This window comes from Hibiscus syriacus, unplaced genomic scaffold, assembly GCF_006381635.1.
Source record: "Hibiscus syriacus cultivar Baekdansim isolate YM2019G1 unplaced genomic scaffold, ASM638163v2 tig00111366_pilon, whole genome shotgun sequence".
Taxonomy (NCBI): domain Eukaryota; kingdom Viridiplantae; phylum Streptophyta; class Magnoliopsida; order Malvales; family Malvaceae; genus Hibiscus; species Hibiscus syriacus.
In genome coordinates this window covers 1,327,256-1,447,665 of record NW_024063071.1, presented here as the reverse complement: position 1 = coordinate 1,447,665, position 120,410 = coordinate 1,327,256, and the positions used below count along the sequence as shown (strand labels likewise).

Sequence of the window (120,410 nt, the reverse complement as noted above, 5' to 3'; positions counted from 1 at the left end):
CGTTGTCAGAACACTCGTGATTTGTGAAACAATTCCAATCCAAGGAATAGCAATCAACCAACTTGCACACATTAACAGTCCTCACTCGAGTTTCCATAAGGCAGATAATATCTACATTGAGTTTACCCAATCTAGCAAAAACTTACTTTTGTTTCAGGGGATTATTGAAGCCCCTAATATTCCAAAAACATATAATCATTGAGCTGGATTAGCCTCCCCCCAACAGCTTCAGCAACAGTACCCACTGACTTATCAACAAGGTCCTTCTTCTTATGCTTCATCTCATTTAAGAGGGCACCAACGCCCATGGAAGCCACGCGGGGCTTCCTACCTCCTTCTAAACCAGCAGTAGCCATCAAAACCTCAAAACGATTAGAAGAGCTAGCCAATTGCTTTTTAGCTTTATTCTTGGTCTTCTTTTTCTGAGAGGAAGCTTGCAAAGGAGGGAAATCCACAGCAGCAGGCTTAGCAGACCCCTCACTAGCAACCTTAGCTTCATTAATCAAGTCCACAACCAACTCATCCACCTGAGAATTTACCCAATTTTCCAGCTCCTTACCAACAGGTTGACCAGATTCCTGCAAAACCTCAATTCCACCAACAACGGGCATTTCAGAACACTTGTCCGCCCCACAACTCTCCAACCTTTCACCAGTAGGTTCATTAGCTACTTTTAATGCCTCTGTACTATCAACAGCAGGGATTTCAGGACAATTAACATCCCCTTTCTTCCTCCAGACCTGAATCACAGCAGGTTGGGGCATATGCTCAGGACAAGCCTTCTCACTATGCCCAAAAACATTACATCTCAGACAACAAGGGGGTAACCAGGGGACTACAACCCTAATCGACACAGCAAAACCATCCTGCAACACAACATCTACAAATTTTGGGATCGTATCATTCACTCCAATTTCAACACAAACTTTTGCATACTCCAATCTAGTCCTGGACGCAGTCACAGAGTCCATAGACAAAGGCACACCCAACGCACTGGCAATATAGCTTAATCCAGTACGTGAGTAAAGCTCCAAAGGAATGTTGTAAAGTTGAACCCATACAGGAATACGAGAAAGATCAAACTCTAAACGCTTCATACTAGGTTCCCACTTCCTCAAGATTAAAGACTTATTCTGAACATGCCATGTCCCATTATCCAAAACCCAGTCACGAGCAAATTCAGAGCAAAATGAGAAAACAAACAAATTCCTACCTGCAAAACTGACATGTACACCTGAACCCGCAAGACCCACCTTCCACAAAATTTCCATAATACGCTTCACAGAGGCTAACGGAGGAGCTGGCCCAAGAAATTACCCTACAAGAGACAATTTCCACTCCGAGATACCCGCCTCAAGGACCTCTGAAGGTGGCTGAACCGAAGGAATCAGAGACCCTTCTCGAACAATTTGGGGGAAAAACTCCAAGGTCTGCTCAGCGGTGCTCCCAAAGAGCTTCCTCCAATCCATCAAACCAACATTCATCCTAAACAAAGAGCCAGAGAAACGCCAAGACGAGAAAAACCGATCAGAAATCAAGAGAAAACCGTCAAGAACGCACTGGAGAACTCAGATTTCGTTAGCCCTGCTAACGTGCACCCAGAGAAAACCGTAAACGTGCGCCCCACGTGGCTTTTTTTAAATTTTTTCCAATTGATTTTTAGTTTCTCTGTATTAGAATTTTTTTTTGAAAAGCATTCTTATATTTCAATTTTGCCACTCCCAATCCTTTTATTTAATTTATCTCAACAGTTGATGCATTGATCTCTAAATTTTTTATCAATTTATTTGTTAGGATAATGTTTTTGATTCTATGTTATGATCATAAAAAACATAAAGACTAATAACTATTTTTTTGTGATTGTTAATAATTGAAGGATCAATTTGTTATAAAATAATATCATTAGTAATAATTTCGTTATTTTTAAAATTTTAGTATCGAAAATATAAACTTATTTATACATCAATGATGATTTTTGTAATTTACTCTAAATAATAAAATCTTTTGTAAAACTCAGCGTTTCCTCAGCTGTGCAAATGTCTCTCTGTATCTCCGGCTCCGTCGCATATATTCTTCTCTTCTCAGGCAAATTACTCGCTGCTGTTTAGCTTCCTCCCTTATCTCTCTCTCCCTTTCAACTGCGGTGTTCAAGTCTTTTTCGTCTTTTCTGGGTATTGGCTTTCAGGTATGGCATCTTCTCTTTGTTCATTCAAAAACCTCTTTTTTGGTGTTTAGTGTCCATCTTTTAACCTTTGTTCCCCCCCCCCCCCGGGGAAAATCCTTAGAATTTGTTTTAGTTTTGATACTGTGAATACCTTTTTTTGTGCTGAATTAGTTGTGGGGTTTATCTGAAACTGAAGTAACATTGGTTATATTCGTCTTTAATAGGAAGTTTATTCTTTGTCCATATGCCTGAAATTCCATGCATTTCTTTGTTCTCTTTTATTTCTGGGTTTGGGATTAACGAGCTGTAGAAGTGAATTAGAAGTGTGTTCTCTGTGGTGGTGAAATTCAGTCGATTCAAGAGAATGAAATGTATTCTGATGCCACGATTGTTGTTAGTAAATGTGATTGATTCTTGTGTTTGAAATTTTTGGAAATGTATTGAAATCTCAATACCAATGCCTATTTTAATTGATGAATACAAGGATATAAAACTGGATTTCAGAACACATACAATTCCTTTTTTCTTTCCTAAAAACCCCCCAAAGAGAACTATCCCTGAATGAAACCCACTTGTTTCTATCCCATTTTGTGCACATTGTTCTGCCTATAACAATTGCTACAAATGGCACACCTCCACATTTATGAGCAATATCCCTTCTAATAGCTTCCATTTTGGGAGATAGGGAAGAGTTTCCAAATGTGCTTTCTTTGATTATGGACCAGCACACTTCGTAAAGTTTACTCCGTCTAGCCAACACCGGTCAACATGTCAACCATACATTTCATTTTCTTGCTTTTATGGCTTCTTGACATTTGAATTATTTGCAATCAATAATTTAAAGTTGCAATAGTAGTGAAAGAGGAGGTAAGTTTTATTTTATTTTTTTCCTTTTTGTTCTCTCTTACTAAATTTGTTATAGTTTTGTTGAATGAAATAAAACTGGGTTCTTCTACTCTACTGCAAATTTAGGGAGCAGAAACAGAGAGATGTTTGGGAGTATGGTTCGGTACTTTTCTACAAAACCCAAACCAAAAATGAAGCCAATCGAGCTGACAATGCCGCCAGAGCAAACACAGACCATAACCAGAGTCATATTTGACATTCTCAAGGAGCATGGCCCCCTCACCGTCGGTGATACTTGGGAACGAGTTAAGGTTCGTCAGTCTTGTAATTCATTATCACCATAAATTAACAATTCCATGCATCATTGTCTTTTAACAAATGCAGAGTTACAACTTGTTATGTAGATGTATTAGTGGTGTATTAACTGCTGTATCGACTTTATGCTTTGCTTGCATGTGAGTGAAATAGCCTTTGTTTGACATAATGAAGTAAAAATGTTGTATGAGTTCAGGAGGTTGGGTTGAGAGGACTTACGGGAAAGAGCCATATGAAGATCGTGCTGAGATGGATGAGAGAAAGACAGAAGATTAGGCTAATATGTAACCATGTGGGACCTCACAAACAATTTCTGTATACAACTTGGTTCACTAAGCCCAACATCAGGCAGGCTAGAGCTGTCAATAATTCCTCAGCTTCACCAACTAGTTTACCTCTCAATTCTTCAACTCCAAAGTCGACTCGAGGTTAAGTTGCTTGCTATGCGATACGACCGGCTTCAGGACATTTACTATTTAATAAATGTAATGTTGTAGAAACTTCACCGTACTGTGAACTAGAATTAGTTTATTCTCTTGTTCCAATATAATTCCATTTTTCATGTTGAAATTTCAAGTTTAATTATCATTTCTTTACGTGTCACTGCCATTTAGGTTGCTCTATTCTGGCTTCTAATACGCTGGAATCAGTTGAGTTCTGATTGTCTTTTGGCTCTTTTGCTGTTTTCTACTGTGAGAATGACTGAAAATGTAATTGAATTCTGTGAAAAGGAAGAATCAGAAACATGCAATTCATTTCTTCAATCAGCTTAGCTTCAATTCTGAGAAATTAAAGAACCACAGAATTGTGTATTTACATTACAGGAAATGCTGCAAGCCTAAAGGCAGTCTGAGTTAATTCACAAAAACGAGACAAAAAGTGCTACACAACTATTCTCTTTTTTAGGTTATGAAGGCCAAACAAAATCGATTCTAGTGGAGTTGAGGTGGAGATATTAATAGCGTTGTACTTCAGCTGTGGACAAATACTTTGTGCAGTGTAAATGAAAATCTTTTGTGCTACATTGGCTACAACTGAACTGCACAGTGAAAGTAACCAAGTCTCGTCATTATGAACAAATGAAGGAATAATATAATTGAAGGGGATGTTTTGTGCTTGAGAAAAGTAAAGCTTACCCCATTGAAGCCTCAGGCGCTTGAGAAAATCATTTAATAATATAATTGCAGGGGAACTTTGACAGCTCGGCATTGTTTGCTTGTAAGCGCGGACAATGGAATATATGGAATAAATGCAGATTGGAGAGACGTTGCAAGGCTTCCTTGGATGGAAGATGCACCAGATTTTCACAATCCTTGAAACATAAAATCCGAAGAGAAGAGAGGTTTCCCAACCACTCTGGCGGAGCATTTCATTCCATCAAAACCCCGAATTTCTAACTGCTCGAGTGCGGTGAGATGTTGAAGTTGATGTGGCAAAGAGCATGGTTTATCCCATCCATTCTACCTAAATTCCTTCTAGCTCTTCTGAAAAAGGACCCAATTCCAACTTCTTCAAACTTGTAAGGTACCCAAGGCTGTCTTCTGGGAAACTCTTCAAGTTTTGACAATAGCTAATATGAAATTCCTCAAGAAATTTCAATTTCCCTACATCTTCTGGAACCGACTCCAGATTAATGCAATCAACTATGAACAATTGTCGTAGAGAAGAACAAGTTGACAATCCAGATGGTAGACTTTTGCATCCATTCAGCTTTAATTCTTTGAAACTACAGGGAAATGGATCATTGCCTATCCAACTCAACTTAGAACACTTGTAGATCTCGAGTTTCTCGAGAGAAGAAAATCTACTCATTCTTGGAACAATGTTTAGACTGTCACATTCTATAATGTTCAACACTTTTAGTGAAGGGAACACAACAATTGTATAAAATTCATTTCCTATGCACCTCACATTATCTAATCCTTCTATGTGAAGAAATTTGAGGTTGGGATATTGGCCAAGAGTTGGAAGAATCTTCACATTCTGGTAACGTAGTAGTTTCAAATCGACCAGATTCGTGGGTTGAAAAGAAGACTTGGGACACCACCAGTCTTCTGTACCAACCATGATGAATATTACTCTCCCTTAAAAAGAACAATTTGTAAGCTTTTCAAATTTGAGTGAGGCTCCAACCCTTCTAACTCTTCCTCCTCCTTACTGCATCCTTCCCTTCCATAGTTCCATAAGTATATCAACTTCTGCAATTTCTTCTTTTCCCATAATCTTGCTCCCATAGCTTCTTCCTTATCTCTAACATTCTTGAGACCACGAATGACCAGTTCTCCTCCCAGTTCGACTAAAAATCCCAATTCCCCGATTTGTCTTCCCCTCTTTGTACAAACCTCAAATAATGGCAAAGTCCGAATAATAGATAGACGTCCTATCTCAACAGGAACATGGCGTCCAAAACTGAGATATAAATGCCTCAAGCTGACTAAAATTTTCATTCCTCGAGGAAGTTTTTTGAGCTTAAAGCACATCAATAATCTTAATGTCTCCAAAAGGTAGAGTTGAGTGATGGACTTCGGTAGTCTCTCAATGAGAGTTTTTGAAATATCAAAGTATCTCAAATGCTTTAGCTTGGAAATTGAATCTGATACTGATGCTATATCAACGCCGCCAAACTTAAGAACCCGTAAACCTTTGAAGTCCCTTACCATGTGTATGAAGCTCCCAGAATTTAAGAATAAAGAGTGCCACAGTTCCACACCATCAAACACATTTTGTAGTTTAACATGAGATATGAACTGTGCAATATCATGAACTAAATCATGCATCTTGCACCTTGTAATACATCCGTACAAATCCATTTCTACATCCTTCAATAAGGAGTTTGATAACAAGTCATTGACGTGCTCATTACCAATATCCTCAAGTGCCAGTTGTGAACTTCCTTTGGATTGATGAAGAAAGCCTTCAGCCATCCAAAGCTGGACCAATTGCTCCGTTTGGATCCTAAAATCCTTAGGAAAAATGGAACATTATAAAAAGCACAGCTTCAAAGATGGGGAAGACAAGCAATCGGAACTTAATCTTAGAACACGGATAATCCCTTCATTCTTTTCTAAATAACCCCAAAGAGGACTATCCCTGAGTGACACCCACTCTTCTCTATCCCATTTGTTGCACATTGTTCCACCTATAACAGTTGCCACCAATGGCACACCTCCACATTTATGAGCAATATCCCTTCCAACAGCTTCAAGTTCTGGAGATAGGGAAGAGTTCTGAAATGCCCGTTCTCTGATAATGGACCAGCACTCCTCGTCTATCACTGCCTTAAGATGATGCCTCTGATCAGGAGGTGTTTCTCTTACTAATGCAACATTTTCACTACGGCTTGTCACAAGAATACAACTTTGTTTACTTTCATCTATTCCTTGCAAACTGCCCTTTGAGTCATCCCAATTTTTATTGTCCTCATCCCAAACATAGTCGAGGACAAGAAGGAAACTCTTCTCTTTCAACTCCTTTTGTATTTCTCGAAGTACAACATCCTCGTTCTTGATCTCACAAGGTTTTCTAGTTACAGATTCCAACATCTCCACTAAAATCCTACGGACATCGAAAGTTTCAGCCACACAGACCCATATGATGGTCTTAAGTTCTGTATTTTGTCACTGTTACATACAGACTTTGCTAAAGTAGTTTTTCACAAACCAGCCATGCCTACTATGGATGTTATTGACAAGCATTGGTGAGTGGTTGAGACAATCAAGAGATCAACTACTCTTCGGACATCGGCTTCCCTTCCAAAAACACGTGATGTGTCAACAAAGGAATGGACACCTCCTACTCCGCTGGACATTAGAGCCGAAACTTGAACTCATTGTTGGAGTCCTAACTCAGTGGCGCGGTTGTTAACATCCTAAATGAATTGTCTAATACTCTTAACCTTTTTGGCCGTCTTTAGAGAAACTGCCATGTGATTTTTGGAGGGAGAAAAGTAGTTGCTGAACTGTGCTCTCTTTCGGGTGTCCACCTTCTTGCCAAGATGTTCGCAAGCAAGTGAATCCAATACATCATCAGCCTCATAAGCAATATCTCTTATCTGCTACAACCAGACTCTAACAGGCCTTTCTGTATCTTGCAAGAAAGCTCGAGTGAGAGCGAGGAACGAAGCTTCTTCAGCTCTTCCTTGAAATCCCATGCAAGGTTGATTTATTCTTCAAGGATGGAAATAGCCTTGGATAGAGCCACTTGTATGGCTACACTGATGATGGCGTCGGCCATTTCTGAATCAGTAATCGGTTGAATGAAGGTCTCACAGAGAACAATAGGGAATAACAGTGAATGGCAGATAAGGGATCAACAATGTGTTTTTCTCTTTTGTTGTTCATAGGAATCAACAGTGTCTTTTTTCCATAGGAATCAACGATGCTTTTTTTTTATTCATAGGGATCAGCAACGTCAGCTGTAACGTAAATTAAAGGAATCTTCCTTGTTGAAAGAGTTAGAAATTTAAATCTTGTCTCTATTTTCTCGTTTCTTTACAGTAAGGAATTTGTAACACAGCAATATCTGCAGAACTGGAGAAACAGGAGACTCTGATCATATCCTTCTTGAAACAGCATCGGAGAATTACCGGCTGCACCTATAAATAAGAATAAAATATCTGAATCTAGAACCACGTACAAAATATTATCGATATCGGTTTCATGCCTCTTGATTCCATCCATAAGTGGAAGCAAAGCATCAGGAGGAAGAACACTGGTCAAATCAATTTCACAAAGCTGAAACACATGGCTACTTTTAAAAAAGATAAACAAAGCAAGATATGAAGGTAAACAAGATAAATAGTGCGAGTGATCAGACAGGCAAAAGCTGTCAAAATTCCACTGCTTCAGCAACTAGTTTACCTCTCTCAATAGTTGAACTCCAAAGTTGTCTTGAGGTTAAGTTGCTTGCACTGCAATACTACCGGCTTCAGCACATTTACTATGTACCAAATGTAATGTTGTAGAAACTTTACTGCACTGTGAAGTAGAACTGGTTTATTCTCTTGTTCCAATTAATTCCATTTTTTCATGAAATTCCAAATTCAATTATCATTGCAGTACTTGTCACTGCCATTTAGATTGCTCTATGTCGGCTGCTAATATTCTGGAATCAGTTTGAATCCTCATTGTCATTGAGTCCTTTCCTCTTTTCTATTGGGGTTTCTTATTGAAATGCCCATGACAACATTAGAACATGTGAAACGCCCCAACATGACTGAAATGTAATTGAATTCTGTGAGAGGGAAGAATTAGAAATTTGTAATCCATTTCTCCAATTAGCTTCAACTCTACAAAATTAAAGAACTACAGAACCGTGGATTTACATAACAGGAAATGTTGCAAGCCTAAAGCCAGTCAAGTTCTCACAAAGGCGATACAGGAAAGGCTACATGAAATTATTCTATTTCTTTGGTTATGAAGGCAAAACAAAATTGATTCGAGTGGAGTTGATATCAATAGCATCATCCTCCAGCTGTGGACAAATACTTTGTGCAGTGTAAATGAAAATCTTTTGTGCTACATTGGTCACAACTGAACTGCACAGAGAAAGTAATCAAGTCTTGTCATTATGATGAAATGATGGAATAATATACTTGCAGGGGATGTTTTGTGCTCGAAGAAAGTAAAACTTACCCCATTGAAGCCCCATTGATTTTCTTCTAATTGTGGAAAAAAAGTTTATATGGACCGAATGCAGGTTGTAGATTGCGTTGCGAGGCTTTCTTGGAAGGCAGATGCACCATATTTTGACAAAGCATAAATTCTGAACTCAGAAGAGAGCATGGTTTATCTCATCCAACCAATCTCAATTCTATGAGGGAAGAGTGGAGGTGGTGGATGGAACCAAGACCTGGGAATTTATCATGAACTTGCTGTGAATTTGAAGGAAATAGAAGAAGAATTGAAGATGGATTGAAGAAACAGAGGAGAATTTGAAGAAGAAGAAGATAAATTCATTAGATTCAATCATAAAATGCTCAATCTGTTACAACCGTGCCTTTATACCAATTCCAATTTCTTCAAACTTGTAAGGCACCCAAGGCTCTCTTTCGGGAGCCTTTTCAACTTTCGACAATAACCAATACGCAATTCTTCAAGAGAATGCAGTTGTCCTACATCTTCTGGAATTGACTCCAGATTCCTGCAACAGTCTATGAACAAGCATCGAAGAGAAGTACAAGTTGACAATCCAGATGGTAGACTTGTTAATCCATCGCATGTTTTCAGCTTGAATTCTAAAAGAGAGGACAAACCATCTAAACTAGGAATGGACCTTGGGTTCTCGCAGTCCTCTATTGTTAAACTTTTGAGACAAGAGGAAAATGGTTCATCGCCCATCCAACCTAACTTAGAACACCAGACAATGGTGAGTTTCTCGAGAGAAGAAAATCCACTCATTATTGGAACACTGTTTAGCATGGGACATTCTGTAAGGTAATAAGGTTCAACTCTTTTAATGATGGAAACGCAGGAATTGTGGACTCCACTTCTAACCATTCTTTAACTTCTTCCATATTCTCTAGGGTGAAAACTTCCAATGCTGGAAATAAGATGAGTGGCTTATTCTCATTACAACCATTCATATAAAATCCATTTCCTATGCCTCTCACACTGTGTAAGCCTTCTATTTCAAGAAATTTGAGATTGGGATATTGCCCAAGTGTTGGAAGATTCTTCACATTCACACAACGGAATAGTTTCAACTCAACCAGATTCACGAGTTGAAAAGAAGCACTTGGGTCACCACCAACCTTCCCTACCAACCATGATGGACAATACTCTCCCTTGTAATACTCAATAGTTAAGCTGTTCAAATTTGAGTGAGGCTCCAACCCTTCCAACACTTCCTCATCCTTGTTGTATCCTTCCCTTTCATAGTCCCATTGGTATGTCAACTTGTGCAATTTCGTCTTCTCCCATAATCTTGCTCCCCAAGCTTCTTCCTTGTCTCTAACATTATGAAGATCATTGATACCCAGTTCTCCTCCAAGTTCAACTAAAGATCCCAATTCCCCAATTCCTCTTCCCCTTTCTGTACCCACCTCAAATAACGGCAAAGTACGAAGACTAGTTAAGCATCCTATCTCCACAGGAACATGACATCTTTTGTTGATATATAAATGCCTTAAGTTGGCTAAATTTTTCATTCCAGCAGGAAGTGGTTCAAGCAAATAACAACACAATAATCTTATTGTCTCCAAAAGGTAGAGTTGACAAATGCACATTGGTAGTCTACGAATAAGCGTTTTTGATATATCAAAGTATCTCAAATGCTTTAGCTTGGCAATCGAATCTGGCAAAGATTTAATATCAGCACCACCAAATTTAAGAACCCGCAAACCTTTGAAGTCCACTACCATGTGGAAGGAGCTTCCAGAACTCCAGAATAAAGAGTGCCACAATTTCACATCATCAAGCACACTCTGCTGTTGCCTAATATGTGAAACGGACTGAGCAAGATCATGAACCAAATCATGCATCTTGCAACTTGTAATGCATCCGTACAAATCCTTTTCCACATCTTGCAATAAGGAATTCGATAACAAGTTATTGAAGTACTCATTACCAATATCCTCAAACGCCAGATGTGAACTTCCTTTGGGTTGTTGAAGAAAGCCTTCAGCCATCCAAAGTTGGATCAAATCCTCCCTTTCGATCCTAAAATCCTTAGGAAAAATGGAACAATATGCAAAGCACTGCTTTAAAGAAGGGGAAGACAAACGATCAAAACTTAATTTCAGAACCCGTACAGTTCCTTCATTCTTTTCTATTGAACCCCAAAGAGAGCTATCTCGTAGCGACAACCACTCGTCTTTATCCCATTTGTTGCACATAGTTCCACCTATAACAGTTGCGACCAATGGCACGCCTCCACATCTATGAGAAATATCACTTCCAATAGCTTCCAGTTCTGGAGATAGGGAAGAGTTTCCAAATGCCCTTTCTTTGATAATGGACCAGCACTCCTCATCTATCACTTCCTTAAGATGATGTCTGTGATTAGGCGTTGTTTCCCTTACTAACGCAACATTTTCACTACGACTTGTGACAAGAATCCAACTTTGTTTACTTTCTTTTATTCCCTGCAAACTGCTCTTTAAGTCCTCCCAATTTTTAATGTCCTCATCCCACACATCATCGAGGACAAGAAGGAATCTCTTCTCCTTCAACTCCTTTTGTATTTCACGAAGTACAACATCCTGGTTCTTGATCTCACAAGGCTTTCTAGTTAGAGATTCTAACATCTCTACTAAAATCCTTCGGGCATCAAAATTTTCAGCTACACAGACCCATATTATTGTCTTAAAATGGTTCTGTACTTCGTCATTGTTGCATACAGATTTTGCTAAAGTGGTTTTTCCCATACCAGCCATGCCTATTATGGATGCTATTGACAAACTTTGGTGAGCCGTTGAACCAATCAAGAGATCAACTACTCTTTGGATATCAGCTTTCCTTCCCACAACACGAGATGAGTCAACAAGGGAGTGGGTGCCTCCTACTCCACTAGACACAGGAACTGAAACTTGAACTCGTTGTTGGAGTCCTAACTCAGTGGCCCAACAGTTAACATCCTTAATGGATTGGTTAATACTCTTAACCTTTTTGGCCATCTTTAGAGTAATTGCCAGGGTATTTTTGGAGGGAGAAAAGAAGTTGCTGACCTTTGTTCTCTTTCGGGTCTCCACCTTCATGCGAATATGTTTGTAAGCAAGCTCATCCAAGACATCATTAGCCTTACAAGCAATATTGCTCAGCTGCTCCAACCAGACTTTGACAGGCTCATCAAGTTGTCTCTTCTGTGCATCTTGCAAGAAAGCTTGAGTGAGAGCGAGTGAGGAACGAAGCTTGTTCAGCTGGTCCTTAAAATCCCATGCAAGGTTGATTGGGTCTTCAAGGATTGAGATAGCCATAGACAGAGCCACTTGTACTACTGTACTGATGACAGCGTCGGCCATTTTTTAATTGGTAATCAGTTAAAGGAAGGTCTGAAAGAAAACAACCGAGAATGAGAGTGAATGGAGATAAGATAAGGAATCAATAAGGGCTGCTGCAATAATTTAAAGGAATCTTCTTTATTGAAAAAACCGAAAGTTGAAATTTGACTGGTGGATTAATAGCTAGTCTGCTTATCGTGCTATCCAAATAAACTGAGCTTGTACCACTCACCGTTTGATTTGAAAGATCTCAAGAGTTCTGTATGATCGTAGGGTTAATGACGATGTCACAGTTTTACGTACAATAGGGAGAATTGTGATGGATTTGGGAGGAGAACAATCAACCTGATGACGGTGACGATTTAAGAGGCGCAACCAATAAGGTATCTCTGACTTTTCTTTCTGTTTTTTTAGGGCCTTCTTACAAATACCATCCCTCAAAAAATTAATTCCTATTTTAATATTTTATTCTGATTAATTCATTGTTACAATAATACTCTTTTTGGTGCCTTCGTGAGCCACATTACCATTTTAATAGTTAATATATTGACTTAAATTTTTTATCGGTTTGCTTGTTAGGACAGTGCTTCCTTATTGATTCTCTGCTATGACCATAAAAAGTGTGAAAAGTACATCTTTGAAGATGGTCGAGAAAGTGCGTTGACAGTTCAACTCAATTGTTAATATCATAGAAGGCACTGTAAAGCTAAACACAGTGAAACAATTTAACTCAGTCTTTCAAACATGCCACATTAGATTTTTTTGACGGTTAACGATTGCGGTAACATGGTGAAAACAGAGCCACTTCTACGGCTGCATTGATGACAGCTTCCGTCATTTTTGAACCGGTAATCAGTAGGAAGAAAGTCTAAATTAAAAACAAACAAAGAATAACAGTGAATAGGAGATTAAGAGATGGATGATGTTAACTGTGGATCATAATTTAAAGGAATCTCTTTATTATAAAAGTTTTTTTAACTAATCTAGGGTGACTAGTAAAATCTATTCTAAAGACTCAACCATTTAATAATAAACGCTCAAATATTTCATAGTTGCTGGTGCTCAAACCCGAGAAACACCATATACTGCCTTTCTTGCATTCTGAAAATCCGAATGGTGATTATAAAATAATCCTTTTTTATAGAAGAAACGTTAGAAATTTCTTGGTTGGTGTTCCGGGTGCTGCCTTGAATGAAGCTCATCATGTGCTGCTTGTACTGCCTTTGCTTGCAATAGTGGTGTGATTCATTTATTTCTGTTATTTCTCATACTAGTTCTAGTTAAGTTTAATAAAACAAAACACTGTTCATCATCTAGTCTAGTGCAAAATTAGGGAGCAGAAACAGAGAGACGATGATCGGGAGTAAGAATCGGTACTTTTGAACGAAACCCAAACCAGAAATGAAGCCAATCGAGCCCAATATCACCATAGATCTACGTAACAGGAAATTTTATAATGCTAGTTTACGTTTTAATCTTCCAATATCACCTAAAGCCAGTCAGGTTAATTCACAAAGATGAGATTAAAAAAAAAAGACCAAACAAAGTTATTCCCCTTGGTTATGAAGGCCAAACAAATTTGAGTCGAGTCCAAGATATCAATAGCGTCGACCACTAGTCGTGGACAAAAGGACCCGGCCTCCTTTCTTTCCTTTCTTCCCCATTTCATTCATCTTAGGCGTCTGCAAATTTTCAGCAGCCTTTGCTCTTGATATCACATTGGCAAATGAAGGTGTGCCTGAATTTCTTGAGCCTGAAGAAAACATAGATGAGAGCAGGTTAACCTAGGTAGGGCTTAAAAGTTTAAGAAACCGATTTTTATAACAAACCCATCAATATCTGAATAACTGGAGAACCAGAGACTTGGACAATATCCTCCTTTAAAATTTAGAATCAGAGCATTACCAGCTGAACCTGAGGAATCAGTTGCCACCCCATTGTAATGTGTACCGTTTCCTTCCTCAATTTTCAATGAAGGAGAATCATGTGCAGCAGCAAAACCAAGCCTCGTAACATTTGAAAACAGTTTTCTCTCGCCCGTCACAGGGGAACTTGATATCACATTAGAACTTCCAAGAGCTGTCATACGATAACACCAAAATTATAATATAAGGTGATGGTATCTTTATGAGCTGAAAACTTTTAGTGCCAAAGAATAGACCAGCTACAACAACCCTTGTATGGCAAATTTAGAACCCACCAGCTTAATGAGAAAAGCATTGCAACACGGTGAAGTTCCTCATACTACATAGTTCAAACATAACCAGACACCCCAAAATAAAATGCAAGGCATTGTAATATGAACAAATGCAAGATATAATAGTATTACCTTCAAAGTCATCCATAGAGAAAGAAGGGGAATCATTGTAAGAGGAGTGTCCGGAACTAGATATCATGGGCGTAAACTGCACTGTTGCAGCAACTTCAGCCTTGATTTTCTCCTTTTGTTCCTACAAATAAGAATAAATATCTGAATCTAAAAGCAAGTACAAAATCATGTTACACTACCTAAAAATAATAATATAATCTTTCTAGAATCTTAAACTGTAATTTGTGACAATCCATAATCATATTTATACCCCTTTGACAATTAAAAAAAGCACTCCCTTTTGACTCCAAACCTAGACGACTTTAACACCAGAATGACATGAATTAATATTGGAAGTTTATAACTCAACAGCCACCTAATAGGCTTTTATTCCTCCCAATAGAATTAAACCTTGCGCATCAAAAGAGTATTAAATGATAGCGCCCATGAAACAGTACCTTTCTAGCCAGCTGCTTCCTCTGTTTTTCACGCCTCTTGATTTCATCCATAAATGGAAGCAAAGCATCAGGTGGAAGAATGCCACTCAAATCAATTTCACAGAGCTGAAAGAGAGGCCACTTTTAAAAATGATAAACAAAGCAAGATCTGAAAATGAACGAAAATGCAGCAACATAATCATACCTGAAAGGTTGTTGTCAAGGAAAAATGACTTAAGTAACGATAACGCCTCCTCACTGCCTCAGACTGAGTGACAGTTTCCAACTCTAAAATCCTTCCACTTACTCTGAAATTCAGAAGTTCAAATTAAAAAGACTAAACTGAAACACACTGGTCATCAATTTCCCAGCCAATAATCCCCACATGTTTAAATTTCATTGTCTTGTATATTAATACACATCATAGTCAATAAATCATGGTTTCCTCAAACCTGTGTGGAAATGAATCATAGCTTCCATAATGGTGTAGGAGACACTTCACGTTTAAAGGATGGAGAATGATGTGCTGCCCATCCAATGCCTGAAACAAATGAAGGGAAAGATAAGACACTACAAAAAGTATATATTACCTTCAAACCAATCAAATTGATACAATCATACTAATTATTGTGTTAGTGTTTTTCATTATATATTCATAGGAGAAAAACAAATGAAAAATAAATAACTGCAATAGTTCTATGCCTATTTTAAATCATTTTCAAAGATTATATACTTTTTACCATTTAAACTTGAATTACAAATGCATCATTGATTGTAATATTCAAAGAAGGAAATTCTTTCAGCTCGTTATTATAAGTGTATACATTGCTTGCAACATTAATACCATATATGTAAGATTTAAATTTAACACTTCCATATTCAAGTTGCTTATGGTCATCAAGCCAAGCTAGGATATTAAAAATTTGCTTGCACAAAGCTTAATCTAGCTTGTAAAGCATTTGAAAATTTTAATACTAATAAATTATATTTATACTTTAATATCAAAATTAAACAACTTATATTTTATGTCTTTTGTTAGAATTTGTTTTACTATAAACCTTTAATATATAATATACATACATATATATGAGTGTGTTTGTGTAATATATATATATATATATATATATATATATATTTTATAGGAATAGGAGGTCTCGTTAAAAACCTCCGTCATCGTTGCCTCTTAAAAAGAGGCAACAAACTGAAGGAGGAAAAGAGTACCTCAATTTTATTGATACCCAGAGTTACATAAGATACACTTTACACTAACAACTCCTAACAGAACAAAACATAACATCGATGAAACTATAAACGTTCAACCTATCCCCTCCTTAGCTAACTTATCCGCCTCACAATTGCAGCTCCTAGGGACCCATCTAACCAAAATGTCCTTAGCAGTAACTAAGGCACCAATGTCCCCAACCAATGACCTGAAAAAAGAGGGGGCCGAAACAGGCCTCAAAATCCAATCCACTATCGTTGAACAATCACTCTCTAACACTAATCTTCCTTTCCCCGCCCAATGAGATGAAAGAAAAACATCAATTCCCTCTTTGATTGCTTTCAACTCAGTAAACATGGGCGGACCTGGACCCACAGCAGTAGAGAAGGAGATAAGCTTAGAGCAGTTCGAGTCTTTCAAAATTCCCCCTATTCCTCCTTGTAAACCATCAGACCTTACCGCCCCATCCACATTGAACTTAAAGAAATCAGGTGGAGGAGGATGCCAGCACGTATCCTTCCTCATCTTTGGAGGGCAGATTCCAATACTGTCAGCAAGCCTTGGATCCCCTACCAATATATCAACCTGGATATTTTCCTTAGGATATTTTGTATATATATATATATATATTACATATACTTCAGTCCCCTTAACAATGTTTCTAGCTTCACCTTGCCTAAGCATCATACCCATTCATGATCACCAGTAGTGACAGATACAAAAGTTTAAGCTGTCAAGAGGGGAACATCATAGAGCAAATAAAACCTAAGCAAGCTAATTAGAACAGAAAATCAATCAGATAAAATTATATATATATATATATATTGTAAAGGACCATAAAATGTCATTTCCTGCTTTATTGAACAGCAAAATGGTCACATGGTTCACTCTTTTAAAATGATTCAAAAATACTTTATTGAACCAGTATATATCTAAAACCAAAGTGACTAAGACTTATGCCAGCGAGGCAAATGCTTACCATTAAGAAGGCAACACAGAGAAATAAAGAAAACCTAAGCAAGCTAATTACTACAGAAAATCTCTCAAACAGCATAATAACTCTATATAATTTTATATGATTAAAGAAAAGACATAAAAATTCATTTCCTACTTTATTGAACAGGAAAATGGCCAAATAGTAAACTCCCGTAAACTAACATCTTAAACTAGTCACCTGGTAGAAATTGTAAGAGCCGTTGTCCTTTGTGTCTTTGGAGCCATCTAAGTACTCTAGCAAGTTCTTGCTTTCTTCATTTGATAAAGATAAAGAAGAGTCTTCGGCTTCTAGAGATTCACCTACAACAGCACTATGATCCAAACCACTCCCTCCATTTGAGGTGTCTGTTTTTGAGTTAAAGATACACTTATTGTGCTCATCAGCCTCAGAAGATAATTTTCTCCCTCCAGAACTATGTATATTACCATTAGCGCTGGAAGCATTTAAAGATACTCTATCAGACTCCACCTTACAAACAGTAGTTATACGAGCTTTATTTCTATCAGTGGCTCGGTGCTCCTTCCAATACTTCTTCCTCTGTTCTAATTGTTCCATCGCAGCACAAACATATGGAAGCTTCTCCAAATCATCAACAAGCCCTGAATCTGCTCTGGCCAGCCAGCTGTCTAAATCTGACATAGCTTGTCTGACAGACAGATCAACATCTGAAGTAAATATAAACTTTGAAAAGGGATCATATATTTCATTTTCACCACACTGCGTGTAGTTTGTCTCATTTTTACTTTTCTGAGATGGAACAAATGAATCTTTTTCTCGTGTAAGAAGCATAAACTCTATGGTATCGCCGACACAATATTGTCTAACATTCTCAATATAGATGGTGTACAGATCCTTCTGGGATACCATTAGAAAACATAAAGGGCACCTTTTGAAGCACTCCCGTTTCTGATCATCCTCGCCCATGAACAAGTATTGCAGAATACATGGGAAGCAAAAAATATGACCGCATGACGTTATTTGTGGGCATTGAGGATGTTCCAAACAAATTGGGCATTGCACTGGAAATGGAGTGGAATACCTCACGCAAATAATATCCTCCCACAGCAAATTCTTATCTGGATCCATCAATTCAGGAGTGTAATGTCCAGTATCCAACACAACGAACTTGAAATTTGCCTGAATGAATAAATCTTTATTATAAGGCTTAATCTTTCGCTGCCTTCTTGGAGGAGGTCCCCGTGGTTGTGGACGAGAGCGAACAATAGGGTCGTAATGGAAATTCAGCAAGTGGTTAAAATTTGTCATCTGAGTTCTTTTTCCTCCCGAATAAGTAGCACCCCCATGAGCCACAGTGGATTGATGATTTTGAGTAGAAATCATGTCTTCGGACATTTTCCCTCTAGGATGAGAATTAGTCCTCCTGTTTCTGTGTACTGAAGTTCTCTTAACACTTGGCGTGTCTACTTCTCTCAACTGATCCTAACAGAAAAGGAGGTCAATTTTAGCTCACTAGCAATAAAAAGGTAAACTTCTACGATTCCAACGTTTCAAGTGTAAAGTTCCCTAAAAGTGGACAGCGACGCATACAAAACAGCAGTGAAGTTTCACCATTTACCACTATCTTTCGTGAAAGAAACAGCATTTAGGAGGGTAAAAAATGGGATTCACAATAGCATGAAAGTTTACCTCTTTGGAGGATTCAGCTGAAACCTGTGCATCGGAAGCCAAGGTGCCTGCCATAAGAAATGCAACTTTTATGATTAGAACTTTCATATTTCAGTGCAAACTTCCATTACGACCTAGTACAGCTCTAAAACAACAGAAAAAGAGAAACCCAGATTGGGATTTCGAGGAAGCACTCAAACAAAGAAGAAAAAGGGAAAACTGAAAGGGGGAATACCTGGAGGGGAAGTGGAGAGAGACAAGGGAGAGGGAGGATCAGAGATGTGGAGAGATCCGAAGGAGATAGGAGGAGAGGATTGGAGATGGTTGCCATGATTGGAATTAGGGTTTTGAGGGAGAGCGCGAGAGGACGACGCTTTGGAACCTTGAGCTTGTGAGGGCAAGATGAACATGAAAATCTTCAAGCTTCGTTTGGGGATGGGATATGGCGGACTGTGTTGCTCGGCGGTTGCGTTTTTATCCGACGGGTTTCACGCGTTATATTATTTCACCGCATCTTGCCGAACTAAATTGGGTAAACTACATAAATGGCCACAAATATTTGAATAAATTTCTCTTTTCTTCATTGGTATTTCAAAAATACCGATTTAATCACTGATATTATTGATTTATAATAAATCAGTCACCGACCGTTAACGAACTGTTGCAAATATATTAAATAATATTTAAATAAATACGTTTGTGGAATATATTTTTTAATAGCACGAGGATAATTACAATGTAGTGTTTTTTTATAATATTTCTTAACCATTGACAATACATACATCCTACAGACGCTTCTATTTGAACCCAGGACCTCTACAGGGAACACTGCTTCATTTTACTATTGAGATCATTTGATGGATTCATGAAATACTTTTTTCGATTTAAATGTATAAAATAATAAAATTTATTATGATATGGGAATTCTGTTTAAGTTGATTGTCTTAATTATGAATTGTGTTTGCTCAGTGACCACTTCAGTCCTTTGGAATGGAAAAAAGATCGAGGAGTTTAAACCTTCAAAAAAGGAATTAGACAAAATGGTTTGTTTCAATCGTATCTATTTGTGCTTTGTATGGAACATCTTTCCCAAGCTATAGTTAAAAATATTGATAATTGCTCATGGAATCCAATTACATTGTCACGTAATGGTCCTCCTATTTCACCCTTGTTCTTCGTAGATGACTTGTTTCTTTTCATCAAAACAACGATCGAACAGATTAACGCTATTAAAGGGATATTGGAGAGATTTTGTATCAGCTCGGGTCATCGGGTTAGCACCTTGAAGATGCAAATGCTTTTTTCCCCCTCAAAATACGTCACAAGTGAGGTTCAGAAGTATACTGCGGATGACTTCGGCTATGTAAAAGTTGCAAATTTGGGTAAGTACCTTGGGAAACTGTTGCTGCATCAACAAGTTACCATATTGACTTACTCTTATTTGATTGATATGCTGAGAGGTAGGTTGTCGAGTTGGGCGGCAAGAACTGTTTCGCTTGCTAGGTGTATCACTCTTGCTCAAGCTGGGTTGCAGGCAATCTCGACATATGCTGTGCTGATACTATTAATTTGTATTTTTCTTTTTTAAGTTACAATTACAAAACCAGAACCAGAATAAATTTGATAATCCATTGTCGTGAGACTTGAATCAATCGATATTTATTAATAGGTCTTTAATAGTTTTTTATTTATTCATTATTGACATGATATATTATGATTTGTCGATGATGTATGAGATTTATATCCCATGACATAAACCAATCCATTAAACATTATTTTCACTCAAACATTAACTATTAGCTTTTTTTTTGTTTTAACATAACAGTTAAACTTTTTTTCTTCCATTTACTAATAATTTTCTTTCACGTTGGCCACCATTATCTAGTTTTTACTTATTATTGCTACGTTGGTTCCGAGTCTTACGTGAGGACCTGGCTTATCGGCCTTGGCTTACGCCCCTTGCTATGAAACAATCTCAAACTAAAACTGTCATTTCCATTTTCGGTTTCTTCTCTAGTTTGTTCATCCTTTTTGGTTTTGGCTTTTGAATTCCCTCTAGATTCTAAATTAATCTCAGCAACCATGTTTAAGGCCAAGGCCAATGGCATCACCAAGGAAGTCATTCGCTTGGAGCGTGAATCCGTTATTCCAACTCTCAAGGCAAAGATCATCATGACTCTCTCCAACCTCATTCGTACGTACCCTTCTCTTCCCCCTCTTGTAATCAACGTTTTAATGGCGTCTTCTTCGAGTTCCAAACTGTTATTTTTTTTTGTTTGTGTGTTGCAGAACAAAGTTCAGATCGGGCTGAGTTTGTAAAGTTCTGCAAGCGAGTCGAGTACACAATCCGAGCTTGGTATCTTCTTCAGTTTGAGGATTTGATGGTAAACATGAGTCTTCAATCATTTTGTTTCTGTATCTTGTTTTTTTGGTTCTGATTTCAGTTTGAATTTTATGGTTTTTGATTTTGTAGCAATTATTCTCCCTCTTTGACCCTGTATATGGAGCTCAAAAATTGCAGCAGCAGAATTTAACTCCCGCCGAAATTGATATACTTGAGCAGAATTTCTTAACATATTTATTTCAGGTATTATTCTTCTTGCTTATAATGGAACAAAAAGAAATACTAACCGGCATATGTAGTCACAGTCTAATCCTTAGTAAACAAGGATCATGTCTATGAACAACATGCATGCCTTGATGTACAAGTAACTTTTTCGATCAAATGACCCGAATTTCATTTATCGTCATGTTGGAAGTTGAAACTCCATTTGTTTGGCGTCCAGGTTATGGATAAGAGTAATTTTAAGATAGTCTCAAACGAGGAGATTGACGTTGCAACTGCAGGGCAATATCTTCTTAATCTCCCCATAACAGTTGATGAATCAAAGGTCATCTGCAACTTCATGTGTTATGCATATTATCCGGCCACTACAATGTGGATTCTCTGTCTTACATCATGTTTTCTTTTTTTTACTGAATTCAGATTGACAAATCACTTCTAAGGAAATACTTTGCTGATCATCCCCAAGATAACCTTCCAGATTTTGCTGATAAGGTTGTGAATCACAATTTTAGCATAGAAATTGCATCGTTCTCGATAAATGTTCATCAAACATATGTGTAATGCAAAGCTGATTCAGTACCATCAAACTATGAAATTTTGGAAGTGCTTTCTTTGAACATATTTGATTTACAAGTATTAGTTTGGACACTCTCTCTTTGACAAGCTAAGTATGATTCTTTTGTTTCTAGTACGTTATATTCAGACGTGGGATCGGAATTGATCGAACAACTAATTTCTTTTACCTGGAGAAGGTAGACCTTATCATTGCATGTCTTTGGGCACGTCTTATGAAGCAAATGTTGGTTTTTGGCAAAAGTCCCACATTGGTTGTGTATAAGGAGGAGGGGAAATTCTTTTGTTATAAATAAAGCCCTCCTCCTCCTTAGTTAATCATCCCACAAATATAAGCCTTCTTCTATTTTAAAGGCTATTTGTATTCTTTCTCTCTTTGTAATATTTCCTCTATTAGTGAAATATTTTGGTGTTCTCTTTTATGTCTATTTAATAGCTATTGTCGGGTATAGTTGTTGTCAATTATTGTCCTATTAAAATTACTTGTCTTGGTAGTTCTGTCTAAGGAAAGTGGGTTTTAAGAGGGACCATTGTGACCCCTCCTCTTTCCTGGGAATCTACCTTGGGGTGATTTTTAGTACAATCGTTTTCACACTAGTCACCTAGATAATAGTTTTCACGGTGAATCTGTTATTGGTGGAAATTAACCCGAATTTCACAACAATTGGTATCAGAGCTCTTGGTTTATTTTAGTATGCTCTGTGGTTGCGGCTTAGGCTGATCTTCCACATCAGAAAAATTTCCTTGGGATAATTGACATTCTGCATTGGCAGCTATTAAATAGAATTTGTAGCAGAAATGGCAGACGCTTCTTCATCTTCAATTTTGGCAAGAAATGCTGTGACAAATGTTAGATTTGCAGTGGAGATTTTTGATGGCACCGGTCATTTCGGCATGTGGCAAAGCGAGGTTCTAGATGCCCTATTTCAGCAGGGTCTAGACATTGCTATTGAAGGAGAGAAACCAGATGATGTTGAGGAGAAAGAATGGAAGAGGATCAATAGAATGGCATGTGGTACTATTCGATCGTGTCTTTCTAGAGAGCAGAAGTATGCATTTTCTAAGGAAACTTCTGCAAGTAAATTGTGGAAGGCACTGGAGGAGAAATTTTTGAAGAAAAGCGGTCAGAACAAACTCTACATGAAAAAGAGACTGTTCCGCTTCAACTATGTACCAGGTACCACTATGAATGATCACATTACTAGCTTTAATCAGCTGGTGACTGATCTGATGAATATGGACGTGACTTTTGAAGACGAAGATCTGGCTCTGATGTTGATGGGATCACTTCCTGATGAGTTTGAGTATCTTGAAACTACTCTACTTCATGGGAAGGTTGATGTGTCTCTCAGTGAAGTAACTGCTGCCTTGTATAGTTATGAATTGAGAAAGAAAGACAAACAAGAAAACACAAGTGTCGAAGCAGAAGCTCTTGTTGTTAGAGGCCGTTCCAAGAGTCAGAATAAAGGAAGCAGAGGGAGATCGAAGTCAAAGTCCAGATTGAGCAAAGATGAATGTGCTTTTTGTCGAGAAAAAGGGCACTGGAAGAAAGAATGTCCCAAGCTAAAGAATAAAGGCAAACCTGAAAGGGGGAAGGCTGTCTCAGAATCAAATGTGGTCGAGTATGATGATGGAGATTCAGATTTCGCATTCGCTGCTACGCCATCAACCAGCTGTTCCAGTTCATGGCTGTTAGATTCAGCTTGTAGCCACCATATGACCCCCAATAGAGAATGGTTCTTTGATTTTAAAGAACTAAAAGGTGGAATTGTCTACACAGCAAATAATTCCCCTCTTGACACACTTGGGATTGGTTCAATTCGCTTGAGGAATCAGGATGGATCAATCAGAACCTTAACAGGTGTCCATTATGTACCAGATTTAATGAGAAATCTCATCTCTGTGGGAACCTTAGAGTCAAAAGGTTTAGAAGTGAGGGCAAAAGATGGGATTATGAGGATTATCTCTGGTGCACTGGTGATAATGAAGGGAATCCGAAAAAGAAACAATGTGTATTACTTTCTGGGTAGTACAATTGTTGGGACAGCAGCAGTGGCAGCTTCTACTGATGAACAGGAGTCAGAAGCAACCAGGTTATGGCATATGCGCTTGGGGCATGTTGGTGAAAAATCCTTGAAATTACTGATAGATCAAGGATTATTGAAGGGTGCTCGGGCTTGCAAATTAGCTTTTTGTGAGCATTGCATCAAAGGGAAGAAGACGAGGGTGAAATTTGGAACAGCAATCCATGATACTAAAGGTATTTTGGATTATGTTCATTCAGATGTATGGGGGCCTTCCAAGACAACTTCATTGGGAGGAACACACTATTATGTCACCTTTGTTGATGATTTTTCCCGGAGAGTTTGGGTGTATCCAATGAAGACAAAGGATGAGGTGCTAGGATTTTTCCTTAAATGGAAAAAGATGATGGAGACTCAAACAGGCAGAAAAATCAAACGTCTCCGTACAGACAATGGTGGAGAGTACAAAAATGATCCATTTCTGAAAGTCTGTGAAGAGGAAGGTATTGTTAGGCACTTCACTGTCAGAGGTACACCACAACAGAATGGAGTGGCAGAGCGTATGAACCGGACATTAGTGGAGAAGGTTCGGTGTATGTTGTCTAATGCTGGGTTAGGCAAAGAATTTTGGGCTGAGGCTTTGGTCTATGCTTGTCACCTTGTCAACCGCTTACCATCGACTGCTATTGGTGGTAAAACACCATTAGAGAAATGGTTTGGAGTACCTGCTACAGATTATGATTCCTTACATGTGTTTGGTTCCACTGCATACTACCATGTTAAGGAGTCAAAGCTGGATCCAAGAGCAAAGAAGGCGATTTTTATGGGGATCACCTCTGGTGTGAAAGGCTATCGTCTTTGGTGTCCAGAAACAAAGAAAATAATCTTCAGCAGGGATGTTACCTTTGATGAATCTACCATGTTGAGAAAGGTGACTTCAGAAAAATTGGAGCAGACAGATGGAACTCCCAAAAAGGTGGAGTTTGAAGGAAGCAAATTTGTCCCAACCAGTAAAGAAAATGATGTTGACTCTCCTATGGTAGAAGAAGAGTCAGATGAAGAAGAGGTTCAGACCCAAGAACCTCCACAGCAACATGAATCAATTGCACTCAGAAAGGGAAAGAGGACCATTAGACAACCTGCTCGTTATGCTGATATGGTCTCTTTTGCATCACCAATTGCAATTGATGACGTTCCTGCCACTTTTAATGAAGCAGTTCAAAGTTCAGAACATAAAAAGTGGAGGATTGCCATGAATGAAGAAATGCAATCCCTTCAAAAGAATCAGACGTGGAAACTAGCTAGTCTTCCGAAGGGAAAGAAGGCAATTGGGTGCAAGTGGGTATATGCAAAGAAAGATGGATTTCCTGACAAGAATAACATCCGCTACAAAGCAAGATTGGTGGCTAAAGGCTACGCTCAAACGGAGGGAGTTGATTATAATGAAGTATTTTCTCCAGTTGTAAAACATTCCTCCATCAGAATTTTGTTGGCTTTGGTAGCGCAGTTGGATTTGGAACTAGTTCAGATGGATGTAAAAACTGCATTTTTACATGGAGACTTGGATGAGGAAATCTACATGACTCAGCCAGATGGATTCAAAGTTGCTGAAAAAGAAGAGATGGTGTGCAAATTAGAAAAATCGTTGTACGGATTGAAGCAATCTCCAAGGCAGTGGTACAAGCGATTTGACAAGTTTATGATAGGGCAGAAGTACACAAGAAGCAAATATGATCATTGTGTGTATTTACGTGAGCTAGAAGACGGATCCTATATATATCTTCTTCTTTATGTTGATGATATGCTGATAGCTTCCAGGAGTCAGACAGAAATTGCGAAACTAAAGACTCAATTGAACAGGGAGTTTGAGATGAAGGATCTTGGTGAAGCGAAGAAGATTCTAGGCATGGAGATATCAAGGGATAAGAAATTGGGGAGGCTTTGTTTGTCTCAGAAAGAATATCTGAGGAAGGTACTAAAACGTTTTGGCATAAATGAAATGTCAAAACCAGTTAGTACACCTCTTGCTCCTCATTTCAAGCTCGGTGCATCCATGTCACCTAAGGATGATGCAGAACGGGAATACATGTCAAAGGTTCCGTATGCAAGTGCTGTTGGTAGCTTGATGTATGCAATGGTGTGTACGAGACCCGATATTTCACAGGCAATTGGGGTTGTGAGCAGGTATATGCATGATCCTGGAAAGGAGCATTGGCAAGCTGTGAAATGGATTCTGCGGTATATTCTAAACACCGTAGATGTTGGTTTGGTCTTTCAGCAGGACAAACAAGATGGTCAGTGTGTAGTTGGGTATTGTGATTCAGACTATGCAGGTGATTTGGACAAGCGTCGATCAACTACTGGTTATGTGTTTACATTTGCAAAGGCACCAGTCAGTTGGAAGTCCACCTTACAGTCAACAGTGGCTTTGTCTACTACAGAGGCAGAGTATATGGCAGTTACAGAGGCTGTGAAGGAGGCAATTTGGCTTCAAGGGTTGCTTGGTGAATTGGGAATAGAACAAAAGCACATCAAAGTGCACTGTGACAGTCAGAGTGCTATTCATTTAGCAAAGAACCAGGTTTACCATGCAAGGACGAAGCATATTGATGTTCGATATCACTTTGTACGAGAGATTCTAGAAGAAGGTGGAGTCATAATCCAGAAGATTCGGACCACTGAGAATCCTGCTGATATGTTGACAAAAGTGGTAACTGCGGTCAAGTTTAAACATTGTTTAGATTTGGTCAATATTGTTACAAATTAAAAGATTGTTTTTTAGAGATGTGTGTGGAATTTGCCAAGGTGGAGATTTGTTGGTTTTTGGCAAAAGTCCCACATTGGTTGTGTATAAGGAGGAGGGGAAATTCTTTTGTTATAAATAAAGCCCTCCTCCTCCTTAGTTAATCATCCCACAAATATAAGCCTTCTTCTATTTTAAAGGCTATTTGTATTCTTTCTCTCTTTGTAATATTTCCTCTATTAGTGAAATATTTTGGTGTTCTCTTTTATGTCTATTTAATAGCTATTGTCGGGTATAGTTGTTGTCAATTATTGTCCTATTAAAATTACTTGTCTTGGTAGTTCTGTCTAAGGAAAGTGGGTTTTAAGAGGGACCATTGTGACCCCTCCTCTTTCCTGGGAATCTACCTTGGGGTGATTTTTAGTACAATCGTTTTCACACTAGTCACCTAGATAATAGTTTTCACGGTGAATCTGTTATTGGTGGAAATTAACCCGAATTTCACAACAGCAAATGCGGTGAGTATATTCTGGACAATCATTACCTTACATCAGTGTTTATGGCTTATTCTTGGTGAATGTTCAGCCATTTAGCCGTCATCTTTTTTAGGGGTCCTAAATAGTTAACATACTGCATTAAGTTAGAGAAGATGCTCTGAAAGTAAGTGTTCCTTGCAGGTTGGACAAGATTTTCGGCAAATCATTAGGAAGGGCGCATAAGAAAGTGCCAACGAAGGATGAGGACATTAGTGAAGAACTATATGTTGAGCGTATCCGTCTCGAAAAAATGGAACTAAGGTTGTAAAATTGCAATCTTTATATGCTGTTGTCTTAATATGCTGGTGTTGTTTCTACTCAATAACTTTTTTCTTCCAGCTTGCAGAACTTGGTTACCAAGACGACAATTCAAGAACCTACTTTTGAGAGGATAATTGTTGTTTACAGGTACTGTCTATTGCGTCTTATCATACAGGTTTCCAATTCATTATCGAAATACAAGTTTTCAAATGCATCTAAAAAGTATGCTGAAATTCCAGGAAATCGAGTGGAGGACCAGAAAAGGATCGAGGAATACATGTAAAACATTTCAAAAATATTCCTATGGCAGATCTTGAAATAGTCCTTGTGAGCCTCTCTTATAAGCTCTTTTGTGCTCAAAGTTGTTAAATGAAGTGATAGTATGGATCATTATACATTTTGTGTGCTCTTTTAACAGCCTGAAAAGAAAAACCCTGGATTAACTCCTATGGATTGGGTCACATTCATTGCCTCCGCTGTTGTGGGACTGGTCAGTTAAGCAATCATCTTTCTTGGCTCATTTCGTGTTCGCTCCACCGGTTCTTTTGGTATTTATATTAACACACAAAGCCCTTCTTCACAGGTTGCAGTGATTACTTCCCTTGAAATGCCTAAAGCTGATCTTTGGGTCATTTTTGCCATTTTGTCAACAGTGGTTGGTTACTGTGCTAAGACTTATTTAACGTACGTTTTCGTCCATCTTTGATGAATATGTATATATGTCATATGAGGAAGTATTTGATCCTATATATATGCTTGGTAAAGTATCAGGGGCCTTGATTGATTGTTTCTCATATTGCCATATAGGTTTGAAGCAAACATGGCTGCATATCAGAGTCTAATAACACAATCCATGTACGAAAAGCAACTCGACAGCGGAAGGGGCACTTTGCTTCACTTGTGTGATGATGTGATTCAACAGGAAGTAAGCTGTTGTCTCTCTTTGTCTCTATTCCAAGTAGATTTTCTGGTCAAAACCAATGAAAACAACACAGTCTAATGTTGATTGCAGGTGAAAGAGGTAATCATTGCATTCTTTATACTAATGGAGCAAGGTAAAGCCACCTCCAAGGTATGATTGCATATACTGCATACAGTGTGAGGATTCGAAGAGGTAAACGGACTAGATTGCATAATGTGTTGGAAAACTGGTGTAGGAATTGGACCAACGGTGCGAGGATCTACTTCAAGAGGAGTTCGGGGAGAGCTGCAACTTTGATGTGGATGATGCACTTGCAAAGCTAGAGAAGTTGAAAGTTGTTAATAAGGTCCTTGGTTATACAAATCCATATACATATAGATGATATTCATTTGTTTTGGTTTAAGTTAAAGAATGTAGGAACTGGTTTAGGAACTGCAGGATACTACAGGGAAATACGCCTGTGTGGGATTGGCACGAGCTAATGAGATAATTGGTGTGACCACTGAAGAAGTAGTGCTCAAGGCAAAAGAGGGTACCCTCGCATCTTGATTCATGCTAGCTTTCTGCCTTGGTAAGATGGTAGTTTCTTGCTGATTGAGTTTAGCTCGGTTAACATCGTTATCGATTATGCAGCTTTTCGTTTTCCTTTTGGTTTCAGATGGAAGGGCATGTGAGTTGCATTGGTTGCGACCGGTTTTTCGAGCTGAATACGAAGTAATTAACAGCATTCACAAGCATGCTTTCTACCTAATTTCATTTCATTAAAATCCAGGAAGGAAAGAAGGAAGAATGCTTGTAAATTTACTCATTTATTCTTTGGAAAAAAAATTGTAGGGCGTTGAGTCGAGTTGGAGTTATGTTTACATAGTTTACTATTGCAAAGTTTTCTATAAATTTGACAAAAACTTAATTTAAATACTTAACTTTAGTCTCATTCTATTTTTATCAGTAAAATTTATTTATTTTTTTAATTTGATCACTCAATTTCCTAAGTTGATTAGCCTAATTTTCAGGGCATCACATCACAGTTGGTTGAAGAAGCCGAGAATGCAAAAGTTTCTGTTTGCAACTGATTGTGTGTATCATCTGTTAAACTCTGAATTTAGTAGGTTTGTTAGTTTGAAATAGTTGATAAAATATGCTCTTCAAGTGAGGAAATGTAAACAAGGATGAACGGTGTTGGATCTTGCTCCTTATCCTTCTATTCAATTTCAGTGAAACATCATATGCAATCATGCAGGTAAGGGACCTTGAACTTGAATATAAAAAGTAAGAATTTTATTGCATAAACATATTAGAGAATGTATGTGTCCCACATTACATACAGATTATATAGTAGCCTTGACAAAAGGAGGAATTGTAGAAACCTAAAGAATAAATGAGGTGAGCCTGCAAAAATCAACCATCAATCCCATTATTATGCACATATATATATATATATATGATAGCATAGAAATCACTTCCAGTTATTGGCAACAATGTCAGCCAAATCCACAACCCTTTGAGAGTAGCCCCACTCGTTGTCGTACCAAGCAATCACCTTAACCATGTCGTCTCCCATGACCATGGTGAGTGATGCATCGATGGTGGAGGACACATCAGAGCACCTGAAGTCGACCGAAACAAGGGGTTCCTCACATACCGAAAGAATACCGTTTAGCTCTTTCTCTGCACTCTCTTTGAAAGCAGCATTCACCTCCTCAGCAAAGGTCTTCTTCGAAACTTGGACAACGAGGTCGACCACCGACACATTTGGCGTTGGTACACGCAATGCAATACCGTTGAGTTTGCCTTTGAGAGTAGGGAGTACAAGGGCCACAGCCTTTGCAGCACCAGTTGAAGTGGGGACAATGTTGAGAGCTGCAGCTCGTGCACGCCTGAGGTCACGGTGGCTAGCATCGAGCAGCCTCTGGTCACCAGTGTACGAGTGAGTTGTAGTCATGGTTCCCTTGATGATACCTGTCATACACATTACGTTAGTATCTCATGTCGAAAGCGTTACAATTCTTGTAATAGACATATAGTTTAAAGGAATTACCAAACTTCTGGTCCAGAACCTTGACGAAAGGAGCAAGACAGTTGGTGGTGCAAGAAGCATTGCTGATAATGGGCTCATCTGGGTTGTAGGCGTCAGCATTTACTCCAACAACATAGGTGGGGATGTCACCCTTACCTGGGGCAGTAATCAGCACTTTCTTGGCTCCTGCTTGTATGTGCTTACCTGCACCGTCTCTATCGACGAACACACCGGTTCCTTCGATCACCAGGTCGATTCCCAAGTCCCTATAATATCATCATCAACGTTATCAAACAATTGTTACTTTACATGAAGATATGAAATCAGACACTCTTACCCCCATGGAAGATTGACAGGGTTGCGGTTGGAAACAACCTTGATAACTTTGCCATCAACAGAGATGCCATCGGTGCCAACAGGCTGGACATCGGCATCGAAGATGCCGAGTGTGGAGTCATATTTGAGAAGGTGAGAAGCCTGCTTAACACCACCGGTGTCATTGATGGCAATGACATCGAGCGGAGAGTCCTTACGACCATGCCAGCACCTCAAGAAGTTCCTTCCAATTCTACCGAACCCGTTTATCGCAACCTTTAGCTTCGCCTCCACTACCCCTTTCCTGTATCCGCCATTATTGCTTCCTAACTACAAACACATTCGAAATTCGAAAACTTTAACCAGAGGGTCAAGGACATAAATGGTTCAGTACATCATACATGGTATAAACTCACATGCATCATGAGTAAGATAGTATATATAATGAAGTCGGGAAAGTAAGAAACGAACTCACAGCAGATGTCTGAAAAGCAACGAGTGAAACGAAGTCATCGAAGCCTTTCCTGGCAAACGGAAGGCTACCGGCGGAGTTGTGTAGGCCGGAGAATTCAGCAAAAGCAAGACCCTTTCCTTTCGCCTGAAACAAAAAAGAAACATTGGTTCGAGCAACAAGCAACGAAATCACTAATAAAACTAAGAGCAATGAAGCCGGACCTGAACGAGTGGTTTGGCTACAGAAACAGTTGCCGATGCCATAGTGGTGTGTAAGAAAGACAAGAGAGACAGACAAGACGATGACAGAGGTTTTGGTATATATGAATAAGTAGAAGAGAGGCTTAGAGTAAGAGTAATTGGTGGATGAGTAGAATTGGAAGGAGAGGATGAGATTACGGATAGGATAGAGAAGGATAGCCTCTTCTTCAATGTATGGTGGATGTTTTGAGTGTTCTCATTTGTGTCTCTCCATGCTCCACACATATATTTCCCATCAACCCATAACCATCCATCCATAACCATCCATCCATGATATTATATGGCTACCCCCACATTAGTCATTGTTGTCTTTTTAGTTAAACATTCGAGCTTCCTTCTGTGAACCAAAATCCATTTTGTATTTTAATATTATTTTTTCTCGTTTTCATTTATTAAAATATATCTGTTACAAATTATATTTCGTGGTCACTTTAATTTTCATTTTTTAAATTAAATAATTTTGTTTGAGCCAATGAGATGTTGACGCATCATAAAGATTGAGACACTTATTTTAATTGAAAATTTATTTAGATATTTAAAAACAATTATATAATTTAGATACTTATTTTAACTAAAAATAATTTAAGTATTTAGAGTGATTAAATATACTAATTTAGAGACTTTTTTATCAAAAAATACTTGAAGTAGTTAAAATAAAAAAACATAATTTAAGAATTCTTAGTTTAAACCTAATTATTATTAGATCAATAGAGTCGTCGATTTATTATATTTTTCCTTGGCATTAGAGTCTTTATGTACATGTGATTCGGAACGTAGTTTCTCGAAGGTTCTGTCTTGAGCACACAAAGTGCAAATATGGGCACATGAAGTACGAAGAGATGATAATTTAATTTAGAGAAAATAACTTTAGTGACTAAAAATGCGTTATAATATACGATTTTAATCATTTTTTTGGATTTGCGAAAATGACCAACAAATTCCCATCGCGAACTCCAATTTCGCAACACAGGTTCCAAAATCGCAACGCGAATAGGTAAATCGCAACGCGATTTTCTAAATTCGCAACACGAAAGTCAAAATCGCAACGCGAATAGTTAAATCGCAACGATAATATGTAATTTGCAACGCGAATAGGTAAATCGCAACGATAATATGTAAATCACAACGCAAATTTTCCAAATTCGCAACTCGAATTTCGCAACGCTAATTACAGATATAGGTAATTAGCGTTGCGAAAACGAAATTCGCGTTGCGATTTTCCAAATTCGCAACGATAATATGTAAATCGTAACGCGAATTCTCCAAATTCGCAACTCGAATTTTGCAACGTTAATTACCGATATAGGTAATTAGCGTTGCGAAAACGAAATTCGCGTTGCGAATAGGTAAATCACAACGATAATATGTAAATCGCAACGCGAATTCTCCAAATTCGCAACTCGAATTTCGCAACGCGAATAGTTAAATCGCAACAATAATATGTAATTCACAACGTGAATAGGTAAATCGCAACGATAATATGTAAATCACAAAGCGAATTCTCCAAATTCACAACTTGAATTTCGCAACGCTAATTATCGATATAGGTAATTAGCGTTGCGAAAATAAAATTCACATTGCGATTTTGGAGAATCGCGTTGCGATAGTACTGTTTACCTATATCGGTAATTAGCGTTGCGAATTTGACTTATGTGTTGCGATTTACATATTCGCGTTGCGATTTATATATTATCGTTGTGAATTTGGAAAATCGCATTGCGATTTTGGAGTTCGCGTTGCGAATTTGTTGGTCATTTTCGCAAATAAAAAAAAAGTTGGTTAATATCGTATATTATAAGACATTTTTGGTCACTGAAGTTATTTTCTCTTTAATTTAAAATTGATATGTTTACTGTCTAATTTGATCAGGTCAAATTTTATATAGAGTAAAGTCGGATCAGGTTGCATCCGAGTGGAAGGTACAAAACTTTCAACACGACCGACCTAGGAGTAATAGTATATTTTCTTATAAATTTATAGATAATTGATATAATATTCATCTTTTTATAGTTTTTTTTAATTAGATCAGAATTTATACTCTAAAAATTTAAGTAAGATCAAATTGCTCTTTGAATCAAATCGAATCAAATGAATAATATATATATTTTGAATCAAGTTAGATTGACAAAAAAAAAAAAAACATTTAATACGATTTGTTATCATCTTTACTTATAACGTGATCTAACAAATTGCAAACTTAAAATACGAGTACATGAAATTCTATTATGGGTCCGTGGTCAACAGAAAATTCAGCGCAAAACACGGTAAAATGACTTACCGTTTGGAAAAGGGTAAGTCATTTTCCTTCGTATCCCGTACCTCGCTCCACGCCAGAAAACGCCGAGCAATGGCGACGGCTATGAGCTTTCGCAGGCTCTCTTCCTACTTCAAGTCTCCGATCAGACCCTCTTCAGTTGCACCTCCCTCCGCTACATGGTTCCTGTGTCTCTAACTTTTTTTCTTAACTTCTTTCATTGCTTCTTTAATGTTTTATTTAATTTCCATCTCTTCTTTGTTTTCATTTGCTTCAGTCAACAGCTGCCGCAGAGAAAGAGAAAGCTCGTGCTAACGTAAGCCTCATTTTTTTTAAATTATTGTTATTCAAACAAGGTTTAGATTTTAAATCTCTTTGCTGTGATTGTGATTGCCTTTGTAGTGGGTACATCAGTTGAATGCTCCACTTGAGGAAATCGAACCTGAAATTGCTAACATAATCGAACTCGAGAAAGCTAGGCAATGGAAGATATTTACTTTCTAGGCAGCATATAGCTTATCCTGTATCTGTTTCATTATTGCAGTCAATGTTCAGTCACTTTTTTGATCTCCTGCTAACTTTCAAGTTTATACTGCATTGTTGAAACCTCATGAATGAATTATGGCACTAGATTTACCCCATGGTGGACATCTTTTACATGGTTATCAGGTGCTTATCATTTCCATTAACTAAGAGCTTTTCTGGTGAATTTGGTTACATTTTTGTCTTCTCTTGTTAATTCTAATTGTATTTTTTCTGAAGAACTAACGTATCAGGAGGTAACATTACTTTAAGGCTATTCAACTGGTGCTACTGTGTTTGAAATTCAAAATTTAAATTCTTCTTTTCATTATACAGACCGACACTAAGAAGATATCTTCTGTGTCCATATTCTTTGAGACAATGCCATATAGATTGGAAGAGAGTACAGGTTACATTGACTATGATCAAGTAGCTCCTCTTTCATTCTGTTTTATGTATCTACACTTGAGTAACTGTATATTGTACAAAACCAGGGATGCACCTTTTGATCAATGTTTTGTTTACTTTCCACAATCCTTTCAAGATTCACAGCTGGAACTTGTGTGGAATATTTGCTATGTGCTGCATCTTTTAAGCATAATTTGACATACAAAAGAGAAATCTATATCTTTATAGTTAGATTTTCAATTGAGCGGTTTGAATTTTCAGATGTATGGAACTTGCCTGCATCTTAAATCAAATTCGACTGTGACATAGAAGCTAAAGGTGTTATCCATGTCACGAGCTCTTTGCAAGTATTTTTTTTTTGGAAAATTTAGGTGAAACTTGAACTATCTTTAAATGAGGTAACTTAGATGAATAAAAACATTTGCAGTTAGAGATAAGTGATGTGCTTTTCAGACCAAAACTTATAGTTGCCGGAGCCAGTGCGTGTGCTCGCCTTTGTGACTATGCACGAATCCGCAAGGTACACACCTTTTACTTGTCTTGATGTCAGTAGATTTTATCATATATCAATGAAAATCGACTCAACGTTGAGAAACTAACTCTTACTGCTTTATGGACAGGTCTGTGACAAGCAGAAAGCAATTATGTTGGCCGACATGGCACATATAAGTAGGTTGGTTACTGCAGGTGTTATTCCATCTCTTTTTGAATACGCTGATGTTGTGACAACCACAACCCACAAGTCACTTCATGGTCCATGTGGTGCTATGATTTTCTTCAGGAAGGGAGCCAAAGAGATTAACAAACAAGGGAAAGAGAAGTATGATCTAAGTTTCGGTATGCTTATTATCTCTTTCTCTGAGTTGGATGAGTGGAAAAAAGAAGGAAAACGTGATTTGTTCAATTTCTCGTGTTCTATCCTACAGGTCATGTATGATTTGGAAGAAAAAATTAATCAAGCTGTCTTTCCTGGACTTCAAGGTGGTCCGCATAATCACACCATATCTGGTTTAGCAGTTGCATTGAAGCAGGTATTCTTTGATTAAAAAAATGTTTATGCAAGTGAAATATGAAATGCCAAGTTGAGGCCATACAATATATAGATACAAGTTAGCCCGGAGTATTAGATTTATTGAGTTTAGGGTTTTGTGTTTATAGGTCAGAACACCTGATTACAAAGCTTACCAAGAGCAAGTTCTCATTAATTGCTCGAAATTTGCTCGGGTAAACTGAATGACCCAGCTCCTATTGATGCAAGTTCACAACTAGTACTTGGCTTATGTGAACCTTGGCCTTATCGTGTACACTCTCGAGTGATTTAACTGTGATGGTTGCAATTCTCTGTGTTCTGTTTTTGTAGAGGTTGCTAAAGAACGGCTATGATCTAGTATCTGGTGGGACCGAGAACCATTTAGTCTTGGTCAATTTGCGAAACATGGTATGTGATTCTTGAATTATTGTTCCTTTCAAACCGATTTACCAAAAATTATCATACCTTTTATGTTGTCATGAGAATTCCTATAGAATAACCTGATAGTAAGTAACTAATTTAATAGGTCTAGAAACTTTTCAACCCTTTAACTGATCAGAATCCATAAATGGATTGTTATCATTTTTCCAATTTCAAATACTCTTAAACTATTTAATTGGTAATTGTTGGTAATTAGAGTCTATATTATTTCTGAAACGGTGATCAACAGGGTATTGGTGGCTCAAGAGTTGAGAATGTATTGGAATCAGTTCATATTGCAGCCAATAAAAACACTGTTCCAGGGGATGTGTCTGCTATGTTTCCCGGTGGCATCCGCATGGGTATGGGCCCATTCACACCCTTGATCATGAAGCCATATATTTGTTATGGTGGTTATCTAGGTCCCTTGGATTTTAAATTGTGGTTTCGTGTGATTCAGGAACCCCAGCTCTCACATCTAGGGGTTTTGTCGAGGAAGATTTTGAGAAGGTAGCTGACTTCTTCGATGCAGCTGTCAAATTAGCCTTGAAAATCAATACCGAGACGAAAGGTATACTTTTCTGTTTATTCAATAGCCTGAAGGGCAATATTTTTTTTTTTGGATAAGTAAATTTTTATTATCTAATGAAGAAAATACAACAAACATCCCAATTGGGATACAAACGTTACAACAAAAATCAGTCAATACCCCAATTTTTACATAAGTTCATATTGACATAGTCAGTTCTATTAAAGTTCCTGTCACTGAGATTAAATCGAACGAGGTCTTTAATATTTTTTAAGACTTGATCCGCTGTTCTCGATTCGTTCATGAAGATTCTTCGATTCCTTTCTTCCCAGATCGAGTAAATGAAACTGTCCATGAAAGCTTCAAGATGGTGGTGAGAAGAGATTTGTCTTTCCAGTGTTGAGAAACCCATCCTAATATTGATTCCCAGATCGAGTAAATGACGGGCAATATTTTTATATGTTGTAAAAATGGAATATATGCTCGCACATTTCCCTTGAATTACTATTAATCCTGGAACAAAGTTGAAGGATTTTGTAGCAACCTTGGAATCAGATATGAACTTTCAATCTAAAATCGCTAAGCTCTGAAAAGAAGTCGAGGAGTATGCGAAGCAGTTTCCGATTGAATATTATTGTTGTTTTAATGTGATAAGGAAAAAAATGAAATACAAGGACTAAGGCAAGGTTTGCAGGTCTAAAGAAGTATGTGAACTGTTGTTGTTCCTACATATTGTTGGTTTGATGTATTGTAGTACTAATTATGAATTAGACTTTGTATTATTCCGATTGAATATTATTGTTGCTTTAATGTGATAAGTTTTTTAATTATATATTTTGACACTATTATTATTATTATAATGTTACGTACTATTGTTGTTTTAATGCGGTGTACTATTAATTAAACCTACATAATATTTATAAATTTTTATAATATATTTTTAATCAATTATTAATATTATATTAAATAAACTTACATAATATTAATTATACGTTGAAATTTATTTCTAAAAATACAAATGAATAATCATCATGAAGATTTTAACATAAAATAGTGTATTTATAACACAATTAACATAAATTATTAATATTATCTAAAAAAAATTATTTTCTATACTTATAAAAATACATATTTTTATAAAATATAATTATATATAAAAAATGATCCTTTAAAAATAATAAAGAATAAAAACATATCGAATATGTATGCTTCTTTATTAAAAATATATTCTGAAAATTATTTCAGAAAAATTAATCAAACTGTGTAAAACATTTTATAATGTACCATCTAAACACTAAAAAATATATATATATTTTTAAATGTATTTCAGAAATATAATTCATTTTTTAGATTTTATTTTCTAAAAATTATTTTTAGTAAAACAAACATAGCCGTTTGAATTAATTAATACTAATGGACCCTATGAATGTCCACCTCATGGCTCTGGCCTCGGGCCAAAATTATACCTCTGCACAAAGATTTTATTATTTAAATAATTTATTTATTTATACAAATTAAATGATCTTGATCATTAATAAACTTATTATTAACTCTTAATATTTTAAATTTAAGTACCGCATATGTATAAATATGAGTATTTATTCTGAAAAAATTATTAATTTTTGAATATATATTATATTGTATTTATCTAAAATTTATATAAAAAAGTAATTTATTTAGTTGAATTTTTTATCGTGTACGATATTAAAAAACATTTTTTTATTGCATACCGTTTGGCTGAAACGTTGAATGAAGCAGTTGGGTTGTGGAAACCGAGAAATAAATTAAATTGGACTCCAACCAAACATTACAGCTGGACTGTCGTCGTTGTCTCTCTTTCCCAGTTTCATCAACCGCACCAAGTAATCATCATTATTAATATATTAATACATTAATTAATTAATCACTATAACTATAATCATAACAACATTTTTAAAACTAAGATTTTCTGATAGTGCGTGTCGGTCTTTGTGTTTTTTCCCGACAAGAGTATGTTAATATTAGTAATAAATAAAAGAGATTGACCAAATTCTAAAGAAGTCTTTTTATTATGTTTTCTTTTTAATTTAGTCCTTTTACTATCATTTGAACTTCTTTTATACTTATATTTTTGAAACTTGTATGTTTAGTTTTGAAGTCAATATTTTTTATTAAACCCCTGACTAATTGTACGTAAATTATTTTTTAAATATACAAGAGCATGATATATACATCTTGATTGAATTATGATAAGAGAATTCATTGAGTGAACTTGATGATAAAAGAAAATGTTATTTTTCTTAAAAATTTCGAATTCAAGCAATTGTGTCTGCACGATATGCCTATATTATTAATTGGTTAAGAAAAAAAATTGAACGAATACTACCAGAGACTAATTCATGATCTTATACTCAGGGACGAACTTATAAAATTTTAGAGAAAAAATCAATTGAAAATATCTAAAATGTGTATTAATTTGAAATTTTTAAGGGAAGACTTTCCTCACCCGCTCTATTTTGATACATCCCTGGATACTACCTTATAATCACTTAAATTATTTTAAAAAATACAATAAGGACTAAATCCAAAAGACATCATAGTACAGGGGATCTATTATAGAATTTAACGAAAATGTATTACTATATCGGAGGAAACTAAAATAAGCTTCCCAAGCGGGGCCACCAGCTCAATGTTAGCTGAGCTTACAATAAAGCTAAAAAAACAATAAAACATAGAAGCAAACTCAGCCACTGCCTGCTTACCCCGTATTTTTCCTTTTCATCAATCATTATCTTTCATTTCCTGTTCTTCTCATCTCAGTCAGATCTACTGCTGCCATTGTAGTCTCTGTGAAGTATTATCTTTTAGTTCGTCAATTCTTTCTTTGTCGAGGAAAAAAAAGGCTCATCAATATGAGCATGTACGGTAGAGATCCGTGGGGAGGCCCGTTGGAGATAAATGCAACGGATTCCGCCACCGACGACGACCGGAGCAGGAATCTACAAGACCTTGACAGGGCTGCTCTCTCTCGTCCCTTGGACGAGACACAGCAGAGCTGGCTGCTTGGCCCCAGCGAGCAAAAGAAGAAGAAGAGGTACGTCGATCTCGGTTGCATCATTGTCAGCCGCAAGATCTTTGTTTGGACGGTCGGGACACTGCTCGTCTCCGGACTTCTCGCCGGATTCATCACCCTGATCGTGAAAACGGTTCCACGTCATCACCACGGCAAGCCTCCACCCGATAACTACACTCTCGCACTTCACAAGGCGCTCATGTTCTTCAACGCTCAGCGTTGTAAGTTTACCTTAGTTTTTGAGCTTCAATTATTATAGATCTAAGTTGGGTATTGGTCAGATCAGGTTAAATCCATGCTTTTCAGAGCTTAATATAATATAATAGTCTTAATTACATATAATTATGATGATAAGCTAATTTATAACTGCACTGCATCGGGGAAGCTGCCCAAGCATAATAATGTATCGTGGAGAGGAAACTCGTGCCTCCGAGATGGCAAATCCGATACCTCCACTACGATAAAGGATCTGGTCGGCGGGTACTACGATGCAGGAGATGCTATCAAGTTCAACTTCCCTGCATCTTTCGCCATGACCATGTTGAGCTGGAGCGTCATCGAGTACAGAGCTAAATACGAGGCTGCTGGGGAACTCAATCATATTAAGGAGGTTATCAAATGGGGTACTGATTATCTGCTCAAGACTTTCAACAATTCAGCTGATAAAATAGATAAGATTGCAGCGCAGGTATAATTATACGGATATAATTCCTTATTTCACTGTTCTTTGTCATTTTTCTATGCTGATTGGTAAGTTATAAATTTGTAGGTTGGGGTAGGAGATACATCTGGAGGCAGTACGACACCAAATGATCATTATTGCTGGATGAGCCCTGAGGACATTGATTACCCGCGTCCTGTCTATGAATGTCACAGCTGCTCTGATCTTGCTGCCGAAATGGCTGCTGCTTTGGCTTCTGCTTCCATTGTTTTCAAAGACAACAAGGCATACTCTCAAAAGCTTGTCCACGGTGCACGGACCCTCTTTCAGTTTTCCAGGGATCAAAGAGGCAGATACAGTGCTGGTGGTTCTGACCCTGCCCTCTTTTATAACTCCTCCAGTTACTGGGATGAGTTCGTTTGGGGTGGAGCCTGGTTATACTATGCCACTGGGAATTCTTCCTACCTTCAGTTGGCTACTCATCCTAAACTTGCCAAGCATGCTGGCGCTTTCTGGGGAGGCCCAGATTACGGCATTCTTAGCTGGGATAACAAGCTTGCTGGTGCTCAGGTAACTTTATGCTTGTCTTCTAGTCTTGTACCTCTTGTCGCTGTCTGCTCTATTTGGTTAACACGAGGCCTTTTTGGTAGAAGTTTATATGTTAGGTTCTGTTTGTGTTGTTAGCAGTACCGTGATATTCAAATGCAATTAAGATTAGTTTTCTTGATAGCATTTGGAAAAAATTCTTCCAGTTTTCTGCCCTATGTTCATAGTAGTAAATGTACATCCTAGTAGTATGTTAGGTTCTGTTTGTGTTGTTAGCAGTACCGCGATATTCAAATGCAATTAAGATTAGTTTTCTTGATAGCATTTGGAAAAAATTCTTCCAGTTTTCTGCCCTATGTTCATAGTAGTAAATGTACATCCTAGTTCTTGTTTCTCCATCATTATTTGTCTTCTATATAAAGTAGTCTCAACTACATTTTAAGCACCATGGCCATTCATCTGTTGTTTCATTTTGTATAGTTAATCATTTTCCCGTTGATCTTTTCCTCAACTTTGTGTATGACCGTACTGCTAAATCATCAATCATACATTTCCTGGATAAGTTTTAGCTAGCTTCAAGGCTGTTAAAGTTGCACTTATGCTTCTCGGATAAAATTTAATTAGCATGCTTAATTGTGTATGTCTTTATTTGCAGTAACAAGTTATACATTTACTACTTGTCACAATTTGCCCATATATGGTTTAACAACTTTTGTCAGTGTTTAGCGATGGAGCCTTTTGGAAGTATCTTTTATGTTCATAACTAATATAACCAATGTTTTGTGTTTTAGGTGCTTTTGAGCCGGTTGAGATTGTTTTTAAGTCCTGGATATCCATACGAGGAAATATTGAGAACGTTTCACAATCAAACAAGCATAGTTATGTGCTCATACCTTCCAGTTTTTACTAGCTTTAATAGAACTAAAGGTAAAATTCCTTTTTTTTTGTTAACCATGTCGTACTTAAATGTGTTGGCTATGTAATTTTCTTTTGACCTTTGTAACTTTGGACATTGCTACAGGAGGTTTGATTCAGTTAAACCATGGTAGGCCTCAGCCTCTGCAGTATGTTGTCAATGCAGCCTTCTTAGCCACCTTATTCAGTGATTATCTTGATGCTGCCGATACACCTGGATGGTATTGTGGTCCAAATTTCTATTCAACTAATGTCTTGCGTGAATTTGCTAAAACCCAGGTATATTGTAGCCTTCGTTTTCAAAAGATAGTCTAGGGGAAATGGTTGATACCTCTAAGTCCTGAATCATACCGTGGCCGGTAGACAATGATTTTGTTTCTTCGGCTGTTACTTTGCAGATTGACTACATCCTCGGCAAAAATCCTCGGAAAATGAGCTATGTTGTGGGTTTTGGTAACCATTACCCTAAACATGTTCACCATATAGGTGCATCTATCCCTAAGAATAAAATCAAATACAACTGTAAGGGGGGATGGAAATGGAGGGATTCGAAAAAGCCAAACCCGAACACACTTGTGGGAGCCATGGTTGCTGGACCTGACAAGCATGATGGATTTCATGACATTCGTACCAACTACAACTACACCGAGCCAACTCTTGCAGGCAATGCTGGTTTGGTTGCTGCACTAGTGGCGCTGTCTGGTGATAAATCAACTGGGATTGATAAGAATACTATATTTTCTGCAGTCCCACCAATGTTCCCAACACCACCGCCACCACCGGCACCTTGGAAGCCGTAAACATGCTTATCTGATTCCAGTTCACGTGACTTACAGTCTTATGATTCTGGAAGTATTTTTTTTGGCACCTTGATGACCTCGAAAGTGAAAGAAGTGCAAAGGAGAACAACCTGCAGTAGTAAACTAATGGTGGTTTGGCTATTAGATTGGAGAATAGGACTTAGCATTTAGGATCTCTGGTCATTTGAATATGAAATCCATTCGGATTTCATGCTATACATAGTGTATATGTATGATATCAATACTGTATTCTTTGAAAACGAGTTTAAACACTTAAGTTGATTTAACAATAAACTTGTGTCTTAACATCTAATTGTTGCAGAATATGATTTTTTTCTTCAAAAACTCTTTATAATAAAAATATATATTTTTTAATTATAGACAAAACTCACATAACAACAAAAATATTAAAAATAAACTCTCAATTTATCTCAAAATAATTTTATCAAAATCATGAACATCTAAAAATAATTTAAATTATTGCTATAATTTACTAAATAATTTTCTTATATCTCTATTTCTCTCATTTTCTTTTACATTATTTGCCCTTTGCATAGGCCAAAATCATTTCAGGTCAAATAAGAAAGCGGTATATTTTAGGGGCAAATAGTGTATGAAAATATTTGTGGCGATGTTTTATCCAACAGGTCATCCATAAAATAATTACGATAACGATGTAGTATCAGAACTAAAGAAAAAAGAAAAAGACATGACGATGACGATGGAAGCTGTCTGAGCCGTACAGAGCTTTTAAGTTTTCCGGTTGAATGCGAAGGCAAGGGACGGAGCTAATGATGTAATGATCTTCCCTGAAGATGAAAATTATCGGTCAATCACTTCATTATTGCTGCTGCGATTCCACTACCTACAAGGGCATGACAGTCATCCTCAACATGTCCTCTTCTCCTTCTCCCAATAAGGTTTTCAGTTTTTCTGCAATTTTTCTTCAGATTATCTGGAGCTTTGTTACCCGTTTTCATACTGTTTCTAACAAGCTAAGCTTTATCATTGATAGGGTAAGGGACCCGAATCAGCTCCTCCAAGAATCACATCCAATGTCAAGCAGAACTTGCAGTTTTTAAAGTTGTGGAAGGTCTGAACTCTGAAACCATTAAGCTTCTTTTATTTTATTGTAAATCAATCCTTCTTATCTTAATTATATGAGAAAAAAAATCATGTAGGAATACCAAAAGAGGAAATCCAGTGTACCTAAGCCTGCAACTAGTTATAGGAGAAAGAAGGTGCAGAAGGAGGAGCTTCCTGAAGATTTAGAGCTTTATCGTGATCCAACAACGACCCTTTATTAGTAAGCACTGTCCAAGTTTCTCTTGTTTGGTCAATTTTGTACCGATTCATTTTTTTTAACTTCTTGGTGCTAAAAGTTTCTACAGTACCAACCAGGGTCTAGATGATGCAGTCCCTGTATTGCTCGTTGATGGTTACAATGTATGTGGCTATTGGGTGAAGCTGAAGAAGTATTTTATGAAAGGAAGGCTTGACACTGCTCGCCAGAAACTAATTGATGAACTTATAACTTTCAGTATGCTGAGAGGTTTATACTTTGCTTCTTCCATATCTAATTATTTTCCGTGGGAATTCCGTGCATGATCATGATGTTTAACTATCAAAACATGTAGCAAAAGCAAGTTAATATATGCACCAATTAGGAAATGATTATCTATTCACACCTTTCTGCTTCAGTATGTTCAATATCAGACATTTTGTGTACAACTTCTTTCAATTATCTTCCGCTGATTGTTAATGTTCGCATAACTCTCTGATCAGGTTATGTAGGAATGTAGGTTCTAGTTTACCAGTATGGTAGGATGCCTCAGCCAAGTTGTTAACGTGCTAAATCTTGTTATTTTTTAAATAATTTCAGGGGTTAAAGTGGTTGTTGTATTTGATGCCATGATGTCTGGACTTCCTACACACAAGGAAACTTTTGCTGGGTACTATATGATTCTGATTCTTTTACTGTCAAAGACAATTTCAGTCCTCTTTTTCTCTTTAAGTTCATTAATGGGAAATATCTTTATCATCTATGCTAAACTTGCTTGTTTGGATGAACCAGTGAATCTTCCTTTATGTTAGATTGATTATTATTTTTTATTAGTAATGATATGTAAATCCAAAAAAATTCATTGCTATGACGCACTTACTTGTTTCTACAGGAACTCTTCATTCTGCCTTTTTTTAATTAGGTTTACATATGCTGTTATCTACTTGCTGGACCCAGCTTAAAACTCCATGCTTGTATGATGATGATTTGCTTTGCTGCTAAATCCACACATCTGAATGGTTACTCACGTTTCTTAAGTTCATCCTCTGTTATTTTACATTTGGGCTTCTTAGGACTCCAGGTCAACTGGTTTTCAATTTATTCTACAATTTTTGCTTTACTTCTCCTATTCAAACATTGGCATGAAAGGTACTTTACATCATGTCTTATGTCAACCCATATTTCATGATCACTATGTGGCTTATACAAGAATTCATTAGTCATACAGACAATAAAATTGAGATATCATTTTTTTGTAATAGATATCAAGATGATGCTCAAAAACTCGAACTTGCTGTCTCCGAATCATTCATTTAACTCAAGGGACTCCACATGCATTCAACAGCTATATATCTGTAGTGTTGGTTATGTTGACCTTTTACTCCATATTTATGTTAGTATGACTAGTCAGGCATTGGGTATGATCTTAATTCCTTGTATTACGTGTGTGATATGTTTGCGGTTTCTATGGTGTTTGCATAAAAAACATAGGACATGGCATACACTGTATCCTATACAGAAGTTAAAAGTCTAGCAAAAATAAAAATAAAAAGGTAATGTGAAGAGTCAATGCTGGATATGGATGGTTGTCAAGCGATGGAAACTTCAATAATTAGCAGTCGATATGTTGCTCTGACATTTCTTTTTTCTTGATGTACTCGTGTCCAACACATATTTGAACACGGGTGTGATGTAAAACCTTCCGTATATATGCAAAACCTTATAAATATTGTTCATGTCCTTGTTAGACATATATATCCAACGCTTACATCGATCCTGGTAACGTAAAGCTATGGTATGTGCATAATGTGCCTTGAATTGGCTGCGTGGTCTTAAATACTTCATTGTTTGATGTCTCTTATTTATATAACTGAATTTCCTTGCTTTCAATAAGATTAAACTTTTATTTCTGATGTTAATAATTTCCAATTTTCAGCATCGATATAGTTTACTCGGGAGAATCTTGTGCTGATGCATGGATTGAAAAAGAGGTCTGAGATGACAACTAGATGAGAATTTGAATTGTTCTGTTACTGGTTATTTAGCATATTTGGTTTCATATATATAGAAGAATAAAAGGATTGGCATGCCTCATTAGTCGTTATACTTTTTTCATGTCACATTATAGTGAGAGTTTTACTTTGCTCTTTCTTCAATGATAAGTTATATTAAACTACAAATTATGTTATTGGGCAACAGTGAAAAAAGAAAGCAACAAATCATGTTTTTTATTAGCTTGAGAATCTTCTAGGATTATTATGAATGGATGGTACAGTATCATCTGATTAGTTAGACATGCAGCATATCCTTCCTTCAACCTTCTTTTTTTATATAAAAAAACACTTCTTAATGTTGAGGCCTCCAGGTAAATCATACTCAGTTAGTTCTAGAGATGCTACTGCAGAATATGTTAGAGAGTATTGGAGAGGCCTCATATCAAATAAAGTCGCTTCACCTCTTCTAAACTTTATGCATTAGGGGATAGTTTCAGTTATGCATCCAGCATTAGGGGATAGTATCAATTATGCATCTAGAACTGTCTGCCCTGTAAGTTATTCCTATAAAATCTGTTGCCCAAACTCTTCTCCATGACATCTAGTATACATCTTTCTGTAAAATATATTAACTATTCTTGTCCTTGTTACTGACTTCAAGTGTGCATGTCAAATGTATAACAGGTTGTAGCTCTGAAGGAGGATGGATGCCCCAAAGTATGGGTTGTGACTTCTGATAATTGTCAGCAGCAAGCAGCACATGGAGCGGTAAGTATTGCCTTACAATCAACAAATTATTCTATTGTAGTAGTTATGAAATTCTACCTGGCTATAATTGTTTGATGGTAATTTCTGCTATGTGCTCATTTAAAATTGAAATCTTCTCAATACTTGAGATGCCCTTGGTCCATGAATTGCTGATGTAACAAGTAGGCAAAAGGAGATTAAAGTATGGGCACACCGTAGCAGTTACAAAACTTTGTAGAATATACAGGACCTTATGGAGCCATACCACAAGTACTGTGGCCGTATGGCACATCATACTTTCTAAAGTAAGCTTGACATCCAGGATTCTTTGGAGTCACAGCTGAAAAGTTGCATCACAGGTTGATCAGTAAATTTCAGAACTTCATGCATTCACTATCACTTAAGTAAGATATTTCTCCACCCCATATATAAGAAATATTGTCCAACATCCTTTAGCAAAATTTTGCAACCTATGTATAGAAACTATAGCCTATAGGTTGCTTAAACTGTAGCAACTAAGGTGTCACTGATGATAGTTGGAGTTCTCCCTTAGTATCCTTGGTGATGAAGTGAAGCTAAAAAAACCTTCATCCTCTTTATCGTCAAGTGTGAAGCATTACAATTAAAAACAAAAGGGTTGATTAGTTAATAAATCACCGTTAGAAAATGAGGGTTTTAAGAATCAAGTGGCTGCGTGACTGTCTTGATCCTTGTTGGGATCACTTACCTCTTGTATTATTATTTTAGGCATGTGTCTTCTGTTTTGAAGGTCGTTCAAGAATGATCTATTGAATTATTCATTGGACTTATTCATATTAATGTTTTTGTTCAGGGAGCCTTTGTTTGGAGCTCCAAGGCATTAGTTTCTGAGGTGAGCCATATTTTTTAATTAAATGCTCTACATTTTTTTGCATTCCATCCAAATTAGATAACTATATTGAACTTAAAATAATCATATCCTCAGATTAGAATCATAGGAAACCAAAGACCTAATGGAAGTAGGATAATACTAATTAACAACCCCTCTCACATGTAGCTCAGCAAGGAGCTGCCTATGGACAACATCACAAGGGTATCTACTTTACATGGAATTAGGCTGGAACAAAAGAATACCGTGTTAAGTATCAAACTTGAAATCAATTGCTAATGAGTGGAGAGTTTTTCCTGTGATTTAATCGATGTGATTTAATCAATTACATGTACATGGATGTTTCTAATAAATAAATGCAAACCACACCAAGATGATAAATATCTTAGTGAGCTATGGATAAACTAGTAACAACTTTTCAGTATGTTCTATGGCTTCTACTTTAGCAAGTGTGACAGAGGGACTTACGCAAAGGGAAAAAAAACATCAAAAGTAATGTAACAGTAATGTAACAGGGATTTACCTTTTGTTTCATCAACAATGCCCCCATCCTATCCTTATGAGTGATTGAGAGGACAAGACATTTCTCTTTTTCTGATCTAACAAGTCCTTTCCTTCTTGATTCTTGTCCGTTCCAATAGAGTGAATATCGTTATAGATCATCGAGACAAATTCTCTGGAGAGAACATTTCCAAACGGTCTAGTCTAGTCTTTCTTATAACACATTGCTACTTGATGTCATTCCCCTGATTAAGAGATAAGCATCCTTGTTATGACAAATTGTTACCGTTGATGTAGCCCTCGTATATTGAAGTATTGTCTGTAAATTGCATCCATTCTACGACAGATTGTAATCATTGTCTGCCCCTTTTTTCTAGTGAAACATTGTTTGTATGCAATATATATTTTTTGACAATTCCTCTTATTGTATGTAGATTAAAGCTTCACAGAAGGAGGTTGAGAGGATGCTTCAAGAACAGAGGTGTTCCCCAATTAGAACGAAATTACAAAAATTTGCACCTAAGAAATTAACAGAAGTAAATGTTGTGTGGTTTATGTGCTGCATTTTAAAATTGTCATACAACTAATAGAACTTATGACTGACGATAGGAAAACATCACATAAAAGATAAGCCTAAAGCCGAAATCATAATACATAGTGGCCTTATTTCCTTCAGATGCAGCCATAGAAACAAACTGAGGGAATTATTTTTAGCAATCACATGCATCCATAGAACAAACTAAGGAATTATTCGTGGCAATGACAATTTTACGTAGTTTGTCGGCTGTGGGTAGGAGTGAAGGAATAAGGTTACCTTGCATACATAGTTTTGACCTTGGGATCAGATTCCAACATATCATAAAGGAAACAATCATACTAAAAGATTGGACCGTTAATGTTATGCTGCTTTTTAAAGCAGATTTTGGCAACTTAAGCTAGACCTGTTCTGTAGACTTATCTTTTAGCCTATTCCACTTCACAGTTCACGTCTCATTTGAGACCTGTGATAACGTTCTACTTAGATAATGCTTTCCAGCTTTACTAACATCTTGATCATGCTAGTTGAACAAACCTTGCTTGACAAAGTGTACTTTTGTATCATTGGCACGAAAAATATATTGATTCATGTTTTCACCTTCTTCAGGTCTACTTCTTTTCAAGGTAAACTATTAAAGCACAATCTCGATTCTGAAGTTGTCGATGCTCTTAAGGATCTAAGAAGACAGCTTTCTGAGAATGAGTCCAAGTAGCTATTCGGATACGGTTTGTTATTGGTTTGGAGCCGAATATTGCTAAAATCAGAATGCTAATCTTGGTGTACAGACCTTGATAGGTGACATTCATATGCAGTATACCTGGCTCATAAATCTTGGCCAGCCACAATTCTGATGAAAGAAAGTGGTGAGACTGGTAAATGGTAACTAACCTCTTTTTTAATTGTTGCTAGATTACACTATCCATGTATTTATGTGGTTTTTTCATGTCATAACTGTTTTTTTTTAATTTACTGTTGTTTCTCCATGTAATAATTCTTTTTATAGTGATATATTTTGTTTAAATGTTTAACAGTTAATAAATAATGTTATATGATTTATTTTAATTATTTCCCATTTTGTTTTTCTTAATCGTCCGTGTTAAGTGATCTTATCTCACATATGTTCGAGTTTATTGTGATATTATGTTAAAGTTAAGCCCTTCACTTGTGACTTAATTGTTTTAAGTTAGAAGCTTAGTGTAGTATCATAGCTTAAGTTTCAATATGTTCTTACTCAGCCCCTTGTAGGGGTGAGCAGAACTCGACTCATCTTGAAAAAATCAAAATTTTCAACTCGATTCGATGCTAAAAAATTTGATTAGACTTAGCACGACTCGACTCGAAATTTTTTAAATTCTAGTTGAGTTATAAAATAGAAATTGAATAATTCAAAATTTTTTAATAATTAATGAATTGATTTTCAAGTTCAAGACTAGTCTACAACTCTGCATGATATATATTACATATGAAAAAATATATGTATATCGTACATGATTATAAAAAATGTTTAAATTGAAATCAAATAGTATCATAATATTATAAATATTTATAATTAAATTTAAACAGAAACTCAAACAATTAGACTAGACTTGAATTTTATACTCGATTTGACTCAATTTTTTTTAATAATATAAGCCCATCACAGCGTATGGTTCATGTATATTATAGGTTGTTCTCGGCCTATCTCCACATGTAATTGATTGGGCTGGCCCATGTTTGATAGGGCGAGGTGAAATATTTTCCCTTTTATTTTGTATATGTCTATTTTTTTATATAATATATTTTCTATTCTTCGATCTGCAACGTTTCTCTTAATAATATTACTTTTTTTAATTAAAATTTGAATTTTTATTGAACGTGCAATATATTTTAATATTGTATCTAACAATTCTTAATTACTGATATAACTTGTTACATGAAATAAAAATATTTTTTAAATAATAGTTTTTTTCATTAATAAAGAACGTCAAAGAAAGTGTAAGAAACAAAGCAAATTAGCAGCCACCTATTACATCATTTGACTTAGTATATTAAAATGTGAATTTGCCATTTTTTATTATGGTATTTGAATTTATTGTTACAATATTTGTTAAAATTATTAAATTAATGTATTATTTTTAAAAAAATTCAAATTAAATATCCAATAAAAAAATAATATTACACAAAAAACTAAAAGATAAATTAAAGTACCATTTTATAAAAAAATATAGGTACTAATTAGAAAATAGTCAAATTTAAGTATTGAATTAAAAATTATAGTACATTAAAAAAAATTTTAAAGATTAATTTATATAAGAAACATAAGTAATACATCACAAGGGGAAAAAAAAGATAAGCACGAAGCAACTTACCTCAGTTGTTAAAGGAATTGTTATTGTTCCTAGAAGTCACGGGTTTAAGCACCAGCGATTGTAAGGGTGATTGAGCGTTCATTGTCAAATGATTGGAAGTACTTAGAACATATACTACTTTCTAATCACTTTTAACTTAATGAAAAAAGGGATAAATTTTGAATATCAATTTTTATATTAAATCATATCTTATAAATATATATCTTATTTATCTCTATAATATAAGGCAATTTTTCTTTAGTAATGATGTTGAAAAAGGGATTTGTTCGGGGTTAGGAAAATTATTTTCTCATCTAAGATTATTGTTACAATATACTATAGAAGACGTCCGAATTATTTGACGACTTCTGGAAGACACCGAGATTACACAATGTTTTTGGAAAGACACCGGTCGAACTACAACGTTGTTAGCTTGCAGGCATACATACATCTTAAGAGAAGTCGTTGAGTCTTCCATGCATCTTCATGAATATATTGAATGATCCATATGACTTTCTTATAACACTGTAGAAAATAACTTATTTGAGAAAATAAATTAGGATAACCACCCTATAGAATTTTATTTTCCCAAAAAAATATCTCAATATTATGCTCATATAATATCAATATATGAATTTTAAAAAATAATTTCAAAAGAGCATAGGGTAATTGTGACAAAATCATCCACTCTTAAAATTTCTTGTTAAAGATTATGGTTTGATTCAAAACTTTTTTTTAAAAAATTATTATACAACTCATATAATTAAAAAAAGAATTATGATTAATGTGAAAATTCTTGAATAATTAAAAAAATCATATCTATACAAATATATATATATATATATATATATTATAAGATGGTGTTATCGTCCTGCTTCACTCACTTCCACGATCAAAAAATGGTAGTATCAGCACACAAACCCAGAAAAAGAAAAAATGGTGTGACTCGTGCGAGTTAGTAGAGCATCTACCAGAGTCAACGACGAGTTGCAGACAGTGTAATATGATTCACGACAGCTCTTACAGTAAAACCATCCCAGAAAAAGGAAAAAGAAATTCATGTCAACATTGAATGACAAAACAAAGTTTTGTTCCACTGCTAAACCAACCAGAGAAAGAAAATGAATGAATCTGAGAGTCAAAACGGGGAGGGTCCCATCCCAAACATTGCCGTCTGTGTGGTCTAGTCTGACGGTCAAAACTTTGACTCCTTCATTAAAATCCAACGGTGGTGATGGACCCCCAGCCCTATTATTATGGTGTAATTTGATCCATGATTGATGATGCCATACCTGTCCAGTCTTCTTTTACGTGCAGAAACTACAAAATACTCAATTACTCTCCTCCACTAGGGATAACAAACGGTTAGATCGGTTGCGGACACTTTCTCTCTCATCTCTATGTTCACCTAGTATTTTTCAATTCACTATATGCCCATGATAGGTAAAAAATTTCAAATACACACCCGTCACACGGGTACATTCTCAAATCTATCCCACACCCACCATCTAACTGGAGACATATCCGGCTAAACCCGCCTGACAACTAGGGGTGTGCAAAAAAATCTGATCCGACCGATCTGATCTGTTGACCCGTTGATTTGATCAAAAAATTATGATATCTGATCCATTTTTCAATTTTGGGATAGTTCGGATCGGGAATCCAAATTTTTTCTGGATTATCAGATCGAATACGGATCGATAAAAAAACATATTCGGATTATTGGTTTTGGGCTTTTTTTTCAAGATGTTTTTGTTTTTCAATGCATGATTATACAAATTAAAATGCATAAATTATTCATAATTTTCAAAATCAGCAGAATGTGTGAATGCACTTAAATCCAAAATCGATAATTCAATATACATACATATAACGTATTTCTTAAAAATCAAAATCAATAAACGAATGCTCTTAGATTTAGCAGAATATCAAAATCAAAATAACAGAGTATTGACTATTGGCCTTGTATCTTGAACATAACTAAGAGGATTAAATCTGAAAACCGGAGTATTCACCTTAAGACAAATTAAAGCGGCCACAAACAACTTTGATACAACAAACAAGATTGGGGAAGGTGATTTTGGATCTGTGTATAAGGTGACATACAACTCTACTACCCGCAGAGGAGACCAAAGTAAAGAAGAGGAAGAAGACGTACCTGAATGGGCTAGAGACCAGAGTTTGAAATTTAGAGAAGAAGAACTACCAGAATATCGACGCAATAACCATCAAGCAAAGCACGAGAGGTTTGAAAGAAAAAAATTGATTCATAAACTTATCCCTAATTTTTGGTTAAATTATAAGTTATATTTTATACAATATAAATATTTATAAATTAGTCTCTAAAATTATACCTAAATTCATAATAGTCCAAAATTTAATAGATATTTAGTGGGCAAGTGGATGCGGGACGGGTAAGGTCTTAAACTCATCACCCGCCCACTACCCGCGACGGGTACCACTTTCTAAATTCACACCCGCCCACTACCTACTAAAGTTATACACATCCTCGCCCCAATTAGAGCGGATAGGATACGAAATCCCTAATTTGCCATCCCTACTTCCCAGTTGTTCACTACCCCTTTCCATATTCCATCTCTCTCTTGCAATTATCACTCCACACCATTCCTTCAACTAACATAACGTATCAAACCAAGGAATTTTTTCAAAGGACTGCTCTGCCTCTTACCACCTTCGTCACTTTAATTCACCATCATCAAGGATGGTTCGAAAGAGTATCGATAGTGTAATCATATCTCTAAAAAATTAGATTAAAATAGTCGCTCTTTCCTCTATAATACTTGATCCAATATATATACTTATATAATCTATATCCACGTTACTATGGTGATGTACTATGGGGTATTATTACTCTAGGGTTGACTGCCACCAAACTTTCCCATATTAACTTTGCATTGCAATTATGACTTCACCAACTTCACCTCTCCTTCCTATTTTTCATTTCTATATTCTTCCATCCTCATCAATTGCATGCTACGCCTACACACTTCTTCACTTCTACGTTCATTTATTCAAGTGTAATATTTTACTCGCACTACAAAACAAGAAATAGGTTCACACTTTTTTTTTATTGAATTAATCACTGGTATCCGATCTATTGACCGACTAATCCAGATCGGGTACTACAGAGGTGAGGGCGACACTCTCAACCCAGTTTGCTCCATTCACAAACGTCAGGATTCGAACCCCTGACCTTGCTTAAGGGACCTAGTGCCTCATCCTACTAGACCAACATCATACTTCTTTAATTACATATTAACACATGATATTACATTATGGTATGATATTTTTTAACAATTTCTATTAATGGATATTGAATCCACAATTTCTACGTATTGATGCTACGTGTTAAATATAAATTATTTTTAAATTTTATTAATATAATAGACATATGATATGACACTATAAAATGATATCATGTGTCAATTTTTGAATTAAATTAATAATTATCTTGACACTAGATCATTTTTTTCATTTTTTATTATAAAATTAAAATAATTATTTAATTTGACACATGCACCATAAAATGGTACGATATGCCAAATTTTTAATTATAAAATTATAAATAATAATTTTTAATAGTTTAGAGTGATAAAAAGATTATATATGTTTAGATTTTTTATTAATCATTGGCAACATACAAATTATGTAAATGCAACTACTTGAAATCAAGTTTTCTAAGGAGATCGACTTCCTTTTACCTTTGAGATCGCTAAATGAGTTCTTATAACAATAAATTATTTATTAAGAAATATAACATCATTATATGATGTCATGTGTCATTTAAAGATAGGAGAGATGTGCAATGTCATTTCTAAAGTATATGTACCATATTGTAAGATTTACTGTACTTTATGGGCCATTCGTTAAATTGTTTAGAACTTGTCAGCATCACAAGTGGGTTCCAATATTGTACAATCTTATATAATAAGCCTAAAATAAATCAAAGCAAACCAAGTATGTGTGTGTCAGCATCATTGGGCTAATCCTATAATTATTAACCTTTATAATTTAAAGATAATTTTTATAATATTTCATTATATTTTTTCAATTAAAACTGTATTTTAACTGATAAAAATGATAATTATATATATATATATATATATATATATATATATATTTGTGTGTGTGTTACGTTAAATCAAATCAAACCAAGTACAAATTTTTTATCTAAAACGGAGAATATTAGAAAACGGATTTATTTAGAAAAAATCTTTTATTACAATCTATAATTTATAAAAGAAGTTGTAAAGAACTTTTTACCATTAATTTTTTAAATGACAGATGAATAATTTATTTATAGCTTAATGCCTATCACTTCTAAAATAAGAAAAATAACTTCACTTTAAAACAAGATATTATATTTTTAAACTATTGATATGTTGATTCGATCTATTGTACAAAAGAATAAAAAAAATATTATACTATGTGATTGTTGTATCTTCTTCCTATCTTCTTCACTTTTACTTCTTCGTCAATCGAAACCTTCGAATCAACTTCTCAAATTGAATCATTCAGAAATTCATATTCTTCGATTAATGATAACATTTGATATGACATTTAAAAAACTCACGTGATCTGTCATGATCAAATCCATTGTCATATCATCATATCTATTCAATCGACCAACCTATAAGTAACAGTTATAACTTTAGGCTTAATACCAACCCTAAGAGTCTCTATATAAATCTCCCACGCAACAAAGAGGACATTTTTCCTCTTCAGATTTATAAGATCACTATTAACCGGATATCATTGACCATTTATAATTCTATTATTGTTTAATAATTACGATTTTCTGTTTAAATTAAGAAAAATAAGTTATTTTTAATTGTCAAAACCTAAAATTTTTCATCAATCAACGAGAAAAACTGAAAAGAAAAGCCATAAACTCATCTTCATGTATGGATATCGTGGAAGCTTAGCAAGAAAGAAAAATTAGAGCAGGGCCACAGGTTAAGGGATTATATATGAAACTGACACATGGGATAAATCCATGTGGTCATTTCAATAACGCATGCTTGCGTAGGGAGAATGCCCAAAAAGTAGGTTTTTGTAGTTTTGTGGGCAATAATGACGAAAAGTTTACTTGTGTCGGGACGTTGGTTCACAACATTGGTTGGACGGTTCAAGCTCAATAGCAAAGCCTCGACAGTTCACAAGAGTGCTCCATAGGTCGGTGACTGGCTGCACCACCCCCGAGCCTTATGGACCCCCCCTCATTTCTCCCTTGGGAACCTTTGCATTTAATTCAGTGATTTCAACCCTCCTTTTCCTTTCTTCTCTATCCTATATTGTATTCAAATAGATACTTACTAATATCAAATGATTACGAATATTTCGAATAGATATTATATTGTAATAATATTAAAACAATAATTTTTTTACAAGAATATGGGTTTATTTAGCTGAATATCTGAAACACAGAAACTGGGGTTAGAGAGTGTTGTGGTAAGTTACAAAGTGCAATAATTAGCAGTGGAAGTGGCGGACAAGTGGGTTGAGAACCACCCAAAGGGTCCAAGCCACTAGCTGATGCTATGAAAATAAATATCAAACTCACTTCCACTTATACAGGTGGCCCCTCTTATCTTATCTCCTCCCATATCTTTTTTTTTAATAATTAATAGATTCAATATAAATAATTATACATATATAATTCATATTTTAATTTCATTTTTTACATAAATGACATTCATTAATTTTATTAAAAAATAGAAAATATCTAAAATTATAATGAAGGTTTATAACTATAAAAATATTTAACTTTTTTAATTTAATTTAATTGTTTAACTTTATATCTAAAATTATAATTCTTATTTTAATTTAATTGTTTAACTTTTTTAGGAAAAAATATTTAATTTTTTATCAACTCAAATCAATTGATAAAAATGTAATGAACCGTTAAATTGATATAAAATCCTTTTTATCGATGTTCACATCAATTATTTTATTTTTATATAAAAACAAAATTAATTTAAAAATGATAAAAATATTTTTAAAATAATTAAGTATTTTAAAAAATTTAGAGTCAATTGTATCACACGTCCTTCAGTTATGACACCCATTCTAATCTGATCCTTAAACTTTTAAACATTTCAATTTAATCTCTAAACTATAACTATCATTCTAGATTAGTCCTCAAACTTTTAAACATTTTAGTTTCATCCCCAAACTATAATCTTCATCTAAATTGGCCCCCAATCTTTTTGAGCATTTTAATTTCATCCCAAATTATATGTATATACTAATCACATCCATTAGTTAATAAAATCGTTAGGTCATGTTATATTATTATATATTTGAAACAAAATTAAGTTAAACCATGGTTGAAACTAATTACATTTTGGATGGATTTGGGGATGAAATTGGAAGATTCAAAAGATTGAGGACAAATTTAGAATGAGAGTCATAGTTTGTAGATGAAATTAAAATGTTCAAAAGTTTAAGGACTCATTTAGAATGAGAGTCAGAGTTTGAGGATGAAGTTGGAATGTTTAAAAGTTTAAGGATTAGCTATCCACATCTACTAGGTTTTGTGCTTAGGCCTTTAGTTCTCTTGAGGTTCTTGATTGCGTGAGAGTGCATAGGAACCATGATGTCACTGCTAGTATGCAATTAGCTGATAAGTGCTATTTATTCAATATGATTATGCCTTATTTTTTTTATTATTTCGTACAGGGATGGACCGAAGAGGTGGTCGGGGGTCGTCTCTCCTAAATTTTAAATTATAATATATTTTCTACTAATAATTTTTTTCGTCCTCTAAAAATTTTAAAAATTCATTTATAATATAAAATTTTGCGCTCGTCTCTGACATCATAAGCTATTGTTTGAGGTGGGTAGCCATTTGTTTCCCAAGTGTGGAGCTTTAGCTGAACGTTAATGGAGTTTGGACCTTTTAGGCTGCTTCAACGTAAGGGCTAGGAGGAAAGAAAAACAAAGAGAAGAAATGGCGGTAGTAATGAGCAAAGACAGGAGAGGTCACGAGTTTCTCTTGACTCTACACATTATTACCATTGCATTTTTCAATACCACCAATTACTACGCCTACCTTCATTTGTAATATATAACATTCAACGAAGATATTGAAAAATGATTGAAGATTTGATTTACATAATCCATTATTTTATAGAAACTCGAAAAAAATACTAAAATATATAAATAATAGTTTATTGTATTATGTCACGAATGATTATCCTCTTCTCAAAAAATAAATTCAATATGGTATGCAGTACTGTCATCACTTATAAATTTCGTGATCTCTCTTTTTCTTTTTAACGTGGGATTCATGTTCTCAACATCTCCAAAGACCCAAAGAATGTCATTCTTCTTCATTTGATCTCGTAATGTTTTCGTCATAAGTCATCATCACAGTTATCTATCCCATCTACCGCATTCGTTGGAACGTTTGACATGGAATTAGGCATTCAGGTAGAGGAAGTTTTTTCTGATTTTGAAGGCTCTAAAGTTGGAGGTTCGGTTGGTCTATGTCGACATGTCAAGCTAGAAGGGGCAGTAAGGCGGATGAGGCAGTATGGCGGTTGAAGATTCTTGTTCTCTTCGTGTGGAAGCTCAGGGCTTATATTTTTTATGTTGGTTTTTCCGGTTTGTGTCTGCTGTGTTTTCGGCTTCTGCTTTAGTTGTTTTGTTATGTGTTTTTCGGGATTAGTTCAGGTGTTAAGTATGGTCAGTCATTTTTGTGACTGTTGTTCTTATGGATTTCGCTGTGTTAGTGGTGTTGTATAGGGTTTATGCCGGCTGTTTTGGGTTTTTGTTTTTGTTGAGGGAGGTGATTATGGTTGTATCCTTTGGTTCTTTTGGTTAATGAAATCTTAAGGCACTTTTTTCCTCCTTCCGTTGATTAAGGAGCTTTTCTACAAGCTCCTTTAATCAAGAAGGAGGTTTTTAACGAGGCCTACAAATCCTATAAAAAAAATGGTCATTCTGATATCACTTGTCACGAGATTATTATACTATTCTAAAAAATATATTTGATAAAATGTACATAACCACTATTTATAAACTTTATAACCTCTACTTTTATATAAAATGTATATCTTATCTTTACAAAGTGTAACAAATGCGTTTCATTTAAAAATGAGCTAAATATACAAAACAAGGAAGTGGTAATGAATCTAATTAAATTATTTAATAAATAGGGGGAAATCAAAGAAAATAGAAATTCAATGGTGGGGAGGAAGAAAGGTCCAAGGGCATCGGAAGGCTCTAATGGTGGTTTGGACAACCTGTCGTCTTTTTGACATGTCATTGTCTCATCTTAATCACCTTGTAGACGAAGCGTAGGGCCTGAAAGCTATGTAGATCTTTTTAACTCTAAATTTCCTCTCTTTTTTCATTTTCCTCATTCTTCTTCTTCTTCTCCTTCTCTCCTCCTCCATTTTAACCTACCACTTGCACTAATACTCCATTTGAGGCCAATACCAAAGACCTCGGAGCTGATATATATTATGAGTCCATAGTTTGATGCTTAATTAGTTTATGGCAATAGTAATACCGGAATTAGCAGCAATCATGAGCAACGACCCCAACGATAATAATACCAATATCAACGTCGTCGACGGCCGCAACCATAACCTCAGCAGCAAGGATGAACACGAGCACGACATGGTCATGCCTGGTTTTCGGTTCCACCCTACCGAGGAAGAACTCGTAGAGTTCTACCTTCGCCGTAAGGTGGAGGGCAAGCGTTTTAATGTCGAGCTCATTACTTTCCTTGATCTATATCGCTATGACCCTTGGGAGCTTCCTGGTAAAACTGCAAATCCTTCTGATATATTTTCTGTATCTTTCTTCAACAATCCCCTTTGGTCGCCTCTTGAATTTCTTTCCTTAATTCTTTTCTCTATCACACATACATAGTTACATACATGATACAGCGATATATGCACACACACATATATGTAGCTCCAACAATCATAGTGATTCATTTTTTTTATCTTTTGTGTGTGTGTTTGAATTCTTGGGCGGGGGGGGGGGGGGAATCACAGCCTTGGCTGCGATTGGGGAGAAAGAATGGTTCTTCTATGTGCCAAGGGACCGGAAGTACCGAAACGGTGACCGACCGAATCGTGTCACGACATCCGGTTACTGGAAGGCAACCGGAGCGGACCGCATGATTCGAGGCGAGAACTCTCGATCGATTGGTCTCAAGAAAACCCTAGTCTTCTACTCTGGAAAAGCTCCGAAAGGAATCCGAACCAGTTGGATTATGAACGAGTATCGCCTGCCTCACCACGAAACCCAACGTTACCGAAAGGTATATTCGAATTATAAGAAAGATTTACATTTGATGCATATAAAAGATTCGCTCTTCTTTCACGAAACCCTAATTTCTGTTTTGGAAAATTCAAATGTCTAAAAATACTTTTCCAAGTTCCAAAAGTTTCAGGTTTAGTAATCATCTGGGATACGTCCAGGAAATCAATAATTGCAAGGTTGTAATCCTTTTGGAGCAAGACAGAAGGATAAGATAATACTAAACTATCTTGTTGTTGTTAACTGATTTCTTTACTATATTTGCATGAACTTTGGATTCAATAAGGACCCGTACATGTATTCAATACCACTATTACTTCCATTCACGAGTATCATGACCCTAACCGATGCTTAATCTCCGAAAACATTTAATTCAGGCCGAGATATCGCTTTGCCGGGTGTACAAGAGAGCCGGAGTCGAAGACCACCTGTCGCTCCCCCGTTGTCTTCCGAGGCGGCCATCGGACTCCTCGAGAGGACAACTCTCCACGGAAAAGGTAAGTGAAACGGAAGGAAGCAGTAGTACTAGTACTTCCCATGTCACAACAGCTCTGGGACTTTCGAAACAAGATGTGTACCGTCCTATGGCTCCTCCTCCTATCAGCACAACACTTGGATTACCGTCCGGAATTGAAGGTGAAGGAATGTTCTTAAACCAGTCCAAGCAAGGCCGCTGCTCTTTACTCCCCAACCCCACAACTGTATTTCCATTAGTCCCTTCTTCTGTCTCGCCCAACGTAGTCGTCGATGATCTCCACCGGCTAGTAAGCTTCCAACAACCTACATTGAACCAGCATCAATACGACACTACAAATCAACCTAATCCCCATCTCCATCTCCATCATCAGCAACAACAACAACCGGAGTTCTTGACATTGCCTCAACAGCTTTCTCTAAACGTGCTACCCGCCGCACTTCCGAGTCCGACAGCCTTCTCAGACCGGCTGTGGGAGTGGAATCCAATCCCAGAAGCTAACAGGGAGTATAACAACCCTTTCAAGTAGTCCCCGCTGTCGTGCTGCTACATATAGATATACTATATGTATTGCTACTGATTTGTAGATGCTGTTTGATTCCTTTAGAGTAATTATTTCTTGCTGCTGTTTAGCTAGATGTACTAGGAACTCAACTGAAGGAAGGAATACATTTTGTTTTAACACTTGAGTGATCACTTATAGTGTTGGATTTTGAAGATGTATTTCCAGAATCCAGCTTAGTTTCTTTTGTCAAAACAAGGTTTGTTTAATCTTGAAGACTGTTGGATGGGGGGCTAATTGAGGCTGAAATATACTGTAGAGAAGAGAATGATGAAGGTAATTAAAAGTGTCGTGGGGTAGCTAATCCAAATGCTGACAACCCAACATCCCCTGTGATCACACAATATCGTACATCCATGCCTTTGTTGTGGGTGAATGCTCAGTTATATGGCAAAATTTTCGAGATAATGTTCTCGAATTTTTTATTTAACGATATAACGTACTCTCAAGATTAATTGCTGAATTGCACAGTGTTGGCCGTAGGTCGCCATGCCTTCCGGGCGACCTACGGCGTGCCAGCTTCCCAGCATAGGTCGCCATGCACTCCGGGCGACCTTGTAGGTCGCCATGCACTCCTGGCGACCTTGTAGGTCGCCATGCACTCCTCCTGCTCCTCGCGTGATTCCTCTTGCCCTCGGATGCCCTCGCATAGCTCGCTCGAATGGCCTTGGTCGGATGCCCTCGGTCGGATGGCTTCGGATGCCCAACGTGTTGGAACGTGCATGACACATGCAATCTCTCTCATAGCTCGCCGGGAGGACATGGCGACCTAGTAGGTCGCCCGGATGGCATGGCGACCTACGACCAACACTGTAGATTTCACCCTATTTGAGCAATTAATCTGAGGAGTGCATTATCTCGTGAATTAATTTATTCGAGAACGTTATCTCGAGAGTTTAGCCCAGTTATATACTGTCACACTTCTTTTGGAAGGATTTTTCTTTTATTTTTTCTTGATTATCTATCTAAAAATTTAAATAAAGATTAATCTTTTCGAGATGATTAGAACATAAAAGAAATTAAGGGGATGTTTGTTTATTTCAGAATGATTAAGCGCTGAATGATTCAAATATCGAATGATTCAGAGATTCTATATGAATTAACTCTGAATGTGACATGCTGTTTGATAATGGCTCTGAATCATTCAAAATGTACTTTTGTGCTGAATCATTCAGCACTGTTTTGCTGAATCAGTCATCACTGAATCATTCAGAGGTGAGAAACAAACAGTCTGAATGTTGAATGGTTCAGCATTCAACGCTGAATGATTTCATTCAAAGCCAAACAAACAGCCCTAAAACAAGTAAAATTATGTTGTCAGGTGTACTGTTATTGCATTCCTAAGATTTTGAAACTCATAACTTTAGTTAAATCTTAACCCTTAGTGGTTGAATGGATTAATTAGTGTGAGACTTGAAAGAAACTCGTGCTAAGATTGTTATTATAGTATTTTTTTTAAAGAATAGAAGTAGCTAATTTTATTAAGAAATAAAAAATATCTAAAATTATAATAAGGGTTTATAATTTGAATTGTAAACTAAACACATAATTAGGATATTCTATTATAATAATTAAGACAAAATTAATCACTTAAGATCATACAATGACCAAAAAAGGAAAACATGAAAAACTCATATAAAAAACTCGAACATAGATGATACGAAAAGATCTGACTATTACGACAAACGAATTATGATAAGAAATTAAACTATTGAAACACCACCAATAAAACATAAATCAAAGTCAAGTATCGTGAGAAAATTATCTACGAACGCAGATTGCGTATTCAAATCCAATTCAAGGTCCAAAATAGGGAAGATCAACGAGATAACAAATGAGCAAGCCATCTTGATTAGTCGTGATAATGTCAAATCCAACATAAAAAAAATAAACGACAAGAATAGCCAAATGACCTAGAAAGAAAACAAAAAAAATTGTGCCAAAAAGCTAAAAAAAACGTGTCATAAAGTAAAGAAAATCATGTCATAAAGACATATTTATTAAAAACAAAAGAAAAATAAAGACACGAAATAAAAAATAAAGAAACATTGACAACGATAATCAACACTAAAACTGGTACTCTGTTGTTTGTCAACCAAAAATAAAAGAGAAAGAGGAAGTTTGGAGAAGAAAAACTTATAATAATTTAGATATTTTTTTTTACAAAGATAATTCAATATTTGATTTTAAATATGAATTATTATAAAATAAAGTCAAACATAATAATTTTAGTATAAATAATTGATACTTATCTATTGATTAATTAGTCCATATTCATATACTACTAAGATATATTACATGATTACAATTTTAATCCAGTTTGTTCCATTACAATGTTAAGATTTAAAGTATGATATTATTCGAAGGATTTGATCTCTCACCCCACTAAATTAATAAGTAAAAACAAACGAATCAATAAATTATTAGATTTGCTATCCACATGATGAGTTGAAAGAAAATAATTTATCTTATCACATTTATCTTATCATCTACTGTGAGCATAAAATTATACTTGCGCTTGGATTTGTTTTATATTGATTTATTTATTTTTCAAACTTGTCCTTTTGTATATATTAATTACTTTTATTTGATTAATTATATTTTTTTGTAGTATAAAATAAAATAATAGTTTAAATAATTCCAGATGAATATACAATGTGTAACTTAACATTTTATTAGAATTTATTTATTTGATTATGTTTAAACAAGAAACAATTTAAAATAACAAGACATTACTCACATGTAAATTTTTGTTGTTTAAAGTAACCATGAAAGAGTAGTTTAAAATTGAATAAAAAGGGTGTTATCCGGCGGTACAAAGCAATTATAAGAAAATACAATTATTATATAGTAATTAATGGACCAATGATAATTTTCTATGCATGTTTGATTGATAGTGTAATTATTTATAATTTATATCGCACAAGTTTGACCGACCTAACTGCTCGAATCCAGGGAGAACAACACTCCCTTTAACAATTGAGGCGACTCAAATTTAATTCGGTATGACTCAAATTTAATTTGGATATATATAATGCTTCTGGAGTACATAATCCTTATTATATCATCGTTCTGAATGAAATAAAGAGCCCAGAGCCCTTGTTCTACGCTTCCGGACACCATTCAGTAGTAGCCACCATCTTAACAACCGCCCTATGCCGTAGGAGCATCTGGCTGATTCTCCGGCATGGCCTTTTGGAATTCCGGTAGCACACTATATGCCTCATTCAACCGAGTTAAAATAGGGAATCTAGCCTACAAAATAAAAGGAAAAGATCAGCCATGTGATCAAGAAAGAAAATGGTGATATATGAAGCAATATTTCTCCCTCTAACTTGCAAAACTTTCTGAAGCATAGGAGCAAATAGAAAAGTCAAGAATACATGCGTGTGTGAAGTATGGCAACTTCAATTGAGCCAAAATGAACAAGCACAATTTAGATGCAGAAACAAGTAGTTCATGGAAGAGAGTGGATTACCATGTCGACATTGAATCGCTTTATCCCAGCATCAATCTGCGGTGCTAGAAACGCATCTGCCTGCAAAGAAATTCAACAGGCCATACTTATGTATACATACATGTATATATTTAGAGTGTTCTAACTTAATTATATAATTTCGTACATTTCAGGCATCGTAACACGTAACTGAAGGTGATATTAACTAAGAACAGAAGTTAGACCAATGGCTAACTCATTTGCATCTAAAATTCCAAAGGCGTATGTAGTTCAGGGGCAGAGCTGCATCTTGGTGATGCCTGATTTACATTTTCCACATCACATATTACTGCAGGAAACTGCAGCAGTTTTCACCAGAACTATCAATCAAACCACATTCATTCGAAGTGATATCAGAAATACTTTCATCTGCATCCCGCAACAAATATATAAGCCTTCCCAAACTCTGAAACATATGCTCCTTTGTGCATGATTTACCATGTGCTTTGATCATGAAATTGCATAGATAAACATTAGAGAACGAAACAAACCATGGAAACTTCGTCTCCGGTCACATATCTTCCAGCATGATCTTTTAACAGCTTCTCAAGCGCTGCAACAAAGAAGCATTAATCAAATTAAATGCCTAAATCCATCAGAGGAAACACTCACGGCACTTAATCTTAGTAGTATAGTAATTCGGATGACGCCTTGACTCATTACTTACCTCCAAAGCCTTTCTCTATATGAAATTTTGCCCAAGGAATTTTCTCATCCGGACCTACTTTTTCCTCAATGCAATTCTGTAAAGGTAAAAGCAGCAAACCAAACACAATCCTTATATATTTCAATGATCCCATTAAAAGCGAAATGAATGCATAAAAGAGACAAATTCACTCGGAGACAGACCAGCACAGCTCGATTCTGAAGAGGCTGAATGCTCGAGCAAACGATATTTGCGACCTATAGAAGATGCGAGAGTACTCATTAGTGTAGCATAACTTAGTAACTAAACATCCAAAGCAAAGTTGATCAAGAAACATAAACAAAAAGAATGGAGGAAAGCAGAGACCTGGATATTAAGTGCCTTCTTATGAAGATCAGATGGCAATAAGGGGATTTGAGGGTATTTCTCCTCCAGATATTGTAGGTTTAATTTCTCAATTATTAAAATCAAACAAATCAAGCCAAGTAGTGAATGCAATAGAAATGAATTGAACGAAAAGAACAAGGGGGAAACTGAAAAATGACCATGAAAATTGCAAAAGAATCTGAAATGACGTCGTCACAGTCCACCAGCACCGGTACATACCCAATAGGATTCAGCTTTTGGAAGTCTACCCATTTCCCAAGTTTCAACAATGTTTTTAAATTTCAATCATCAATGAATTGGAAACAAATGAGTAAACCCAGAAAATTTTAAAAAGAAGAATCCTGACCAGGACTCAAGTGCTCCCCCTTACGCAAGTTAACGGGTATGTACTGGTATTCCAGACCTGCCAAAGAGAAAACCCAGAAACCAAGACTAATTAGTGATTAGTAATAGATTAAGATGGATTAATAGAAGAATAAAGGAAATATACCTTTGAGATTAAGGACGATTCTTATGCGACAGGAGCAGGAGCTTATCCAGTGAGAATAGAGCTTGAGTTTGTTCTGTTGCTGCGCCTGTTAATGTTGATGCACCATTTTTATTGTTGATTCAGAACAGTATCATCATATTAATGGAACAGGGCTATATGAACAGAGAAGATTGTACCATATTATCTGTTGATTATGGCGAATTCAAAAGTCAACGCTCAATTTCCCCCCATCCTCTTGTCTTGTTTTTCTTCTTCTTCTTCTTGTGTATAAGGACGGACAACCGCCAAACTCAACCACCACACGTATTTATATTTTATGGGATTAATTAAAAATTAAGCATTTAAATTATATATATATTATTTTAAATGTATAAAATTTTCTAATCAAAATAAGTAGAAACATAATTTTTATAATAATAATTTGTTTCTACCTACAAAAGTTATTTAAAAACTGACTACTCTTTACCACAGTTAATCTAGAAATTAAAAAATAAGATCCAAAATTTTAATATCCTTATTTTTTTAAATGGATATACATTTTTTTTTCTTATCTCATTAACATATTAAATTTATTTTTATATTTTTTAAAAATAATGGGGATGCATTTGTTCAGTGCGGATCTAATTTTTTTAAGATAAACACGTGTTAATAATATAATTTTTTTTATATATAATGAATACAAATAAAATTCAAAAAGTGAACACAATCAATAAAATTCAAATACATTCCCACAATCATGTGAGCATAAATCTGCCACTAATGAGAGTTGCTTGGAATGCTTTTACATTTTTTTTAATTAATCACTTGTATCTAATTTATTGACTGACTAATTCAGAGAGGCCTATTATGAAAATAATATTTTTAATCCAATTTGTTCTATTCACAAACGTCAGAATTCGAATCTTAACTTTGCTTAAGAAATTTAATGCTCATCCCACTAGATCAACTCAACTTAATGTTGGTGGAATGCATATGCGTTTTTGTTATGGCAGGAAGGCAATGGAGCTAGACTGGTTGAAGAGTTAGATTGAATTGATAAAGAGTTTTCTAAGGGTTAAAATAATGAATTATATAAATAAACAAATTAAAAAAATGATATCAGTTAATAAAAAAAAACCCCTTCTCAAAATCGATTCTCGGCGGAAAATTAAATCAATTTGTAAAATATTTTAATAATCTTTTATATTAATAAAATTGTTTACCTTTAAAAAAATGATAATAAATATAATCAATTATCCTTATTTTATACAACCTTTTAGAGAGAATTTATAAAACTTTTAACAATTATATTTTTTGTTTATAAAAATAATTAATTATGGTTCGGTTATCGAATAATTTCACATATAATCAAATAGCTTAAACTCGAATCATTCTTATTTACTTTTTAATATAAAAGAAACCAAACTCGTTGAACTCATTTTGATTGATGTAACATGGAAGCCTTGTAGTAATAAAATACATGAATTATGTTTTAGAATCAGCCGCCTTAAATATCAACACAGGCAAAGCATCATAGTTGCCTTTTAGAGGAAAAAATGGATGTAAGCAACTGCCCTGCTCTTTCACTATCCTTTATATATACAAGGTTTAGCAGTTTCTTAGATTGCAAGGAACAACAGATACCATGTTCATGCATCCCTCGGCCTTCTGCATTGTCGAAATGGCTTTACGAAGAATGTCGAAACCAGAGTCTTGGGAACTGGAATCAGCTTCCCCACAATTGCAAGAGGTCAGCTTCAAAAGGATAATAGCAGTCGATGAAGGTTATAAATATATATATAATTATATGATTTGTTCTCTTTTGGCCGATAAGTTCGTATCGAACTGTTTTTAAGGCTTGGCAGTTAACTACTACCTGCTCTTTGTGTTTGACTACACCAACTAGCATTACAAGTAAATAGTAATACCAACAAAAACTATGAAGGTATTTGGAGGCTAAACGCAATGAGAGCGAGAGACCCTACCTGATAATGCCAATGCCAACGGATACAAGCCACGGCTGCCAATCGAGTCTCACCGTTGAGGTAAATTTTCCAAGGAACTCGATGATGATTATCTACGAAATAGTACTATAAGTAGACCAAGTAAAAATGACGACCACAAAGAAAGCAGAACAAGACCCTGAAGAAAGTGAAAAAGGGTAAGATTAGCTCACCTGAAGTGTGAGAGTAAATCCGATTATTCCCATAAATAGGTGGTTTTTAGTCACTCCTTTGAAGCAATTGATTTCTTCAGGCTTTCTAGCATTAAACTCGTTGAATATCTGTGATTTGAACAATTACCAAGCTTCAGCTTTATGCCAATTGTTAAAAAAATATAAAATAGACCCCAGAATCTCAACTTGTCACCAGGCACTTACTTGACACATGACAAACGCATTGAATATCAAAGAATTCTTCACTTTATAAGCATGTTCCCTGTCACAGTCATCCTCCAAACCAAGAACGGTCAAGCCCCAGAAGTTGAGCACAAGGAGGACAGTAACTTGATATAAAGCCTGAAATGAAATGCGAAAACATTACAAGACGTAGAACCATGGTGCTATATTCCCAGACTTTGGTCTGGGTTAACAATTCTCAGTCAAATAAAATTGCAAAACACAAGCCAAGACAAGTAAAATGTCAACAGGTGAAAATCATATGGCAAGGACCCAAGAAAACAGGTACCTGTATTAGTAAGTTCCTCCACATGATGTTTGTAATTAGAGGTTCTCTGGAAAAAAAAACATTTAGATCAATTTGACAAATCAATTAAATATCAATTACATAAGGTACATTCAGCCATTTCTAAAAACCAATACACAGAACTAGAGTGCTATGATTCAAAGTACACAAAATTTTCACATGAGAAAAGGATTCAAACCTTCGGCCAACCGGTGACCTATGCATAAGGTTGTCTGTTGGAGGTTCAGTGGCCAATGCAAGTGCTCCAAGAGTATCCATGATCAGGTTAACCCATAGTAACTGTAGCAAAAGAACTCTCATTAAATTTTTTTGTCACCATAAAGGGATGTTTCAATGTACACAGCTCCTTAGTTTGACCACTGAATAACTTATCCCCATTTTAACAACACTGACTAAACAGAATACCCAGTCCCATAACAACTACTGAGACATACCAGATTCCGGTTAACTACAGAACCAACCCATCTATGGGCACATAACAAATGAAATCCATAGATTATTCATACCCTCTATGATGATACTGTGGTCCTACCATGAATAGCATAACTTTCAACACTCCTTCAAACAGTTAAACCAGAAAACCAAATTTCTAAGGTAACAAGTCATGTAATTTCGGGAATTTCAACAATTTATTATTTGTTTCTCTTTTAAGAAAATTAGAGTGCACTTATTAAGGTAAACTTTTTTTTACCATAGTCAAATTAAATTAGGAGTAGAGAAAGAGCAGTACCTGTACTGAATTTAAAGGAACATCACCGGAAGATATTGCTGCCACGACATTGATCACAAGAGCTGCAACATTCACAGTAAGCTGGAATTGTATGAACTTCTGAATATTGGCATACACAGAACGACCCCAGCGAACAACCTACATGGGATACAAAGCTGAGCTACAATGTTGGAAATTTGATATGAGCCTTCCCTCAAATTCAGCAGCAGTAGATATTGTAAAAATGGAAACAATAATATCCATGTGAAAGAATGAAACAAGCATGCTAACCTTCACAACTGAAGAAAAATAATCGTCCAATATAATGATATCTGAACTTTCTTTTGCAACTTCTGTCCCTTGAATGCCCATAGACAGACCTATATCCGCCTAAAATACAGAAAAAGTAAAAATGCAAAAACTGGGGAGATTAGAAAATTAAGATATGGAACACATGTAGTCAATCAGTACAAGAGGCAGAGGGTGGGATTTATCAGATTTCAGAATAAAGCTGCCTGAACGGAAGGTAAATTGTCTATCATAGTTCACATGGCAATCTCACAATTTCAATTCCGTGACTCACTGGCAATCACAGTTTTTACATTAGAAAGTTTGTAATGAAAACCATAGTGTATATGCAAGTATATTAAGCATACACATAGATACCAAGATACTGTTGATAACTGAACAAATTCAATGATGACAAATTAGGTAATGAATTTGTGTCCTAAAGGTATTTGGTATGCTATTGAAAATTACACGTTTATTAGATTTTTTTTTATCTTTTATGAATTAGAAATATGGTTTATAATTATTTTCAATTTATATAAGTTAAAAAGGAAAGAATATAACATTATTGTATTAAAAAACTCCTTAAATTTACTTAATGTGCTAGCAAAAGCTACTAATCAGTTCAGCACTTATTGTTTGAGAATCTTCCATCAAGTAGTTCATACAAAAATTATCGAACACAATAGAAAAAATAAAACCATTCAAAATCTTAACTTTCAATGGTTTATCAAACACTCTTAAGCCAATGTTTACCGCATATAATATGCATCGTAAAGCATTATCATCACAAGAAAAATAAATGAATCTAATGAAATTAACCACAAAAACAAACCTCATGAAGCGCAGGAGCATCATTGGTACCATCTCCAGTCACAGCTACAACATCCCCTCCCTTACGCAAGGCCTCAACAAGCAAAAGCTTGTCATTTGGAGAAGATCTCCCCATTACCTGCATAAAACTCCCCATTAACTACTCTTTCATTCTTGAAACAACAAAATATGTTTGGACGCTTGAGAATAATATCAGGATCCAAAGGCAATATAATCAAGTAATGTAATCAATAGATACCGTTATTTTCTTGGCCTTTTGTTCTCTTTCCTTTTCAGGTAAGGCTCTGAACACCCTTCCTTCGATGATGGTAGGCTCAGTAACATCTTTTGCAGAACTAAGAATCCCGCACTCCAAAGCAATTGCTTTTGCCGTTTGGATATTGTCTCCAGTGACCATGCGTACCTAAAGATTAAAATTTTTAGGTCATATATATAAGTGTGTAGTTTTCATAAAGCATTATCATTCATAAAAAATTAAAAGTATTAGCTCTAAATCATAGTAATTAAAAACCTTTGAAAATAAAGGAAAACTTGACCATTCAATATGAACTCTGTAAAAGTAGCATTTACGCACAAAGGGTATAAAAGCTTCTAAAGCAAATCTTATGAAACCATCAAAATTACCTTAACACCAGCATCCATACATATTTTCACAGCATCTTTAACACCTGGGCGACAAGGATCCTGCAGGTGAGAAACTATATTAGCTAATAGAGGTAGCAGTTGCACATTGCACAGAAATCTAGCTCAAGATAAAACAGGAATATTCATGATTAATTCAAATAATTGAACAAAATGGAAACTCCCCCAAAGACCACTTTTGCTCAATGGAACATAAAAACCAAGGAAACAACTCCAAACTGTCTTTGTCTACGGAGAAATATGAACACTAGAATTTTGGCAACAAAAAAAACATCAAATTTGAACAATGTATCCACACTAGTAATTATAAGTAAAAGGAAGAGCATAGTTCACCTGTATAAAAAGCATTCTTTTAATATGTACAAGAAAATCCACCTTTCTTAATATATGATTATAACCTAATAGCAGACATCCCTCCATTTATATTTTGGCATATTTCTCATCAAACTGGAGGACCTATATGAAAGGGGATGTAAGCTTTCTTTCATATCAACGTTAGACCATTGTGAGTCAGTAAGTTATTTATAACGACAAAAGTTGGAACAATAACTTTTTTAGTGTACTACTACTAGCATTGTGACAAGAACATAATTAATAATTAGAAGATAAAAAATGAAATCATTGTAAGACACAAAGTACACATGATAAGATGATCATTAATGGCACTCCTAAGTTCCAACATGCACAAAAAGAATGACACTATAGTGTTATGAATAGAGGGATTGTGGTGGAAGGAGAAATGTCATGGTATATAGGTTAAATAGTAGACCATTGCCAAATTTTCCTATTTGTGGTAGAATTAATCTACCAAGGTAAACTTCAATGAATTTTTTTTTCCAATGACAGATCTACTTGCTTGAATGTGCATGCATGTAACACTTTGTTTAGTGAAATATTTTGCACTTAATTTGGGACGGAGAAGCATCTTCCATTCAGAAGCAAAGCTTCACATTATCAGTCAGACATCTTTGCATAAATTCAATAGCATCAAACATAAAGTCAAAGCTAAAAAAGATAGTCAAGCTATTAATAGACTAACAACCATTAATGTGGAAATACCATTAGGTAAAAGTGGGAAACTCGTGCTAAAAATGTTTACCTTTATACCAACAATAGCAAGCAAAACAAGATTATCTTCAGGTAAGACCCAATCACTACAGCTTTCTTCATCACTAGGAACTTTTTCCTGTTCACACAATCTGTATGCAAGGGCAACGCAGCGCAGGCTACTTGCAGCCATTTCGTCAATAGCAGCCTCAAAAAATTTCTGCAGAAAGGTAGTTAAACATAAAAGTTGAAGCGTCTACCGATCAAATCATACTAGGATTTAGGAATCAGAAACAACCTTAAAAATTGTTGTATGCAAATACCCAAACCAGTATAATTATATATAAAACAATGATGAATATAGTTTAAAGGGCAATGAAGTCCATTTTTCAATCATGCAATACTAAGTTGTAGACTTGATATAAAGTGAGCAATTTATTTCTGGTAAGAAACAACCTTTTCTTTCCTAATGTATTAAACAAGAGGTCTAGTTTCTAATGAACAACCATTAAGTTAAAACATAGGTGTTCACATGGTTTCCCTAAATCAATGATCAGTCTGCATAAAATCAGATACTTATTACTAAAGCGCTGAGTCAACTTACAAATGGTAAAACTAAAAGGACTTGAAAGCTAAAGCTAATTATGCGGCTCAAATGAGAAGGAAATTCCCTTAATATTTTACCCAGAAGACCTTCCAGTAGTGCATGCCTGTTATTGTGTGTATAAATACACATAGTCACTAACCTTGTCTTCATTAATGGATTGCAGGCAACCATTTGAATCAAGATATCCAGAACATGCAGCCAAAACTATCTCAGCTGCTCCCTTCCAATGTATATGAACTTCAGCATCAGACTGCCATAAGAAAACAGGAAAAGATATATTAAAGGACATTGTCTAAATTATTAATATCAACAGTACTTCCAGTTAAAAACATTAGGCAAAAAGGCTGTATTTTTTTAATAAATGTTCTGCATCACCTAAGCAAAGTTCTACTGAAAAGCATTTGAACATGAGCACTTCAGCTATAATTCTATCAACTAAAAAGATTTGATAAAGTGAAAAAACCCAAGCACAAAACCACATTTTCTTCCTACTGAAAGCTCAAAACCCCATAAACCTTCTTTCTATATTTTTTTCCTTCTTTATCCCTACATTCCCACATCCAAGTGGACCAAGATCAGGCTCTTGCATCCTTTGGCACAGCAGGGGCCAACTAATTTAGCTCTGCCCAGAACAATGCGGCATGGGGATACCAAATTAGTATCCCCTCATAAGAGTTCTTTATCTATGCTGCCCCTTTCACTCTCCTCTCTTCTCTTTCTCTCATAAGAGTTCTTTATCTATGCTGCCCTTGCACAAGCTAGAATTATTTTGTATAAATAGCATATAATAATTTCTTCGTTTAATCCTTGTGGTTAAAGATTTTCCAACAGATGATCAAATATAATGAAATCCCAAACAGCGCATTCACCTCTCAGTCTCTTTCGCTCACATGCACTCTCGTTTGGTTTTTGTTCTTCAATTTTCTGCCATATAAAATTGTAAACCCAAGCAGTGCTCTGTCTTTCAGCTTTTTATTTACAAATAAAAAATGGAGGAAGAATTGCTGGAACGCAACACCGATTGCGTTTATTTCTTAGCCTCTCCACTCACTTACAAGAAGATATTTATTTTCTCTTTTGGGCTATCCAGGAGTAAGCTTTTCCTCTTTCGCATTTTCTCATTTTCAACTCGCATTGTGTGTTTTTTATTGAAATTTTTATGTTTATGGAACTGCATGTCAATGATCTAGATATTCAGTGTTAGTTTTGAACCAAAACTATCTAATTTTCTTTCTTTTTAATCAAAACTTTTAGTACTCCTTATGAAAGATATTCAGTCCATCATAATAGAAGTCAAATAGGGTCCTAGGCTAATTTTTTTTTTTTTTATATTCTTGTTTGGTTTTTCTTTAAATTAAGGAATTGGTTGTGAGTATAGACATAGTAAAATCGCTAGGCTCAATTCGAGAGACTGTTGGTACTAATTTACTAGGAATTGTATTGATCCGACTTGCGGTTTTCAGCGTCCCGTGAGCTCGTATTCTTTTTAATAAGTTCATGTTGATTATAAGACTGATATATCGTGAACGAATTGGTTTTTTTTTACATGTTTTTAAAAAATTTACAGTTGAATTGTGTTGAATTATAGCTTTAGAAGACAATTCTGCATGCATGCAACTCTAAAGACATTATGACATGGTAGTATATTTGGAGCAGCTACTTGACCCTGTAATGATGTCTTTCGAGTTGCAAAAGAGACTGAGAGTTGAATGCGCTGTTTGGGATTTCATTATATTTGATCATCTGTTGGAAAATGTTTAACCACAAGGATTAAACGAAGAAATTATTATATGTCATTTATACAAAATAATTCCAGCTTTGTTGGTGACTTTCAACAATGATACTTAGTTCATCTTAGTAGTATTTGTCAACTATGCATTTCTAACCCCGTTTTTTCTCACAAGCATTTCATCAAACATCTATGCTTCACCTGAGATGACATGTATCTAACATTACAACTTGAATCGTTGATGGTTTAGATAGTCCCTTGTCGGGTATTCTCTCAATGGACCCTTATTCAAGCCAAAACTTCCACATAATTCAAAGTTAGATTAGAATTTCTCATGCACCCCCGATTGAAAAGTTACGTTGGAAATGAGAAGAGATGAGCAAAAAAAGAAATTCGAGATCGAAAATGAATTTGGGGTTTAGAATGAAATTAAGGACTATGTTGCAAGTTTTAAAAGTTGGGGGACCTAAATGCAAGCGCCTGAAAAGTTCAGTGACCATATTACTAACGACAGTGTAACGGCGTCAAACGGCCGGTTACGTCGGTGGTCATATTGTAAACGGACTAAATGTTGAGGAACTGTATTGCAAACGGACTAAATGTTTGGAGACTGTATTGCAAGTTTCAAATGTTGGGGACCTAAATGAAAGATTTAGAAAAGTTCAGCCCTTAAATATAATTGATGGATTTATTTTTGTAAAATCTTCAACGACCTTAATACAAGGTAAATAATTAACATAATTTAGAGAAAAAATTAAACAACAGAAAATGGATTAAGAACCAATCGAGAAATCCTACAAAACACAAGAATAACATAAATTTTGAACAACAAAAAGAGAAATAACAGAAGCATCCGTCAGTCGAAACATGCAGGAAAAATGACAAAAAGAAAACTCCATCGGAGAAGATTTCTCTCATTCGACAAAAAAGAGTAATGGGTCACCAGCAAATCTCCAAAGACAATAACAAGCTCAATGAAAGACTAACGGAATGGGCCTCAAAGACTAAGTAAATAAGCCAGCCATTGAAAACCACGGATTGGTTAGGGAAAAATTCAAGCAGAGAAACGAAAAAGACGAGAGAAAAAAGTCAGCCTTGAATCTAGTAACCGACGAAGGGACCGACAAGTCACATCTATACAAGACACCAGTCTATCGAGGGTGATGCATGGATTTTTATCCGCATAATGATAAAATAAACTCCAGCACAAATATTCGTTTTAATTTTAATATTTTCATTTAAATTTAAATTTATCATTATTGAATAAAAATTATTAAGTGATTAATTATTGATATAAATACTTGATGTAATATTTTTATATATGTTTAATTAATGATGTAAAATATATTATATCATTATTTTAAATATCATATTATATATCACATCATCACTTGGAGTGACGTAATATGTTTTATCATTATTTTAAATGATATGACACACTGTTATTTTAAGTGACATAACACATATCACGTCACCACTTTAATAACATATTTATAATTAAAAATATATAAAATATCAGATTAGTAATACGTGTTAATAGTTAATCAATTAATTATTTTAATAACAGAGATTATTTTAATCAAAAATTGAAACGATGGAAATAAAATATTCCAAAAATAATATGAGCTAAAATAATAATTTGATATTAGGTTTAACTCAGTTATTGTCTCTTTTATCTACTTGAATGTATATTGAATTCTTGATATTTGTAGAAATTTTGTTATGGGTGTGTTTTGAATTCATCAAGTAACTTTAGTTGTAAAAGAAAATATTTATCTCCCCAAATGTCTTGAATTTGGACAACTATATCGGTAAACTATGCGCATGTTATACATAGGTTAAAAAAATATGAACAAATACAACCTTATAATCACCTTACTATTAAAAAAACTTAATATCGAACACTATAAAATATTATAACTTTAATTTTCAACTGATCGATTTAATATCCTATTCATCCCTTGAATGTAGTTCAAATTTTTTAAGTTGGATCGGATAAATATGTCGTAATTTGATTTACCACATCATTTAATTTAGTCCACATCATAAAATTAACAATCATTCTTAGTTGTTATACATTTATCATCAAATTCTTATTTGCACTAATACGAGGACCTGTACAATATTTCTACCATCAAGTTTTGATTTGCATTAGACGTGCCGATGAATACTGATTAAAAAAAACAAATCGAACAAGTCGGTTAAATCCAATAATTCAACAATATAAGTTTAACCAAAAATACTAACAAACCGGCTAAAATAAAGGGTGCAAACAATCCATGATATTTTAGAGCTGCAATATAATACATGCATGCATCAGTGTCAGCCGTAACGTGCCGAATTTAAGTAATTACAGGTACAACGTATCGGTTTCTAAGACAGCAAGGAACGCAATATAAAGACATAGACAGTTCTTAAGTTTTACCTGATAATTCGTACCGGCTAGAGGCTGAAAACCCTTTCAGTGGTTTTAGCTGCGTCTAATTCGATACTATAGCATGAATTCCCTTGAGGTTAATCTCTCTTCATACCTCCCCAATGAGTAGGCAGTGGTTGGTACCTCTGTTAAGTGGAGAGGATCCGGTTCAATGCCATAATCTGTTAGCGGCCGGTGCTCAAGAACATTGTCATGGTTTTGCACAAATTCAGGGATCTCAACCTCTCCCTTCTTTATGTCATCCCATAGGTATTGCAGACGGCTAATGTACTTGATCTTCCAGTATAAACAGGGGAAAAAGAAGGAATTAACTAAAAATATGGCCAGAATAGTTGCAAATCTACAATGACCCCTAGAATGACCAATAAGGCTGCTTAATCTATCAACTGTTATTTAAGAGCATGCTATTATTACGTTTTAGGATCAAATAAGAAAGGATTTGCATCTAATGTGTTTGACACTTTTAAGAATGTGAAAAGAAATATTTTATACAGTATGACTAGTTTGCTTAGCAACTAGTCCAACTGATAGAAAGAAAATGCGTTGAAGAAGCTTTGCTATCAAGTTCAAGAAACAGTTAAAAGAATATTCATCTGATTAAAGGTAACTTATTAAATAGCTACACTGGTAATCTGAATTATGGTAACTTACCCCCCACTTAAAAGAAATCGGCCCAAAGTGGCAAAGACAAGCCTTGAACGAAGCCCAGGGTGTATAAAGTAGATGACTTGCAGCCTATCCTTGATCTCGGAGGGAAGTTCTTCATAAATCCACCTCAAGATAGCAGCACCAGGGGAGTTATCCTCCTTCTGCACCGTGCTGTGCATATAAACTATGCAGAATGGGCCTTCAGGCAATTCGCTGCATATCTTGTGGTATATATATCTCTTCAATCGCTCCCCACTAACAACTGGAGCTGCATACTTTAAGAAAGTACTTTGTGAAAACCTAATCGGAGTTTACTAGAGAAAAACTTAAACCTGATGAAACCCTATAAAATTTGTTCAACTCAAATAATTTGACTTATGACAATAAGTCATCATCATGTATTAAAAATTTAAAACCGTCATGCATTGATTTCATATGAATAGCTTCCAAAAAAAGGATACTTACGGCAAGGGGATTTTGCGTATGAACTGAAGCATATAAAGCTATATGAGTGATCCAAAACGATTCATCAACTTTAGTGATTTGAACACTTATCTCTAGCTCATTCCTAGAATATGATTAACTCATGTAAGTCCTTAACCAAGGTGATCATTAGATTACCGAATAAGATACCAGATTAATATAGGAGTTAGAAAGTAGACATTAAGACATTTTTTTCTCCTCCAGAATCCAGATATCTGGTAAAGGGTTTAACTACATTGACATGCTATACATTTAATGATTAGTCAAAACCATGTTATCTTATTTTAACAACTGAATGACCATGAATAATTCTTAGATGTCTCTCTTGATCTTTAAATATGAATTAGATATAATTTATATGTTCATTACTAACTTCTTAAGAACCTAATGGGTCACATCAAATAAATTGAAGAAGGAATTTAATTGGAACGTACCTACTTATATAAATACAATGTTTATTAACAAGGATTTAATTGTTAGATTAATTAGGTGATAGAACACTAAACAAGAATCGCCCTTCACCCTATTTCTTCCTTGAAAAGGTTTTTTTTATCATCTATGTTGACCAACAGAGTGAGTTGGATGATTGGGCGGTTTTGGTTAGCAGTAATCAAACCTTTGCGTACATGAACCAAGTGGAAGAATTTAATATGTCCGTGTGGATTATAAGAATCCCAAATAATAAGAAATATGAAATTTCATCCCATATGAGAGTTCAATTGATTTACAAATTACAAACAAGATGGTTCTAAGTAGGATTCAATAAGCATCTCACTTTTGATAAGATTAAGTAGCTATCTTCTAAGAGGGTGAGTTGCACTTGTCAGTTACAAGAATCTAATGCATTAACCTAATTCATTTAAGCAAGTTCAAACCTAATTAAAATTAAAGAAGAAAAACATTATATATTAAAATGGGTTAGATGAAATTACCGGGAAAGTACTTTCCGACGATGCGTATAATGCGGTTACTTGATTTATCGGAGCCCTGAAGGCGGAAGAACTGGAGGAAATCAAGGTCGGAGAATTCTTCGTTGGAGAAATCCTGGGAACAGTCATGCCAGTGGTCTTGCTCTTCGATTTCAGTATCGTGGTTGGATAAGAAAGGACGGGCGTCTATACCCAAATCGGAAGCAAGCACCACCACCGAGAAATCATCATTTGACGAACTCCCCATTTCTTCTTAATCTCCAGTCTACTTCTCATAAGCAATTTCGATCGCTTAATCACCAAAAAAAAAGAAAAGAGAAGAAAGATAAGAGTAATAAATGAAAGGATAAAGTACAAAAAAAAAAGAGAAAAATTATTGTTTTAGCATTAAAGTTTTAAAAAAACAATAAAACGGTGACTAATATTATCATTTTATAATAAATCAATCATTTAACCGTTAATTGATTTTATCTCAATAACATGAGATTAATATGACATATTAAATTAAATTATTTGATATCGTTTTGTCAATTATTTTAGTTCAGTTAGAAGAGCGCAAGACTCTTAACTTTGTGGTCGTGGGATCGAGTCTCACGGTGGACAATTTATAATTCTGACTGTCGGAAGTCTTCAACGGAAGATGCTCTCAACCTTGACGTTGTGGCAGCCTACTATCTTGCCTCTCCCTCACCCCATTACATATGAGAATAGGATCAATTAATTTTATAATAAATCAATCGCTCAATTGTTAATTATTTTTATCCCTATAATATAAAATTGATGTAACATGTTAAACTAGTATGCTTGATACTATTTTGTCACATGAGTCATGTGTTATCGCAAAAACAACTGTCAACAGTCATAAGGAACAATCGGCGACGAAGGAGAAGTGTTTGATACTCCAATGATTTATGAAAGTGGTGAAGATAAGTTTACTCTTCAAGTTTTATCGCCAAATTAATTTGAATATTATACAAGTTTCTTTTGTCGTGCTTGTCAGAGCTGGTTTTTTATAATAAATAAACCGATTCAGATGAATTCAAACTTTCATTTTATTTAGTTGAGTTATAAAATTGTGCAACAATTATAATAATACTTATTCCTACATTATTTAATAAAAATGAAATTTTATATATAAATGGGGATGTCTAAGGTACCATAGAACTAATATACGACTAAGAAAATGCACTATCGGAAATGTTAATATTTTTTTAATATTTCTGGTAAAGTGTTACCTAAAACATTATTTTTTTCTATCGAAAATGTTAATATTAGACGCTACCTAAAATGTTATTTTTTCTATCGGTTTTTCTACCGAAAATTAGGTAGCGAAATTAATATTTCCGGTAGAAACAGTAATTTTTTATGTAGCGCTTTACTCGAAATATTAAAAAAATATTAACATTTTCGGTAGCGTATTTCTTTAGCCGTATATTAAGTTGTTGTATAGTAGAACTACCCTATATAAATACATTTAAGTTGAATCAAAGTAGATTGGGTGGGGTGTTGGTCTAAAAAATCAAGGATGAGTTTTGGGTCAGATAGGACTTGAATCAAGTCTAGTGCGGGTGGAGGACTTCAATTTTTGGGTCGAGTTTAGGGTCGGATGGGATCCTTCTAAACCCGGTTCGGTTAGAGTGGGGATGAAGGGTTCCTATTTTCGGGTCGAGTTAGGTTAGCCCAAAAATCCAACTTGATCCGACCCGTTGCCATCCTAGTTGCACTACCTCCTCCGGTCCTTCTTCGTGAATCACGCCTTCATTGTTGGTCCTCTGTTTATTAAGGTTTTCCGAATTACAAGATATCTCTGGAGTCTAATATCTTCCGAACGATTGCAGTCTCCCAACATGATTATTGGTTGACTCATGTGATTTTTCGGAGCTAAATCTACTATTTAACAACCATAATTATTTAACATGCTAACTTATAAATAATTACGATGACTCTAGGTCTAACACAATATTAAGGACAAGTATATAAATCATCATATATGATTGGCGAAAGGATTTAAACTCTCTTCTTCATCGTGCATCAATATCATCTTATTCTTCGATTAGATAGAAGTATCATCTGCAATTCTCAAAATTTAAATAAAAAGATATGAACTTCTAACGTCCATTAGAACCATAGTTTTTCCCTCAACAGTTGTCGAGAAGAGTAACATGCATCAAACTGTCCTAGTTTAGAAGGACCTAGCTAGCTGAAGTTGGGGACAAAAGTCCATCTACACATGTTTTTGTCTAAAGCCAGCTTGAAACTTGTGGCGTCGCAGTTGCATGTGACTGGGGACCCTCGTGACTCAATGAGATGTGTTTTAAATACACTCCATTGTCATCCATATAACCAGGCAAGTTAACCCCGCCCCCCCCCCCCAAAAAAAATTTAATTAGTGCTTCCATGGCTTTATTCTCTGTAGGTTTTTCCTAAAGCTCCCAACAATCCATGTGCATCACCTCCCCTACCCTTGCTTCTTGTTCCTTTTTTTCAAGTAAAGAATCTATATTTTATCTATATCCAGAGATGGAGATGTGCAGTTTCAATCATGGAGCTTCTTCTGGCATCGCATGTGCCTCAATCATCACAGCTCCCCCTCTTCCACTAATTATTTTGCTCTCTTCACCATACCCTTGTAATCAGTTTTTGGTACATATATATATATATATATATATATTCCTACTTTAGTTCTTACAAGTGAAAGAGGCCTAGCTAGTGTTAGCTACCTTTCAATGGCAATGGATGCCGGTTCTGTAGCTTGCAACCAATCATGGTAATAAATATTCCCACTGCACATAAGGCTTTCTGATCCATATCAGTGTTGTTGAAACTGTGGTTTTACCATTTTTGTGTTTTTGATTGCCAAAAGGTCCATCAGCGAGGACTCACTGAGAAGATACGTTCAATTTGCAAGTGAGAGCTGTGTGCAGGAGTTGTTAATGTCAGCTTCGTCCGAGAATTCAAGTCGCGGCGGTGACGGATGGAAGATTCTCAGCCGTAACAACGGCGTGGAGATATCGAAACGAAGGTCGGGATCTCTTCATATCTTCCGTAGTCGCCGGCTGCTCAGATCTGTGTCGCCACAGCAATTCATCACCGTTGCCAATGCTATAGATGCCGCCAAGGTGAATTTTAACTAAACTTGTCAAGTTCAAGGCCATTTTATGTTTTGAATCTATTTAAGAAGGAAGTAATTAATCAGACATGGCCTATGGTTGTGCAAATTCAGTTAATTATTTAGCGGATGAACCAAGGGGTTGGCGGGGGTGATATTTTTTTAATAAGATATTTTATTTGAAGTTTTTTTTGTTGATAATTTCAACCTAAAATTTTATAAGTTTCGTCACTCCTAAATTTTTTTATAAATTTACCTACTAACATAAAACCGTCCGTGTCTCGAGCATAAGAACTATTGCTTCAAAACTAACATTTGTTTTGTGGACAGCAATGGGACCCTGACATGGTAGAATCCAGATATATAAAAGATGTAGAAGATAACTTGAGCATTATTCGTCTTAAGTTCGGACAAAACTCAAAGCCTTTCTTCAGAAGAAGAGAATTCATAGTTTACGAACGCCGTGAAACCATGGAGGATGGCACTTTGGTATACTAATTTCTACAAAAAAAATTACTCGAAATATTCGGTACGATTCCTCGAATATATATATAAAAAAATCGAATTCGTCGTTGCAGGTAGTAGCAGTGGCATCACTGCCGAAGGAAATAGCAGCCGGATTGCTTCCGAAGCAAAACAATGCAATAAGAGGATTACTGGTGCAGTCAGGATGGGTCGTGGAGAAGCTTGAAGATTTAAACTCATGTGTTGTTACATACGTTGTTCAGGTAAATTAATATTAACGATTTCACGAGATCAATCTTTGTTTAAATCGTTAAACGGATAGATAAAGAACACTCGATAACGGTGATATATGATTCTGTTTGTAATTACGTGCATGCAGTTGGATCCAGCAGGATGGCTTCCCAAATTCTTCGTGAATCGCCTCAACACCAAGCTTGTAATTATGATCATCGAAAACCTTAGGAAACTGGTTCAAACTACTCCACCACATTAGTCTTATTGTATTTTATGTTCGAATCTCGAAGGCAATAATGTTGGAAAGAATATCTACGAATTTCGAACATGAACCGTAAAACCGATATGAAAAATAATTAAAAAAATTGTACAAAAATTATTTTTATGAATATATTATTGTTTATAATATAGTATGTTGAACTTGTTGCTTCATTTGAACTTATCTAACGACCTTGATGGTTAGAGAGAATGTTGTTCTCTCTATAAGTCCTAGGTTCGAACAACTATTTCTATAAGGTGGTGTGCGTTGTCAATATTTAAGAAAAAAATATAAACAAATACTTTTAGAGTCGCTCAATAAATTCATTTTACAATAGTTAGTATCATTTAGAAGCCATATTGCAAAAATTAGAACCCAACGTTTACCAAAATAATCATTTTGTCTATGATTCTATTTTTTTTTTGAGAATTTTGACCCTTAATATTTTATTTTAAGATAAAAATATCATAACATTTGACAGGAATATCACTTGGTCCCTTATTCTTTTTTCTGTGGAATTTTAACCCTCATCGTTTCATTTTAGGTTAAAAAATATTCTTATTTTGAAGCGTTAATCGTGCGTTAACTAATGATTTTTATCTATAAAGAGAACTTATATAAACTTATATAATAAAAGAATTATTTTTTGTACAACCAAACATAGCATAAGAAATTAAAATTTGATAACATCAATATACATACATAAATAATAAATTAAATTATCAAATTAAATTGAATTCAATTCAATCTATTCGTATCAAATATAAATTTATATTTAAAATTTCTTTTAAAAGTTAAACTGCGACTCGCTGCTCAAATTTTAGAATTCGAATAATTTAATTTATAAATTATTTAAGTTTATTTAATATTTAAAATTAAACACGTGTAATTATATTAGTATGAATAAAAAATTATATAACATTTTAAATATCTAGTTGCATCCTAACCATGCAAATAAGGATGAACATGGACCGCCATATGAAAATTTTAAATTATCATATAATTTTTATTAATAATTAATTTTTTTTAAAAATTAAATATTAAATAAACTCACATAAATTTATAAATTAAGTTATTTGAATTCTAGTCATCTAAAAATAATATACTATCTTCTATCGTAGGTTTATAAATTGAGTTCATATTGAGATCAAATATTAAAAGAAATTTCTTTAAATATCTAATTGTATATAAAAAATTAATATTTTATCTTATTAGATTAAATATTTAATTTGAAAAATAATTTTAAAATAGAATACAATGAATAAAAGTATAAAAATAACGTGACATTGAAAATAAAATAAATTTTATTGCATCCTGTGCTCTCCGAAGTTGGAGGGAGTTTCCTACTTTCACATTTCCCTCTATAAATTTTGAGTTTGACCTGAAAATTAAAATGTAAAATTTCACTTAAGGTCCTTCCATTGTACATATTTACTGGATTTAATCCTTAATTTGATATTTTTAATATTTTTGCTTTTTGCAAGACATATTTTCATTATCGATGTCATTCTTCTATTAATTCATTAAATAATTCGATGATCATATTTTTTACATATATATTATGATGTATATATGTTTTAATATTGAATTGATTGAATTATTAAAAAAAAACTTGATAAAAACTTGTTAATATTGTTTTAATAAAATCGTGTGTCTATTAGGAATAGACACACGGTTTTATATTAAAGTAACTTATAAACATTTTAAGGAAAAAAGTTATCAATAAAAAATACTTGAATTATATGAGAATTTAAAATTTTATAGAGTCAACCTCGTCATAATCCCTTCAATCAATACCTAATTGGTATAATAGAGTGATATGATAGGTGCTTTCATCAATTAGAAATAAACATTTCCAAAAATAAAGGGGGTAGAGATGATGAAATTAAAGTACAATGATTAAATGCATAAAAAGAAATGCATAGTACGAGGACTTGATATGAAATTCAACCAAAATTATTCGAAAGGAAAAGCAAAAAGATTTAAAAGATTTCATTTGGGGCGCCAACTGAAAGGCGACAAAAAACCCTAGAAAGTGCTTAGAAAATTGTAATGAAAAAAAGAAAAAGAAATTCAGTTATCGTTTTCATCATCTAATTAAAACGCTGTCCGAAGGACAACCTGTCGGATCTGCCCGCATTCATAGACTTTCTTTCTCAGTATCCCCTGCCTTTGTAATAAAAAAAGTTCTTTATTTTTTTTGGTTCTGTTTTGCATCTGTATTTATGGAGATGATGAACGAGATTGAAATGTACAGTCTTTAGCGAGTTTGTTGCTCTGGGGTGATTTTTTTCTTTAGCTGATTTGAGACCCCAAAAGCAAAAAAAGAAGAGAAATGTCGGATGTGAGAATGGCTGATCCGAGCAGGCTGCACTTGAAGAAGGAGCTGACTCAAATCCGGAAAGCTGCCCGAGTTTTGCGAGATCCCGGGACCACTTCTTCGTGGAAATCGCCCATCAACTCCTCTAGATCTGTGACGGCAGCAATGGAAGCAGCAGGTGCAGGCTCGACTTCTGCTTGTACTGCTTTGAGAAATCATTTTGGTAGTGAAAGTTTAAATAGGTCGAATGGGAATACTCATTTGGATTTATCTTTGTTACCCTTTAGAGTTGAAAGCAATGGTCATCGTGGTCGTAGTGTTGTTAATGGTAATGAAAAAGATAAGAGGGTTTTCCTTTATAATTGGAGGAGTCAGAATTCTTCATCTGTAAATGTGGATGATGAAGGGGAGGATAATGATGGTGATTTTGATGATGGCGATGATGGAGATCAGTCGTCGTCTTGGATTCAAGGTAGCGTGGATGAAAATAGCTTGAGTGATGCAAGGAAGTGTGGGGATTCGAAAAGTGATACCTGTTTAGGTGAGTGTCGATCTGCTTCGTTGATGTTCAGGTGTAGAGATGCGAATCTCATCTCATCGGTCACACCGTCCAGCAAAAGAATGTTGGGGGTCAACAAGAATAGTAAGAAGAATGGTTCAAGTTTTGATGTTTTTTCTAGATGTGAACAAAAAAAGAATGGTGTTAATAGGAATTCTGTTTACTCCAGGAAATTGCTCAAGGCTCATCCTGCATTGGCTTTAGGTTTAGGAAGGGGTAATTCTGTTGATCAATCTGATGACACTGAAGATTATAGTAATTCCGAGGATTTTCGCAAGATTTTAGGGGCATCCCCACTGCTTCTCAAGCTCAAGCATAAGAACTGGTCACATTCATCCTCTAGATTGTTGAGAACTGACAGAAGGGACGATTCTTCTTATTCATATAGCACTCCTGCGTTGTCAACTAGTTCTTATAAGAAGTATTTCAACCGCAATCCAAGCGTTGTTGGCTCATGGGATGCGACCACAACTTCATTGAATGATGGGGATGACGAGGTCGATGACCCTTTGGATTTGCCTGGTCGGCAAGGATGTGGGATTCCTTGCTATTGGACAAAGAGGACCCCAAAACATAGAGTGGTTTGTGGGAGTTGTTATTCTCCATCTCTATCTGATACTTTAAGAAGAAAAGGAAGTAGCATTCTCTGTGGAAGTCAATCCATGTACTGTAGACATAGACGATCATTGTCTCTTTGCAATAAGCAGAAAATTGATTTGAGAAGTGCTCAAGTTGTTCTCCCATTGCTTAGCAATAGTGCTGATGGAAGAGGTGGGTCATCCATCGGAACTAGATGTAGTGATGATGAGCTCTCTACTAACTTTGGAGAGCTTGATTTAGAGGCCCTAAGTAGATTGGACGGAAGGAGATGGTCATCTAGCTGTAGGAGTCAAGATGGGTTAGAGATTGTAGCTCTTATTCGAGAAACAGAGGAGGAGGGTACGCCAGAAAATATTAAGAGCTTAAGTCAGAAATACAAACCGATGTTCTTTGATGAACTGATTGGGCAGAATATTGTGGTACAATCCCTTATAAATGCTGTTTCAAAGGGAAGAATTGCCCCCTTTTATCTTTTCCAAGGTCCCCGTGGTACTGGAAAATCATCAGCTGCCAGAATTTTCTCTGCTTCTTTGAATTGTCAGACTACAGAAGATGCTAAGCCTTGTGGCTACTGTACAGAATGCACTGAGTTTATTTCCGGGAAACACAGGGAGTTTTGGGAATTCGATAGCACGTATAGAAGAGGAATTGATAGAGTTAGGTACCTTTTGAAAAGCCTATCAACAGGTCTCTCATCAAGCTCTTCACGTTACAAGGTTTTTGTTATTGATGAGTGTCATTTGTTGCCCTCTAATATATGGCTGGCATTGCTGAAATTCCTTGAAGATCCTCCGCCACATCTTGTGTTCATATTCATAACAACTGATATTGACAATGTTCCACGGACTGTGCAATCACGATGTCAGAAGTATCTCTTCAACAAAATAAAAGATGGTGATATCATGGCCAGGTTGAGGAAGATGTCTACTGATGAGAATCTCGAGGTTGAATCAGATGCATTAGATTTAATTGCATTGAATGCAGATGGTTCACTCCGAGATGCAGAAACAATGCTAGACCAGCTAAGTTTGTTGGGTAAAAGAATCACAGCATCTCTTGTAAATGAACTTGTGAGTATGCTTGAAATTATTTCCTTGACATGGTTACTTCATTTTCAGGTTTTAGTTGATCGCTTCATGAATGTTATAAAGTTATGGTTAGTAGAATAACATATTGAACTATTGTATGTTTGGCAAGTCCCAGCAATAAGGAGAACTATATTTTTCAATATATATGTATATAATCTTTTACATATGAACAGTTTGAGTTATTTGGACAACTTTCTTCCTGCAGGTCGGGGTTGTTTCAGATGAGAAATTATTGGAACTTCTGGAATTAGCAATGTCATCTGACACAACAGAAACAGTAAAAAGAGCTAGAGAGTTGATGGACACTGGGGTTGATCCAATGGTTTTGATGTCTCAACTGGCCAGCCTTATCATGGATATCATTGCTGGAACATACAATATTGCTGATTCTAAGTACAGCAATTCATTCTTTGGTGGACGAGCTTGTGAGTATCATCCAGTTACTTTATTATTGTTTCTTGGTTAGCGGAGAAAGCTTCTTTTTATGCAAAATGGCACTTACATATACTAATTATGATATAATTAGTTTGATGTGCTTTAGTCAACAGTGATGATAAAAAAATCATTGTGAAGATCAAAATAACAAAAACAAAGCAAGTTAAGTCATGCTTTTGTGAATAAAAATGGACAACATACACGATTTCCCATTTTTCAAGATTCTCTTATGGTCCCATTTTTCATGTTGAGATTGAATAAAATTGTTCTCTTGTGTCTTTCATTGACAATAGGTAATGGTTATTTATAGTTTACAAGGAATGCCTAATCTAGGAAAGTTTTAATTACACAATATTAGAATTATTTTCTGCATTTACGGCAGAATTGACTCAAATTTTGGGGAAATAATTTTCTAGAGATCAACAACCAGATTACTAGGGATAGTTTTCCCTAATTTTCCGAGTCCAAATCTGTCAGATTTGTCAACAGAAAAACTCGTATATTTTGGCATTTTGTTTCCTTTTAAAATTACTGTTAATGAATAAAGTAAAAATAAAATAAATTAAGCGATCTTCAATGAGGTAGGTTTTAGTTTTGCACCTACTGCCTTAAAAGAAGCATGCCTTGGTGCTAAGGCATATGCTTTGATCAAACGTGCATCACTCAAGAGAGTCTTGAGGCACTTTTATTGATATTGACCACTTAACTATAATTAAAAAACTGTACCTTGAGTGATCACATGCAGTTCTGAGAATGGCGTGCTAGCTTTGTTGACATATATTTCTCAATTTGGTTTTAATGTTCTTGATCACTTGTAGCTATCTTAGTGATTATTATTTAACTAATGCATTAAACCAAGCAATATTTTAAAAACGTTCTGCATTGATCTATAAAATGGAGTAAGCTCCAATTAAGGATGGAATATACTAGTGCCACCTGACCCATATATTTGGCATGTGCTTTACGGAAATAGGTTCAATTTGTATTTGCTGCCCTTTAGAATGGAGTTGTATGAGATATAAGTTTCCTTTTTCCCCCCAGTAACTGTATATATTTCCTGGGTAATACTCAATGATTGTGAAGATTCAAAAGAAATGATAGTCTTGCATCAAGATGATGCCCCCATTGCATTTTCTTCTGAATGCTAATCTTTTGCAGTGCTTTATGCATTTGTTTTTATTCTTACACTTTTCTTATTATTATTTTGAGATAGATCCACGTTGATCTTTTTTTTTTCTGCTTAGATCCATGTTGATCTTTTTTTTTCCTGCTGCAGTGACTGAAGCAGAAATGGAGAGATTAAAAGATGCTTTAAAGCTGCTTTCAGGAGCAGAGAAACAACTAAGGATTTCAAGTGAACGTTCAACATGGTTTACAGCTACTCTACTACAGCTTGGTTCATTGCCTTCACCTGATCTTACTCAGGCAGGCAGCAGCCGGAGGCAGAGCTCAAAGACAACTGAGGATGACCTGCAAAGCATTTCAAGGGAAGCTATAGCTTACAAGCTGAAGTCAGGAACTCGGTGTGTGCCTTGGAAGTCAACTTCTGCATCATTACACAAATCTGTGAATGGAAATTCCAATCGTCAGGGAGAATTAGTGTCAGGGGTTGATGGTTATGGTTCCAATTCCAAAACTTCACACAGTCTATATATGGATGGTGGTGCTGTTCCTTCTGCACATGACAATAATTCAAATGGAAATATGATACTTGCCTGCAGAAATTCTGAAAAATTAGATGACATCTGGGCAAAATGTATTAACAAGTGTCACTCAAAGACATTGAGACAGCTGCTACATGCTCATGGAAGGCTTTTGTCTCTTACTGAAAATGAAGGTAAGCTTATAAACTTGAAATTATTTTGTATAATTTTGCAAATTACTGAATGATATACAAGTATTCTTGATAAAATTACATCAAATCTGTGATATCAATCTTCCTGTTGTCAGTTTGTGAAAAATTTATTTGTGAGATGGACCATAAAGGTCTATGATGCATAAATGTTATTACAACACCAAAGAGATGGGAAGTTACAGGGATAGGTTCTCTTCATCTCTTTTTTAACACTATGCTAGCTTTTATTATTCTGACCTATCAGTCTTGCTTCTTAAACCTTCAAGTTGAAATTTCTTGACAGACTGATCTATCATGTATATTTTTTATGTTATTGATGGCTTTGCTAGAACTTGTGATCATATGTTGAAATGTGAGTATATATATTTTACTGATGGTTTTACTTATTTTTATCTCATAATCTATTTTCTTTTTGAAATATAAAAGCGACCAAACATTGGATATGCCTCGGATGTTTAAGGAGTTTATTTGATGAATTTTCTGTATACATAAGAGAATTAATTGATGTCTTGGGTCCAATGTTCCAAACATTGTTGCCACCCCACGAAAGTTTTTGTTCCTTGTGGGTAGAATTTTCTATTTGATATACCATGCTTGAAATTTTTAGAAGGGTTTTCTAAAATAACATTGTAGTCCAACTCAGAGGGATTAACTGGTAGATCACCAATGTCGTGATCCGTACCTCATGTTACATAGGCTATGTACTGTTTTGTGCTAATGTTACCAATGTCTTAATATCAAAGCTTCATAGATTTTAAAATGTGTTAGCCTTTTCTGTAGTATGTCTGTGCATCCCCTTCGGGGGGGAAAATCCTTGACTTTCTATCCTTTGAAGTTCTCCACGCCTTATAACAAGATCTGAAGGTTGAGTGGATATAAAATCCAACTGCAATAGTTGGTACATCTGTATATTTACTTCCACTTGTTTTTCCCATCTCTTGTTTATTTATCCAGCTAATAATGTACATGCCGTACATCTGTTTAATACATAACTTTACATTTTGGTACTGCATTTTTGTTATTCATTTATCTCATACTTTCAGGTTTTTTTCTGCTAGCAGGTGTTCTAATTGCTTATCTCGCATTTGCGGATGGAGATATCAAGTCGAGAGCTGAAAGGTTTTTAAGCAGTATTACAAACTCTATTGAAATAGTGATGAGACGTAATGTAGAAGTTCGAATAATTCTCTTGGCTGATGTTGGGGTTTCTTTAAGCAACCATGCTAATCCAGCTGAGATGACAGAAAGTCTTCAGCAGGTTGAAACTGCTTCCGGAATTGGAAGTGAAAGGAAGGCCATTCCTAAGGATGTGCTTGATGGTTTATCTAGTTTAGACTTGCATTCCAAGGGAAGTTTTGGTGATTTGGAAGGAAAACTGAGAGGACTACAAGATTATTCTAATTATTCTTCACAATCTATTGTGAGAACACCTGACTTGCTAGCCGAAGGCAAATATGACCTTGACAGCTCAAAGGAAAGTAGGCAAGAGATTCCAATGCAAAGAATTGAATCCATTATACGTGAGCAAAGGTTAGAAACTGCCTGGTTACAAGCTACTGAGAAAGGCACTCCTGGATCATTGAGTCGGTTGAAGCCTGAAAAGAATCAGGTTCTGCCTCAAGAGGTCTGTCGTCAAAGTAATTTGGGATCAATAAATTCATCGGCGTTCTCCTCTCAGAAATGGGATGAGGAACTGAACCAGGAGTCTAAAATTTTGAAAACAAATGATGGACAAGAGGTTCAGATGGACCAGATAGGTAGAAGAGCTGATCATTATCCCATGTCTCCCTGCTTGCTGCACAATAGCAATTTAAGCAAAGAAAACCTGTGAGTTTGACTGATACCGTTACTGTTTTTTCCTATTATTTTCACCATTTAGCAATTCTCCTCGTCAACTATTAAATGTTTGATTCAAAGACTTTGGTAGGTCGATGCAATGACTTGGTAAGCAATACTATAATTGAAAAAAAAGTTCATAAAAAGCCTTCATGCTGGGAAACATTCTTGAAACCATTCAGCACTGTAGCGATTGATTATTTTTCATCATAACTAGAAGCTAATACTATTAGTGCTTTGGTAAAATAATTACAAGGTTTTGAACACTCGTAAAACTGTAATCATGACTAACAGTTCAGTAGTTGTTAACTTTTCAATTTAGTTAAATTCATTTGTTTAGTTTTTCAGTGTTCTCTGGAATAAGGCTTTTATTATTATTTATTATCTGGTTTAAATTGGACCAAAGGTTTGCTTTAGAAGTTAATGAATGTCCATTGTACATTTTCTTGTCTGCTTAACTAGTTTCGAATGTTCTTGCTCCCAAGGCTGACGTATTAACTTGAATCATTTTTACTATTCTGTAACTAGTCGGGAATGCTGCTTTTGCACTGGTTTGATGATACTTATTTTCTTTTCAATGTAAAGAAATAGACTACGATCTGTTCTTGTGCTGTATACATCATGCTCATTCATAGTTTTTCTTTAGTGGATATGAATCAGGGTCAGGAACCAGAGGATGCAATGGGCTTTTCTGTTGGAATAACTCAAAGCCTCCTAGAAGGGAAAAGGTACACCCCTCCCCCCCAACGCACACACACACTTTTCTTTCTCGCAACATATAAAAGCCGACAGATTCGTATCAAGATTAAACAAAAAGACGTGAACTTTTTTCTTTTAACAGGTCAAGGGAACACCTGTTCGATCATGCAGAACTAGACAATTTTCATTGTTTGGCGAGTGTGGGAAATCAACGAAAATACAAAACAGAAGTAGAAGGTAATTTAGAATGCTCAATCTGTTGTCTTTCCTGATGCCATTTGTTTCTTCAGATATAGATATATATAATTTATAAGTATTTAATTTTCCTGTCAAGCCATGTGAACTCCACGATAGGAAAAGTTGATGTAAAGTTTCTGCTAGAATTTGGCAATTGGTTTTTTAGGTTTGATCATATTTTTTATGGGTGAATAAGAGATTAGAAGGGAACTGTATAAGCTTCAGAAAAATGCATAGCATGATGACTGCCCCCAGACCTGAAATGGTGTTATCCGTTGAACAACATTGAGACATGCTGTAAAATGACCTAAATTATTCCAACAGGTTTTGCTTTGATTTGTTCCCCTTAAAGATTGGGTTCCAACTTTCAGTATGGTTATAACAATGTAAGCACGATAACAATTAATGTAAAATAATCACAAAATAAAGAATACCTAGATTTAGCATGAAAAAGTCATTTTGATTAAAAATTATGGGCAGAAGGGAAAATTTACTATGTTGAAAAAAGAGTACATAAATGTGGTTTAGGGTTTAATCAATTTACTTTTAAACCTTAACTAATCCCTAGTATCTATTTATAGGGATAAGCTTTTTTTTTTTTTACAAAAGAAACTTGTTTAGAAATAAATCTATTTAAACTGAGTTTCCTACTCTCCTAGTGTGCAAATGGAAAAGTAGAGTTTTATACGAATTAAACTTTTCTGTACCGCCATTGCAAATCCTCTTTTTAGTCTTTATTTTAAATGAGTTTCTTCCTAATTATCTCTGATCCGGTCAAAAAAGAATTTGGCTCGCACAATTCTTACAATGACTTATTTCCTTGTGTTGTAAGAAAACTCAGAGCAAAATACGGATAAATTTTAATTCAGTGTATAACATATGATTGTCAAATACAAAAGAGTATAAGTATGGGGGTGAAATGTTTCTAAATAAAGCTAGTTGAGGTAATTTTCAAGGGTCATACACTATTTACCTTGAATATGTCACCAAGGGAGGCTGAACAAGTTCTTCACCTGTTAGGTGAGCCAAGAAGTAACATAAAGTAATATGAAAAGTAACCATAAGAAATTAACTGCTAATAGAAACCTCTCCGTGCTGCGATTGATTAAAAACTTGACTTACAAATAATTATAGGGAGATAAAATGGCACATTTTGATTTTGTAAAAGAACACCAAAAGATGCAGGTTTGTGGTTTCAGATATATAACAAGCGACCTGTAATATTTGTTTCTGGAATGCGGCAAATCTTGGACCTCTCAGGGCCACTCCCCTTGGCGCATTTTGTCTCTAACTTAGGACATCTTATAGTACAAAATCTTTCTAAATTGGGTATGCTTCGCATAACATCGACAGAAGGCAGATACATGATATTATGGCATGAAATGAGTTGCATAAGCTTTAGAGAATAGATATTTCCCAACCACTCCGGCAAGGCTTCCATTCCTTCAAACTTGTCTATCGTCAATTCCTCGAGGCCGGTGAGGAGTTGAAGTTGGTGAGGGACAGACTTAAGCTTTCTCCGTCCGATCAGATGCAAAACTTGAAGGGAGTGACTGAGATGTTGGATGGAATTCAGATTGGGGAGTTCTTGCAGCTCTCCGGAGAATCCACCGACGGTTAATTTTCGCAGGCAGTTAAAGGCTACTAAGGCTGTCATCTGGAATGCTCCTCAATCTTGGACATCTCATGATGGTTGTTAAATCATAAAGAGAATGCAGTCTCTCCAGACCTTCTGGAACTGATACCAGATCAAGTAAATCGGATATCGTTAGATTGCAAAGGCAGGTGTTGGATAGCAATGAGTTTGGCAGCAGACGACTTAATCCTTCACCTATTTCGATCAATTTCAATTCTGCTAGAGAAGAGAGTTCATCTATACTTGGAATGTGATTCAAATTAGGACAAAACCATATTCTCAATTCTTTAAGACATGGCAATGGTGCTCTAAGTGGAAATCTCTCCAATTTGCTGCACGAAGCAATTTTTAATCTTTGAAGATAGGAAAATCCTTCCATATATGGAATGGAAGTTAAATTGGGACAAGAGTTTATCTCTAGTTCTTCGAGACAAGTGGCAGTAGACAGTCCATTTTTTTTAGATTTTGCATCCCCTCTAAGGTGGATTTTTGCAACGCAGGAAACACCTTGATCACCTCATTGTCACCACCTCTACTTTGACCGTAATGAAATTCATTACCCATGCAGTCCATCTTCACCAAGTTTTTCAATTTAAGAAAATGGTGGTTCTGCAGTTGGCCTAAAGGTGGAAGACTTGTACGTTTGCAATTGATTAATTCCAACTCCATCAAATTGTTGAGCAAAAACAAACCAGTATTAGAACCATGAATAGGTCTTAACATCCACGAGCGAAAGTTTTTCCTGGATAATCAATTACAATTAAGCTCTGCAAATTTGAGTGGCGTTGGGGACCTTCCAACACTTGCTCACTGTTACAATCCCTCACCGTCCATCTCCATTCGAGTATCACTTCGCATAATTTTTCTTTCCGGTGTAGATTCGCTCCGTTAGCCTCTTGTTTGTGTCTAACATGTTGAAGGTTGCATATCCTCAATTCTCCATGGAGTTGATTAATGCATCCGAGCTCCTCAATCCAATGTCCCCTTTCTGAACTCACGAAAAATACGGTCAACCTTTGAAAACAAATTAGGTTTCAAATATTAACTGGCTGAAGTTCTTGTCTATCAAAATATAAGTGCTTCAAGCTTATCAAATTTCTCAGTCCATATGGAAGTGTGAGTCCCCATAAACCCATGAGCCTCAGTGTCTGCAAATTGTAAAGTTTGGCTATGGACCCAGGTAGTGCTCTGATGAACGTCTTTGAGATGTCGAAATACCTCAAGTGCTTCAATTCTCCAAGGGAAGCTGGCAGCGTAAGGATATAATTAGCACCAAAAAACTAAAGGACTCTGAATCTTGTGAAGGTTCTTGATAGTTTCTTGAACAGATCAATCTCCGAAAACAATGAGTGCAATTTTGGAGTAACTGTTGTCAACATTATCGCTAATGCTTCCCCGTCACAACCGAAATTGAGATGCCAAATATGAGATACTTCATCTATGGTCAAAGTGAAATATTCTGGAAAAATTAAAGTATCAGACTTTGACACGGACAATGCCAGATTATGTACCAAGTCATGCATCTTGAATGTGAGAATATTCCCGCATGTATCCTTCTCGACTTCTTGGAATAAGGTATATGATAACAATTCATTCAAGTATTTGTTACCAATATCCACCATTGCCATTGAGTTGCCGAGAAATCCTTCAGCCATCCAAAGTTGGATCAACTGGTCTTTCTCAAAGCAATAATCTCTGGGAAACATGGCACAGTATGCAAAACACTTCTTTAAAGATGGAGAAGATAATCGATCAAAATTCAATTTTAGCACGCTTTCTCCTGAACCCCATACATCACTTGTTTCAATTTTCATCCATGCATCCTGACTTTTCTCAATGTTGCACATTGTCCCTGCTATAACTTTAGCTACTAATGGCACAGCTTGACACTGTTTAGCGATTTCCCTTCCGATGAACTCTAGTTCTCGAGGCATTGGAGAGCCTCTCGGTGCACGTTCTTTAATTATCGACCAACATTCATCGTCTTCTAGTTTTCCTGCTTGATGCCATTGACTAGGAAATGCTTGCACTGCTGATGCTACACCTTGACTGCGTGTCGTAACAATAACTCCACTCCCTCCATTTTTACAGATTCCTATTAGACAAAGCTTCAGTTCCTTACATTTCTCAACACTCCACACATCATCAAGAACAAGAAGATACTTTATCTGTTCCTTTTCTCCTTTGGCCTCTTCCATCTTCTCTTTATGTTTCTGGACTATGGCATTCATACTATCAGATATTAAAGTACGTTGATTCGGGAAATGATCCAACATCTCCTTTAAAATCCTTTTCACATCAAAATCATTAGAAAAACATACCCAGGTTTTGACATCGAAATGCCTTTCCACACTCACATCCTTGTACACCAGCTTGGCTGAAGTGGTTTTACCAAGGCCTCCTGGTCCTACAATAGGTACAAAAGAGACAACTTGGTCATCTTTGGGATTGACTAACAAATCAACAACCTTTGAGACATCAGATTTCCTTCCAACAATGTTTGAGTCATCCATGAAAGAGATTGTTTCCACATTTGATCTTCCAAATACATGAGATTCATGATCCATGGCACTCTGATGGAGACCAAATTGATTGGCCAATTTGTTAAGGTGGTCCAAAGATTTAAAGATGTCCTTGATTTAATTAGCCATACTGAAATGAAATGCAATTGAATTGGAAGGAGAAAATAAGTCAAATACTTTCCTCCCAATGTGATCCTGAATCTCCACTTTCCTTCTGAGGATTTCATATGAAAACTCATCCAATACATCGTCAGCCTTGTAAGCAACAACTTTGAGCCTCTGCAACCAAAGCTTCACCAAGTTGTTCTTCGTTCGTCCTTCCTCTGCATCTTGCAAGAAAGCTTTGATCATTTCTAGTGAGTCACCAAGCCTTGTCAACTCGTCCTGTAAACCCCATGCAAGGTCGATATGTTCTGTAGTGATTGGAATCACCTTTGACAAAACTGCTTCTAAAACAGCACCAACATAAGTTTCAGCCATGTTTGATGATTCAATACCTTGAAAAGCACGAAACGTTAGAAGACCCTTGGAAGGAAAACGAAGAAGATTAAAACAATAGATATTTGAAGGGATGAGAGATTTTACCAAGTGAAGGACTATGAGAAACGAAATGAAGATGCCAACAATCTTGAAAGAAGCTATCTCTAGATGTTATTCTATTATGGTTGGTTCAGATTGGACCAACTCAAAGTTTGAATTGTCGTTAAAATGTTTTGTTTAAGTTAGATTTGATTTCAACACTGAATCTAAACAAATTATTTCTTAGGGGAAAAAAGCTTGGAATTATGGGGTTTTTTTTCCATTCCAATTTCATAAAGCTCCTAAAGTCAACACGTTAGGTTTCAAGAAAATGTATGTACAAAGCTGAAATTGATATATAAATAAAATGCCATGACCTCAACGTAAACGTAATAGCAATTTTTTAAACAAATAATGTACCATTAATCCTTTGAGGCATATTCCATAGGTGGGTGTGAGAATATAATCTTGGGTAACCTATCACAGTGGTCACTTTTAAATCGCGGCCGATTAAAACAGAATTAAAACGTAATTTTAGATATAATTTTGAAAAGAAATAATAGTCGATGACTAAAACGGAATTAAAGTGACAGTGAGGTGACTAAATATATAGTTTATGCTTATTTTTTACTCTACTCAATCATTAGGAAAATTCAATCCCTAAACTGCAGCTTTCTATTCTCCCTCGATTCGCAACTTGTCTACCTCTTCTTGCTTTTTCACACTTCACTTGCTTCTCCTTCCGTATAACTCAATTTCCAACTTTTCAAGAGGCCAGGTACTATTACTTTACTGTTTTATATTGATTTTTTTCATTTTTCAGTTGCATTTTCGAATTGATTTGTTTATTTCATTGGATCCGCGGGTTGAACCCAGCAGTTTTACTTTCCGTCGGATCATTAAAACATTTATTTTCCACTCTTTAATTAGACCTTTTTTTCCTGCTTCATTTATTTATTTGCTTTCTTTCTATTATTGCGGTAATCTATGCCTTTTATAACACTGATTACAAAAATTTATTTTCTCCGGAAGCATTTCCTTGCATATGGATGCCCAAGGGAGGAACAAGGCGGTGTTTCGCGCCAAATTGATTGCACAGAAGAAGGAGAAACGCGTAGATAATCCCCTTATCAAGTAAATTTATCCCTTCAAGACCATATAATTTAGCCATGAGATGAATATATAATTGTTCTAGCAATGCCTTTCTATTATTCATTTTTCTTGGGTAATATTTTTTTTTTTAATTTTTTGAAGTGTATTGGACTAGCTTTTCAATTTCTGTTTTCTGAAGGATTGGTCTGAAATATATCCTTTTGGAACTTGAAGTACTTTTCTGTGGGTAAAATTTTCTCATGCTTGCATTGGAATTCGTCGTGCTTTTCAGATTGATTCTTAATGTTATTGTTATTATATGGGTATGTTCTAAAATCGATATTTTTTACTAGAGGATGTTGCTTGTAAGTTTTTGGAGGCATGAGTAAAGCGTATTCTTGACATTTTCTCATTGCTAATGGATGAAAATTAGATGTGCAATGGTACTTCTTTTGGTATAATTTCTTTAGATATGCCTCGTTGCTCTCTCTATAGTGTTCATGGTAATTTTGATTTTCATCTTCAAAAGTTGCTTTCTAAGTAGCTATATCACGTTTAAATTAATTATGACTTGTTTTCTTAAAGTACTCTTTCTTTTCTTTTGCACATGAAGGTACAATGAATCTGACCAACCTGTCTGTCGGGTTTGTGATGTTGTTTTGAAATCCGTATTCCACTGGGATGCACACCAAGCTTCACGTAAACATCATGAGGTAATCTTTTTAACTCCCTTGTGTATGACATTCAGAATCGTGACACAAACTCGCTGCCAAAGGTGGGTTCAAAAATTCTGTTATAATGCTAATGTGAGAACTCACAAGGCATGTTCAATGATGTTGAGTTCCTTTGAGAGAAGTCTTTAGATTATTGATTTGGTCTCGGACAGTTAAGTCTTGTTTATAGAGTGTGGTGAGAATGCTACAACATAACAAAGGCTGTTGATAGTACTTTTAAAATAATCTCTGAAGTTTAAGGAGTTACTTTTGTAATTTTTTTGGATTGGCTGATCTCTATTGCCAAAATATTGGTGTACTTAGGCAAAGTTGAGGAAAAGTTTGAGTACTTTAAAGCTAGAACATGCACTGTTTGTTTGCCTCCGTCTTATGGCACATGTTCCTCAGTCTGTTGTTCATCACTTTTTATCTGAAAAGGTTTTGAAGTGTGCTTTTGACAGTTTCTCATGTAAATTGTGTAGTTTCTCAGATCGTGATTTATTAATTTGAATAATTTAGATGCAATAGATATAGTTATCTTCTTTTGAATCAGAGGGATAGATATGGATTTAAATCCAATTTCTGATCTATAGTAATTTTTCATTTGTTTTATGTATTTATTCAATTTTGGTGAGGCCATTTAGCTTCAAATACTGCAATTGTTATATTAATATTTACCAGCCAAATGCAAAAAAAAAAAAATCTTGCAATGATGGTTATGAGTTTACTTGAACTATTCTTGGAACTAGTTAATAGTTTAGGGAAAACTTAACTGTACTTTCAGCTTTGGGGTTTCCTATTATGGTTGGTTTACAAATAGGTAGAACAGAGATTCAAATACCCTCATTTCTCCCAGGTTTTACTATTAGGGTCTGTAGTTTCATTTCTCATTGATTATTTGTTCCATGATTCCTTTGCTTCTGTACTTATACTTTTATCCATCTTATTTCAATATACTTATCAGAGGCTTTATGTTGGAACAGGCAATTAATACCTTGAAAGCTACTGCAGCTAGGCGTACTCACGCTAGCAATACACAATCTGAGCTGCTTCAAGGGTTTTTTCTATAATCATGAGGCGGGGAAGCAAAAAACAGGTAATAGCTACTGATATGACTTTATTTTGTTTTCGACTGCATTTAGATTTGCTCCCTATCGAAAATGTAGGTTTATAGTAGGTAATGGTAATTCGACTTGACATAATTAGTTCACTTATGTAACAGAGATTGCAAAGACGGCAGATCTAATTCAAACAAAAAGCTTGGAATTTCAGCCCAAACTCATGCAAAGGAGTCTCTATATACAGAGACCGAGGATGATGGTTCTCCTCAAAATAGTGCCATTCAAACAAAGGCGACTCAGATTCCTGATTCAAGACAGGTCACTCAGTTAGAAACCAAGAAAGTGAAAGGATCTCTTCCTGATGACTTCTTTGATAAGGATGAAATCAAGTTGCCTTTGGATGTCATGAAGCTATCCAGGGAGAATAAACAGGCAGCAAAGCAGGCTAGTGCTCCAGAAACTAGAACCATGCAATTGAAAGGATCTCTTCCTGATGACTTTTTTGATAAGGATGATGCCAAGTTACCTATGAATGTTATGAAGCCTCCTAGGGAGAATGAACATGCATCAGAGCAGGGAAATGCTCTGGAAACCAATCAAGTAAAGGGAGTTCTTCCTGAAGGATTCTTTGACAATAAGGAAGCTGAATTATGTGCTCGTGGCATTAAGCCTGTTAAGATAGATGTCAAGTAAGCTCCTAGTTAGATGCATTAATGCATATTTAAAAAGCCATCGACTTCTGATTTGAAAGTTATATAACTTTATTGAAGCTATTCTTTTGAGGGGGAAAGTATAAAAATTTAGAAACTATGATAAACAATTTACATTAGTGTTCAAGTTCAAGCTTTGCCGGCACAACTACTATCTCTTCTCTTTGTAATTAGCTGATAATAGTGCGTAACTAAGTTGCTCTTGAGAAACTAGTTCAGTTTAAATGAATTCTATTTGTAGTTAAGTGTGTTTGATATACAAAAATTGATGGATAACATAGAATAAACCATGTTTTATTACTAAGAGGATGCTAATATAATTAATTGGATAACTTTTACTTGTAGTATAAACTTTACTCAATCCTCTTGAAAGGGAGAGGCTTTCTATGTGCTGGGATTAGAAGCTCGAGCTCTTATTTGTAGGCTTTATATTCCACCTCTAAGTACTTGCTTTTCCTTAAGGAAAAAAATGCATTTAACATTCTTTGGTTTAGTCGGTCAATATAGTCATTCTATCCTTAATCATGCACGCCAAACAGAAATTCTGTCTGTCTAACCCGAGACATGTCAAACGGAGAATAGGATAAAGATTATAATGCAGTTCAGAGGTGGAAACAATGAAGAAACACCAAAACAGTAAGAAAAATATATAGAATGAGGGCTAAATGTAAAATTGAAGTTGGAACTAGAACACTATGGTTTAGGATTGTAGAGCCACCACGGAACAATGTCCAGCTATAATATGACCACCTCCAGGGGGAAAAACAAAGGATATAATATAACTGCTTAATGTGTCTAAAGGAAAATATATTACTAGGGTTCAGGTAGAATTTTATCAAAGATAAGAAAGTAATTTGGAATAGCTTTAGAGTATCCCATCTACCGAGTGTAAGCTTAAGAAAATTAGTCTATGATACCTCCCCGTATGATTATATTTAAAAATCAGTTCTCTAATGAAAAGTATTTTAAATTTTTAGGGATACAGAGAGAACTAGAAAAACAGGGATATTCAATAAGTTTCAAAAATAAAAATAAAAGAAAATACCTTTTGAGTCATCCTACATTAGGTGATCCTATTTGTCATCCTATCCTCTTCAGGTGAACACTAATCTTGGTATAGAGATAGTTTTATCCTATTCTATTCATCATCTTCACACTGAATGCACCATTATTTTGGCGTTTGTTATTCTACTCTTCTGATCATCTCTTATACCAAAGACAAGTGCTTGAATAACTTTAGCAATATGAGCTAGTATTGAACTAGTGCTTCAATATTCAATTTGCATAGATAATTGGCCAAAATTCTCGCCTACCTGTATATCGTTTTCGAAACAATACCTTGACTAATTCTGCATCCTGGTCAGAGATGAGTACAAGGAATTTGAAAAGTTGATTCAAGAAGATTTGCAAGTGGTGGACAATCGTATGGAAGAAGAAGAGGTTAGGTCCTTTTCTCTCCTTGTAGCATCTACTGTAGCTGTTTTGCCTGCATTGTAATTCAGTTGCACTGTAGACTTATTTAAGTAATATGTTTTTCAACATGCAGATTGATGCAGCTGAAATGATCGAAGAGGCTGAATCTTTGGAGCAAAAGTAAGTTTTTGGTGCTTGTCCCTGTTTGTGGCTCTCATCCACCTTTTTTCAATTGTGAATAAAAGGCAACTTGCTATCATAGTCATCTAGTTTATTTATCTTTTTCCTCATTCAGGGTTTACAAGCAGAAAGTCGAAATGTTATGGAAGAGGAAACTGGAATTGGACTCCACTAGATCGAATAAACGTTGCAAGGGGAAGGAAGCTGATAGACAGGAATCTGACAGTGAAGATTCATCTAGTGACGGTGACAGTGATGAGAACTTTGCAGTTGATTGGAGAGCTCAACATCTATGAAGTCTACTGCAAATATTGAATTTGTTCTCCTTGGAACTGTGAGTGCTCGTCTTTTTTGACATTGACGGCCGTATAATTTCCAAATCATGTATTGTATATATACTGATTTCTCTAAAAACATGTTTTATAGTATTTGCAACTCATGGTCCGAAGCATATAGGAGTGGAGATGTAAAGTGCAATGTGTCTGTAGTAGAGTCGTATAATGTTTGTCCAAAGCACAAATTGTCTACTCTAGCTTTAAATTCTGATCTTTGGTGCTGATCCTGTTGCAGATTTTAGCAGTGAGATGAAGAGACAAAATCCAAATGCATTCTGTTCAATTTTGCAAGATGCAAAGCAATTGAACCCTAGTCGTTTCGGCTAAATATAATCTTTCAACCAAGTGACAGTAGCATCCGTGCCATTTGTATATAAGATGGGTGATTAGGTTGTGAAAAGTTTATCGAGTAATGGCTAATCTGTTCATTGACGACTTCTAGTTTAAGCTTGGTTTACATGTGTTTATGGATTGGAGAATTTCTATTCTGAATCTCAGTTTTGTATCGAGTAATGTAATTCTGTTGCAGGCTTGCAGCTGCACTTTAGTTATTAATAGATTTAATGTAATTTGTGACTAACCTGATGTCAATGAAGAGGGATTATATAAATTACTATACTATTATTACCCATCCAAGAGCCTGGTTTTGAATGTCCGGTTGAAAATTCTGAAAATTAACCTAGTTGATTTATGCATTTGTCTTTAAAAATTTGACGTCATATTTGTAAAATTGGTTAAATTTCAATTTAGCATTTATAAAGATGATAAAATAGAAGTTCTATATATTTTTCAAACTTTTATTTGTAGTTAATGAGATTATAATCTCTTGGCTCTATACCAAAGGTATTAAGATTTATGCATTTTTTTTTTGTTAATTATGAATTATTTTTATAAAATATTTTACACTGAATATGTCTCAAGTATATGAACATTAAAAAATAATTTTAGAAAGAACACCAGGAGTGGTTCCAATTCCAATGTTAACGGGTAAGATGTTCTCTTTAGGTGATTCAAGTTCGATTTTTTTTTTTTTGAATTAATCACTGGTATCCGATCTATTGACTAATCCAGATCAGGTACTGTAGAGGCGACGGCAACCCTCCCAACACAGTTTGTTTCATTCGCAAACGCTGAGATTCGAACCCATGACCTTGCTTAAAGGACTTAGTGTCTCATCCCACTAGACCGACCAGTTGATGGTCATGCTCGATTATTAACAAACTGTGCGGTGTAAGGAATCGAGACACGAGAAATTAATCTTTGACTCTAGATGAAAATTACTTAAAACATAATTTAGTGGACTTGGAGAAAATATAACAGATTGAATGGACGGACATAGATAAGAGAATGCTTATAATGAGAAGACGATAGGAAAGATTTGAGTCGAATGCTTGTTGAATATTTGTGTTAATTTTAGTTACTCATAAAATTCATGATGATAATAGAGGTGAGAGGGCGGATGAAGGTATGTGTTTCCAAACCCTATATTTAATTCTCAGAGGCTACACAAACTAGAATCGTGTATAACTGGATTTATTCGTCCTAGCCGCTGGCTTGGACTTTGATGTAACTCTGCTAAGATGCCCACATCATATGGTTCTTGTATGAGCAGTAGTTTCTAAATGATATGGTTTTCTCTAGTGAAGTTTAGAAACATAGTCATGCGTGTTGAGATTGAAAAGTTCAACAGAAGAAGAAAGCAAAAAGATGCGACCTGGTTCTAGGGAAACACGTCTTGTTCATGAGACTTCAATGGGAAGAGGAATGTGACACTAGTTCTCAACTTTAAATCCAATGTCTTTAGATATATAAATGTGAGGTTTGGTCTTAATTAATTTGGACTAACTCGAATCGCACACCCTACTTTAGTAGATGAGTCTCTCAAATGGATTTTCTGCATACATAAGGATTCGAACTCAAGACATTCCTTAAATGATATCAAATTGCTTATAACTTGAACTAACATCCGTTGGTTGAGATTGGGGGGAGGGGAAGGGTAATAAGCATGTAAAGAAAATCGTGTTTGGACTAAATTTTAAAGCATATAATAAAAATTCATATTTTAGATTGAATTAAACTTTAGCATTCATATAAAAAAAAATGTAAACATAATACAATTGGGTTTGCTGGGAGCTTATAAAGTTGTGCAAATAACTCCCCACGATCTAATGTGTGTTTCGCTATAAAATTATGAATACGATCGTATGATTTTATATTGAAAATTTTAATTAAAAATTTAAGAGGTTTGAAGTTTTAAAATTTTAAAAAGTATAAAATTAAATTATCAATAAAAATATAAAAGAAATATATAAATCATACGAGAATTTAATTTTTTTGGAAAGTATGATGATACTTTCAACGCATTTCGAAGCATCCTTGAAAGAGATGGTGTAAAAGTAAAGGATAATATACCTTTAGTGGCAGCCTTGGATCTCATGCTAATGCCCTTAAATGCGCTCCTTAAGTCAGTCAAGACAAAATTCTAAAAGGGATGATAACCCTACTCTTTTAGCTTTTTGCTTCCAAAAGATTCAAATCGACTCCCTGATTCTCTTTCATAAGCCTAAGGCAAGGGCCCAGGGTCAGATACCGCAGCCAAATAGGACGATTGAAAACGTCAAACCTCCAAAAATTTTTGGTTTAGATACTTATTAGGTCCTTGTTAGTTTTGAAATTAGATAAATTAAACCTTAACTAGTCCCATTTTTGAGTTTAAATACTTCGTCGATCCTTACCAATTCAACGTAAAGCAATTTGCCTTCGTCAAAATTGTCTCAACTCATTTTCTGTAAATTCATGTACTAATTTGAACCCAAAAAAGTTAATCAAGTATCTAATTGGATAAAAGAAAAAACTTGAATATTAACTAAACTTTGAAATTAAGTTCTGATATCAAAATATCTATTTATGCTATGATTAGGAGCATCACCATGATGCATGTGTACAGGGATGGATCGAAGGGTGAGTAGGACGGCAGTTCTTTGAAAATTTAAATATATATATATATGTTCTATTAAAAATCTATTTTTGCTCCTTAGAATCTTATAAATTTTTCACGCATAAAATTTTAGAATTTCGACCCCTAACACAAAATTCTGTATCCGTCTCTAGATGTGGGGAGGCCACAAATAAGAACCAAAGTGGCTTTCAATTGTTATTATTTCTTCACTCTTCATTTTTCAAATAATATGAGAGGTTAAATTATTTCTCGAGTATTTAGTTAAATTGAGCGAAAATATTTTAATTTAGTCAAGTTGATGAGTTCTAGTTCATCATCTTAACTCAGTTCAATTTACTCTTTAACAGTGTCGAGTGAAATAAAATTTAAATTAAATAAATTTATTCAAATTATTTAAAAATGTATATATTAAATGATAAACTTAATTTGATCATTTACTGGTTCAAGGGCTCAAATTTATGATTTAGAATTAAAAAAATAAAACTTTTATAATTTAACATATTTTTATAGAATTTGAAGAGTTATATATAGTTTATATATATTTATTTTTAAGGACCAATTTGAATATTTTCTTTTTAAATTGACAAGAACTCAAAGCATATTTGTACTAATTTGTTATTCAATTTATTAAAATTGTAAAAATTTAACTTAGCTCGAACTCAGAAATGGAATAACTTGACAAGATTAATTCAAAAATTTGATCAGTAACTTATTTTTTTCATTTTCGACTTTAAAATGGACTAAATTGCTCATAACCTTATAGTATAAGGACCCCATACATATTTATTCCTTAGATTTGCAGTGAATATGAGATGAGGATGAAAAAGGGAGAGAAACGAGAGAACACAGTTGATTTGATTTGCAAATGAATAATGATTTGATATCTTAAAAGGAAGGTTTGGTTAGCTAAGACAAGGCAAAAAAGAGGAGAGATTGATTGTTTTATAGATTAAAAGTGATAAAATTAAGCGTAAACTACACGTTTAATACCTAAATTACTACTTTTATTCTATTTTGGTATCTAAACCTTAATTTGTTTCAAAACAATACCTAACATTTAGTTTAAGTTTCATTTTGACACCCCACTATTAAAAAATTAATAGAACTACTAACGCGCCATTTTTTATTTTTCAATAATGACGTGACATTATCTTACGGTTACATGTCAACATCACCGTTAAGTTTTTAAAGGCGGGATATTAAAATGAAACTCAAACTAAACGTCGGTATGATTTTGAAACGAAATAAAGTCAGGGTACTAAAATAGAATTAAATAAATAGTTTAGAAACTAAACGTATAATTTATCCGAAAATTAATGTGAAGGACAACTTTATGTTGTGTTGTTTGAATTGAAGACAATTTTCTCCCTTGACCATATTCTAATAAGCTAAGCTCCTTGCTTTTTAATCTATTATTATATTATACAAAAGAACATGCATGTGAGGGTCAAGGGATAGGTATATTCTAATGAATCGATCACTTCGAGAATTTGATTTATGCTTAATCCTCCTAACTCCATAGAAAGCAAATGAAAACATCATGACAACATATATTCTCATCCACATTTATTTTCTAATATTAAAAATTATTTGAATGAATTTGATAGTAAAAAGAATATAGTTTTATTTAGAGATTTCATGTTCAAACTATTATGTTTATAGACTGTGTGCATTATAAATTACTGAATTTTTTGAATATATATTTAGTGGCAGATATATAAATTAAAAATTGGGGATTCAAAATTTTAATGTTCATATTCTAAAAATTTTGGGTATGCAAATTTTTTTACTTTTTTCCTGTTTTCATTAACAAATTAAATTAAATTAAATATTTTTCCTCAAAATAATGAGAGTATAATGACTCCCCTAAAGACCCACGTACATCCGCCCTGTATATATTATTGAGTAATCATTTCAAATTATTTAATAAATTTTATTTGTCACGGTATTCAATTTCATATAAGTCTACGTCATATCTAAAATATAATAAAATGAATATTTCAATTATGATACTTATAGATATTTTAAAAGAATCTCATATTTTAAATTTGAAATTATTGCTTTGATCTATTTTTTAAATAGTTTATGTGATTATAATGTAGTATTTATTCATAATTTTTTAACAATTGACGATGTATAAATTCTATAGATGTAGTTATTCGAATCAAGAATCTCAATAGATAACAGTACTTCTTTTAACTATTAATTATTGATTTGATTCAAATATAAATACTAATTAATAGTAGGGGCTATTCTATTATTTTGAAAAAATAATTAATTTTTTTATATATTAAGAAAAAATTAAAAAGAATTTGCAAATTCATTATTTTTAAGAAAAAAATATTAAAACTATGACGATTTTCCCAGAAAAATAACCCTAAAAAGTTTTTATTCCCTGTCAGGCACCATTCAGATTTTATTTTCCGATCTAACACTCTTGGCATGAAGGTGCGGCCCATGCACGACGGCTTACGCCACGTGGGGTAAGGTGCGCCCCCGAAACGCGTCTTGTGAAACATGTAAAAACGGCAACTTTATATATTTATTTTTTATGTGATATTATTTTTAACAATAGATAATAATGTTTATTGACTTTTAAAATTAATTGTTTAAAAATATAAAAATATTAAAATAAACATTTAATTATATTTGAGAGATCAAATGAATTATTATTCATTTTTAAAAATAAAAATAAAATTGCTATAAAAAGAATTAAAAGTGAATAAAATTCAATAAAAATATGATGAAAAGCTAAAAAAACATTACATCTTTATTTAAAATATTCTTTCTAATATTAATTTTTAAAAATATAAAATAAATATTATATTTTAATTTTATTAAAAATGAATAAATAATATTAATTGTTGTTAAAAAATAATAATTAATGAATAATAATTTATTAGATCACTCAATTGTAATTAAAAGTTTATTTTAATATTTTAATATTTTTAAACAATTAATTTTAAAATACTCTATTCTCAATACCAAAGTTAAGTTTATGATCATTAAAAAGTCGTAGGTGTGGACAGCTACAGTAATCGAGTGAAAATTCGATCGTACAAAGTTAATAACTCAAAAATTATCTAACTCCTGTCTAAATATCAACTCAATTGTACCATGAATAAACATCGGATCAAAGAGTTGATCTTTTCTACTCAATCTTCACAAAAATTGTTTTGTCTTATCATTTTCTCCCGTGATGAGATCCTTTCTTTTTCAATTCTTTTCTGTTGAATATAGTTGTCCACGTGCACACACAAAAAAATCAAGAGTAAAGTGACTTTTATTGCAAAAGTCAATTGTAATTAAAAGTTTATTTTAATATTTTTTATATTTAAACAATTAATTTTAAAAGTCAATAAATTTTTTAAAAATATATGAAATTGATAATTTTTTAAATTATAAAATATTTATTACCATCATCATTTTGTAAAAGAAATACTAGTTATAAAACTTTTATAAAATTATTCATATTTTAAAATAATTAACCTCAAAGTTTTCCTATATTAAATTATACGTATTGTGTAATTTTATGCGAAATCAAAATTTGTTTTATAAAATAATTTATAAAAGAATATTTAAAGATTAAAGTTTTTTTTTAAAAACAAAAAATAAATAAATAAGGTTTACGTTTTTATACAAATATCACCATAATAGAAATTAAATACATATTTGGCATCATTTTAAAAATATTTATAAAATTAGCACTAGAATTTTTTACACGTTTCACAAGGCACGTTGCATGGGGCGTGCCTTACCACACGTGGCGCCGGATTAGCGTAAGGCGCGATGCAGGGGTCGCTCCTTCCTGCAAAGGGTGTTAGATCGAGAAATAAATTTTGAACGATGTCTGACAGGGAATAAAATCTTTTTAAGGTGTTTTTTCGGGAAAATCGCCTAAAACTATAGACCTTAATTCTTGAATTTATGGTTTTGACACTAATTATTAGGTTTATAAAGGAAAATTAAGAAATGATGTCTTATGGTAGTTTAATATAAGGCTGAAGAAAGACGTTATCGGAAATATTAATATTTTTTTAATATTAAATAAAGTGTTATCTAAAATATTATTTTTTACTGAAAATATTAATTCCGCTACCTATACTGAATATTTATGATATTAATATTTTCGGCATAAAAAATATTTTAGATAGTATTTTATCAAAAATAATAAAAAAATATTAATATTTTTTATAATATCTTTTTTAAGTCTTATATTAAACTGATTTTTGTTAGATATCATAATAAACATGGTTTTCATATATAAAAAGAAAAGGAAAAATGAAAGCAGTAAATGAATGATTCATACAGAATCAGGGGTGTCAGTGATTGGGATTGATGGATGGATGTTTTCCACTCCTCCCTAAAGGAAAGATAAATTTGGCCTTGAAATTTGTGACGAAGCTTCACCCATTTATTCTCGTGGACCCTCCCCACCACCTCACATTTAATTTCGTATTTTAAAATACTAATTAATGGATGCTTGGATGGGATGTGGTTGCCGAATGAAAAGAAGAAAGAAGAAAGAAGAAGTGAGTGAGTACAAGAGACGAGAAAAGAAAAATATTGAAGAATTAGGATAAAGTGTGGGAATAAATAGGAAAAAAAAACTTTGCATCTCAAATTAACACAGGAAATAATAAAATAAATAAATAAATAAATTAGAGATGTTAAATAATTATTTAAGAAAATAGGTTAAAGTTACTAGTACAAGATAAAACCATCCTCATGTAGTCATCTGTTAATGGTTTCACTAAATGAACGTGTGTTGCTTGAAAAAAAAAAGTTGTTTTTGAATTTAAAAATCATATGTAATTAAGTATGGATATATAATTTTATGTTAAAAAGATGAATTTATAAAATTTTACGGAAAAAAAATTATCGATAGAAAATATAACAAATATTTAAATTGTATAAAAACATAAAAAATTTAAAGGAACAACAGCTCCGTCAACTCCTTTAATTTATCTCTATACATAGTTGATGATTTTATCAAAATTATACATAAATTCCGACGACTTCAAGTCGACATGTGACCCTAATTGGACAACAAAAGGGCATACAGTGACGAAGGCAACCTCTAATCGATAAATATGAACGATAGGACAACCTTTAATGGTCGTTTGAAAACCTACTAAAATCATCAACAATTTTCAGTAACTTTTTAATCGTATACGATGGTTAAGAAATATTATTAATTTAAAAAAATAAATAATTAATAATATACACATATTTTACAAACATAATTATCTAACTTTAAAACTTTAAAATAAATAATATTCATTTTTATTATTGAGGTCAATTGATAAATTCAATTATCAATAATTCTTATATTAAAAACAAATTGCTTAAACATATAATGATTCTGACAAAATTATAATAACTTGAAAACGACTTTGCATAACATTATTTTTCATTTATCTTTTAAAATAATTATCATAATTGTCTACAACCCAAAATTTTTATTATTCTTTTAATTTCTTAAAAAATGTAATATACTGTCATCTATTCTCAATATTTATTAATATATAGGGTATTTAATTATATTAATATTTAAATTTTTATCATATAAAAAATGCAAAGTAGGATTCCTATCATAGGGATGGCAACGGGGCGGGTTCGGGCCGGGGATTGGTCCCCCGTCCCTGTTTAAAAATTACATACCCGTCACCGCTTAAAAAACCGCAGGGAATTAAACGGGGATCCCCATTGGGTAATCGGAGAAAACCACGGGGAAATGGGTATCCCGTTTAGCATAAACGATTATTTAAATGAGTATCGGGACAGGTATATATATTTAAATTAAATATATAGATATTATATATATATATATATATATATATTTAATTTAAATTAAATTTATTAATATTATATATATATAATAATTATTTTTAATATTTATCGGGCCGGGTATTCGGGTAATCGGGGCGAAAAATACCAAACCCATCCCCGTTTAAAACATTCGGTTTTTCCCGTCCCCGTCCCCGTTTATCATCCCCGAACCCGACCCGTTTAATTCAATTTTCGATTTTTCCCGTCGGATTCAATTTTTTTTGCCATCCCTAATTCCTAATAATAAATAATTCACATGATAAACATGACGCCTCCAATAAATTCCACAATATTCGGAGACTTTATTTAATTATTCATTTCTAAAACTAAATAACAAAAGTTAACTTAAACCCTAATTTTACAATATACATATATATTTTATAGTGAAAAATAAAAAGAGGAAAGTAAGAGTAGTGCACAAGTAAATGCTAAATTTGAGAACCATAGTATCATTTTTTGCAGCATGGGATTAGACAAAGCTTGGTGCTGGCTTATGCTTGTGCTCCAATGTATATTTTATTAAGTAGGTAGATATTTATATTTTTAAGCCGTATACAGGGGTTCGAATTTATATATATGATGTGTTGAAATAGTGAAAACACAAACAAAAAATTGTATTCTGAAAAGCTTGCTTTTCATTACTGAATCATATTCAATTTATACATTGTAGGTGCAGCTGTGGCTAACAGATTCACTAACAGATTACTAACTAACTAGCAACTGCTCCATTCAGCTAATGCCACGTGTAAGGGTACAGTTACAATCGATTATAACCAGCTAAGCGTTGTTCATATGCAAATGTTTTGCTTCTGCTGAATTGCCAACATTCTCCCTACCTCTTCTTGTCTTCTTTGTTAAAAAACACTAACACATACTTTGGACCTGAATTCTTCAAAGGCAGCTCGAGCATGTGGCTTAGTGAACCCATCAGCAGTTTGGTGCATTGCCCAAACATAGCTTACACACAGCTGGCCAGCTGCTACTTTCTCACGAATGAAATGGATGTCCAGGTCCATGTGCTTGGACTGTGCATGGTACACGGGATTAGCGCTCAAGGCCACTGCACTGGTGTTATCACACCAGATAATCGGTTCACGACCCTGCTGAATGTCGAAATCAGTTAGGAGTGCATTTATCCATGTTATATCAGCTGCTACATCCGCCACACTTTTATACTCAGCTTCCATAGTGGACCGGGAGACTTTCTTTTGTTTCTTAGAGCACCAGGTAACCAAGCATTTACCTAAGAAGACTCCATATCCAGTTATAGACCTTCGATCATCGATGTTGGCTCCCCAATCCGCATCAGCAAAGGCAACCACATTCAATCCACTATCAATAGGCGAAAACAACAAGCCATAGTTCAGCGTTGCACCGAGGTACCGAAGTATCCGTTTTACTGCAACATAATGAACTTCACGTGGAGCTTGCATAAACTGGGCAGCTTGAGCCACACTAAACGATATGTCCGGTCGTGTATGACAAACATATAAGAGTGATCCCACAATACTTCTATAGTCACTAGCATTGCTTAGAAGATCACCTGCTTCATGAGAAAGTTTAGATGAAACCACCATATGTGTGACACATCCAGTAGCTGTCAATATCCCTGTTTTCTCTAGTAGTTCGAGTACATACTTCTTTTGACTCAAGAGGATTGAACCATTTTTACGTTTGACTTCAATGCCTAGGAAGAAGCTCAACTCTCCCAGGTCCTTGAGTGAAAAATGTTCTTGTAGCGTGGACACTGCTTCTTGAATTAAGTTTGACGCTGACCAGTGACAACTATGTCGTCTACATACACCAGTTTTTAGACTTGTCCTTTATGAGAATTCTTTACGAACAGCGAAGGGTCAGCTCGAGAAATTATAAACCCCATTTGTAGTAGGTTATCTTTGAGTTTCTCGTGCCAATTGCGAGGAGCTTGTCGAAGACCGTATAATTCCTTTTGAAGCTTGCAAACAAAGGGCTTTCCATCCATATCAAACTGTTCGAAACCAGGAGGTCGACGCATATAAACATCCTCACTGAGATCTCCATTAAGAAACGCGTTGTTTATATCAACGTGTCGAAGCTCCCATCTTCTGGAAATAGCAACTGCTAGAACAGTATTGAACGTTGAGAATCAAACCACTGGGCTGAACGTATCTCGAAAATCATAACCAGGAGTCTGAGAACCCCTGAGCGACTAATCGAGCCTTATATCGAATAACAGTCCCATCTGGATTTTTTTAATGCGAAAAATCCATTTGCATCCAATTGTAGTTCTCCCTTCTGGTAGTTTAACAAGTAACCAAGTACCATTCTTTAGTAATGCATTATATTCTTCATTCACTGCAGCAGTCCAATGAGGGGATCGAAGTGCAGTTGTTATGGTGGTAGGGATATCATCATTCTCAGTAGCTAAGAAGACTTTGGGCTTAAAGATGCCACACCTACTGCGCGTCAACATGGGGTGAATTCGTGATGGAGGTCCAGCACCATTTAATTCTGAAGCATTATCGGGGTTGATGCTAGCAGAGGTGGGCTCACCAGTGCCATTGCCAGGATCCAATGGAAATTCAGTGCTACTGGATTCGGGAGCAACATCTGTGTGTTCACGAGCACTGTGATCATGATCAGTAGTAGCAACCATATCATTGGATTCAGTCGATTCAACATTCCCCGATGCAACATTGTTTGAAGTACCTTCAGACTCGCTGTTCATAGAAGTTTGTATTAAATTGTCTGGACTATCATGTGTGCTTTGAAGCCTTGTACTCCTTACATCTGCAACAACTCGAAGAGGTTGGGATGAGCGAGTGCTTGAGTGTGTAGGTATATAGAAGTTACAATTTTCTCGACCTGCAAAAGGAAATATAAATTCATTAAACACAATGTGTCTGGAAACATAAACTCTTCCATCAGACGCCAAACACTTAAATCCTTTGTGTCGAGGACTGATTCCCAGGTAGGTGCAGGATTGAGATCTGAATGAGAGTTTGTGCTTTTGAAACGGTCTGAGGTGAGGGAAGCATTGACAACCAAAGACTCTCGTCATGGAGTAGTCTGGTTTCTTTTTATACAGCTTCTCAAAGGGTGATATTCCATGTAGAACTTTAGTAGGGAGTCTATTTATTAGATAAACTGCTGAAACAACAACATAGAACCAGTATTTCACTGGCAGTGATGCCTGGGCGAGCAAAACAAGTGCTAGTTCTATGACATGTCGATGCTTCCTTTCAACGACTCCGTTTTGCTCGGAGGTGTGTGGACATGTCAAGCGATGTGTGATTCCTTAGAGATCGAAATTAACCTCCCCAATCAGTTTGTAGAGCTTTGATTGAAGTACCAAACTGATTTGCTATAATTTTTTGAAACATTCGAAAAGCCAACACTGCTTCATCCTTACTCTTTAACAAATAAATCCAAGTGTGCCTTGTGAACGCATCTACAAATGAAACGTAGAAATGAAAGCCATTTGACTGCTCATGAGCAGGTCCCATAAATTCGAGTATACAAGATCAAAAAGAGCAGTAGATGATGTATTTGAGTAAGTAAAGGGTAGCCTATGGCTTTTTCCCATATGACAAGCTATACAAAGCTTATTTACATTGGAATTCACCTTAACGCCTATTTCATTAGCTAGTTTGACTAATGTTTCAGCTGCTGGATGACCAAGGCGCCTATGCCAGAGGTTTTCTGTCGAGGAAGAAGTTGAATAGTTATTAACTTCTGTGAGATTAACTCCTAACGAACTGTTGTCCATAGTGAACGAGTATAAGCCTCCATGTTGCTCTCCTTGAAGTAAAATATCACTGGTTGCTTCATCACGCACACAACAACTCTTTGCATGAAATTCTAAAAATATGTTGTTGTCCCTGGCAAGCTTAGAAACAGAGATTAAGTTCTTAGTTATTTGCGGAACATGCAGCAAATCTTTAAGATACAACATGCGTGAGGAAGAATTAATGTGAGAGTGACCAACCAGGTTTACATCGAGTGGCATGCCATTACCAACAAGAAGTTTACCTGGGCCAAGAAATTTCGCTGGACTCATGACATTGTTAGTGTCTGAGGTCACGTGGTGTGTGGCACCGGTGTCAACCACCCAGCGATCCGAGGACAAGGAGAAGGTATTCTCTTGTGGTTGATCAGCCATAGATGAGCTAAACTTATGATTGGCACAAAATTCACATCCAGTATCAGAGGACGAATTGAATGTTGAAGAAGCTGTTCGACGATCTGACTGATTGGATCCACGACTTGTTGTAGTTACACATGAAAAATCTTTATCAAACCTGTGCCAGCACCAATCTACAAGATGACCTATTTTTCCACAGAGTTGGCATTGCACTTTTTATCTACCACGTCCTCTACCACCAGTTTGAGCTCCAGACCTTGAATAGTAACCTGAATTGAAACTTGTTGAGTTGCGAATTTCTCCTTGAGTAATATTGACACTCATTGGTAAAGCATCCAGGTGATCTTCAAACCTGGCGAGCTGTGTTTCTGCATCAAGAAGCATGGTGTAGATGCTATCTAAGGACAAAGACTCTCTCATTGAGGTTATAACTGCCATGAAGGGCTGGTATTCACGTGGAAGCCCTTTGAGAATGCTTGCAATGTGCTCGACTTGAGGTACAACACTGCCACAAGAGGCTAAGGCATCGCAAACCTCTTTCACTCGAGTAACGTATGTACGCATAGAGTCACCCCATTTATGTAAGGACTGCAATTTATAGTGGAGACTCATCACAGCCGTTGTGGAGCGGTTGGCGAAAAATTGCAGAACAGTGGTCCACACGGCCGTCGCAGTTTCAACTATAACAAACTGAGGAAGAAGATGATTGCTGATCGAGGACAATAACCAGGAGGCAATAGCACTATCATGTGCTATAAAATATTCATAGGCTTCATTGACCCGTGTTACGCCATCATCATCAAGAACCGTTTCAGGTGGAGTTGCCATAGCACCAGTAAGGAATCGTTCTAAGCGATGGCTCCGAATTGTGAGCAGAATCTGTTGTTTCCAAAGGAGAAGGTTCGTCTCATCAAGAATGATACTGACTTTCTTGTGAGAGAACGATTTTGCAGTAGCATGAAACTCCATTAGAGAGAGACTTCAAGCAGCGAAAAGAAAGATCCCAAGATCTTTGGCGAGAGATACCATGTTGAAATAGTGAAAACACAAACAAAAAATTGTATTCTGAAAAGCTTGCTTTTCATTACTGAATCATATTCAATTTATACATTGTAGGTGCAGCTGTGGCTAACAGATTACTAACTAACTAGCAACTGCTCCATTCAGCTAATGCCACGTGTAAGGGTACAGTTACAGTCGATTATAATCAGCTAAGCGTTGTTCATATGCAAATGATTTGCTTCTGCTGAACTACCAACATGATGGGATAACATGAGCATCATCGACCATTTAAGATTCATTGTACGAAAAAAATTAAGGTAAATATATATTTTTATACTTCAATTTTGTTTTAAGATTTAATTTGATGTGTATTTTATTATTTAAATATATATTTATATATATATAGTAAAGTTTAATTAAATACTTAAATTTGATTTATTAATTTAAATTGATATTTGAATTTTATTTTAATTATAAAGTAACACTTACGATGAACTATTAAATGAAATTTCATGAATTGATTTTAATGAGAATGACACATTTAAATATTTATTTAGATCATACGAAGTTAAAGTACTAAATTCAACTTTGAGACCAAGTTTAGATTATGGATGAGTATTTAACTCGGACTCGATGAATTTTAATTTGACCTGATTAGATTGAGTTGGGTCATATTTTTTTCTTTCAAAATTAAAATTTGAGTCAATTTGGATTTAAATTTAAAGTGAAAAAACTCTACCCGAGATAATATTATAATTATTCATTATATATTTAGGGAATAAATAATAGTATCTCTTTTATATATTATTTTCTCAGTTAGGTCTTTATTTTATCTAAAATTTAAATATATATAGATCGAGTTGAATCAGATTAAATGTAAATTTTGACCTCAAAATACGAGTCAGATCAGATAACACTTTTTAAAATTTAAATTGAATCTGATCTAAATAAAAAAATATTTTAAATCAGATTGAGATAGACTAAATACCTTATACGACTCAACATATAATCCTCCATAATTTAGATACATAACCAGAGATATTAAATAAAAGTTTAATATGAAATTAAAATATAAAAAATGTATATTTATCAAAGTTCAGTAATTAAATTGTTTGGATTTATGGTATTAATAATTTATATAATGTTTGTGTGTGAATGTTTCTCTCTCTCATTCATTCCATTGTGGTATACCCTATAAGCACCTGTTTATTCCTCCTTCTCTATTCCCAAACACCCTCTCTTCTTCACCACCCTTTTCTTCTTAATTTTCTTAACAAGTTGTTGTATTACTATACTGAGTCACACTGATTACTCCTTTCCTTGGGGAGACCTACACCGAGTCAACACACTTGCCCTCACTTTGGAACACTATTATATTGGTGTTTTAGCTCTTACCTTGCATTTTGAATTTGCTTCTTTCTCTTCTTTTACCAGTTGACCTATTATGGACATTTTAGTGGGTCATCCTTCTCCTTTGTCTCCTTTTCTTTATTAAGTTTTTATTATGGGATTTGGGTATTCATGAAACAAGGGTTTCTCAGATTCAGTGCCAAGTATTAAGAGCACACTCCTAGGAATTAGGTCTATTATCCCTAATAAAATAGTAGTATATATTACCTAGAAATGGAACTTTCCAGTCAAGAAGGGGAGATCCCAATTCCTTTGAACAGTACATATGGTGGGGGACATGGGCATGGGCATGGGCATATGATACATCATGATCATGTTCCACCCCATAACCATATCATACCTTCATCAGCACCCCAAGTCCTTTCCAATGGCCCTTCCTCCTTGTCGATGGAAGACCATGTGCCCTACATGAAACCGGTGAGGTACCGTGAGTGTATGAAGAACCATGCGGCTGCCATGGGAGGAAATGCCACCGATGGGTGCGGCGAGTTCACGCCGAGTGGTGAAGAGGGTACCGTCGAAGCACTGACTTGCTCCGCTTGTAACTGCCATAGGAACTTCCACAGAAAAGAAGTGCAAGGCGAGCCCTCATTTGATTGTTACCCGTTGCACGGTGTGAGCGGCAGAGTTGGGAGAAAACTCCTCTTGGGTCACCACCACAAGAGTATCCTAGCACCTGAGGCTCTAGGGTACCCTACAGGTACTCTCATACACTCGAGATCAGCAGCACCAACGCCCCACCAAATGATAATGTCCTGCAACATGGTCTCCCTCCCTTCAGAGTCCGATGAGCAGCCGGAAGACGGTGATTGGGTAGTCGGAAACAGGCCTCTACAACTCATGAAGAAAAGGTTTAGGACCAAGTTCACACAGGAACAGAAGGACAAAATGCTCAACTTTGCCGAAAAAGTTGGGTGGAAAATCCAAAAGCAAGAAGAATCAGTGGTGCAACAGTTCTGCCAAGAGATTGGTGTCAAGAGAAGAGTCCTCAAGGTCTGGATGCACAACAACAAGCACAATCTAGCCAAGCAAAACCCATCAAATCCCACCACCGCCGCCGTCCCCACCACCACCGCTGCATGATGATCCTCAGTCTTTTCTTAGTATAATTCGTGTTTCATTTCCATTTAGCTCATCTCATCTGGTTTGATTTTCGCTTCTTCAATGGCTGTGCTAGATCGGGCTAATTAAAAAACGTTTTCTCAGGCGAGTTTCAGTTAACATTAGTAATTAATTTGGACTGATGTTTTTGAAAATATCCATGCATGCATGCACTGTATAACATAAATGGATATAATTTATCAGTTTTCTTAATATAATATTGTATAATTTTCTTACAATATAATGTTGAGGAAGAGAGCTTACCTTGTTTTACGTGTTATGCAACACTATCTACCATCCAAGTCTGGTGGTCTGAACTCCGAAAAAGTAACTTTATTTATTTATTTCCTCTGAATTTAGAGAAAGAAAACGAAGAAACATGTTTGTTTGGTTTCAGAATCTAGGAAGAAGAAGAAGATCGAATAATTAATGTTTGCTTGTCCGAAAATATATGTCACAGTAACAGTATCTCATCAATCAGAGCTTCCATATTTTGCCAGAAAACTTGGATTCTCTTTCTGCAGGGTCGTTCTGCGGTGCGGCGCCTAAAAAACGGCTAATATACGGCGTGACCGGTTAAACAAGTGACCGGTTAAAATTTAGACCGGTTATGTTATATTATTTAACCGGAAATATTATAAAGTACAATAACATACTAGGTAACGCTTATATAATGTAATAGGTAGCGCTTATATTTACCTATTTTATAAGTAAACCAGTATATTTATACCGATAGCATTGCAAATTTACCTATTACATTATATTATATTGAAAGTGTCCATACTTTTTATAAAA

The 120,410-nt window shown here is 35.1% G+C and overlaps 17 protein-coding genes and 1 pseudogene across 31 annotated transcripts; 10 read left to right on the top strand and 8 right to left on the bottom strand.

The window, feature by feature from the left end:
- The first annotated feature begins 1,992 nt into the window (after positions 1-1,992).
- Positions 1,993-3,897, top strand: LOC120159435. Of its 3 annotated transcripts, none has more exons than XM_039170029.1 (3): positions 1,993-2,185; positions 3,109-3,321; positions 3,522-3,897. In XM_039170029.1, exons 2-3 carry the CDS (start codon positions 3,154-3,156, stop codon positions 3,756-3,758), a joined length of 405 nt encoding a protein of 134 aa, XP_039025960.1. In that variant the 5' UTR covers positions 1,993-2,185; positions 3,109-3,153; the 3' UTR covers positions 3,759-3,897. The 3 variants fall into 3 exon arrangements, with proteins under 3 accessions (XP_039025960.1, XP_039025961.1, XP_039025959.1); XM_039170030.1 differs by having other exon boundaries at positions 2,003-2,185; positions 3,137-3,321; XM_039170028.1 differs by having other exon boundaries at positions 2,004-2,185; positions 3,087-3,321.
- Positions 3,898-5,271: 1,374 nt separating this feature from the next.
- On the bottom strand, positions 5,272-12,337 carry LOC120159576 (disease resistance protein RGA2-like). Of its 5 annotated transcripts, XM_039170144.1 has the most exons (3): positions 10,570-12,336; positions 6,596-6,599; positions 5,275-5,865 (listed from the first exon to the last, which is right to left on the bottom strand). In XM_039170144.1, the coding sequence occupies exons 1-3, from the start codon at positions 12,282-12,284 to the stop codon at positions 5,401-5,403; spliced, it is 2,184 nt and encodes a 727-aa protein (XP_039026075.1). In that variant the 5' UTR covers positions 12,285-12,336; the 3' UTR covers positions 5,275-5,400. The 5 variants fall into 5 exon arrangements, with proteins under 5 accessions (XP_039026079.1, XP_039026077.1, XP_039026078.1 ...); XM_039170148.1 differs by lacking the exon at positions 6,596-6,599 and having other exon boundaries at positions 5,272-6,066; positions 10,770-12,337; XM_039170146.1 differs by lacking the exon at positions 6,596-6,599 and having other exon boundaries at positions 5,273-6,052; positions 10,753-12,336.
- A 1,377-nt stretch (positions 12,338-13,714) lies between these two features.
- On the bottom strand, positions 13,715-19,309 carry LOC120159575 (RING finger protein 10-like). Of its 4 annotated transcripts, none has more exons than XM_039170142.1 (9): positions 19,089-19,309; positions 18,875-18,921; positions 17,405-18,667; positions 15,461-15,549; positions 15,214-15,316; positions 15,030-15,134; positions 14,593-14,713; positions 14,178-14,342; positions 13,715-14,016 (listed from the first exon to the last, which is right to left on the bottom strand). In XM_039170142.1, the coding sequence occupies exons 1-9, from the start codon at positions 19,261-19,263 to the stop codon at positions 13,862-13,864; spliced, it is 2,223 nt and encodes a 740-aa protein (XP_039026073.1). In that variant the 5' UTR covers positions 19,264-19,309; the 3' UTR covers positions 13,715-13,861. The 4 variants fall into 4 exon arrangements, with proteins under 4 accessions (XP_039026073.1, XP_039026074.1, XP_039026071.1 ...); XM_039170143.1 differs by having other exon boundaries at positions 17,405-18,661; positions 19,089-19,308; XM_039170140.1 differs by having other exon boundaries at positions 14,169-14,342; positions 19,089-19,307.
- Positions 19,310-20,799: 1,490 nt separating this feature from the next.
- LOC120159420 lies at positions 20,800-29,203 on the top strand. The gene is made up of 16 exons (XM_039170008.1): positions 20,800-21,047; positions 21,143-21,237; positions 21,327-21,440; positions 21,640-21,744; positions 21,840-21,911; positions 22,109-22,217; positions 27,433-27,556; positions 27,635-27,703; positions 27,796-27,883; positions 27,975-28,046; positions 28,140-28,240; positions 28,364-28,481; positions 28,569-28,628; positions 28,714-28,824; positions 28,917-29,049; positions 29,137-29,203. Exons 1-15 carry the CDS (start codon positions 20,936-20,938, stop codon positions 29,025-29,027), a joined length of 1,461 nt encoding a protein of 486 aa, XP_039025939.1. The 5' UTR covers positions 20,800-20,935; the 3' UTR covers positions 29,028-29,049; positions 29,137-29,203.
- A 532-nt stretch (positions 29,204-29,735) lies between these two features.
- Positions 29,736-31,665, bottom strand: LOC120159417 (glyceraldehyde-3-phosphate dehydrogenase A, chloroplastic-like). Its single transcript, XM_039170006.1, has 5 exons — positions 31,486-31,665; positions 31,286-31,408; positions 30,833-31,140; positions 30,517-30,761; positions 29,736-30,437 (listed from the first exon to the last, which is right to left on the bottom strand). The coding sequence occupies exons 1-5, from the start codon at positions 31,525-31,527 to the stop codon at positions 29,935-29,937; spliced, it is 1,221 nt and encodes a 406-aa protein (XP_039025937.1). The 5' UTR covers positions 31,528-31,665; the 3' UTR covers positions 29,736-29,934.
- A 2,206-nt stretch (positions 31,666-33,871) lies between these two features.
- LOC120159537 lies at positions 33,872-37,367 on the top strand (annotated as a pseudogene).
- Positions 37,368-39,495: 2,128 nt separating this feature from the next.
- LOC120159416 (endoglucanase 25-like) lies at positions 39,496-42,955 on the top strand. The gene is made up of 6 exons (XM_039170005.1): positions 39,496-39,960; positions 40,117-40,427; positions 40,509-40,970; positions 41,738-41,873; positions 41,968-42,140; positions 42,260-42,955. The coding sequence occupies exons 1-6, from the start codon at positions 39,579-39,581 to the stop codon at positions 42,659-42,661; spliced, it is 1,866 nt and encodes a 621-aa protein (XP_039025936.1). The 5' UTR covers positions 39,496-39,578; the 3' UTR covers positions 42,662-42,955.
- Positions 42,956-43,349: 394 nt separating this feature from the next.
- On the top strand, positions 43,350-49,508 carry LOC120159421 (uncharacterized protein YacP). Of its 3 annotated transcripts, XM_039170009.1 has the most exons (10): positions 43,350-43,581; positions 43,677-43,754; positions 43,843-43,967; positions 44,053-44,213; positions 44,544-44,613; positions 45,880-45,934; positions 46,622-46,705; positions 47,517-47,555; positions 48,488-48,534; positions 49,198-49,369. In XM_039170009.1, exons 1-10 carry the CDS (start codon positions 43,477-43,479, stop codon positions 49,301-49,303), a joined length of 870 nt encoding a protein of 289 aa, XP_039025940.1. In that variant the 5' UTR covers positions 43,350-43,476; the 3' UTR covers positions 49,304-49,369. The 3 variants fall into 3 exon arrangements, with proteins under 3 accessions (XP_039025940.1, XP_039025942.1, XP_039025943.1); XM_039170011.1 differs by lacking the exon at positions 48,488-48,534 and having other exon boundaries at positions 49,198-49,508; XM_039170012.1 differs by lacking the exons at positions 47,517-47,555; positions 48,488-48,534 and having other exon boundaries at positions 49,198-49,508.
- Positions 49,509-59,387: 9,879 nt separating this feature from the next.
- On the top strand, positions 59,388-61,375 carry LOC120159424 (NAC domain-containing protein 35-like). The gene is made up of 3 exons (XM_039170017.1): positions 59,388-59,712; positions 59,951-60,219; positions 60,596-61,375. Exons 1-3 carry the CDS (start codon positions 59,442-59,444, stop codon positions 61,220-61,222), a joined length of 1,167 nt encoding a protein of 388 aa, XP_039025948.1. The 5' UTR covers positions 59,388-59,441; the 3' UTR covers positions 61,223-61,375.
- Positions 61,376-64,182: 2,807 nt separating this feature from the next.
- LOC120159423 (glutathione S-transferase zeta class-like) lies at positions 64,183-66,540 on the bottom strand. 3 transcript variants are annotated; one of them, XM_039170014.1, is made up of 10 exons: positions 66,451-66,540; positions 66,275-66,359; positions 66,131-66,187; positions 65,943-66,028; positions 65,764-65,835; positions 65,568-65,654; positions 65,419-65,494; positions 65,243-65,304; positions 64,734-64,793; positions 64,183-64,510 (listed from the first exon to the last, which is right to left on the bottom strand). In XM_039170014.1, the coding sequence occupies exons 1-10, from the start codon at positions 66,451-66,453 to the stop codon at positions 64,409-64,411; spliced, it is 690 nt and encodes a 229-aa protein (XP_039025945.1). In that variant the 5' UTR covers positions 66,454-66,540; the 3' UTR covers positions 64,183-64,408. The 3 variants fall into 3 exon arrangements, with proteins under 3 accessions (XP_039025945.1, XP_039025947.1, XP_039025946.1); XM_039170015.1 differs by having other exon boundaries at positions 64,204-64,510; positions 65,601-65,654; XM_039170016.1 differs by lacking the exons at positions 65,568-65,654; positions 65,764-65,835 and having other exon boundaries at positions 64,184-64,510.
- Positions 66,541-67,815: 1,275 nt separating this feature from the next.
- Positions 67,816-73,389, bottom strand: LOC120159419 (calcium-transporting ATPase 9, plasma membrane-type-like). Its single transcript, XM_039170007.1, has 13 exons — positions 73,225-73,389; positions 72,531-72,698; positions 71,414-71,473; positions 71,028-71,192; positions 70,791-70,907; positions 69,959-70,057; positions 69,689-69,826; positions 69,137-69,237; positions 68,941-68,986; positions 68,634-68,771; positions 68,430-68,537; positions 68,239-68,330; positions 67,816-68,008 (listed from the first exon to the last, which is right to left on the bottom strand). The coding sequence occupies exons 1-13, from the start codon at positions 73,372-73,374 to the stop codon at positions 68,005-68,007; spliced, it is 1,386 nt and encodes a 461-aa protein (XP_039025938.1). The 5' UTR covers positions 73,375-73,389; the 3' UTR covers positions 67,816-68,004.
- Positions 73,390-77,069: 3,680 nt separating this feature from the next.
- Positions 77,070-79,623, bottom strand: LOC120159422 (ganglioside-induced differentiation-associated protein 2-like). Its single transcript, XM_039170013.1, has 3 exons — positions 79,315-79,623; positions 77,903-78,167; positions 77,070-77,540 (listed from the first exon to the last, which is right to left on the bottom strand). The coding sequence occupies exons 1-3, from the start codon at positions 79,556-79,558 to the stop codon at positions 77,306-77,308; spliced, it is 744 nt and encodes a 247-aa protein (XP_039025944.1). The 5' UTR covers positions 79,559-79,623; the 3' UTR covers positions 77,070-77,305.
- A 2,364-nt stretch (positions 79,624-81,987) lies between these two features.
- On the top strand, positions 81,988-83,378 carry LOC120159536 (stAR-related lipid transfer protein 5-like). Its single transcript, XM_039170114.1, has 5 exons — positions 81,988-82,078; positions 82,175-82,430; positions 82,751-82,909; positions 82,999-83,148; positions 83,265-83,378. Exons 1-5 carry the CDS (start codon positions 82,038-82,040, stop codon positions 83,376-83,378), a joined length of 720 nt encoding a protein of 239 aa, XP_039026045.1. The 5' UTR covers positions 81,988-82,037.
- A 2,163-nt stretch (positions 83,379-85,541) lies between these two features.
- LOC120159587 (protein STICHEL-like) lies at positions 85,542-93,328 on the top strand. 2 transcript variants are annotated; one of them, XM_039170161.1, is made up of 6 exons: positions 85,542-87,927; positions 88,151-88,370; positions 89,657-90,217; positions 91,297-92,062; positions 92,718-92,799; positions 92,913-93,328. In XM_039170161.1, the coding sequence occupies exons 1-6, from the start codon at positions 85,714-85,716 to the stop codon at positions 93,009-93,011; spliced, it is 3,942 nt and encodes a 1,313-aa protein (XP_039026092.1). In that variant the 5' UTR covers positions 85,542-85,713; the 3' UTR covers positions 93,012-93,328. The 2 variants fall into 2 exon arrangements, with proteins under 2 accessions (XP_039026092.1, XP_039026091.1); XM_039170160.1 differs by having other exon boundaries at positions 85,543-87,927; positions 91,294-92,062.
- An 874-nt stretch (positions 93,329-94,202) lies between these two features.
- On the bottom strand, positions 94,203-94,664 carry LOC120159535. The gene has a single exon (XM_039170113.1). The coding sequence runs from the start codon at positions 94,662-94,664 to the stop codon at positions 94,203-94,205; it is 462 nt and encodes a 153-aa protein (XP_039026044.1).
- A 1,044-nt stretch (positions 94,665-95,708) lies between these two features.
- LOC120159534 (disease resistance protein RGA2-like) lies at positions 95,709-97,645 on the bottom strand. Its single transcript, XM_039170112.1, has 3 exons — positions 97,343-97,645; positions 95,970-97,216; positions 95,709-95,889 (listed from the first exon to the last, which is right to left on the bottom strand). The coding sequence occupies exons 1-3, from the start codon at positions 97,643-97,645 to the stop codon at positions 95,709-95,711; spliced, it is 1,731 nt and encodes a 576-aa protein (XP_039026043.1).
- Positions 97,646-98,344: 699 nt separating this feature from the next.
- On the top strand, positions 98,345-103,721 carry LOC120159382 (zinc finger protein 830-like). The gene is made up of 9 exons (XM_039169977.1): positions 98,345-98,462; positions 98,717-98,818; positions 99,390-99,489; positions 100,473-100,585; positions 100,712-101,239; positions 102,625-102,700; positions 102,807-102,853; positions 102,969-103,187; positions 103,424-103,721. The coding sequence occupies exons 5-8, from the start codon at positions 100,956-100,958 to the stop codon at positions 103,147-103,149; spliced, it is 588 nt and encodes a 195-aa protein (XP_039025908.1). The 5' UTR covers positions 98,345-98,462; positions 98,717-98,818; positions 99,390-99,489; positions 100,473-100,585; positions 100,712-100,955; the 3' UTR covers positions 103,150-103,187; positions 103,424-103,721.
- A 14,966-nt stretch (positions 103,722-118,687) lies between these two features.
- On the top strand, positions 118,688-119,597 carry LOC120159533 (zinc-finger homeodomain protein 4-like). The gene has a single exon (XM_039170111.1). It carries the CDS (start codon positions 118,728-118,730, stop codon positions 119,595-119,597), a length of 870 nt encoding a protein of 289 aa, XP_039026042.1. The 5' UTR covers positions 118,688-118,727.
- The last annotated feature ends 813 nt before the right edge of the window (positions 119,598-120,410 follow it).

Coding starts and splice junctions, on each gene's coding strand:
- LOC120159420 (XM_039170008.1), top strand. CDS start 20,936: ATGTTTAAGGCCAAGGCCAATGGCATCACCAAGGAAGTCATTCGCTTG. Junction 21,441..21,639: donor TCTTAACATATTTATTTCAG/GTATTATTCTTC, acceptor TTTGGCGTCCAG/GTTATGGATAAGAGTAATTT. Junction 28,482..28,568: donor ATGATGTGATTCAACAGGAA/GTAAGCTGTTGT, acceptor TGTTGATTGCAG/GTGAAAGAGGTAATCATTGC.
- LOC120159575 (XM_039170140.1), bottom strand. CDS start 19,263: ATGTTCATCTTGCCCTCACAAGCTCAAGGTTCCAAAGCGTCGTCCTCT. Junction 15,317..15,460: donor TATGATTCATTTCCACACAG/GTTTGAGGAAAC, acceptor TCTGAATTTCAG/AGTAAGTGGAAGGATTTTAG. Junction 14,017..14,168: donor TGATTCCTCAGGTTCAGCTG/GTAATGCTCTGA, acceptor TGTTTTCTTCAG/GCTCAAGAAATTCAGGCACA.
- LOC120159435 (XM_039170029.1), top strand. CDS start 3,154: ATGTTTGGGAGTATGGTTCGGTACTTTTCTACAAAACCCAAACCAAAA. Junction 3,322..3,521: donor ATACTTGGGAACGAGTTAAG/GTTCGTCAGTCT, acceptor GTATGAGTTCAG/GAGGTTGGGTTGAGAGGACT.
- LOC120159416 (XM_039170005.1), top strand. CDS start 39,579: ATGAGCATGTACGGTAGAGATCCGTGGGGAGGCCCGTTGGAGATAAAT. Junction 40,428..40,508: donor TAGATAAGATTGCAGCGCAG/GTATAATTATAC, acceptor ATAAATTTGTAG/GTTGGGGTAGGAGATACATC. Junction 42,141..42,259: donor GTGAATTTGCTAAAACCCAG/GTATATTGTAGC, acceptor GTTACTTTGCAG/ATTGACTACATCCTCGGCAA.
- LOC120159417 (XM_039170006.1), bottom strand. CDS start 31,527: ATGGCATCGGCAACTGTTTCTGTAGCCAAACCACTCGTTCAG. Junction 31,141..31,285: donor TTGCTTTTCAGACATCTGCT/GTGAGTTCGTTT, acceptor ATGTGTTTGTAG/TTAGGAAGCAATAATGGCGG. Junction 30,438..30,516: donor GGTTCTGGACCAGAAGTTTG/GTAATTCCTTTA, acceptor TGTGTATGACAG/GTATCATCAAGGGAACCATG.
- LOC120159382 (XM_039169977.1), top strand. CDS start 100,956: ATGAAGCTATCCAGGGAGAATAAACAGGCAGCAAAGCAGGCTAGTGCT. Junction 101,240..102,624: donor CCTGTTAAGATAGATGTCAA/GTAAGCTCCTAG, acceptor CATCCTGGTCAG/AGATGAGTACAAGGAATTTG. Junction 102,854..102,968: donor GCTGAATCTTTGGAGCAAAA/GTAAGTTTTTGG, acceptor TTCCTCATTCAG/GGTTTACAAGCAGAAAGTCG.
- LOC120159421 (XM_039170009.1), top strand. CDS start 43,477: ATGAAAATTATCGGTCAATCACTTCATTATTGCTGCTGCGATTCCACT. Junction 43,968..44,052: donor CCAACAACGACCCTTTATTA/GTAAGCACTGTC, acceptor AAGTTTCTACAG/TACCAACCAGGGTCTAGATG. Junction 47,556..48,487: donor CCAAGGCATTAGTTTCTGAG/GTGAGCCATATT, acceptor TATTGTATGTAG/ATTAAAGCTTCACAGAAGGA.
- LOC120159533 (XM_039170111.1), top strand. CDS start 118,728: ATGGAACTTTCCAGTCAAGAAGGGGAGATCCCAATTCCTTTGAACAGT.
- LOC120159534 (XM_039170112.1), bottom strand. CDS start 97,645: ATGGCTGAAACTTATGTTGGTGCTGTTTTAGAAGCAGTTTTGTCAAAG. Junction 97,217..97,342: donor AGGATCACATTGGGAGGAAA/GTATTTGACTTA, acceptor GGTCTCCATCAG/AGTGCCATGGATCATGAATC. Junction 95,890..95,969: donor TTGTTTTCGGAGATTGATCT/GTTCAAGAAACT, acceptor TTACGCTGCCAG/CTTCCCTTGGAGAATTGAAG.
- LOC120159419 (XM_039170007.1), bottom strand. CDS start 73,374: ATGTCCTTTAATATATCTTTTCCTGTTTTCTTATGGCAGTCTGATGCT. Junction 68,987..69,136: donor AGGTCACCGGTTGGCCGAAG/GTTTGAATCCTT, acceptor TTTTTTTTCCAG/AGAACCTCTAATTACAAACA. Junction 68,538..68,633: donor ATGCGTTTGTCATGTGTCAA/GTAAGTGCCTGG, acceptor TTCAAATCACAG/ATATTCAACGAGTTTAATGC.
- LOC120159423 (XM_039170014.1), bottom strand. Junction 66,188..66,274: donor AATCGTCCTTAATCTCAAAG/GTATATTTCCTT, acceptor TCTCTTTGGCAG/GTCTGGAATACCAGTACATA. Junction 65,495..65,567: donor TGAATTTGTCTCTTTTATGC/ATTCATTTCGCT, acceptor TTACCTTTACAG/AATTGCATTGAGGAAAAAGT.
- LOC120159576 (XM_039170146.1), bottom strand. CDS start 12,284: ATGGCCGACGCTGTCATCAGTACAGTAGTACAAGTGGCTCTGTCTATG. Junction 6,053..10,752: donor GTTTCACATATTAGGCAACA/GCAGAGTGTGCT, acceptor TCATGTTAAACT/ACAAAATGTGTTTGATGGTG.
- LOC120159587 (XM_039170160.1), top strand. CDS start 85,714: ATGTCGGATGTGAGAATGGCTGATCCGAGCAGGCTGCACTTGAAGAAG. Junction 88,371..89,656: donor ATTCTTTGGTGGACGAGCTT/GTGAGTATCATC, acceptor TTCCTGCTGCAG/TGACTGAAGCAGAAATGGAG. Junction 90,218..91,293: donor GTCTCTTACTGAAAATGAAG/GTAAGCTTATAA, acceptor TTTTTCTGCTAG/CAGGTGTTCTAATTGCTTAT.
- LOC120159535 (XM_039170113.1), bottom strand. CDS start 94,664: ATGACAGCCTTAGTAGCCTTTAACTGCCTGCGAAAATTAACCGTCGGT.
- LOC120159422 (XM_039170013.1), bottom strand. CDS start 79,558: ATGGGGAGTTCGTCAAATGATGATTTCTCGGTGGTGGTGCTTGCTTCC. Junction 78,168..79,314: donor CGTCGGAAAGTACTTTCCCG/GTAATTTCATCT, acceptor TAAAGTATGCAG/CTCCAGTTGTTAGTGGGGAG. Junction 77,541..77,902: donor CGATTTCTTTTAAGTGGGGG/GTAAGTTACCAT, acceptor CTTTTTCCCCTG/TTTATACTGGAAGATCAAGT.
- LOC120159424 (XM_039170017.1), top strand. CDS start 59,442: ATGGCAATAGTAATACCGGAATTAGCAGCAATCATGAGCAACGACCCC. Junction 59,713..59,950: donor TGACCCTTGGGAGCTTCCTG/GTAAAACTGCAA, acceptor GGGGAATCACAG/CCTTGGCTGCGATTGGGGAG. Junction 60,220..60,595: donor AAACCCAACGTTACCGAAAG/GTATATTCGAAT, acceptor CATTTAATTCAG/GCCGAGATATCGCTTTGCCG.
- LOC120159536 (XM_039170114.1), top strand. CDS start 82,038: ATGGCAATGGATGCCGGTTCTGTAGCTTGCAACCAATCATG. Junction 82,431..82,750: donor ATGCTATAGATGCCGCCAAG/GTGAATTTTAAC, acceptor TTTTGTGGACAG/CAATGGGACCCTGACATGGT. Junction 82,910..82,998: donor CCATGGAGGATGGCACTTTG/GTATACTAATTT, acceptor TCGTCGTTGCAG/GTAGTAGCAGTGGCATCACT.